This window comes from Salvelinus alpinus, chromosome 35 (genome assembly GCF_045679555.1).
Source record: "Salvelinus alpinus chromosome 35, SLU_Salpinus.1, whole genome shotgun sequence".
In the NCBI taxonomy this organism is placed as follows: Eukaryota; Metazoa; Chordata; class Actinopteri; order Salmoniformes; family Salmonidae; genus Salvelinus; species Salvelinus alpinus.
Window position 1 is genome coordinate 17,652,475 of NC_092120.1, and position 144,179 is coordinate 17,796,653.

Sequence of the window (144,179 nt, forward strand, 5' to 3'; positions counted from 1 at the left end):
GCTCTAGTTTTGTCTTATCTTGATTATTGGCCAGTCGTGTGGTCGAGTGCTGCAAGGAAAGACCTAGATAATCTGCAGCTGCCCCAGAACCGAGCGGCACGTCTTGATCTTCATTGTAATCAGAGGGCTGATATAAATACTATGCATGCCAGTCTCTCTTGGCTAAGAGTTGAGGAGAGACTGACTGCATCACTTCTTTTTATAAGAAACATTCATCCCAAATTGTTTGCATAGTCAACTTAAACACAGCTCTGAAACACACAATTACCCCACCAGAGATGCCACCAGAGGTCTTTTCACAGTCCTCAAATCCAGAACAAATTCAAGAAAGTGTACAGTATTACATAGAGCCATTATTGCATGGAACTCCTTTCCATCTCATATTGCTCAAAACCTCACGGCACACCTCTCCCCTATTTGACTTAGATAGTTTGTATGTGTTGATTTGTAGGCTACGTGTGCCTTTAAAATAAATTGTATTTAGTTCTGTCCTTGAGCTGTTTTTGTCTATTAATGTTCTTTATTATGTCATGTTTCATGATTTGTGTGGACCCCAGGAAGAGAATCAGCTGCTTTTGCAACAGCTAATCGGGATCCTAATAAAATACCAAAATATCTTTATCCTCTTCCCAATCACCAGACCTCAGGATAGAGCATTCCTCTGTTCAGCACTCAATAACCTAAATTATGGGTTAGTTCAAGTGTTCTCTTTTCCTAACTAACACAAATAGACAGAAGTAGATTGTTTTGTAGTTATAAACTGGTCCAACATCAGGTTGAACAGAGGACTCTATTGACAAGTATGCAAATTGTTACGAAAACCAATGACTAGCCTACTGATTTTGCTGCACTTGTTATGTCTAGGGTCTTAGAACTAGTTAACTGGTCTGTAAGATGTGCATCTATGTGAGAAATCAGGATAATGTGCCTATGTTTTGAATGTACATGTGCCTTTCCTTGGTCCAGCGCTAGCTCTGTCTCTATTGACCTCTTGGTCGGCGAGTCCAAGCGGATTATTATGTTCAGATGGTGACGGAAACAAATATATACAAAAATGAAAACTACAAACAGGTATGCCTAAACAAAATGAAAGGCCTCATGGCCACCAAACGAACCAGCCGCCTCACGGCTTGCAAGTTGGGGCACTGACTGACAATCGCCCTAATTGACTGCACCTGATGTGCTTATCAACCAGGCTCAGCACCAGGACAAGGTTGCTCCTGCCCCCTTGGGGAATTGAGTGTGGAAGTGGTAGTGAGCTGTATTGTGCTGTAACTAAACTACCTAACCTATTCCAAAACAATATGATGTTGATTTTGAATGTCTGTTGCAGACCACTTACGGAAGAAGACCAGGCTCACAATTAGGATGTTGGAAACTCGGAGAGCAAAAAAAATTGAACAAGCTTTTCGAAGTCACCGAGGACTAATCTTTCAAAGGAGGACTTGACCATGGCCGTTAGTGCTGTAAGTGAGGTCCTTGTCTAATCCTCTACTTGCCTTACCACCAAGATCCGTGCTTCGTGACACTCCTAACTCAAAATGTTGTCATCAGTTTCCCAGACCTGGCGGCAGAAGTGTTGGAAATATTGAGACCGGTAGATAAAGACTTGGATATAGAGATGCCTTTTCCAGTTCAAGTAGCCACAGCCACACCTGAGGAGCTTCAGGATGACTTGAACCATGCTGCCATCGCCATTGTTCCTACCAATTATATACTTCCATCCAGGGAGAATGAGAAACTTTCAGAGACCCAGGTAAAGGCATTGGGCCCTTTGTGAGTAACTCAGCAAGAGTTCTCATTCCCTGCCTGCCAATGCCCAGGAGGCACACCAAGTCCACATAGACACGAGGACCAAAAAGGTTATTAGTACTATTGTCCTCTCTTATTTATCAGAGAATACAACAGAGGAATCTTTGGGAGCGCCAAAATCTGAAATCTCCATTGAGGTTAGTATATTTCGGAACAGTTTATTGTCCCACATGGAGGATTAATCCTCCTCTGGTACAACTTATTGGTACTCTGTGAGATTGGAGACGTACTCTGACGATATCACTATTAGTGCTAGAACTGGGTCCTCTTGGAGTCTCCCTATTATTTTTCATCATTATAACTTCCAGGCTAAAGCTGAAAGAGCAGTAATCGAGATTCTCTTTAGTTCTAAAGACTCTGATTTCTTTATTAGTGACCAGAGTGATTCTCTGTCAGTTGCACCATCATCACTGGCCATACAGCATGGGAGGAGTCAGGCTGCGCAGTCTCAAGACGTCTGTCCCCACACCTGTCGGTGCAGACCAGAGTGAGGCTGTGATCTCAGAGACCACTTTCATTCTTTCCAAGAGCTCAATATGTTTTGACCCCTAGACTGGGCCTGAGTTCCCCAAGGACTGGTTGCGCTCTGCTGCTTGATTTTATAGCAAAGTGAGGGTCAAGGTGGACAAGTTCATCCATCCCCCTAAATCCTCAGCTTTTGACTCAATGGAGGTAGTTCAACCTGCTGCTAGTCTGCAGAGATGCACTAGTGATGCAACTACAGTATCACCTCCAACAAAGGCAAGTGGATCAAAACACTATCGACCTCAGACAAAGTCAGTGATTCAGATCATTCCCTGCTCACAAACAGTGGTTTGGGTTTCATGTTCTGCAGCGTTGGAACGGTGTTCAACAATGATGCCTCTGTTGAGATATACATCAAAGCACCACTGAACAACTCCCCTGTGTTACGTCTGAATGAGACAAGATGTGTGTCTGATCACACAGTGGGCTCAGAAGATTTATCCCGTTCTTCAAAACTATCATGATTTGTACAACATCTTCCACCACGCCCATAATCCCATATGACCAGCCAACAACCACCATTACTATCTTCTCTTCTGATGGTACCTTGAAGGCCATTGCCACTTCTCAAAATGGCAGTTGCAGCCTGACCGTTAAGCCAGAAAAAACTAGTGTTGGACTTTGTGACAACACAATGAGAAGAGACAGCTTTCAGCTCCTTCTCCAGGCTATCTGAAGCACCTCGTCATCTGTAAGACTCACGGATAGAACCCTTAGGGTCATTGAAGCACTGGAAAGAAGGGCAGGAAGTGGCACAACCAGCTCAGTCTCACAGTCAGAGGCATTAGATAAGGCCAACACAGCAGAATCCAATCTCATGGCAAATATGTTGGCTACAGGGAAGGATGAAGCTTCAGCTGAGAGAAGCCTTCAGACCCTTCTATCTACAGGCATCCTCCGGCCATTCATAGACCACCTGGTGGAGCAGATCTGCAGCTTCCTTCCGCAGAACAGCACCCCGTTGTCTTCAGTGACCTGTCTGCGCAGCAGAAGGCAGACAGGTGAGATCCAGAGGGAGCTGTCGACAGAGGGATACTGGGAGATAGTCTATGCCTTCACAGAGTCGTCTCTCAAGTCCCTTCTCGAGCAATTGCTCCAAATCCTCCTCCCTTTCTCAGACCCATTGCGAGTCTGACACCCACTTCATATTCACATACAGGCTGACTGGTGAATCGTACCTCACTTCCATCAGCGAGAGCTGTAAACAAACTGTTAATTGCACTAACCAAGTTCTCAAAAAGATTCCCAAGGAGAAGAAATCTGATCCCAACCCAAATGACCAGCCCAGTGGTTCCAGGGATGAGGCTGTTGCCGATCCCAGCCTACCCGCAGCCAAACCAGGTACAAAAAAAAGAAGGGCAAGAAAATGTCCTTTCTTCAAAAGCTTTGGAAGACCAGCATCAAAAAGAAAATGGAGCGTCTTTAGGAAATGGCATACATTTCCTTTGATTATCTGGAATGAGTTCACATTTAGGATAGTGGCAAGGCGCCCAACATTTTGAGATACCCCTACCCGAGGTATAACAAACACAACCATATGGTTATATAAAAATATTTTACTGCAAAAGTGGTTAAATTGAATAAATATTGTGACACAACCCCTTAACTCAAAAAGTGCAAAATAATGTAGCCCAATATTGCAATCTCTGATATTGCTCAAATTTGGAATACAGTTAGTCAGCTGTCTGCCCTACATACACAAACAAACAGCATTAGGGGTTTTCCATGCATCTTGGAAATGAAGACCTGTAAACACACAGATACTATAGCAGAAATATCAACTATGAATATTTATGATAAACTTCACTTTTTGGTAGCTGTTCATTAGACAACTATCCGAGTCAAATGTGTTCTCTCTTATTCAGTGCTGTATGGTGCTGCCTGAAAAAAAAATACAGCTACACGTTTTCTCATGTTGTTGTGGCTATTGTAATCGGCTCTAAGGAAAACAAGTGGGCTCAGACATCGAGATTAAATGTTTTGGGGTCCAAGGTTCCTTAAAGTATTTTGTATCTTTAGCCCCAAGTCTTGCAATTAATAATAATCACAGATTATCTTTATATTTTGGCGTCCAAAATCCAATATGGCTGCCATATTTTGAGTTAAGTCAAATCACCTGTAAATATGAATTTTGTAAATGAGGCATTTTTTCAGAATTGTGTACAACAGTCATGCCTATAAAAACTGTGTGAATACATTTGATTCTGAATCCAATACAGCCAACGGGATTACACTCCAACACCTTCGCCTGCATATAAGTAGCCCTTGTTCATTTTCTATTGTGTTTTTCTGTCTTTAAAATGGTTTCATACAGCTCTTGGCATATCTAAGACTATGAGTGGTACTGCCATGCCTCTGTTGAGTTTGAGTAGCCGAAGCCAGCTAGTTGTTCAATGTGTGTTCATATTTTAATCTCATTCACACACTTACAGCATATCAACAATGGGCAATTCCACAAAATATAATAACGAGCCTTTCACAACACAAGCACACAGTAGCGTAACCAAGTTACAGGAAAGCAACCTGTAGTACAACAGTAGTGTATATGTACAACCCTCTTTTCCCCACTAAAACTAAGTATGCAAGGTTGATTCAAAGTCTGAGGCGACCAGGACATGAGTGAGTCCTCTAAGGGTGAGGAGACAAAGTAGCCAGTTGTAGTTCTGGGGCCTGACCAGTAGCCAGTAGTGGTTGTAGTTCTGGGGCCTGACCAGTAGCCAGTAGTGGTTGTAGTTCTGGGGCCTGACCAGTAGCCAGTAGTGGTTGTAGTTCTGGGGCCTGACCAGTAGCCAGTAGTGGTTGTAGTTCTGGGGCCTGACCAGTAGCCAGTGGTGGTTGTAGTTCTGGGGCCTGACCAGTAGCCAGTGGTAGTTGTAGTTCTGGGGCCTGACCAGTAGACAGTGGTAGTTGTAGTTCTGGGGCCTGACCAGTAGCCAGTTGTAGTTCTGGGGCCTGACCAGTAGCCAGTTGTAGTTCTGGGGCCTGACCAGTAGCCAGTTGTAGTTCTGGGGCCTGACCAGTAGCCAGTGGTAGTTGTAGTTCTGGGGCCTGACCAGTAGCCAGTGGTAGTTGTAGTTCTGGGGCCTGACCAGTAGCCAGTAGTGGTTGTAGTTCTGGGGCCTGACCAGTAGCCAGTGGTGGTTGTAGTTCTGGGGCCTGACCAGTAGCCAGTGGTAGTTGTAGTTCTGGGGCCTGACCAGTAGCCAGTAGTGGTTGTAGTTCTGGGGCCTGACCAGCTTGCACAGTTAGCTGGTCATTCTGGGCAAGCTGCAGCGACAAGGGTAATATCTTTCCTGTATGACACACCGGGTATTGGGGATGTGGGGTGATCAGTTTCCATTTCTGTAGTTCGCTATAGCCAGTCAGCAGATGCACCTTGCATACCAAAGAACCTGAATGATGCCGGGGACACTCCAGGGGTGGAATGGTTGGTTGTCTGGTTGTGAAGGAAAGTCTGTGAAAGGGCTGTCAAAACCTCAGACACCTGCCTTTAGATCTTTCCAACGCCTAATTGGCCTGTGGGTAGAGTTTTTTATTTTTATGTTGAATGTGGCAAAAGGTCGTGCAGGTCACGTCCTACATATTATGATGATATGAACTGTGGGTGGTTGGCATTGATTATGGACTGGGACTCGCCCAGAAGACGTGGAGAGTGACAGAACCTGTGAGAGTGACCTCGGGTTACTTAGAGGTTAGTTAAGAGTGTAGCTAGGTCAAAGACTATGACCTAAGAAGCATTGGTTGTGAGGGACATAGCACATCTCCACACATATATACATTTGAAGATGATCCCTGGGCTTTGATGGACAGTAAAATGGTTGCAGAGGAGGTAGAGCTGATCAAGCATGGTTACCAAAGACCACTATCTCACAGTCAATCCCCAGCCACCATAAACGATCACATACAGCAAGATTTACCTCTTGTTTGTCCTTATAAGAATGTTGGGATTACTGCACAGATTCCCATATCAATGTATGAGTTACCCCAGCATCAAACAGCCAGGATGGTGGACATGATTGTCTGGCAGAAGCAATGTGCCAGCTCAACACAAACAAGATGAGTGCACCAGAACATTCAAATGTGCATCACAATTGCAGTGAGCCAGGGGACGGTCATGTTGGATTCAGGCAGCCGTATTGGACTAGCAATGAATCAAAGCTCACTTCTAAATGATAAGGAGGTGACTTAAGAGCCCAATCCTGGAGGCACAAGTTATACCACAGTGGGGGCAAGTTGTAGAGCTAGGGAGAGGGCGTCAGGGTTGGAATCTCTTTCCAGTCGTTGCAGCCTCCCAGTTGCCTCATTGATCCTCAAAGAGGCTTGTCACTTGGAATACTTGGTGTTGCCATGCCAAGCAGTCTGCTGTCTTTTTATATATCCAGACAAAGGTGTTTGACATTTTGGATTCCTAACATAAACTACATGGCCAAAGTATGTGGTCAAGCCTTCAAATTAGTGGATTCGGCTATTTCAGCCACACCCGTTGCTAACATGTGTATTAAACTGAGCACACAGCCATGCAGTCTATATATACAAACATTGGCAATAGAGTGGCCTGTACTGAAGAGCTCAGTGACTTTTAATGTGACAAAGTCATAGGATGCCACCTTTCCAACAAGTCAGTTGGTAAAATATCTGCCCTGCTAGACCTTCCCCGGTCAACTGTAGGTGCTGTTATTGTGAAACATCTAGGAGCAACAATGGCTCAGCCGCGAAGTGGTAGGTTAAAAATCATGTTCTCGGTTGCAACACTCCCTACTGAGTTCTAAACGGCCTTTAGAAGCAACGTCAGCACAAGAACTGTTCGTCAGGAGCTTCATGAAATGGGTTTCCATGGCCGAGCAGCCGCGCACAAGCCTAAGATCACCATGTGCAATGCAAAGCATGGGGTGGAGTAGTGTAAAGCTCGGCCCCATTGGACTCTGGAGCAGAGGAAACGCGTTCTCTGTAGTGATGAATCCCACTTCACCATCTAGCAGTCTGACGCACGAATCTGGGTTTGGTGGATGCCCGAATGCATAGTGCCAACTGTAAAGTTTGGTTAAGGAGGAATAATGAAACTCTTTGCCACCAAAACTTTTACATCAATAAAAGGGAAACATTGGAACATTATTCCTGACATAAAAATGTTAAGAATGGTCAGTGGGGATCTAAAGGATAATCATGCCATATTGTTTATTATTTTGTGATGCCATTAAGGATGGTACTACAAAGTAACTGTCTGAAAGTGTACGCATTCTATGTATCAACTTTACATCTAAGTGTTGTATAAAATACATGATTAAATATGAGAATACGTTTGTGAAGATAGCAATGTGACTTTAGCCTTCTAAAAGATAATTGTTTTTCATATAAACTTGTGCCCAGTCAGTAACCACGCCCAATTGAGCACAGTCATTGTGTCGGCATGATGGAACGCCTCCTTTTTACCCGAGGATAAAAGCCTTGTTAACAAAATTTACATTAGATCAGTTGATGTACAGTGCGACCAAGCAGACGGACAGTGTAAGCCGGACATCACGAATGGTTAAAACTACAAGACCAGAAAGCATGTAGTTGTGACTACACAGCTGAAAATGCTGAGACCAGTAAATTGCCAGGTTACTACTGGCGTGTAAAGTGGTCGGGAGCTGAACCCTGAATAATCAATCATTGAGACCACCACGAGACCAAAAGACATGAGGCCGTGGTCCACACGTTGAAATGGTTAGAAACTGAATCTCTCAACCTCTACACAAGAAGATGAACTCACTAGACCTTATCATATCAGTCTGCAGCTGGCATGTAAAGTAGTCTAGAACTTTGCCTAAAGACACAAGGTGGGAAAGAGAATCCCATCTCCGACAACCGTTGGTACATCTGAAGTATTCGTTCTAACAAATGCTTCACTACCAGAGAAGCTCTACAACTAAGAAGGCCGTTGTGACCTCTGGTGGACAACCAGAGCCTTACATTGAGCCACTCCCCATAGACGGATCGATTGGTTTCAACAGAGAGACGACAGAGAAAGACATCTACGCGTAAATATATATATTGCATTTCTTATCCGAATGAGCGGTGGTTCCTGTACAAAGTATTACTATTCCTTTGAGCATAGGTTCCAAAAGTATCCAAGTGTTCTCTCATTGTCTCTCCCTCTCTTTTACCTACCCCTCCCTCTCCAGATGTGTAACAAGTCGTCATATCTTGTCAGTCCACTAGGGACTTTTATCTCATGTAAGTGTGTATGTGTATTCTGTGTTATTATTTAGTTAGTAAATACATAATTAAGCCAATTTGTGTATTGCTGATTCATCAATAAGGTTAGGGTTCTTGCAGATATCAAGGATTATGCAACGTTCAGAAAGATTAATGATTAATAAGTGACTGTTATTGATGTAAGATATATCTATATATCTTTAGAGTTTAAGTCGGGAGATAGTAACTCGTTAAACAACTTTTCCCGTGGTGCCCCAAATTCCTAATGAGTTAATTGTTATATGATTAATTGAATCAAGTAACAATTAAACATAGTTGATAAAATAAATAACAGTTATCAGATTAATTATAGTCATGTTACGACAGCCCCATATACAAAGCGAGGTCCATACAGAAATGGTTTGTTGAGATCGGTGTGGAAGAATTTGACTGGCCTGCACAGAGCCCTGACCTCAACCCCATCGAACACATTTGGGATGAATTGAAATATCTACTGGGAGCCAGGCCTAATTGCCGAACATCAGTGCCCAACCTCTTGTGGCTGAATGGAAGCAAGTCCCCGCAGCAATGTTCCAACATCTAGTGGAAAGCCTTCCCAGAAGAGTGGAGGCTGTTATAGCAGCAAAGGGGCGATATTGGATTTGAGTCAAATCTAGTGGGTTTCCCTGACTTAATTGCAAGACTAGGGTCTAAAAATACAAAATCCTTCATGGAACCTTGGACCCCCCAAAAATTCATTTCGATGTCTGAGCCCACTTGTTTTCCTTAGAGTCAATTACAATAGCCACAATATTTTAAAAAACGTATCTGTATGTATTTTTGTCAGGCAGGACCACACAGCACTGAATGAGATGAATTTTGACTTGGAAAGTTGTGTATTGAACAAAAAAGTTCATCATAAATATTCATAGTTGATACTTCCTCCTATGGTATCTGTTTTTACAGGTCTATATTTACAAAATTCTTTAAGATATCCTAATGTTGTTTGTTTGTATATAAGGCAGACAATATTCTGTTTTCAACCTGCAGCGCTATGACACCACAGACTGCACAAGAGGTGAATTCTGTCTCCTGTTCTTCCGAGAAGGAGAAGAAGAACAAGCAGCCCTTATTCGTGAGAGTATTTTCTGCCATGACCAGAGCCCTGAACTGATAGCAGGACACCTCACTAGACTTGTGAGTATCAGTACTGATCTCTCTCTGTGGCAATGTACTGTACATTGGTTAAATGTACAGGGGCGGCAGGTAGCCTCGTAGTTAGAGTGTTGGACTAGTAACTGAAAGGTTGCAAGATCGAATCCCCGAGCTGACAAGGTAAAAATCTGTTGTTCTGCCCCTGAACAAGGCAGTTAACCCACTGTTCCTAGGCCGTCATTGAAAATAAGAATTTGCCTAGTTAAATAAAAAATGTATAAAAATAAACAATAAATCAAGCCAGGTGTTCGCTGCTGTGTCCTTGGACCAAGTTGTCAGCAGGCAAACTTTGTCTGCTACTTTCCAATCTTTATTTCAGTAAAACCTTTCATAGTGTGTGTGCCAGTATAGTGCATTATGATGGGGTTATTATGCATTGTAAGACTTGATATAAGCATGAATAACCCCCTTTATAATGTCTTATTATCTTAGGGGACTGCAGCTGTCATCTCAAAGACATTCCTCATAGGATAATTGAATGCAAAGTTAAAAGAAGCCCTTGAGTCACTGCAGTAACAGGCTTTGTACCTCAGTGGTATTAAGCATGTCCATCTAATGGGATAAAACTTGTTTGTTGTCGTCAGAAGTCATTCCTCTAGGATTGTATTGGAATTATGTTGAGTTTCTCTGTGTAACATGATTGCGTCCAAGCTGATGTGGGACAGAACACTAATTTACAGAAAAGCGGATAGGAAATTGAATTTAAGATGGTTGGTTGATAGTGAGGCCTTTTCAAAGGTTTTTATTTACTCTGAGTGACGGAACATTCTATAAACTAATTTTAGCCGCCAACACTGAACCAGTGGTTGTTGGACAGGCCCAAAACGGAATACTAGGCCTACAGCGTTCTTCTTGCTCTCATATTTGATACAGTATTTATTCCATTAATATGTTCAAGGACAGTGCTGTTTGCATTTCTAAGTTTATAGGTAAAGTAAGGACAAACGGTTAGCTCTATTTCCATTGCTTATAACCTATAGCTCTTAACACTCCTCAATCATCTTCTCTCCTCCCCCTCCCCCTCTGCAGTGCTGGCTGGAAGGTGGGGCTAACCCATTGATAGGCGAATAATGAGAATCTCTAACAAAGGCATTGCAAATGAGGATTGGGGTCTCTTTAAGAGTCCGGTCTAAACCACTGGGGACTAACACGGGGGGATTATCCTAAAATAGATCATTCTGGTGTACTGTTTGTAAACATCTGTTTGGACTAATAGTATAAAAGTGGAGAGTATTCTGTACTCTGTATTTGAAAGACTGCACCCTCTTGAGTACATACCCCTCATGGGTCATATTGGGGGGCACAACTGGTAAATAACCAACTCATCTGCCTAATCATACTGCAAACTACAGACCATTTTCAAAATCACTAACATGCTGTGTTGCTTCTACTGAGATCTTGTGTGTATGTGGTGCACACCAGGTCAGGGACATCATCCTCATTATTTTCACTCCTAATGAGACCGTATCCCAAGGTGGAAGCTGTCCTAATACGGACACCATATTCTACACACATGCACAGACTCTTATCTTCTGAGTGTGTACGCTATAACTGTGTAGCGAGGGCATATGGCAGGCAGCGTGTGAGCTCACTCCTTACAGTGTCGTCATTCCCTTTTGATGATAAGAATGTGATTACTCCCATGGGTGAGGGACCTTGGCCTATATTTCAGTTAGTTGACTGAGTCTGGCGGTGGCTAGTTAACAGGGAATGGGACTTTTTAATGACCATGTTGGTGGCAATGGTATGATATATGGACAGTGATGAGAGAGAATTAATTACTGTTACAGACATTGTCATTCAAAAATGTGTTCATCTGCCAGCTGTCCAAATGTACCCATTGTGTGTGTGTGTGTGATGGGAAATGGGGAGTCACAGTCACAGACCTTTTGACCTTTCCCCTTAGTTATCTCAACCTGCTGTGCCTGTGTGACACTTTGACAGTTGTCCGCCCATGTGACCTCTAATCAATACATTTTTTGGGGGGGGCTTAGTACCGTAAGCCCAACAGTTGGCTGCAGACGGCAAAGCAAATGTGAGCATTCCTACCTAATAGCTCAGTCTAAAAACCCAGTGCACCATGCTTCCTTGTCTCTTTCTTTTTTAATGAATATTATGTACATTAATCAATTCCTTAAAAAACATGTATTTTCTAACAACATGAATCTGTCCTTCTCTTGATCATCCTTGTAGATGAAAAGCACTGATGTACTCCCGTTCCAATAAAATGATTTGTTCAGAGTGTATCTGAACACACGCAACTACATTTCTTGACGCACAACAATTCATAAATGTGCTGACCAATGGAGGTTCAGGACTACTCTATCAGGCCAGTAGGAGAGGAGAGACAATCCAAACATTCAGCTGCAACCAGAGGTCAAAGGAAGGAGGTGCCATTCTCTCATTTACTTTTCCTTCTCTCTGCCTCTTTCTCTCTCTCTCTTTCTCTCTGGTTTGTCATGGTAATGAAGGCACTGAGGGAGGCTCTTTAACCTGCTGCTGAGGGGGGTTGTGTGTATGTGAAGGGGGGGGGGGGTCCGATGAAATGAAGCGATGCAGTCATATAAACATGGAGTGCATTGTAGCAGAAGAAGGATGGAGGGAAGAAGGGGGTAGAAAGTGGGTATGGCGTGGGACCCGGAGGACAGGCACGGTGGACTGAGTGCATGGAGTCATGGAGGCCCACGTGTTGTGGAGCAGTCTGGTGTTCGCCTCCGGTACCCTGTTGCCCAACAGACAACACGTTCGGCGTCGCATTGTGTCACCTTAGTCTGAACTGTGTGTCATTTTTTTCCACTTACATAATGCTTTACTTAGTACGGTACACCCTTACCAAAAAAACTGGCTTCTGGCAAACAAATTTGCGGAAAACTCATATTTTCACATGCAAATTAGTTTTGCTGCAAATTTTGGGAAACTTGTGGCGAACATTTTGTTTACTGCGAACTCAGTATGAATGTGCAAATTAGATCAGGTTTTTCGTTACTGCATGTTAAACAACATTGAAATATATGTAAATAAACCGAATCACATAACTTTAAATTGACTTACTTAAAAAAAAAAAACTAAACATACTAAATGTAGTAAATATACTGTATATATTTACTACAACATACATTCAATGTCTTTAACATATAAACATAAATTCAATACAACTTGAAATCATCAGCATGGTAATGAAGAAAATAGCAAAGACAAGTAAATGGTTTAGTCTTTTTATGTAGCTTCAACATTTACATGAGAGAAGTGTGAACACTATGGGGATGTTGACCTTAGGGTGTTTAAATGGACAACTACAGAATGATTTAAATGTGCCAAGTGATAATTGAGCAATAGATTAACCAATGGAAGTTTAAAATAGAATGAACAAAATATGAATAATTAAAACAACAAAAACTAAATCAAACCCATTTCAGAACTATTGTCTTTTTGAGTGAACTTCGAAGATGGCGGCCAAGTCCTTCATCCAAAGCTTGTTGAATGCATGCACTGAAACAATCAAAACAAAACAAAATTAGGATACTGAAAACAATTACTGAAAAATATTTATATTTTGGCATCTTAAAAGGTAGAAATTGAGTTATGCCTAATATGACAATTCATATTATAAAAATATATATATATATTGTTACTCTAAAAAATGCTTGGTTAAAAATTACCCAATTTGGGTAATTTCGACAACCCAGCGCTGGGTCAATATTGGATAAACACAGAATTTGGTTCATTCAACCCAGTGCCTTGGGTTGAGGGCTTGACCCAACTGCTGGGTAAATTAGACTATATTACTGGGTTAAAACAACCCAGTGTGTTGGGTTGTGACATAAACCCAGCAAATTGGGTTGGTAGATTGACCCAGCTGCTGACTAACCAGGTTTTCCTTAGGCAGTTTGCCTGTGCATAGCTGTATTCCTGTCACGTTGGTATAAAGGGATCGGGAGACAGGCGCAGGAATGCGTAATAGTTTTTTTTATTGACCCAAATTACAACGTGGCATGTAAAGGCACAGGGACGAAGACCAAACAAACACATATACAAAACACAGGGTTGAGACCCAAACAAAAGAGCGAGGAGTACCTTGAATAAATACACAAGCGCACAATGATACCACACGGGACGAGACCCGTAATCATCTGTACAATACAAGTGGCACGAAAGCCAAAACAACAAGGCACAGGTACTCACAGGCACAATGGACATTGGAACAATAATCGACACGACAATGGTGAACAAAGGGCACACTTATACAGTTACTAATCAGGGGAGAATATGGGGACCAGGTGTGCGTAATGACACAGTTCAGTTCCTAGAGGCCGGTGAAGTAGACCTCCTGAAACTGGTGCTCGGAATGAGCAACAGTACCGGAGGGATCCGTGACAATAATCCCCCCCCCCCCCCCCAATGCGCCAGCAGCGGGATGACACCGGCCTCGAGGACGATCACAGGAACGCAGTGCGGGTCGATCAGGACCCGATGCAGCTGCCGAAGTTGCGTCGTCAGACGGGCCAGTTGCCTCTGCTGAAGTTACGTCTCCGGACGTACCAGTCGCAGCGTGGTCGGACGGGCCATTCCCACTGTCTCCCTTAATGGTCGATTATCCTGTCACATTGGCATGAAGGATCAGGAGACAGACGCAGGAATGCGTAATAGTTTAAAAAAAAATATTATGGCGTGCCATGTAAAGGCACGGGGGACGTAGACCAAACAAACACGTAACAAAAACACAGGGTTGAAACCCAAGCAAAAGAGCGACGAGTACCTCAATTAAATTACACGCGCGCACAATGATTAACACATGGGATGAGACCCGTAATCATCTGCGCAATCCACAAGGGCACGAAGCCCAAAACACATAGCACAGGTACTCACACGCACCAACGGACATTGTAACAATAATCGACCCCCCAATGGAATCCAAAGGGCACATGTATACAAATACTAATCAGTGGGAATAGGGGACAGGTATGCGCAATGAAAGTTCCGGAGCAATCCGTGACAATTCTGTTTCTTTTTATCCTAAGAAAAATCCATAGTCCTTGCCGATGACAAGAATACCCATGACATGCTTGAAAATATGAAGAATGGTACTCTGTGATGTGTTGGATTTGCCCCAAACATAATGCTTTTTATTCAGGACATGAAGTTCATTTCTTTGCCACATTTTTTGCCGTTTTACTTAAGTGTCTTATTGCAAAGAGGATGCATGTTTTGAAATATATTTATTCTGTACTGGCTTCCTTCTTTTCGGGTTAGTATTGCGGAGTAACTACAATGCTGTTTTAATGCCACCATTGGCCTCATGGTGAAATCCCTGAGTGGTTTTCTTCCTCTCCAGCAACTGAGTTAGGAAGGACGGCGGTGTCTTTGTAGTGACTGGGTGTATTGATACACCATCCAAAGTGTAATTAATAACTTCACGATGCTCAAAAGGATATTCAATGTTTGCTTTTTTGATGTTTACCCATCTACCAATAGGTGTCCTTCTTTGCGAGGCATTGGAAATCCTCTCTGGTCTTTGTGGTTGAATCTGTGTTTGAAATTCACTACTCGACTGAGGGACCTTACAGATAATTGTATGTGTGGGGTACAGAGATGAGGAAGTCATTCAAAAATCATGGTAAACGCTATTAATAAGTCCATGTAACTTATTATGTGACTTGTTAAGCACATTTTTTTAAATACAGTATATAAACTATTTTGACATTGTGGAGCGTTGTGTGTAGGCCAGTGACGACAAAAATTGCAATTTTATCCATTTTAAATTCAGCCTGTAATACAACAAAATGTGGAAAAATTCAAGGGGTGTGAATACATTTCTGAAGGCACTGCACATTACTAAGGTTGCTGTGTTCTAAGTTGGGAGTCGTTTTACAGCTTGCATTGATGGTATCATGTTTCTATAACTAAATAATTAGATTACAAATAACTGTTAGCAGTTTGTCGGACATTGCCAAAACACAGAAATGTGTTTAGAAGAAATAAATATACACAATATGTAAAACCAGGTCCACTTCGAATGACAGAGATCGATCATGTTGAAATCTAAAGCAGATAGCTTGCTACGGCCCACCACATTCAACAACTTCTAGACAAACACACTGCTATAAATAATTACTTCATTGCATATTTTTAACTGCATTATAATACTGATCTACTTAGTTACGTAATGCGTCGTCACATATGCGATATTTGAGGACATGCAGTAGAAAGTAAAAAAAAAAAAAAGGCTGCTATCCTACTCGAAATGAAATCAAGTGGGTGAGAATAAATTGGCCACGTTAGCTACAATCTGGGCTTGTGTCAAAGTCATCACAGTCAAATGCAAATGTTGACTTCCCACCTGCACCACAGCTTGACAATGTTAGGATGGATGCCATCTTTGGTGTGTTTGTTGAATGCACTGAATGAAGTGTTGGCTTTCAGTTATCTTTCTTTATATTACTGATTAATTTTTTCATAAAACGTAATGCGTCTGCATCCGGTGGTGGGGGTGAAGATCTTGAGGGAGGCTGCACAGAACAAATTCTCCAATAAAAGGAAACCCAGCAAACCGGGAACATTCCCATAACATTAGTGTCACACCCTGACCTTAGAGATCCTTTTTATGTCTCTATTTTGGTTGGTCAGGACGTGAGTTGGGGTGGGCATTCTATGTTTTCATTCTATGTTTTCTATTCCTATGCGTTTGGCTGGGTGTGGTTCTCAATCAGAGGAAGCTGTCTATCGTTGTCTCTGATTGAGAACCATACTTAGGTAGCCTTTTCCCACCTGTGTTTTGTGGGTAGTTGTTTTCTGTTTTGTGTCTGCACCAGATAGGACTGTTTCGTTTCGTTCACTCTCTTTGTTGTTTTTGTTATTCAGTTTATTTATTAAATTTAACATGGACACATACCACGCTGCACCTTGGTCCTCTCCTTCTCCCTTAGAATGTCGTTACAATTAGCTAAGATAAAATACCTTGCTTGGGAACCAAACATTGCAGGTTTAACCCCACATGTGCAGATTGTCAACATATGAAGTGTAAAAAAAACATGGTTGTGTCTGAATGAGTAACTGCTGTTCAAATGTCCTATGAATGAAATCACGTGCAGATTGTCAACATATGAAGTATAAAAAATGTGTTTGTATCATTAAATGCTGTTCAAATGTCCTATGAATGAAAGACAGTCCCCAAATGTGAATTGCCATTAAATCTGGATAAATCAGAATTGAGATGTATTCCAATCTGGTTTAATTTGCATGCTGAGAATGTTGTGGTAATATTAGGTAAAACTTAAATATAACATTTTCGAAATGTTCTTGAAATGTTCCCAGGACCTCGAAGACAAGGTAAAATGTATATTGCGTGAACATCAATGGAATATTATGTTAAACTTAAAACAAATATGCTATAAATGTCATAAAAAAACAGGGAATGTCCTGTGCAAGGGAATGTCCTGTGCAACCTATATGAAAATCACAAGAATATTCTTGTAACATCTCAGACAACTCCCATAACTTAATGAAATGTTCTGGGAACCTTTAAAGAACTTAGACCTGGTGTTCTGTCAACATTCTAACCATATTCTAGGAATGTCCTGTGCAACCTATGTTAAACATTGTATCGATGTCATCACAACTGAGCATATTTTGTGTTTTGGGAACAACTCCCACAACCTAATTAAATGTTTTGGGAACCTTTAAAGAACTTAGTAAGGCTGTTCTGTCATCATTCTTGCAACATCATAGGAATGTCTTTTGCTCCCTGATACAAACATCATCAGCACATGTCTTGTCATGTCCCCACAATGTTCCCACAACCTAAAGAAACGTTCTGGGAAACTTTAAAGAACAGACAAAATGTGTTCTGAGAATGTTCTTGTAATATCAGGTGAATGTTTTTTGCCAACTAAAATAAACATTGTAAAATCCTCCGCACAACTGGACAGTGTTCGTGTTTTGGGAACATATGTGTCATCTTGGCATAGTTTCAGAACAGATGTTGTTTGGAATAACTAGCTAGCTAAGGACTGGTTATTTAAGTTTGAATGTCAAATCAAATGTTATTTATCACAGGCACTGAATACAACAAGGGTAGACCTTACAGTGAAATACTTGCTTACAAGCCCTTCCAAATGATGCAGAGTTAAAATAAGAAAAAGAAAAACAAGAGAAATAAAACACAAGAAGGAAGCTATATATAGGGAGTGCAAGTACCATATCAATGTGCAGGAATACGAGGTAGTAGCAGCAGTGTATAAAATTAGTGAATGTGTACATGTGTTTGTGTAAGAGTGTCAGCGTGAGTGTGTGGATAGAGTCCTGTGAGTGTATATGGAGTTTGTGCAAAATAGTTTCAGTGCAGACAGTCCGGGTAGACATTTCATTACGGGGGGAGGGTGTAAATGTCCATGGGGGGAGCAGTGGGGGAGGGGTGATGGAGGCGGGGAGAACAGGCAGTGGCTCAGGTGGATGAGGTCCCTAATGATTTTCTTGGCCATCCTGCGATGGCCATCCTGGTGTTATAGGTGTCCTGGAGGGCAGGCAGTGTGCACCCAATGGTACTGTACATTTGGCTGAGCGTACCATCTTCTGTAGCGCCTTGCGGGCGGCAGTGGTGGAGTTGCCATACCAGGCTGTGATGAAGCCTTACAGTATGCTCTTGATGGTGCTACTGTAGAACACTGAGGGCCCTCAGGGTCAGGGCAAATTTCTTCAGCCTCCTGACGTTGAAGTGTCACTGTCGTGCCTTCTTCACAACGGTGTCTGTGTGGTTTGACCATTTCAGTTCCTTGGAGATGTGTACGCCGAGGAACTTGAAGTTTTTGACAGTCTCAACGGCGGCCCGGGTTGATAAAGATGGGAGCATGCCCAGCCTGGTTACTCCTGAAGTCCGCAATCAGCTCCTTTGTTTTGCTGACGTTGAGGGAGAGGTTGTTTACCTAGCACCATGCCGTCAGAGTGCCTACCTCCTCCCTGTAGTGCGTCTTGTCATTGTTGGTAATCAGGCCTACTACTGTCGTGTCGTCAGCGAACTTGATGATGGAGTTGGAACTGTGAGGCCACGCAGCCGTTGGTATACAGGGAGTACAGGAGGGGACTGGGAACTCACCCTTGTGGGGCCCCCATGTTGAGCATCAGTGTGGAGGAGGTAGTGTTCCCTACCTTCACAACCTGGGGGCTGCCCGTCAGGAAGTCCAGGACCCAGTTGCATAGGGAGTTGTTCAGACCCAGGGCCATGAGCTTTGTGGTGAGCTTAGAGGGCACTATGGTATTGAAGGCCGAGCTGTAGTCAATTAACAGCATCCTCACATACATTCCTTTTGTCCAGGTGAGTGTGGGCAGTGAGCAGTACAATGGCGATTGCGTCGTCTGTGGATCTGTCGGGCGGTAAGCGAATTGGAGAGGGTCAAGTGTGTCTGGAAGGGAGGAAGTTATGTGGTCTTTGACTAGCCTCTCAAAGCACTTCATGATGACGGAAATGAGTGCTACAGGTCGGTAGTCTTTCAGTTCAGTTACTTTCCCTTTCTTGGGCACGGGGATGATAGTGGACATCTTGAAGCAAGTGGGGATAATGACTTGAGTTAGAGAGAGATTGAAAATGTCTGCTGGTCTGCAGCTAGGTTGCTGTCTGGGCCGGCAAGGGTTAACACGTTTGAAGGACTTACATACGTTCTCCATGGAAACCATAAGCACGTAGCCCTCGTTGTCCTCAAGGGCTCTCCTTGGCAGCTCAGAGTCGTCGTTATGCTCGGAGCATGAGAAAAAGGTGTTAAGCACGTCCTCTAGGGCGGCATTGGTGTCTGCGACATGATTGGTTTCTTTTTGTAATCCATGATCGTTAGACGCCCCTGCCACATACGCCTCGTGTCCGACCCGCTGAATTGTTCCACTTTGTCCCTATACTTGTGTTTCGCCATCTTGATTGATCTGCGTAGGTAATATTTGTACTGTTTACCATACAATTGTCCCCAGTCACCTTGCTATGTTTATAAGCAGCATCTCTCCTTCAGTTTCACAACAAGGCTGCCATCAATCCACCAGTGGAGGCTCCTCAGAGAAGGAAGGGGAGGACCATCCTCCTCTGTGAATTGAATAAAAATATAAATAGTGAAACATTAAAGAAGTTATCCTTTTTAGATAAAACTATACTAAATATATTCACGTCACAGCAGCACTCTGTAGAGTAGCACCATGGTGTAGCCAGAGGACAGCTAGCTTCTGTCCTCCTCTGGGTACATTGACTTCAATACAAAAACTAGGAGGCTCATGGTTCTCACTCCCATTAATAGACTTACACAGCAATTATGACAACTTCCTGAGGACGTCTTCCAACCTATCAGAGCTCTTTTTTTGTTTTGTATTCAAGTCAATGTACTCAGAGGAGGATGGAAGCTAGCTGTCCTCCAGCTACACCATGGTGCTACCCTACAGAATGATGTTGAGGCTTTGCAAAATAGTGTGTTTTAATCAATTATTTGGTGACGTGATTATATTTAGTGTAATTTATTCTAAAAAGGATAACTTTAAGGTTTTTAAAAATGTTAATCATGAAATTCACTGAGGAGGATGATCTTCTCCTTCCTCCTCTGAGGATCCTCCACTGCCACAGTGAAACTTTATTCCGTGAGGAACTATACCTTATCACGGAGTGACATTTCACTGTGGTCACGTGGGTTGTATTGGCTTACGGATGTAAAAATCCCTCAAAATATGGCGTTGGAGACCATTCAAATTAGCCCCAAGGTTGCTTGTTAAATCTTGTTCATTCTCTCAAACTAAATACCATGACTGTTTTCTCATTAGCTGGGAATGTTATTTGATATGTCCGATACAACATAATTTGGTCGGTATCATTACCAAGCTACTGCATATTCCTTAAAAATATACATTTCCTGTGCAGAGTGTGCTATTAGCATCGCTAGCATTCACTGGTTGAAGACAAAGTCACTTTTGAGTGTAATGACATGAATATATATCATTCACAACATTTTGACGGGAGTTATAATCCAGTTATAATACCCCCCAAAATGTAACTATGGTGTATCAATATTGCTTTAATTCAGGCTTGGCTGAACTGCTTTCAATTGGGAAAGATTGGCCCGTACCCCGATTCCGTGATTTTCATTGAAAACGTTACTTCCCCATGTGGACCTATGAAAAAGGTATTGACTCCAATTGAAAAAAAATTGTTAGCATTCTAATTGTCATGATAGCTGATGCTAAACAGATTAGCATCTCCTATTTTCTTAGAGTATTTCAGATAGCATCTATGCACGCGGTACTTCCGCATTCCACTGGGCCAGCTTGCCAACTCCCTGTGCTACTGAAAGCTAGCCCGGTCACCAACTGAAAATGTTGGTATGGAGCCTTGTGATTATATGCTCTTACAGGAGTGGACAATTGCAGTCCTCGAGGGCCGGATTGGTGTCACAGTTTTGCCCCAGCCCCAGCTAACACACCTGACTCCAATAATCACCTAATCATGATCTTCAGTTTAGAATGCAATTTGATTAATCAGCTGTATTTGCTAGGGATGGCGAAAAAGTGTGACACCAATCAGGCCCTCGAGGACTGGAGTTGCCCACCCCTGCACGGTCTTACACATAGCATAGAATGTGAATTATAGGATATTTAAGCTTTCATCTCACAACATAAAAAAGTTAACATTACTAGAGACACGTTGCACTTGATTGTTCCGGAACACTTCCAGAGGTGGGCAGCCAGAGCAATATCAGGACAAAATGGGTATTTTGCATGTCCAGACCTGTCATTTAAAAGCAAACTCATGTGTTTGGATGACTCAGCTCGTATGTATCTGTCAGGTCTTAACATGCTCAATGGACTGCTATTGTGGAATTATGCTTATCATTTTCAAAGGCATTGTACAAACATCAGCGTCTGTTGCTAGTAAGTATTTCAGGGTTGTATTACAGGTTATAACACACAATAAAAAAAACATTTAACGAAACACTTATTCTGACCGATAGTTTTGTATAGCAACAATTGTGCAATTGATGCTTTTCAGGTTAGCATGAAAAGAAATTCAGACACCACGAAATCCAGCAGATAGGCTGACAGCTAACTATTGTCTTGACCAAGCTTCCTTGATGCTACTCTACCCACGCATCACAGAAAGCATTGGCAACATTCAGAGATAGCATGTTCAGTAGACTACGAGCTGGCTCGGCGTACGCTCTCCTGGGACATTCTGGACATTCCTGCTATTGTTATTTCATTAAGGGGCCATGGATGACCTCGGCCATTCACAGCAGCTGACCTTCAGAGTCCAGACTCATTGTGTCGGTGGACACTAGGCTCTGTGGAATAGAGACCAGAATAGGTCTGTGGCCACTGCACTGCGCCCTCTAAAACAAGTACCCTCTCACCCACTTGCACACACACACACACACACACACACACACACACACACACACACACACACACACACACACACACACACACACACACACACAGCTATCTGAAAAAAAATGTTCTTCTCAAAATGACAGCATTTTTTAACTATCTTCTGGCCAGGGTTGGGGAGTAATTGATTTCATGTAATCAGTTACATGTAATCTGACAAAAAAAAACTGTAACTGTAATCAGTTTCATTACCAGTGAAAATATTGTAGTTGGATTACAGATACTTTTTGAATTACTTTTAAATTCAGAAAGGATGTTTGAAAAAATACATTATGACACCTTTCTCTTTCCTCAATTACATTCTATATAGCATTGGAAAAAGGTGCAAGTTTAAGTTTGTTCTATCTGGGTGAGTCTGACCACAAGTCAGAGACGACTATGATGACACACCAAATGTGTTTGTTGGAACCTTTTTGTCTTCTTTTAGGTAATCCAAAAGTAACTGAAAGAAATATTAAGTTATTGAGCTTGTATAATCAAAAAGTTCCATTACTGATTACAATTTTGGACAGGTAACTAGTAACTGTAACAGATTACATTTAGAAAGTTACCTACCCAACCCTGCTTGTGGCCTATATCGTTACCCATCAGGGACAACCATAGCCAATATGTTCAAAGAGTATAATGCTCAAAAGGGAACTGTACAAAGAAATAATCAGATCAGGTGAGTTTCGAGTGTTATCTGTCTGTAGATAAGTTATCTTGTGCGGCTTTCTTTCATTCTTTGTGGTATCAGTCGCTTTTCAGTCTCCCTGCAAAGGCTCTGCATAATTTCATGGCAAGATCTGTGATCTGTCTGTCTGCTATTATCATGTATCATCTGTATTTTCTCTGCTTTTATATTGTTTGTTTGTTTGTTGTTCATTTGTTTCCTCAGTGATAGTTTCAAAATCTCAGTGCCATTTATTTACCCCCCTATTCCCCAATTTCCTTAATTAACTGCTGGGCCTCAGGCCTTCGCCACTCAAAGCAGTCAGTAGCAATTTATTGAGCGACGTGTGATTGCATGTGTGTGTTTCTGCTTGCTTACTGGCCTGCTTGCATGTGTACTTGTTCCTGTTAGTGATTATGCATGTGTCTGACTTTGAGGGTCTCTCCCTCTCTCTTTGTGTGTTTGGGTGAAGAGAGTGCAGCTGCAACTCTCAAATCAAGCCCTTTCCTGAGCAGTGAGTGAATAAACGAGGGATGAGAGAGGGGAGGGTGGGACCCCTCTTCCTGTGTGCAGTGTGAAGTGTGTGCGATGCAATGAAGTCTAAAGGCGGCTACATGGTTTACGTGCGTAGACTCTTTTTGTTGCGTTACACCCAGAGAAGAAGTCCGCCTTGTGTAGTGTATATCCACTAGGGGGCTTGGGGTAAGCCAGAGTAGCTTACCAAGGAAGAGGGGCCGAGGCACTCTTTTTGACTCTAGCTCGCGACGACGTTTGAACTTCGGGACCTGGTGTCATATGCCTGTTTACGAAAGCTAGCTAGCCACAGAAGCAAACATGTCTCTCTATGAATTGCAGTTGCTAAAGTTTGAAGAGCAAGAGCTTGAACTGCTCTTATTACTCAGGAGGAGAGAAAACTGAAAACCTACAAGAGGGGACGATGGAGAATACAAGTCTCTTGTCCAACCTTTGCAAAGCATTGACGAGGAAAGACATTTTCAATACTTTTGGCTCTCTGTTGCCAGATTTGACAGCTCGCTTCAACGGCTTGCCCCTCACATCGTGTATGCGAGAGAACTCACAGCTTGCCCGTAATTGATGCAGGAAGGCTGTCTGTGACCCTTCGGCTTTTGGCGATTGGCAGCGCACAGCAAAGTATTGTAAGTTAGGAATCTCAACTGTTTGTGTCATAGTCTCGGAAGTGTGCTGTGCCATCATGCATGTCCTGAAGGAGGATTTTGTTGCTTATCCCTCCTTGGCAAAATGGGCTTCACCGTGATCAACTTTGCCGCATAGTCTGGAGCAAGTTCGGCCAGCTGCCGCTACCAAGGCCAGAGTGCTTGCCGACGGACCCAAACACTGAGCCCATATGTCTTTGTGGGAGACAAAGCATTCCCTCTGATGGTAAACCTAATGCAACCATATCCAGGTAAGATATGCTAAATACATGTGACTGTACTGTACATACAGTATGATGTGAAAGTTATGACATTAAAGATGTTGTAATTATATGTCTTGCATAAAACTGATCTGGCATCCCAGTGAAAGGATAAAGGCCTATGTCCAAAGCATAGGCCACGCAATTGTTACAGTACACATTTGATAGCCATCGTGTCGTTGTTCAATACTAATGGAAATAATTATTTTATTCAAAGGTTCTTCGGGCCTTGATGAAGCCAAGAATATCTACAACTACCACCACTCTCAATTTCAAAGAACTGCTTTGGGATCCTTGCTGCAAGATGGAGGATCCTGGAACGAGCCCTTGAGGTTGCCCCACAGAAAGCTGAGACCATTGTGAAGGCCTGCGTGGCCCTCCACAATTACCTTTGCACTACAGACACTGACGACACAGTCATCAACACGCTACACACGCTACTTTATTGCTATGGTACAGTGGTGAGAATGAGTGTCCAGCTGTAGGCAATAAGGACAGACCCCCAATACATTAACCTCATCTACATAGCTCATGTACAGTACAAAGCAGTAGAAGTTTACTGAGTGACTGATTCAGAACAGTAATATTTTAGTGTAAATATCCAGACAAATACATTTGCAGACCTTTTTGATATTTATTTAGGAAAATAGTTCAACGTAAAACAATGTAATACACAGGTGAAAAGTGTAATGAAAGGGGAAATAAGAGAAAAAACACAAAGTAAACAACAGTAACATGAATTAGGAAATAAGTAAATATTTTTTTAAAACATGCTGGTGAGAAGGGCCTGGGCGTTGGGGAGAAGGGTCGAGGAGGTGATGAACCAGGCCGGGGAGAGCGATTGTCACGCCCTGACCTTAGAGAGCCTTTTTATGTCTCTATTTTGGTTTGGTCAGGGTGTGATTTGGGGTGGGAATTCTATGTTCTGATTTCTATGTTTTTGTATTTCTATGTGTTGGCCGGGTATGGTTCTCAATCGGGGACAGCTGTCTATCGTTGTCTCTGATTGGGAATCATACTTAGGCAGCCTTTTCCTCTTTTGTCATTGTGGGAAGTTATCTTTGTTAGTGGCACTATAGCCCTGTGAGCTTCACGGTTGTTTCTTCGTTTCTTGTTTTTGTTGGCGACATTTACTAAAATAAAAGAGAATGTACGCTCACCACGCTGCACTTTGGTCCTCTTCTTTCGACGGACGTGACGGCGATGATGAACCAAGGGGCAATGAACCACCTGTAGATGGGCCATCAGGGCTCAACTCTGTTTCTGGGCTGTCCAAAACACCACCCCACTCCACCACCTACAAGCAGATGGCGAATACATTAGAAAACATTGCAAGCAATCTTAAAATATCTTCATAGGCTCCTTTTGAGTTAAAGTGCTTACTCAAAATAACAGATTTTTTATAAACATCTCAGTCTAATTAGCACACATACACACCACAGTGTCTTATTTCAGATTGTTGAACTAGCCCTGATAATCAGTATGATAACAACACTGAATAATTCCCACTCACAATTTCTCCCATCCAGAAAAGAGCAAATTCCATATGATCTAACTACGTCTAAAAACATAGGATTGGAAACACACACACTGTACAAAAGGACTCGGCTGCAAGACAGAACACAAGCATTTCGCTACACCTGCAATAACATCTGCTAAATATGTGTATGCGACCAATGCAATTAGATTTGATTTGACGAGTACATACCGTATTTGGCATATTATTGGTGTCTGTCTGACGATGTTTCATGTGAACACGAAACCAATCCAGGTGTCAGACAATAGGTGGGACACACACACCAGCGGCAGCCCCACTCCTCATCTCCTTCACCCTTTTCAGATTGCGAACATACCGGTCCCAAATCTTTCTCCATGTTTCTTTGATATCAGTATCAGTGATCAAGTGTGATATCCGTGATATCTCCTTCCAGCTGTTGTCTTTTGCGTGTTTCTCCGAATACAACTGCATCGAAGGGTTGTAAAGCCTCTCGTATGTCTCACCAGTTTGCACAGACGCTTCCTAAAACTTGTGACGAAAAACGACATTGCGACACTGCGCTACGCTCTGTCAGCCCTGTTTGCGAATTCTATGTAGACCCCTTTACATGCAGAAAGCTAATGGAAGCCCTCATGTCAGGCCATTTTCTCCTCTCTACCCCCACCTTGTTTCCAATGGCTCATTACCACCACATGGTAATGCTTTCTATAAGAACATAGGCCTCCTGACTCCTCCAACCGTGTGCTTTCTTCTGGGCCCTTTCATTTTCCTATCACGCTGTCAGCTCAAGCAAATAAAGAGAGAGAACGCCAGAAGTATGCTGCTGTATAGAATGGACCATGGATGAGACTACCTTTAAAAGTACATTGAGGGTGTTCCACCAAAATAAGGTGAGTCAACTCAATGTAATTGAGTCAACCCAATGTAATTCAACCATGGAAGTATTTTTTATTCATTGTTCAAAGCTTCTTTCATAGGCCTACTTGTGTTTCTGTTTTACAGGTGTTCTGGAACAATCAGGTGGCTTCGCTGTTCAGTAGTTGGAACTTCTCAAACAGTGTTTTGCCTTCTTTACCCCAAGATAAATTAGATTTGGGCATTGTAGGAAGACACTTAATCCATTTGGGACGGTGTCTAATCATAATTTGTACTTGTGCCAATTAATCAAATGTTTCTTCCTCAGAGAAGAATCTGGCTTTTTACACACAGTTGCGAATGTGTCATTTTTGTAATCTTGCACAAGACGCCTCTGTATTCATTTGTTATTCATGTACAGTACCAGTCAAAAGTTTGGACACACCTACTCACTCAAGGGTGGCTACTTTGAAGAATATATTTTGATTTGTTTTGCACTTTTTTGGTTACTACATGATTCTATATGTATTATTTCATAGTTTTGATGTCTTCACCATCATTCTACAATGTAGAAAAGAGTAAAAAAAAAAAAAAAAATGAAAAAAAACCCTGGAAAGAGTAGATGTGTCCAAACTTTTGACTGGTACTGTATTTTTGGAGGCCAACTTTATAACAAATGTCACTGACTCCTTTGTGTAGCCTTATCACCAACCATTACTTCAGCGCACAGAGAAACAGTCATACCCATATTCTTTAAGATAGGGTGAGGACTTTACGTCATGCCCTAGGTGTGCAGTGGATCTATCAAGATAATTCAGTTGCAATAAGTTCACTGGCACTACAGGCTGTAGCAAATGTGTGTTTTTCAAAAGATTTATCCAAAATATGAATCCTGTGTGTGACTGCGTGTGTGGGGTCATTGAGAGACAGATGAAAGGATGGGGGGAAGAGGGTGGTGGGGGTCTGAATACCCTGGAAAGAGGGAGTACAAAAGATTAGGTGCATTTGCAGATCTCTTGAAAAGGGGGTTTAAAAAGAAGTGTGCTCCAGCACATAGAATGAAAGGGTGCAAGACTGCTTTTCTCCCTCAAGCTTGGGTTTGAGAGGGCAGTAGAAAAGGCTCTTGAAATGAAAAGGCTTAATCAGCAACTTCCAGGTAGGAGACCATCTAAAACGTTTATATTACTTCTACTGTTATTGTCACAGTTATGTATTATGGGCCTATAGAATGGCCAAATCTACAAACCTTTCTTTAAAAGTGTGTTTTTCTTGTCATCAGAACTGAGATGTTTAAGAAAACTGTGATCAAACCAATGAGTTCCTTTTAGCCTGGTCTCAGATCTGTTTGTGCTCTATAGCCTTGATAACAACCATACGAGTTGGTTATACAGCACAAACAGATCTGGGACCAGATTTCCTTTGCTTCCTGTGCAAAGATTGACACATTTCAAAAAAGCATAAACACAATGTTGTTCTGTGTGCTAAACTCTACACCGATCCTTTAATCTTCTCATTTTTTCTACTATTTCTCTTTTTTCTCTCTGCATTGTTGGGAAGGGCCCCTTAGTAACCATTTCACTGTTAGTCTACAGCTGTTGTTTACAAAGCATGTGACAAATCAAATTATATTTTTTGAAAATGTTACATTTGTTCAGCTACAGTCCATGTGAAACATTCAAGGGTGTTAAAAGGTTTCTTAAGTTGAATAAACAGGATGAAATAAGCAAAGAGTGCTTTTGTATTGTTGATCGAATTGTTCACATGCCATGTCATCCCTGCTCCGCCATGGGTAGTTACAACGCAGTCCAAAGTATGAAAGTATGAAGAGTAGTTTATCACGGAGAGAGCTAATTGAGAAAAGCATTGTTCCTCATTAAATTACCCATGGCAAGTTGCTCTTTACTGTTCTGTGCGAGTACAGAAAAATTGATAGATTGGCAGAAATATTGGGATTACAAAGCCAAAGCAAGGAGCTCTAAAGTGGTAGTGAATAAACCTTTTAAACCTTTGCACTAAACTCCCAAATCTCTCCAAATACTGCATGCAGGGAAGTCATGCTGAAAGGTCTAACTGTACAATGTTCTAGGACTCCAGCTTTGCAGCACTCACAGTAGCACATTCTAGTATACAGAAAGAGAACATACGAAGGCAACCTGTTTTGCCAACACGGTTGTTAGGTTATTGCACTATGCAACATTGAGCTATGAGCATATCCAACCCAGTCTATGTAACATGAGCTCTTATGTTATATCAAATTGATAACATCAAATGTAAAGTATTTGTCCCATTTTTAATAGTAATCTCACATGTTTATAAGCATATTGCTCTCCACTATACATGAACCTATTCCTGACTGCAAGGCAGAAGGATATTAATTCTTAATTTACTCATCTCCTGAAAATGAAACGTCATGATCTTCCCTCGATCCTATTATAGTTTTTTTCTTCACATCAGTCTTCAATTCATCTTCATTTCGTATTTGTGGTAAAGACAGGCAACAGAAAGTGCTTCATTTGCTCCTATTCTTCTCATATCTTTGTAAAAGGCTCTTGGGTATACTACTGGGACCAAATCATAAAACGAATGAAAGATTGTTGAATATGTTTCTGGATTCATCCCAAGCCAAGTCTAACTGAATATCTCTGTTTCCTCTCTTTTCATTTGAAATTCCCTCTTCAAAAAATGTACTGTCAGATATGCAAACAAACAATCAAGCATGTGCACAGACACACACACAAGCCCCCTGCTCCCCAGCACACACACACACAAGCTCCTTTCTAGTTGCAGTGACAGGTGGCTCTTGGGGGTTTGTGCTAAAACGGCTGAACAGCTGCACAAAGGAGCCCCACTGGGTCTTTTTTTTTTGGGGGGGGGGGGTCCCCTCTCAAGCGTGCCGATTACCCCACATCGCAGCCCCCTCCTTGGCAGATGCTCCTTGAAATCCACAGGCAGGGGATAGAGTGCTTCAGTTGGAACGAGTGGAGAGATCCATTATGGAGAAGCTTGTACATTTTGTATCTTTTTCAGTGCATGATGAACTAATGAAATCAAGAAATCGAAACACGTATTTCTACTCTGCTTCTATTTGGCATGCAGTCGCCGTTTGCTAAATTACCTTATAAACCCCATTAGACTGCATAACAAATATTATTGGAATACTGTATTAGAACATACTAAAGAATTGTGAAGACGTTTCATTTTGTTGTACTTCTCCAGCATTGTTTTGGCACAGATTGGCATGGTGTTTCTGTAAGCACAAACATTGCAGTAAAAACTCTTATCTTGGGTGGAACATGGCTTGTTTAACAAGTCCTGATATAAATCAGATCCGTCACAGCAAAACAAAAGGTCAGATTCACACACAAGAACACTGACTAGAGTTGTCTCTCTACAAAGAACATTATATATCGTAGCAATGTATGCAGGATAACTTTATCATATCATTTTCTGAAATGTTCCATTATTTTACTGTAAAGGAGAAACATGTTTCATGCCAATTATTGTGTTTGGTATGCCAAACCATGTGCCAATAATTGTGCCGTTGTGCAACCTCTTCTCTTGTTTTCACTGCATGTGTCCTCACAGTCCAAATCCCCAGCAAATGTCTAATCCCTCAGACTGGAACGCTCGACAGAATCAGCATCTTTTACACACTGTGATGAGAATCCTAATTAAAGTGAGTGTACATCCCACTCCTGAGTCAAAGGTCAAGAGATTTAGGTTGTGCATATTGGTAACATAATTCCTAAGGACTAGGGTCAGTCTAGGCCTACCTGAGATGCACACATGAGAGTTTTGAACAAAACATGTGTTCAGAGAATATCATTCTCACATGGTACAATGTCGCATTTTATATGGTCAGTTTCCATTGATGATGGCCTTGAACTTGTGGGGTCTTTCACAAACTTCTACAAACGTGTAGTCCCAGAGAGTGTGGTCACTGTGGTGTCTTGATGTTGTTTTGAAATTGTGCAGACTAAGACTAAGGCATTAATCATAGGGCAAAACCTTGGCCTGACTTTTGGCCATGCCAACATAAAGTAACAACTGAATTTAGACAGCAGTCTCATTTTAATTTCTGCCAGAGACAGGGGCGCAACTTTCACTAGGGATGAGGACGGGGGGGGGATGTCCCCCCCACAATCTGAAATTGCATTTTTCAGTTTTATAACTGGAATGTGATACCAAACGAGGCAATGGTGTGCTTTAGGCCAATGCGGACGCCTCTGAGCTGTCACGCCCTGACCATAGAGAGCCCTTGGTTCTCTATGGTGTAGTAGGTCAGGGCGTGACTAGGGGGTGTTCTAGTATGTCTATTTCTATGTTGGTGCTAATATGGTTCCTAATTGGAGGCAGATGTTTATCGTTGCCTCTGATTGGGGATCATATTTAGGTAGCCATTTCCCCACCTGTGTTTTGTGGGATATTGTTTGTGTTAAGTTGCCTGTGTGCACGTCATGACTTCACGTTTTGTTGTTTCTTTATTGTTTTGTTTGTTTCACGGAGATAAAAAATATGTGGAACTATACTCACGCTGCGCCTTGGTCCGCTCATTACGACAAACGTGACATGAGCGGTCGGGTAGTCCGTTTGGAGTGTTTATCCTACTGGATACATTTTTTAAAATAATAATTATGTCCTCCCCACTTCTAAAACCAAAGTTGCGTCCCTGGTCGAGAGATAATAATATTTAAACACTTCTGGAGAGTGAATTATACTTTAGGTTTTACTTTTTTCGTGGTCAATAGCAGGACAATAAGTGTGCCAAAATATACTGAACAAAAATATAAACTCAACATGCAACAATTGCAAAGATTTTACTGAGTTAGAGTTCATAGAAGGAAATCAGTCAATTGAAATACATTCATTAGGCCCTAATCTATGGATTTCACATGACTGGGCATGGGCCCACCCACGTGGGAGCCAGGCCCACCCACTGGGGAGACAGACCCAGCCAATTGGAATTAGTTTTTCCCCACAAAAGGGCTTTATTACAGACAGAAATACTCCTCCTAGGCTATATTAGAGTGAGCTATGTCAATAATCCATTACATTAATACATATGCGGTCTGTATAAACAATGTAGCTGAATACAAAGTACAGTAGTATAAATATTAGAATGAGCAATGTCGCGAATAAATACTCAGTGTTAAAACGAGAAGTGACCAGTGGTTCAATGTCTCTCTATATGACATGGGACAGCAGCGATGGCTGTGCATGTGTGAGTATGAGGTGTGTGTGTGTGTGTGTGTGTATGTGATAGTTTGTGTGTTTTTTGTTAGTCAGTGTGCGTCACCTGATAGGCTAGTCTACCAGGTGATGCACTAATAATTAGGCTACCATATGTGACTTCTAAAAAATAGCTTTAAAAACATTTGTTTTCAATGTTTGTTTGGGTGATAGCATCGTTGAAGCAGTGGTCAGGCATTCAACGCATGAAAAGCATTGAATTACTTTACACTGGAATGGACCAGAGGTTGTATTCTTTTGTAGACGGCTAGCTCCATTTGGAATGAAAGGGGTATACATTTGGTTCATATGTGAAGTATTTGATTAAACACGTTTAAACATGTACATAGTCAGATATAAGTCATTACAACATAATACAACAAATATATGTTATTCATTGTGAATTAGATAATGCGGTATAAAGATTGAAAATAAACGTGCTCCATAACATATTCACACCCCTACTGGCTATGGAACAGTCCGATCCGGAGGCCAGCATCAGACTGTCCGTACAATGAGCTGTCGTGTGGGTTTGACTTATTTCCCCTCTCTCCTCCCCCTCTATATCTTTCTGACCCTAAGCAATTTGTGAACGTTGATGGTATTGCAGCCAAAATAGTTTCCAACCAAACATATTGTTGCTCTGTGTGTGGCACCGTTTTTATTTTCGAAAGAGTGCTACCTACCCGGTGCGTTTCCAGCGTTTTCCATTTGGAAATAGGGGTAGTCTGCGCGCGCTTGTGAGCAACTAGAGTGACTCAACCAAGTTTCCCTTCTGTCTGAGGAATGAGTATACATACGGTCGGGAGAGGACGAGCCGAAAAGCGCACGATTGAATGAATAAAATGCAAAGCAAAGACCTCGACACCGATTTGGTGGGAAATGCGTTGCCTGAAGCAATATGTAAGTCACCTATTATTTTATTTCACGCGCGTTGAAACGTTTGTTGTTCGACCTGTCAATGAATTCGAGGGTTTTCTGGTGGCCTTTCTCACGTTTCTCACGTATCTCCCGACAAAACTTTTTTATCGAATGACCGTCATACCGGTAATTTGCACGGTCGCTGTGCGTGTGAATGTGACATTGTTTGAGATCAAACGAGTTTAATTTCTTCTCATCTGTATCATTGTTAGGCTATGTGTGGAGTAGTCTAATAAGGGATATTTCCAGGCTATAAACGTGTAACAACACATGTCGATGTCTAAATGTTGGTTATTAGCCTAGTCAAAAGGAAGGAAATAGAGGAAGAAGAGCTATACATTCACCACATTCACAAACAATTCATAATAGCATAGGCTAGTCTGGATTGATTTCTGTCCAAAAAGGCTCCATTTACAGCCTAGTCTACTTCCACAATACAGCCTAGTCTACTGCCACACTGTTAATTCTTCTCTAATCCGTATGACAACAACAACACATGAGAATATGCTGGGTTTAAATCATTGGATTTTCCTCAACAGGTTTCTCAACAAATGTATGACTAGTGTCTCTAACAGCCTGACCCAAACACTGTCCATTCGATCAAAACTGAATTAATAATAATTAATACAGCGCGCTTGATGAGGTAAATCGGTGCCCCCCCCATGTTTACATTATGAGGTCAACAATCTGGCATCCTTTCCGTTTCACCCTCAACCGGCTTATCACATGAGCACCCATCAACCGGATAATGAACGGCTTCTGTTCTGTGCCATTTGATCTTGACTAGCCCAGTTCTAATGCAAGGGATTCATGGTTCATATATCTTTAATCCAGGTGGCTTCTGATCTGTAAATGAATACACATGAGTACTGTGATTTAGCCTACTGAGATTAGATGTCCTTTAATCAGAAGTGCAGAGCCACAGTGCAGGCAGGAGCCAACTTCATCATCTGGCAAGATTGATTTATTTACTCTTGAAGTCCTATGATTTTATATGTGCAAATTACAATCTGTGACTGTATTGTCCCGGAGAGCTAGTGTTCACGGACAAAGTTATCCACTGGATATCATAAACAGTATTCTGTCAGTGGGCTTTTGCATAAGAGTGTTTAACAGTGACCGGTCAAAACGGATGTGGCAGGAGTATGAGTGCAATTGTGCATTCCCTTCGGGTACACACACACACACGCATGCACACACACACACACACACCATAACCCTGTATTTGTCAGATGAGAGATGATCAGAGTAGCATGGATTGTCGCGTTGTTCGGGATATGCCTCCTCGCCTCTATGGCTTTTCATGTGTCATCATAATGCATAAGGACTATTATGAAGTATAATTATGAGTGAGTGAAGGACTTTTAGACTGAAGACCAGAGCACAGCCATTGGTGTCATCCAGTTAAGAGAGTGTCAGTGGCTATTTTAATGTTCCACTTCACACAGCCAGATAAGCAGCTCTATTTGAATACATGAATGTAGGTTTATTGTGAAATAGAGGACAATGCACTTTCTCTCTGAATCAGACATACCTGATAATCACCAGGCCCTATTTTGTGTAATAGCCTGTTGGCCAATTACCTCTGTGTGAGTAATAACACTCCCAGTAAAGAATAAAGCGGCTGGGGGTGGATAGGTAAGATCCTCAAAACGAAACCTCCCCAGAAGGAAGATGGAATTACCCAGATTCTCAGGCAATTCATGAGAGGTTGTGTAGTTGTGTCATAATGCAGATGAGGTGATGTTCACTGGTTAGAACTGAGGTTGTCTAAGAGCTAGAACCATTGCATTGACCCATTACCCCGCTCTGCTAGTAGGACAAACACACACACACCATGGACAACAGTGTCCAACCAAGAGCTTCCTTGCTACTTCCTGTGGGCTGCTGGATGGGTGTGTTGTTACTTGTTTTGGCTGAGATTCATAAGAATGGAGCTCCACCCTGTTGACCGTGGAAACCTTGACCAGACCCTGCTGTATCTATCTAGCAGCTATGCCATTGATAGCCTGGTGCCAGATCTGTTTGTGTGGTCTTGCCAGCCTCATATGGTCATTGGATGTCAATGACAATAGGAGTTGGCTTCAGCACACACCAATCTGGCTATGTCATTGAAGGCCGTGTCCAGGAGACGCGCCATCCTCATTATGTGCACTGTAGCCTACAGAATTCTTCTTATATGATGTCCGCCCCTTGACAACGAGCAGAAGTTGTTTCTGAAGCTGTCTGGAATGATTCACGAGGAACATGTTACATGAGCTAAAAATGTAACAAAGCGACAACTCAATACGCGCTGCCCTCTCTGACTGATGCAGTGGGGCTGCTGTAGTAGTCTCTTTAGTCCGGCCCAGGCATTGTGGAATTCTGCCTCAGTCAGGACCGTCATGACATCTTCTAATCCTTATTTTCTTTAGGGCTGTGTTCCAAATGGCACCCTATTTCCTATGTAGTGCACTATAGGGCTCTGGTCAAAAGTAGGGTACTATATAGGGAATATTTGGGACGATATTTGGGACGCAACCTAGATTTACATTCAGGCACTCGCCCCTCTGAGCTCTCCTTCTCTCTGCACCGCCAGTCCGCCACTCGTTCCATGCCCTTGGAGTCGGCAACCATTTGGTCTTTCTCTCTAATCTGTTCTCTGTTGTTAACCTGCAAATCTGAGGCAGGCTGACTGGAATCAAGAGCTTTCTTTCTTTTTCGTGGCTAACTATATCATTGCTAGTGCACTCTAACCATGACACACACAAACGCCCTTGAACGCACTCACGTGTACGCACGCACACACGCACACACACACACACACACACACACACACACACACACAGAGTATGCTCTACCCATCAGAGAGGGCTATAAAAATAACACTTGTCTATAGTAACCATTTCAGACATCACAGACAGTACAGGATGTATCATATAGAATTCAGGCCTTCCGAATAACTTGTCAGGTACCTGTGAGGAGCAAAGTGAAGAGAAGCCATCTTGACATGTGAACTCTGGAGGCAGATCATGTGAATATCGATGTGTTTCGTACTGGCATGTTCTGATATTTACTGTAAATGTCAAGTGTGTAACTGCACAGCTAATGGTAACTGCCTATAAACTAGTTGAGGGTCGGCCAAAGTATCACAAAGTATCGACTTTAAATCTTAACGTGTGTAATATTGGGTCACGCACTTGCTGATGCACTGTAATGGTCAATAGATCTAACCAACAGATCAATGAACTTCAAGGTCAATACTGTTTGTTGTGTGTTTATTCCAAATGGCACTATACATGTAAGTTGCCTCATTAATCAATAGCAAATATTGCTGTGACTGTACTTGCATTGTTATGGAGATATTTGAGCCTAGTTGAGCGAGAGTGTCTTCTGCCTAAAGCTTCATAGCTTGCTCACTGAGTTCCATGTTGTAGCCTACTGTTACTAACCCTAGTTTGTACAAACACGCTCGTCATCCTGGAGGATGAAGAGTCTCAGCAGACTGACAGGGAAACAAATTGTAGCGTCTGACAGGACTTTTTCTATTGTGTAACCCCGTCAACGAGCCCAAGTTCCACCAGCCCTGTCAGGCTATCAGGCCTGCAGTGAACAGGATCACTCAGCTAGCTACGCAGGCACAGCTTCAGCTGCAGGAGCTGCTCTTACGTAATTAGGAGAATATGTGAATTGTGAAGCCAGTGTCCAGTTTTCTGGAGAGAAAGCTGCATTAGAGAGTATATTTGTGAATTAGTTAGAGATTGGTGGGCTAGGAGTCTCACGTTGACACACTTTCCAGTAGTGATGCACCGATATGACATTTTTGCCCGATACCGGTATCCAATATTTTCCTTGCCAAAAAAAACGATACCGATAATTAATATTTAACATTTTTGCGGCCGTTTAAGCATTCATTGGGGTGGCAGGTAGCCTAGTGGTTAGAGCATTGGGCCAGTAATCGAAAGGTTGCTGGATCGAATCCCCGAGCTGACAAGGTAAAAATCTGTCGTTCTGCCCCTGAACAAGGCAGTTAACCCACTGTTCCCCGGTAGGTTACAGACACACACACACCACACTGACCAAAAAGTTATTTTGTTGGCATTTACGTATGTCCCAATTACCTGTAAAACATAATCAGACCTATTTCTTTCATTAGCTTGCTGTGCTGTTTCATTGTTCATTTGTTCAGTTATTTCATTCTCAACCAGGATTTCTATGGAATGCCGTTTAGGTCTTTGCATGTCAAAAAAGATACACGTCAAATAACACTAGTAGACTGAAATAAGCTTGTTGACCAATCAGGACCTGAATATGACTGCACATCACATAATAATTTAACGTGTTCATAATTTTTTTTTACATAGTTATTACACATTGATTACACTATCACTCGCATTTCATATGTCTGGTGAAGTTGTCTGACTGGATGTGTCACACTAGATGTGTCTGACGCACCTCCAGTGCTGGTCATAAAAAAAGCTAACTAGCTCATGGATGCAAACAATGTTCTTCCCCCAAAAAATAGCAAAACGACATAATCTGTTTCAGTAGCTATAGTTAACTAGCTAACTATATAGCTAGGTGTCATCATCTAAAATAACCCTAATTTATAATGAAGCAAGCCACAATAAGGATTAGCCACAATAGTGGACTTTGCGGTTAGCCTTCAAAATAAAAGTATGTAATTGACAGTGATACAAATTAATACAAATAGTAGAATTATGCCATAATTTAATAGATCATGCTAAACAAGGTTGGAATGTTGTTATATAAAATCAGCAAATGACAATAATTTGTTAATTTTCCCAAAATCTGTTGAAATCACACTGGATGTATTATACTTTAGAATTGCATTGGGGGCATAGATATTTCACTGTACAGCCTTACCTATGGATTGTGGATCAATGACATGGGGTATCAGTCTACTAAAGTTCTGTTATACTCACAGACATAATTTTAACAGTTTTAGAAACTTTATAGTGTTTTCTATCCAAATCTACCAATTATATGCATATCCTAGCTTCTGGGCCTGAGTACACGCAAAGCCCCAAACGGCGTTCCATAATATGTCGTGAAGCTAACAGCAGGGACGCTAATACTGTGTTACTCCGGTAAGGCAACATCTGAAAAATAGCGCACTTGGTAACGTTAGTGTGTACCGGTGCTCGACCAGTCGCGAAAGCCAACATCACCCACGACAGAGAACGGTTGATTGTCAAGGTCAATGAATTCCATTATCTTGGTGTTAATGGATTTCGCCTTTGAGTTGTCTCGCTGAAATGTTCTTACTCTTTCAAATGACTGCTCGACTTGTTGACTGCTCGATCCACACAGCAGACATTGTAGGCTAGGTTAGGAATGCTGTGTTGCACATGTAGTGCAACATTTTACGTGGCGTCATTACGTCACGTACCTACGTTACATATGTATGCATGTCAGCTTTGACATCAGTTTTTCACATCGGCGTTAAACCTGACATCGGACCGATACCGATGTTGGCATTTTTAGCTAATATCGTCCGATTCCGATATGTTCACCAATATATCGTGCATCCCTACTTTCCAGGCTTTTTCCACTCAGCTTTTTCAGAACGAACGTGAGAAAGATGGAAATTGAGGTTCGTGGACTGGAAACCAATGGCTTCTAAGAGTTGGCAAATTTGCAGGTTCACATGTAAGAAAAGTCCACATGTCCACAACCTCACTTTCACATGTGGAATTGGATGTTCACAAAAATCGAATATCAAACTTGCAATTCCACACGTGAAAGTGATATTTTAATGTAAAAAAATTTCACATATGAAACCGCAAGTTAGATTTTTACAAGTGATTGTTTTTCACATGTGAACTTGCAATTCCACATGAGAAAGTGAAAATCCAATTTTCAGTTTCACATGTAAGAAAACTCCAATGTTTGTAAACAAAGTAAATGTAAACAAACACTGTATAGTATAGCAAGGAAATACTTTTTAAATGCGAGAGCAAATTAATTGTAAATGGATGCAACATTTTCTATTTCATTTTTTTTTTTTTTTTTGTATGAGCAACTAAGTTAAACGCCTTCCTTTTTCCTGCAATTTGACTTATCTTTGGTTATGTTACCCTGGCCTTTGCTTTTCATGCCTTTTTTCTAGTTGCAAGTTGTGGTACATTCCTTTCAGCAACACCCTGCATCCCACTGCTGGTTTCCTTCTGAAGCTAAACAGGGTTGGTTCTGGTCAGCCCTGGACTGGAGAAACTTCACACATTTCTGAAATGTTTTTTTCCACCTGATTTAAAAAATATATATGTGTAAGGGTGATCACAAATGTAAACATTGCTGTTGTATAGAGATGTAGCCTACGATTGGTCTTCTAGCCACATTTCAAGTGTCAGATTTGATACATAGGGTAATATTTGTGGGGATGTGATCAGCTTACTGATCATCTTGGGCTTCTAACAATGTCATTGTTGGATCAACTTGTTTCGCATAACTTTCCTCAGAAAATACTTCATTTCAAATGGACAAATGGATATTACCATACATTATTCCTGCATAGTTGTGAATGAGTCAGTGAGTGGATGAGACCATGTAGACCAGGGGTGGGCAAACTTTTTGGATCGAGGGCCACATCAGGATTTTGAAATTCAACTGAGGGACTCATTTTTTAGGGGACCAATTGTTTGTAAAAATGAATTTGCTGGGGCCTCCCGAGTGGCGCAGCGGCCTAAGGCATTTCATTTGTTTTTATAATTTATTTATTTATTGTGTCCCGCGGGCCGGATTGAAGTGCCGTACTTTGCCCCCCCCCCCCCCCCCGATGTAGACTGTGCATCCTACTATAGCCTAGTTGTTGCAGTGTTCCTTCGCTTCATCAACATCAAAGCTGGTCTAGAAAAGACGTGTTTTTGCTGCTGTGTGTGTCGATGAGCTTCCGGCTAGCACAGAAATAATTCATCCTCTGAAGATGTCAATTTGCTCGCAGAGTGAGATTTCAAAAGGGGGCCCATTTTTCAATCTCTTGATTTGAGGGAGGACGAGAGAGATGGCGAGCAAATAGAATGTCTTGTTCGTTATATAATCTCATTTATCATTTCACTCCTCTGTTTTATCATCTCATTTATTTATTAGCGGTTACAGTGCAGAAGGAAGACCCACCGGAAGGATGAAGGCTCTATATCCAGTATAATCCAGTTAATTCCATATGAATGGTTCTTCTACCCAAGATTACGTTGCCAATCAAATGCCTCGTTTCCCAACATATTAATCGGGTTTACTTTTTGGGAAGAATTAAAAAGTATTTGCATGGTTAAAAGGATTAGGCAAATCCTAAATCCCCTATAGAATTTGGAAATAAAATCAGCAGAATAAGGAGAAGGCTTTGCTTTGCTATCCTATTTAAGAGGTATGGCTCGTTGCTCGAATGCTGATGGAAAGGGTTACCCTTCTAAGTTTGTAGTATAGGAACAGGAGTTTTCCAGACCACTCAACCTAACCAGGGAAAACTCTGGGCCCTAGTAATGCTGGTATGTTGTTGGTGCAGGAGGGAGGATGATTTAGAAGGATAGGGTTCGGAAGTAGGCCTCCTCTCCCACATGTTCAAAAAGGCCCTGCTCTGCAAAATGCACAGACAAGGTGGGTTTTGAATGAGGACGGGAGAGAAAGAAGAAAAGAGAGGGAGTGGCCACGGAGTCATGCCAGATTCGTAGTGTTTGGAGTCAGGTCTTTAAACAACAGGCAAGTCTGTGTAGCTAGAGAGTCTAATGTTCTTCCAATGCTAACAATGTTTGGGTGGCATTTCTCTCTTTCTTCTGGTGCAGGGGCCTCCCTGTTTGTGTGTTCGCGCGTGCTAGCGGGTGTGTGTGTGTGTGCACGCTTATGTGTATGTTTTCAGCGTGGTGTTTCTCCCTCAGAGGAAGAGTTTCAATGAGGGAGGAGAAGAGGTAAAGAAGAGGCAAAGAGATGGGGGAGAAGAGGTAAAGAGATGAAGGAGAGCTCAGTGATAAGATATCTTCACCAGGGCTAAACTTCCGAATCCCCACACATAGAGATAGCATGGTCCCCTCTACAGCACCCAGCTGGTGTAAATCACACCATTCACACTTACCTCAGACACTGACTTCTCACAGGGGAGTGGAGCCCTCTAGCCCACCTCACTGGAAACCAGCACTCAAACTGTGCAAACTCTAAGGTTCCATAATATTTTATCAGGCTGTGTGTGGATATTTAAGTGTTTTTGACTGAATTAATCAGACGCAGCTTCTGTTTATTTTTGTGCATTTTTGACCCCACTGAAGGTAACGACTAAGCGTCGTTATATTTAGCTGATAATAGGTTTTATTGATGCACTTTTGTGGAATTCCCGCCTCAGACACGGTCAAAGGTAAACAAAAACATAAATGTTTAGAGTGAAAATGGCGGAAATAGTTACCTTTCAACCTTTTATGCTCTGATTGTTGCTGCCAGAACTAGAACCGATCATTGTTTATGTTAATTCGGGAGCAAGACCATTGCTTTTAAAATGAATGTGATCGTTTTTGTCGCCCATGCTTATGATGTTAATTTGGTCTTTTAATTAAGCACTTAAGTTGTATGCGTATTCATGCGCATTCACAGCCCCGTTAAATATGTTATTAGTCACGCTTTTAACAGGGCCTGGCAGTTGGGGTAGCCTCTTCAATCCCTTTGGTCTTCCCCACATAATACTAGCCTTCTGAAATAGGAGACCATTGATGTTTCAGATGGTTCCAGACCTATTGCTAGACCTTTAACTCCAAAGCTCCAGGTATAGTGATTAAAGACTAATAGCAGATGACAACGAAGTGCTTTGAAGTAAATTGAGTGGCTGAGTTAAATGTAACATACAATCTAATACAAACAGCTAATTTATGGCGGAGTGGTTCCCTATAAAGTAATGGTAATTGCTGTATACATCCAGGTTTGTAAATCTAGATCGTCTGAAGAGCTCATGCATTCATGAATTTGTCATCCAAAACATTGGACAAACACTGTAGTAAGGTCTCGACAGTGTGCTACACAGAAATTTCAAACCAAAAGGACACGGAGAGGAAGTGACCGAATACCAGAGCCACATGCTCTCTAATAGCTGACCGCCTGACCCCTCCCTCTCAAAACACGAGGGGCGCTGAAACGCACACATCAGCTATTTACAAACTTTCCTCTTTTTAATTCTCTCTTCCCACCCCCTCATTCTCTCTCTCTATCTCTGTCACTCCTCAGTAACTTCAGAATAACTCTGAGCCCATGGCGTGGTGCCGTGGCCTAATTATATCACCAAACAGCTGTACCCCACTTCCCTGACTAGGTCGTTGCTGAATGCGAAGGGCTATGGTAAGAAACTAGCTCTGAGCTCCATAGCTGATTCCTATCCTGCCATTTCCTCTCCTCTCAAAATAGCCCAGACAGGCTGCTCTGTGCTATCTTGGTCTTCTTAAAGTCCCAGTCACCAGACCCAGGCCCTGTTCAGCTAACGGAATTGGTACTGTTCTTATAGGCCACCTCAATGTGTTCTCCCCCCTGCACCGATCAGAAAGGTCATTTGGTGGTGGTGGCCATCTTGTCGGAAATATCTTGAACCAAAGGTTGTGGTAGTCGTTTATTGGTTTATAAAGCACTTTGAACTTAACCTCTGACTGTCCACCAAGTGTCCTGTTGTCAGTGGTTTTCATCAGTGGTTTTCGATCTAGCTACAGTATATGCGAGCTTGTGGAATTTAGCGTTGTAGTCCGGTTTTCCACAGAGAAACAGTTTGAACATGCTCTTTTGTTCATCTCTCCGTCTGCTGGCGCCAAATCACTGCTAACCCTCTGGGAGAGTATAGGAATTTTGGCTGTGTCACTCGTTGGGGATGTACAGAGAGAAGAGGAATAGCAGATAGCAGAGATGTTCAATGTGGTTTTGTCATGACTAACCAGCCATCCAGGCACAGCTGAGTTTTGTAATGGCCATCTGGCCAACAACAAGGTCATGCGATTGAAGTCTCTATTGTAAGCATGACTGTTTAAACTGTATCTGATTATCTGATGTAAACCCCCTCTATCTACCAGTTAAGTCTCTAATAGGGATGTGTTGGGCTTGGAATGTGATGTTATGGTAATTTCACTATTGCATTACTCTTTGTTACTGTTTTTTCATTTTCTTTCCCTTTTCATTTATTTTTCGTATTGTTTTTGATACGTCCATTTTGTATGTTACCCAGTCAGTCACTACTCACTCCTAGAACAGCGTTGTCAATGAAATCCCTGCTAGTCAGGTACATCTTGAGGTCCGTCTTCAAACGCTCCATTAAATATTGACTGTTCAATTAAGGGGACTTTGGCACAATCAGTTGAGTTTGTTTGTAGAGGGTTTGTACACATTGAAACTTAAATCCACACCATTTACAGCTACTAAACAGTTACTCCTCCTAGCTAATGCCCCGTCCCGCCTCTGTGTAAACGCGTTGTGACAGGGGTGTATTTGGTGCCATGAGGCCACCTCTCATAGACCAGTGGAGGATTAATCTGGGCTGCTGCTCCCAACCCCCATGGGGGGGTTGAAGCAGGTTGCCATGGCTGACTGCTGGATAGAGTGCTCAGTTATGAATGGATGGCAGCCAAGCTGCATGGACCAGATATCCAGTTGAGGGTGGCTTGAGTGTGAAGGTCCTATCACTCCCTATTACTGCTGGGTATCTCAACCAATCAAATACTGGTGTGTGTGTGTGTGTGTGTGTGTGTGTGTGTGTGTGTGTGTGTGTGTGTGTGTGTGTGTGTGTCACCACAATGGCTTTGAAAAGAATGACAGAGCTTGGGAGGAAAGCAGTTAGCAAAATGCCAGACACAAGCAAGCAATTATATTTTGTGGAGTTAAAAAGTAACCTGAAATGTTGTGTTGATTGTGCTAATGCAGAATGAAACTGTGTGCACGTGAATTAGCGATTTATCTGTTATCTATTTCTCTCTCACACCCATCGTCGCTTGAACTCTAGGAACTTGAAAACAAAGTACAAATACACTCATTTCGCAGCCTGGCAAGGCCGATAGTTGGAACTTTTAACACACACACACACACACACACACACACACACACACACACACACACACACACACACACACACACACACACACACACACACACACACACAGTGAGAGCCTTCTGGCGCAGAATTGGTTGTTGTTGTTTACACTGCTCTTCCAATTTGTCTGGGGCCCCTCCATAGCCCCTTACATCACCCCATCCGGGGTGAGAGTGTGGGGGCCGAGAGAGGAGTGAGGGGGGTGACGGTGAGGTAATTCATTAGTTCCCTGTCCCATTCAAATGAGATGCAGACCTATTCTCTTGCGGCCTCCCGAGTTCCTCTACTCTTTTTCGGAGCAGCCCTTTTCCCTTTCCACTCTCTGATTTCACGGTTTGGGACCCGATGCTGTTTCCTACACTGTTGTTTGCCTCATTTCCATTTAGCAAGAGAACCAAGAGAGAGTTCCCACCCTGTTTACTCAGTGCTCTTTTTCTGGCAAGTTCGGTTTGAAGTCTATTTTTATGCTTGGGCTTCTATTCTGCGAGTCAGTTCCAAGTCCACATATCACTAGCCCTGATTTATTACCGGTGGTTGTCTTGCTGTGCTCGGTCCTATTTTGCCTGGTTTGGCAGGAGACGGGAAGAGAGATGTGCTTGAGAGAGCAATGCTTGGATCTATGAATATTTCCTTCCCTCCCTGTCCTATATTTCCATCATGTCCTGGGCCATGCCAGTGCCCATGATAATACCCGGGATTTGATGTTTGGGTGCAGATGAGTGACCGGCTGTGTTTGTATCTGATCTAATTGGTTGATGTCCTGGGACCATGATCTACATGGGTTTTACCCATGTGCTTTGCTGTGGATAGCGGGAATCCAAGCCTGGTCCGATATATGTTTTCTTGATAAATCCTATGGTCATTGTTTGGCGTGACAATGACCATAGGAGTTGGCATGGCACTAAAGACGGCACAAACAGATCTGGGACCAGGCTAGGGGACTCCTTAGTTTCACATTCCCATTGCCTTATGTGATGGTTTGCTTCCAAAGACAAAATCTCTTCTCAGCTGTAATTGAGTTATATTTTTGGGAGTCATTTTTGTCCTACTTTGGAGTTTGAGTCAGATGTTTCAGTTGTGGATGAGACAACATCATTGCTCTTTGTTCCTCAAAGATGACGCCGCCTCACAATCTCACAATCACATGAGCCGGAGTTTGAAGAACAGGTAGCCAACAGACAGGGTGTGGAACACACACACACACACACACACACACACACACACACACACACACACACACACACACACACACACACACACACACACACACACACACACACACACACACACACACACACACAGTCCGAATTCCCCACTTTTTACAACCGCCAGGGCCTCAGGCACCCAGATTGGCACAGCTGATTTAGGCAGTTACTTAAGGCCTGAGTGAACAGTGTTGAGATATGAAATACCTTACATTCTAAAGGGATCAACTTATCAAGGACACAATCATAACATGTTTATTTTTTTCTGTTTGATGACATTTGCAGCTTTCATATGTATTTTGGGCTTTGAAAATAGAAGCACGCATGCATAAATGTTTTTTGTATTTTTTGGTTGTCAGACCTTGGGGCCTTTTCTGTCATTTTTTATCAAAGATATCACATCAGTCATTTTTATGTGAAGTGCTTTGATTTGAGACATTTATTTGGTATGACTCACTCACATTGATGGAATTGGAATTGCTGACATTTTCAGTTGTAATGTTGCCATTTTCTGTTATCTCAGTGGCCTCCGCAGCTACTATATGCAGCCGTTTTTCCAGTCAGACCATGATATGGAAAGCCACTTAGAAGAGGAAGAGCAGTGAATGTACAGCTTACCTCTGGACCTGGTAAAGATGCAGTGCAGCAAAGCCCTGATGTCCTCATCCTCTTTAAACAGACCAAACCTCTGTATTCTGATACCAGAGGTGGAGCCCCTAGTGGCCAGTGATTTTAATGCAGGTAAACTGAAATCTGTCTTACCTCAATTTGTACCAGCATGTCACCTGTGCAACTAGAGGTGAAAAACCTCTGGATCACCTTTATTCCACACATAGAAACACATACAAAGCTCTAGATCACCTATAGTCTACACACAGAGAGACATACAAAGTTCTCCCTTGCCCTCCTCCATTTGGCAAATCTGATCATAACTCTATCTGATTCCTTCTTACAAGCAAAAACTCAAACAGGAAGTACTTGTGACTCGCTCAATACGGAAGTGGTCCGATGAACCAGATGCTAAGCTACAGGACTGTTTCGCTATAACAGACTGGAATATGTTCCGGTTACATTGAGGAGTTTATCACATCAGTCACCGGCTTCATTAATAAGTGCATCGACGACGTCGCCCCCACAGTGACTGTACGTACATATCCCAATCAGAAGCCATGTATTACAGGTGACATCCGCACTGAGCTAAACGCTACAGCTGCCACTTTCAAGGAACGGGACACTAATCCGGGCACTTATAAGAAATCCCGCTACGACCTCCGACGTGCCATCAAACAGTCAAAATGTCAATACAGGACTAAGATCTAATCCTACTACGCCAGCTGTAATACTCGTCGGATGTGGCAGGGCTTGCAAACTATCATGGATTACAAAGGGAAACCCAGCCACGAGCTGCCCAATGAAGTGAGCCTACCAGATGAGCTAAATTCCTTCTATGCTCTCTTCGAGGCAAGCAACACTGAACCATGCCTGAGTGCACCAGCTGTTCCGGACGATTGTGTGATCTCACTCTCTGTAGCCGATGTGAGTAAGAACTTTAAACAGGTTAACATTCACAAGGCAGCGGGGCCAGACGGATTACCAGGACACGTACTTAGAGCATGCGCTGACCAGCTGGCAATTGTTTTCACTGATATTTTCAACCTCTCCCTGACCCAGTCTGTAAAACCTACATGTTTCAAGCAGACCACCATAGTCCCTGTGTCCAAGAACACCATGGTAACCTGTCTAAATGACTATCACCCCGTAGCACTCACAGCCATGAAATGTTTTGAAAGGCTGGTCATGGCTCACATCAACACCATCATCCCAGACACCAAAGACCTACTCCAATTCGCATGTCGCCCCAACAGATCCACAGATGACGCAATCTCTATTGCACTCCATACTGCCCTCTCCCACCTGGACAAAAGGAACACCTATGTGAGAATGCTGTTCATTGACTATAGCTCAGTGTTCAACACCATATTGCCCTCCAAGCTCATCACTAAGCTAAGGACCCTGGGTCTGAACACCTCTCTCCGCACAACTCCAACACCATCATTAAGTTTGCGGATGACACGACGGTGGTTGGCCTGATCACCAATGACGATGAGACAGCCTATAGGGAGGATGTTAGTGACCTGGCAGTGTGGTGCCAGGACAACAACCTCTCCATCAACGTCAGCAAGACAAAGGAGCTGATCGTGGACTACAGGAAATGTAGGGGCCGAGCACACCTCCATCCACATTGACGGGGCTGTGGTGAAGAGGGTCGAGAGCTTCTAGTTCCTCGGTGTCCACATCACTAAGGACTTAACATGGTCCACACACACCTACACAGCCGTGAAGTAGGCACGACAACGCCACTTCCCCCTCAGGAGGCTGAAAAGATTCGGCATGGGCCTTCAGATCCAGTTCTACAGCTGCACCATTGAGATTATCTTGACTGTCTGCATCACCGCTAGGTATGGCAACTGGTTGGCATCCGACTGCAAGGCGCTACAGTGCAATATTCCCTCTAATTATTTTAGGCACTGAACAAATTTCAGGTCTGCTGAGTAGGGCTGGGTGATAAATCAATATCAATAATTATCGAGGTAATTACTTCCCTCAATAACGATATAAAAACGTTGAGATTCATTTTCGATAATGTCGATATAGAATAATTAGGTACAGCAGTCCATTTCACCTCTGTGACGCATATGCACTTGGAGAGATATACGCCCACTAAAAACCACTTAGCACCTCGACTAATGGAGTAGCCACTATTAACCACGAAAAATGAGTGATGTAGGTGAAAACAGTGGCAGTGATAGCCATGGAGAAGGAGCAGCTTCCAACAAAGAAATGATTGACAAAAAGGGTTAAACTGTTTCAGTAATTCGGAAGTGGTTTGGCTTTTTGAAGTCCGACAAAGAGAGCAATGTTCGGTGCAAATTGTGCCATAGACAGGTGGCTACGAAGTCTGGTAATACGACAAACCTTTTTCACATCTGAAGCAAAATCCCTCTTTGAAACATGCAGGACGTTTGAGTTTGTGCCACGGTATTGATAAATGCCTCTCAAGCACCAGCCAATCTAGGGATGTTTGCCCGAAGCAGTCAACACTGACAGCGTTTATGCCCTACAAGCAAACATCGAAAACACAAAGACATCACAAATGCTATTATGCATTGCATTGCTATGGACATGCTACCAATTAGCACAGTCAAAAAAGAAGGTTTCAAGAGGCTTATCAATGTAATTGACCCCAGGTACCCCTGGCCGCAAACATGGAACAATTTTGCTTGTGACCTTTATTTAACTAGACAAGTCAGTTAAGAACAACTTCTTATTTACAATGATGGCCTATCGGGGAACAGTGGCTTAATTGCCTTGTTCAGGGGTAGAACGACAGATTTTTACCTTGTCAGCTCGGGGATTCGATCCAGCAACCTTTCGGTTACTGGCCCAACGCTCTAAACACGGTTTGTTCAGGCATTCTTGAGTTGGAAGCAGATATGCACCTTTTAAACATTATTTGATTTATATCGTGATAATTATCGTTATCGAATGAAAAAATATATAGATATTGTGATATTTATTTGCCATATCGCCCAGCCCTACTGCTGAGTGCAAAAACTTGAACATTGTGAAAATTCTGTGCAACTTCCAGCACGCGTTTACTGTGAACACTGAGGCTGTACCCACCTTAAGTTACAGTTTTAACAGTGGCCAGGTAGGCTGCTGTGGCTATTTGATCACAATGTAGGCCTACCAAAGTGACCTACCATCAAAAACAACGGAGAAAAATGCATCCCATAACATTTTAACATGGAAATAGCTGTTATATCATTCATCCTACAGCAGAAGCCAATGTGTGGTGTTCAATGTTGGCCTACATTCCATGAGACTTAAAAAAAACATACATAACCTGTTTATCCACTTGTCCTTCAGACAGGGATGTGACAGAAAATGTTGTTGTGTTGTTTGATGCAAAAAACACTTTACAAAATACAATGCATTATTATTCAGACAAATCATGCTACCCTATTCCTATTGGCTACGTAGCTTATTCAAGCCTGTCTCAAAATACTACACTGCCCCTTTAAGACAATAAAAAGCTCTTTACCTGACTCATTTTTTAAAGATGTCTAGACATGCACATGTTTTGGGCTCTTGTAGGAAGCAATCACTCCCCTATTGCTGACTACAAATGATCTATACCTGGGTTAATATTTCACTAACTAGCAAAGGATATGAACACAATGTGCATACGTTGCTACATGCAGCTTTTGCTTTGATCTCAAAACAAGCTCATCTACTCACGACCGCTCATGCTGTAAACACAGTCCAGTTCAAAGTAAATGGCACAGATCCATATATGGCAATGGTCTATTTGCATTATAGGCCTACTGCAGCTCTGATTGTTTATGCCGCACCGGTCTGAGTAGAGTACGGGCTGAGTAGTGCGTGTCAATGCAATAGAATCCTACTCCGATGCGTTCTGCCGACAACAAAATATCTTGCGTATGCTGCACTGAAAATGGCTAATATTGCGTTGATTCAATCACAATTGCCACAGTAAAGGGAAACGTTGATAGTGTTAACAGGAAAAACTCTAGAATAGTGGTCAACAACCTTTTCTGAGGCAAGATCACTTTCTGAGTCAAAATGCAAGCCGAGATCTATAGCTCAGATTTTTTTATAACATGACTTAAAAAACGTAAGCCTATGCAACATTAACCAATTAAAAACAGTACTGTAGCAATGAGGTTTGTGCAGTAAGCTATAGGCCCAATACATTATCACCACATATTAGCTTGAATTGCCCTTCCAATGCATTGTTGTTTGGTACATTTAAAAATATATATATTTCAAAATTTGAAGTAGGCTATATGATCACACCGGTAATAGATCCGTTGTTGTATTACTTGTGAGGCACGGCTGAGTGAGCGTACATTTAAATCATTTGCTTTTTGTTTTTATTTTACTGGGCTGATGGTGCCTGCATCTGATGGTCAGTCTCAGCGGAGGGAGAGAGCAGCAGACTGAAGGTTCGCCTCTTAACGTCCCTACGCTTTCCCTTTCCTCCACTGACACTGACCAAAAGGTCAGTGTCACACCGTCTTCCAGCGTCTTCCAGCTGATGGCGAAACTCGAGTCGCACCGCATTATTTCGTCGTTGTTGTTACTCCTATGAACAGAGAAAGTGAAATATTCCTTGATATTAAAAAAGACCCAAGCCGCTAATAATAACAACAACGCAAGCCTATAGATACACGTTCCTACTCATTCATAACTGCTGCAGTGCTTGGTGTAGCTCTGAGTAGAAATAGGAAGAATGAGCATTTTGTGGCTGATAAAAGTGTTGAATACAAAGTGTTGACAGTGCTGAGTAAGAACTTAAACATGAACTCACTCATAAAAACAGCAGCTCTTTGCTGTATTCGTTGACAGTCTCTCTCTAGTCATGGTTTTAAACGTTTTGAAATATCACAGTATCAATTTTGCTGTAGCTTTCTTTTATGCCTGCTACGTTATTGCAGACACGGTAATCTGAGCCATCCGATTGGCCAGCGTTAGGCCTGTAGTGCACTTGATTTGCTCCCTGGGCCCGCAAGGAAGGCAGAGTTTGTACCTTCAGACACATGAAATGGTTAAAAATGGCAACAGTTTGCGTACCCGGCACGCAGGGCAGCTGAATCGGGTGCACGTACCGCTAACAGCCCAAGATGGATAAAACAGAATAGGAACACAAGGTTTTATCGTTTGTTTTTTGACAGAAATATTTGCCGATGGTCTAGGAATGCCTTGTAGATGGACCGGTTGGCGACCACTGCTCTAGAAAGTTGAGTGAAGTTCAATCTCGTGCTTCGCTCCGTGGGCTGATACAGTCTTCGAGGCTACTGCACACGTGCGCAGCTTAGAGGGAACATTGCTAGAGTGCGTACGGCCCAGTATATATCACTTCTATACCAGGCGGTGTCAGAGAAAGGCCCAAACAATTGTCAAAGACTCCAGCCACCCAAGTAATAGACTGTTCTCTCTGCTACTGCACAGCAAGCGGTACTGATGCACCAAGTCTGGAACCAACAGGACCTTGAACAGCCTCTACCCCCCCAAGCCATAAGACTGCTAAATAGTTAGTCCGGGTAGCTTTTGGTAAACTATTTATCTATCTGCGCGGACCCTTTTTGCACTCTTTTGACTCATCACATATGCTGTGGCTGCTGTTTACTATCTATCCTGTTGCCTTGTGACTTTAGCTTATCCCTAACTACAGTGCATTCAGACCCCTTGACTTTTCCCACATTTTGTTATGTTACAGCCTTATTCTAACATTTTTTCAATAGTTTTTTCCCCCTCATCAATCCACACACAATACCCCATAATGACAAAGCAAAAACAGGTTTGTAGAAATGTTTGCAAATGTGTAAAAAAGAACATTCAGCGATATAGTATTAGCACTACCTTGCCCTGAGCGTGCACATTTGGGCACTGTCCCTCGAGAGCTTTTGTGGTCCCTTGCAGAATATAGGCTTGGCTTAGTTAGCATCCCATAAATAATTGAGGTGATTGGAAAAGGCTATTTAACGTAGAGCTCTACATAGCTTATTTTGGAACCACAACACTCCTCAGTCCTCTCCTCTGCCTCCGACAGGAAGACACGGTGAGACAAATTAGAGCTGCTCTGCTGCCCGTTGATTCTTAACGTGTCATTTAAGATAAGACGAGACGTAAGATTTAATTCAATGAGTATGGTTGTTTGTGTGTAATACGAGCGTGCCTGTGTGATTTTTTTGTTGTTTTTTGTTGTTGCGGTGTTTGTATTGGGTTGTGAGTGTTACTGTAGCTTTCCTGTCTTATGTTTCTTGCAGGGACACACGCTGGGCACGGGGGACACAGAGGGCCTAGATAGATAGGTCATGGAGTACATGGCAGACACACAGACAGACGGCGTAAACTGGACACCCAGTGTACAGGACCAGCATGCCTCAGATTCCTGATGCTTGTCTGTCCAACCTTCTAGGCCCTGGCCTGGCCTGCTCACCCCTCTGCTTTTCACTGTTTGTCTATATATACCCATTGCAGACCTGGGCTCAAATACTATTCGAAAGCATTTCAAATACTTTAGCTGTGTTTGATTGAGCTTGACTGGCACAATGGGACTATTTTAGAATAGTCGAAACAAGTGCAAAAACTGCCCATCGTGCACTCCAGGCAGGCTGAAGCAAATTCTCAAAGTATTTGAACGATTTCAAATAGTATTTGAACCCAGGTTTGATAGAAAGTAGCGACCCCTCAACATGGAAATCTGCAGTGTCATAGTGTTCATTATTTAGACTGATTCTAGTGGCACTTCTCGGGGTCTGTGCAAAGGCGGCTGTTAGAGTGGTAGGAACACTCCAAGTAGCATAAAAACACATTAAGTCGGTGTGTGTGTGTGCGCGTGTGTGTGTGTGTGCGCGCGCACCTGTGTAAAACGCTGTTATCGAGCATTGAATTGCACTGTAAATGCATTGCCTTGTTCTCTCGTTTTATCGAGTCTCCCTCAATGATATACTGTGCCAAAGGGATTTTCCGTGTTGAGTAGAGAGGTGGCTGTGGAAAAGTGTCAGAGTGGTGGCTATGGATTGATTTATGCAACAAGTATTATGAATAATGTAAATGGTGACCGCCTCTCTCATGGGTTTTGATTGTAGGTTCTCCCAGGGTAGAAAGATTCAGGGGAGACATTACAGTACTGTGAAGGTAATGGCGAAAAGGGAGTGCTTTCAAGGTACTGTGTTTGGTCTCTTCAAAATGTAGAGAGACCAAACAAAGAAGGTGCCTATCGCTCACTCAACAGAGTTTCAGTTTATTCCGTGAGTAATAACGTGCCTGAAGGATTGTGAAACAGTTATTTCGAAGACAATTCGCACTTGAAAACACACCGGTTGGACAGCAGTGTCTTACCTCATAACATGCTTATTGCATTCCCTTTTTTAGAAGTTGTTTTAGATGTGTTTACGCTCAGATGACTTGGGTCGCTGTCCGACGCCAGAAGGAAGCATTTGAATGGTTACTCGACAGTAAATCAAGTAACGTCGGAATTCATTGAGTACATCTGTGCAAACATCGGATTTGCATTTTGTTAAGCACAGCAAGTTCAATTGCAGGTAGCGTGTTAACATTTCGTTGCTGTGCTGTGCCCCAATTCTGTTTGCTGTCAGGGTAACTGGCATGGGGTTACCAGGCTTGTTGCTCAGGGCCTGTATTCAATAAGCATCGCAGAGTAGGAGTGCTGATCTAGGATCAGGTCCTGTTTGTCCATGTCATCTTATTCATGATGATATTAAAGTCCAAACTGATCCTAGATCAGCACTCCTACTCTGGACACGGATTACTAAATGCCAATACCACATAGAATATTATTCAGTGAGACCAACAGAGTGTCTATTCTCTTGGTCTTTGTATCAGCCATCCTTTCTTTGTTGTCGGGAAGCGCAGGGATGCGGGCAGCCAGAATATCACGTCCATAATGTCCCTCGTTTCTCTCGACTGCACCAAAACACCATGGGATATTGATCAGCCAAACCTCCCCTGGCCTGCAGCACAACACAAAACAACACCTCTTCTCATTTCCTCCGACTCGTACGCTTAGTAGTGTAAGGTTCCATTTGTATTCAGCCTACACACTGTGGCTGCAGACCGGGCTTTCTTGCACGTTTGCATCATAGACACTACACTGTATATATCATGCCGATTATCAGAGCGGTCGCACTCAGCACTGCTACCCATTGTGCTCTTGATGACAATAGTCCTCAGGTGTTAATGAGTCTGCTATGATATGCTCCCTCAGGGATATATGAGAGCAACACAGTTCCTGTCTGTCAAAGACTGCACTGGCTGTGACCTTTGGATTCTACCTTGCCATATCTAGCCCAGGGAATGTAACACGTGAGTGTATGTGAAGTAGGGTAAAATAGTAAGAAAGAGGGGGGGGAAAGGTTGAGTGTATTTTTTTCACCTACCAGTGTTGCGGTTGTGTGATGTGTTGGTTGGGGTTCACAATGTTAGTTGAATAACTTTGCTCAATACGACTGCAATTTTCTAACCTGGCTATTAGATCACTGAAAGAGGCAGGGACTTTTGAATAGGTTGATTGCTTTTTATATCGAAATATCAAATTCAAAGCAATCATAGCTATTGTTAAAGTGGATTTAAAACACTTTCTCATCTACTCAAAAGGGCACATCAGGAGTTTGGTTTTGGGGCATTGGGATATTGTCTCTTCCTCGTGAGTCAGTTTGATCCATTGAGAAGTGATCTGTCTTTGTCTGAAGTCTGTGACGGAGCCAGGGTGGAAAGAGAGGTTAGCTTGATCATTACATAGTTCCAGATTTCTCACTGTCCCATGTGGATGACATCACAACCTCCCACATTGTCAGAGCATAAGAGGGAGAAAAGAGGGGGAAGGAAAAGGAAGCCCGGTGGTGGTAATTTGGGGTGGTTGAGACTGGAGAGTGACTTCACCCATTCGGCTTTAGCCAAAATAGTCTCAAACCCCCAACTATATATGTGCTCTGCCATCTACTTTTGCTCTCGGATGGGGAAGCTGTGTGATTCCTTCACTCTGTGTTCTGTCAGGACATGCAGTTCTGTTTGTATTCTGTGTAGGCTAGGCTTTGTGTTTTGGTCAAACTTATTTTCACTTATTTGTTTGGCTGCACACCACAAACCCATGTGAATCTAAGTTGGCCACCTACTAAATCCCCATATGATGAGGGATTCTAGTTGTCATCCTCTGCACGCTCTCTCTCTCTCTCTCTCTGTCCCTCTTTCTGTTTCTCTCTCCCTTTCTCCATGTATCCCCCCTTTTTTATATCTCCTCTCGCCCTCTCCCTCTCCTCCTTCTCCCTCTCCCTCTACCTCTTTCTCCCCCCCTATCTCTGCCCTCTCTCTGTGCCCTCTTTCTGTTTCCCCCTCTCTATATATCTTCCCCTCTGACTCTTCTCCCTGTCATTGCAGTGTGTTTGGCAGCAGGCCCGGTGCCATACAGAGACGCCAACAATGGCTCCTCTATCTCTGAGTACATCACTGAGCTCATCCACCTCGCTGGCCCAGTACTTATTTAACAGTGGCAGGCTTTGAGAAGGAGACCGCTGTGTATCTGTCTCATCTCAGCTGAGCTCCCTCATAGACTCGTCTGAGCTCTGGCTGGTCTTTTCCATGAGCTGAGCTCTGGCTGGTCTTTTCCATGAGCTGAGCTCTGGCTGGTCTTTTCCATGAGCTGAGCTCTGGCTGGTCTTTTCCATGAGCTGAGCTCTGGCTGGTCTTTTCCATGAGCTGAGCTCTGGCTGGTCTTTTCTATGAGTTGAGCTCTGGCTGGTCTTTTCTATGAGCTGAGCTCTGGCTGGTCTTTTCTATGAGCTGAGCTCTGGCTGGTCTTTTCTATGAGCTGAGCTCTGGCTGGTCTTTTCTATGAGCTGAGCTCTGGCTGGTCTTTTCTATGAGCTGAGCTCTGGCTGGTCTTTTCTATGAGCTGAGCTCTGACTGGTCTTTTCCATGAGCTGAGCTCTGGCTGGTCTTTTCTATGAGCTGAGCTCTGGCTGGTCTTTTCTATGAGCTGAGCTCTGGCTGGTCTTTTCCATGAGCTGAGCTCTGGCTGGTCTTTTCCATGAGCTGACTTCTGGCTGGTCTTTTCTATGAGTTGAGCTTTGGCTGGTCTTTTCCAGGAGTTGAGCTCTGGCTGGTCTTTTCCAGGAGTTGAGCTCTGGCTGGTCTTTTCCAGGAGTTGAGCTCTGGCTGGTCTTTTCCAGGAGTTGAGCTCTGGCTGGTCTTTTCCAGGAGTTGAGCTCTGGCTGGTCTTTTCCAGGAGTTGAGCTCTGGCTGGTCTTTTCCAGGAGTTGAGCTCTGGCTGGTCTTTTCCAGGAGTTGAGCTCTGACTGGTCTTTTCTATGAGCTGAGCTCTGGCTGGTCTTTTCCAGGAGTTGAGCTCTGGCTGGTCTTTTCCAGGAGTTGAGCTCTGACTGGTCTTTTCTATGAGCTGAGCTCTGGCTGGTCTTTTCTATGAGCTGAGCTCTGACTGGTCTTTTCCATGAGCTGAGCTCTGGCTGGTCTTTTCTATGAGTTGAGCTCTGGCTGGTCTTTTCCAGGAGGTCTGATGTCAACAGAGGGATGCAGGAGAGCTCAGTTATGACTAGAGGAGTAGCTAGGAGGGACTGGAATGCTTCTCGTAAAACCTCAGTACGTTATTGCTTGAAGTAACATAAATATATGTAGCACTCTCGGATGATGTGAATCAATTCAAATTTAAAGTTTATATGTCAAATGGTGTTTATATTGATATACGCTGTGCTTCATGGAGTGGGTCCTTATTTTGTTGTGGTAATAATGCATTGGTCCTCCCTGTTGACTCTCTTCTTTGCTGAGGTAAGCAGCAGGTTGCCTGAATGCCAGTCTTATTTTCATCACTGCCTCAAGCAGACCATAACATGTGTAATTCACACAGGTTTCGCTCTGCCAGGTGCCTGCCAGCATCCCACAAAAATACATAGTGTATGTGATGGAGGAGGTCTGGTCAGCTGTGTGTGTCTCTCTGTGCCAGGTGTGTATCTCTCTGGCCTTTCTAGGGAGTTTTTCTACACACCTGCATTGCTTGCTGTTTGGGGTTTTAGGCTGGGTTTCTGTACGGCACTTTGTGACATCAGCTGATGTAAGAAGGGCTTTATAAATACATTTGATTGATTGATTGAGGTAGACTGTACGACAGATGGCAGGTGACTGAGAACGACAATGTCAATATGGAGCAAACCTGTTCCCATAGAAATAGAATGGCTAGATGGGCATGACCATTCTAGTCATTCAATTTCTATACCCACCTACTCTTCAGTATCAGAGTACAATTCAAAACAATATAGCTATACTGTATAGGCTACATGCAACTAGGTTCGATACTAAGTACATCATAATGACTTCCCAAAGTCATACACTATTTGCTTCTTCCAGCATTGCTGCGCTGTGTGGCATTATCATACTTGCCACTGTGTTGCACAGAAGAGAGTACATCTCCTGTCTGTGGTCCTTTGTGACATACCTGCTCCACCGTCGTTGTTTTTAGCCCTGAATGAATAATTTAAAGCACGTTGCCCCAGTGTTTACCCTGAGAGACTATGTGGAAGAAACTCGGCTCAATGCTGAGTGTTGCATAGGGAATGTAGGGCGACAGTGCTGAGTGGACAAAGGAGCCACATATTTCCCCCTAGGACTTTGTGAGGCCTCCAAAGCCTGGACAAAGTTATGTTTGAGCAGGGAGCTTCAGGCTCAAGCTGCCAAGTGTGAGTCACTGAGGCACTGACCCAGCCGTAGAGCTCTCGCAACCAACACCCTGTCCAACTGTTTCTATGCCTAAAGTTTTTTGCAGGCGCAACCTGTAATTCCATTGTGGTCACAGGATGAAATGCACACACAATCTAGGCCCAATTAAGCTGTACACACACAATAACAAACTTTGTGCCACCTAATCAGTGTTCAGTATACTCAAAAAGACAGACAATACTTTTTAGTATGAAACTACAGATTACACCTTTAAAATGTTCTGTTTGGCTAAATTAAGGATGACTTTTGTCATAAAGAGAGGAACCTGCATGTATTTAGTCCCCCCCCCCCCCTCCCTCCCCTCTCTAAATCAATCCGTTCCTCCCCGGTAGAATCATCAAGAGGCAGAGAGGCAATTGACTTGTTTTGTTCTGCCAGGGAGAGAATTCACTCAGCCCTGACTGTCGATTAATCAGCCGGTCGTCCTGGGAGAGGAGCGCGGGGTAAAGTTAGAGGAGCAGACCAGAGATCCGATATCTTGTAGCTATTAGAGTGCTTAGTGGACTAAGCATATCTTGAGTCATTTAGACTCTTAAGGTTTACCAGTGGGTGAGATGTATCATATCGTTATTGCCATGATGTGCTTTATCATTCTTGTGTGTTTATTGTTTTACATTATTGAGGCTGAGAGTTAGTTGAGTAGCTCAGCAGAGACCACAATGCATTTTGATCTCATACTATGACTTGCTGGTACAGTATGTATGTACAGGTATTTGCGTTACGATCATTCGCATGTTATGGGATCCTATGCATTTTATGATCATAAGCATTGTGCTATATAAAGTTCCTCCATGGAGAAGGGGTTTCCTAATCAACCTTGATTCCACCTGTTGCCCCTGTTACCTTCTAGAGACTATAAAGTAGATCAATACAACGTCACTCAGACCCACTTCCAGACAAGCTGCTGTTTTGGAATGAGGACAGGTTGAATTCCATCTCTATATTGTGGTGTGTTAACTAGAGGTCGACCGATTAATCGGAATGGACGATTAATTAGGGCCGATTTCAAGTTTTCATAACAATCGGTAATCGGCATTTTTGGACACTGATTATGGCCGATTACATTGCACTCCACGAGGAGACTGCGTGGCAGGCTGACTACCTGTTATGCGAGTGCAGCAAGGAGCCAAGGTAAGGTGCTAGCTAGTATTAAACGTATCTTTATAAAAAACAATCAATCTTAACATAATCACTAGTTAACTTCACATGGTTGGTGATATTACTAGTTTATCTAGCTTGTCCTGTGTTGCATATAATCGATGCGGTGCCTGTTAATTTATCATTGAATCATAGCCTCCTTCGCCAAACGGGTGATTTAACAAGCGCATTTGCGAAAAAAGCACTGTCGTTGCACCAATGTGTACCTAACCATAAACATCAACTCCTTTCTTAAAAACAATACACAAGTATATATTTTTAAACTTGCATATTTAGTTAATATTACCTGATATCATGAATTTCTTTTAACTAGGGAAATTGTGTCACTTCTCTTGCGTTCTGTGCAACAGAGTCAGGGTATATGCAGCAGTTTGGGCCGCCTGGCTCGTTGCGAACTGGGTGAGGACTATTTCTTCCTAACAAAGACAGCCAACTTCGCCAAACGGGGGATGATTTAACAAAAGCGCATTTGCGAAAAAAGCACAATCGTTGCACGAATGTACATAACCATAAACATCAATGCCTTTCTTAAAATCAATACACAGAAGTATATATTTTTTAACCTGCATATTTAGTTAAAAGAAATCCAGGTTAGCAGGCAATATTAAACTAGGGGAATTGTGTCACTTCTCTTGCGTTCATTGCACGCAGAGTCAGGGTATATGCAACAGTTTGGGCCGCCTGGCTCGTTGCGAACTAATTTGCCAGAATTTTACGTAATTATGACATAACATTAAAGGTTGTGCAATGTAACATGAATATTTAGATTTATGGATGCCACCCGTTAGATCAAATACGGAATGGTTCCGTATTTCACTGAAAGAATAAACGTTTTGTTTTTGATATGACAGTTTCTGGATTTGACCATATTAATGACCTAAGGCTCGTATTTCTGTGTGTTATTATGTTATATGTAAGTCTATGATTTGATATTTGATAGAGCAGTCTGACTGAGCGGTGGTAGGCAGCAGGCTCGTAAGCATTCATTCAAACAGCACTTTAGTGCGTTTGCCAGCAGCTCTTCCCTGTGCTTCAAGCATTGAGCTGTTTATGACTTCAAGCCTATCAACTCCCGAGATTAGGCTGGTGTAACCGATGTGAAATGGCTAGCTAGTTAGCGGGGTGCGCGCTAATAGCGGTTCAATCGGTGATGTCACTCGCTCTGAGACCTTGAATTAGTTGTTCCCCTTGCTCTGCAAGGGCCGCGGCTTTTGTGGCGCGATGGGTAACGATGCTTCGAGGGTGGCTGTTGTCGATGTGATCCTGGTTCGAGCCCAGGTAGGGGCGAGGAGAGGGACGGAAGCTATACTGTTACACTGGCAATACTAAAGTGCCTATAAGAACATCCAATAGTCAAAGGTATATGAAATACAAATGGTATAGAGAGAAATAGTCCTATAATAACTACAACCTAAAACTTCTTACCTGGGAATATTGAAGACTCGTGTTAAAAGGAACCACCAGCTTTCATATGTTCTCATGTTCTGAGCAAGGAACTTAAACATTAGCTTTTTTACATGGCACATATAGCACTTTTACTTTCTTCTCCAACACTTTGTTTTTGCATCATTTAAACCAAATTGAACATGTTTCATTATTTATTTGAGGCTAAATTGATTTTATTGATGTATTATATTAAAATAAAAGTGTTCATTCGGTATTGTTGTTAATTGTCATTATTACAAATAAATAAATACATTTTTTTTTTATCGGCTAATTAATCGGTATCGGCTTTTTTTGGTCCTCCAATAATCGGTATCGGTGTTGAAAAATCATAATCGGTTCGACCTCTAGTGTTAAGGCTTCTCACTCTGCCATTTTCTCACCTGGCTTCTTTTTCTCTCTTTCTCCGACCAGCTCCCTACCCGGCTCAGGACCCAAACCCCACAAAGGAAGACACTGAGGGGTTGACAAGCCCCCATAAAACAGGCCCAGCCCAGATAATGGAAACCTACACGAAAAAGGACAAAGAAAAGAAAGTGGGGACCCACACAAAACTGGATGTCATCCCGAAGTCACCTGCTACACCGACGTGTCCCATGCCTGGCTCAAGTCCTAGCCCCATACCTAATAAAGGTAAGTCGCCCTATAATGTGGTGTTACCAGTAATAAAGGACATGGTGTGAAAATGGCTGCCCATTAGCAGTGGTGTAAAGTACTTAAGTAAAAATAATTGAAAGTACTACTTAAGTAGTTTTTGGGGGTATCTGTACTTTACTTTACAATTTATATTTTTGAAAACGTTTCTTTTTTACCTCACTACATTCCTAAAGAACATAATGTGCTTTTTACTCCATACATTTTCCATGACACCCTAAAGTAATCGTTACATTTTGAGGACAGGACAATTGTCAAATTCACGCACTTATCAAGTGAACATCCCTGGTCATCCCTACTGCCTCTGATCTGGCGGACTTACTTAACACGAATACTTAGTTTGTAAAGATGTCTGAGTGTGGGACTGTGCCCCTGGCTACCAGTAAATAAAACAAAACAAGAAAACTGTGCCATCTGGTTTGCTTAATATAAGGAATTTGAAATGATTTAAAGTTTTACTTTTACTAAGTATATTTTTGCAATTACATTTACTTTCGATACCTTAGTATATTTAAAACCAAATACTTTTAGACTTTTACTCAAGTAGTATTTTACTGGGTGACTTTCACTTTTACTTTGTGTCATTTTCTATTAAGTATCTTTACTTTTACTCAAGTATAACAATTGGGTACTTTTTCCACCAATGTCCATTAGTATGTGTTTCTATCTACCATAGAGCATCTGAAGTAGTTTATGACCCTTTTCAGGGGTAGGAACACAGCATTAGATGTCCATGGTTGTGTAATAAAGGCTATCTTCATGTGATTATTGAGCAATTACCTCTGCACTCAGTTGATGTCATCCGACCCCTCGGGAAAACAAAATGGTTCAGTCCAGATTTATCCTGACCACAGGCTTTCAGTGCTGGGGGTAAATCCAATAGACCTGGTGCAGGGGGTTAGTTACAGCGCTTACAGCTCACAAGACAAAATCCATTAAGCTAGAATTGTTTTGCAGTAGGTTTATAGAATTTGGCCAAAATGTTTTTTTGTTTGTTGTTGTAATTTCTGATGTAATGTTGAGTGGATGACTAATGCTATTTGTGTGTAGCTCAGTTGGTAGAGCATGGCACGCCAGGGTTGTGAGTTCGATTCCCATGGGGGAACAGTATGAAAATGTATGCACTCACTAATGTAAGTCGCTCTGGATAAGAATGTATTTGCTAATAGGCTAATCGCTAACAGGCTATAGCTAGCCTGCTTGCTAATCACCTCCGGTCTCTAATATAAATTGGTGGAATTAACCTGACTGGGCATCACATTTCACAGAGTGATGCCAGGGGGCGCATTTAGTCTAGCTTGACCCGCTGTTGCACCATCACCACGTTTGTTTCCACAATGCCACTACTTGTCCTGGCCCCAGCACTGTAGCACATGCAAACACTAAGACACGTGTTTGGGGGGGTTTTGTGAACATAGTCTTACTTCCTCTCTGCCCATTTTATTCTTTGCCCATTCATCTATTGACTGTGGTCATGGTCTATTTAACTGTAGCGTGAGGTGGCAGAGCTAAACCAAATTAGTTCTACTGACTAACTTCCCGAAATGATCACAGTAACACCAAATTAGAAATCTGGTTTTGGTGTGCCAGATCAGATACAGTCAGATCAAGGAGCTCATTTTAGCGACGTTCTAATTGAACTGCAGGATCCCTCAGTAGATAACAGATCTCAGATCAGCTTTTGTAAAGTAAAATATATTGGTAGCACTTTACTTAAAGCCTACAGGTATAATGCTTTATAACCTATCATAAGCCTTTGTAGTGTCTTATGACATGTCTCTGGAAGGTCTGTTGGAAGCATTTGAGCACCAATAAGTCAACAAACTTCTGAGACAGCACATTCTAAAAGGGCTTCTGTCACTTCCTCTCCTTCAGGTTGCCTTCCTGCTCAGTCATGCAAGCTAACTTCTGTGTTTTATCTTACCCCGAGGGTAGGAGGAAAAGGAAAAGGACGAGAAACAGTCTGCAGCTCTTAATTAGCTCAATTAAATGGCAAGGCATGTATTTGAGAGCACTACTTCCATAATGGCCGCTTTAATAAACTTTGGCACATCTCAGCCTCGGGTCTGACAGCTCATGGCACTTGGCCACCGGCAGTCCGTTGCCTCCCTGGAGGTTTTCAAGAGATCATTAAAGGACCAGGGATTTTACTTCACTGACACTGTCAGGGGGCCCTGCTGCTTCAGTTCAGCCAAACACACACACACACACACACACACACACACACACACACACACACACACACACACACACACACACACACACACACACACACACACACACACACACACACACACACACACAGCTCCCCCAAACCCCTCTCCATGGCACTTGTTAATTGTTGCTATGGAGAATTGTTTTTTACTGTAACACTTTCTTGTGGATTTCCCATGGACATAAATACAGTGCCTTCAGAAAGTATTCACACTCCCTGTCTTTTTCCACATTTTGTTGTGTTACAGCTTGAATTTAAAATGGATTCAATTTAGATGTTTTGTCACAGGCCACCACACGATACCCCATAATGTCAAAGTAGAATCATGTTTTTGGAAATTTTAACAAATGTTTGAGTCAATAAGTATTCAACCCGGGCGGCAGCGTAGCCTAGTGGTTAGAGCGTCGGATTAGTAACCGAAAGGTTGCAAGTTCGAATCCCCGAGCTGACAAGGTACAAATCTGTCGCTCTGCCCCTGAACAAGGCAGTTAACCCACTATTCCTAGGCCGTCATTGAAAATAAGAATTTGTTCTTAACTGACTTGCCTAGTTAAATAAAGGTAAATAATAATAACCCCTTTCTTATGGCAAACCTAAATAAGTTCAGGAGTAAATGTATGACAACATCATCTCTGAACCACACACATACAATTATCTGCAAGGTCCCTCATTCAAGCAGGGAATTTCAAACACAGATTCAACCACAAAGACCAGGGATGTTTTCCAATGCCTCGCAAAGAAGTGCACCTAAAAAAAAACAGACATTGAGTATTCATTTGAGCAAGTTATTAATTACAATTTGGATGGCGTATCAATACGCCCAGTCACTACAATGACAAAGGCATCCTTCCTAACTCAGTTGCCGTAGAGGAAGGAAACCTCTCAGGGATTTCACCATGAGGCAAAGGGTGACTTTAAAACAGTTTCAGAGTTTAATAGCTGTGATAGGAGAAAACTGAGGATGGATCAACAACACCGTAGTTACTCCACAATACTAACTAACCTAATTGACAGAGTGAAAAGAAGGAAGCCTGTACACAAAACAATAGCCTAAAACACAAGGCCATATCTACACTGGATTTGCTTACCAAGAAGACGAGTGAATGTTCCTGAGTGGCCAAGTTACAGTTTTGACTTTAATCTGCTTGAAAATCTATGGTGAGACTTGAAAATGGTTGTCTAGCAATGATCAACAGCCAATTTGATAGAGCTTGAAGAATTGTAAAAATTATTCTGGGCAAATATTGCACAATCCAGGTGTGCAAAGCTCTTAGAGACTTACAAAGAAACACTCACAGATGTCATCGCCACCGAAGGTGATTCTAACCTGTATTGACTCAGGCGTGTGAATACTTATGTAAATTAGATATTTCTGTATTTCATTTTTCAAAACATTTGCACAAATTTCTAAAAACATGTTTTCACCGTTGTCATTATGGGCTATTGTGTGTAGATGGGTGAGGGGGGAAAAAAAAGAAATTTTTTTTTATCTTGAATTCAGGCGGTAACACAACAAAATATGGAATAATATGAATGCTTACTGAAGGCACTGTATAGCCAGAAAACTATGCCCATCTTTGTCCAATGAGAGAAGTGGTCCATTTTAAAGGATACCCATTGGATATGCACGGACAACAGTTCCCTGTACATTCAACCCGTAACCCAGAACCAAATCCTGTGTGCGCTAGCTAGCTCCTTTGTCTTTACAGTCTGCCATGACATCTATGGATCAAACTGCTCCTCTAATCCTTTCAAAAAGCCAAGTGAAACAGATGACAGAGAACCATATTGTTGAGATTTGAGGAGTGTGCTGCTAACAGTCTTGAACCCAAACACGCTGCAGTGTTTCTGGGTCAGCTTGATTCTGTTTCTGTCTCGGAGGCTCCTGTGGGTGACTCATCATGATGGTCAGGGCCTACATATACACACACACACACACACACACACACACACACACACACACACACACACACACACACACACACACACACACACACACACACACACACACACACACACACACACACACACACACACACACACACACACACACAGACACTAGTGCTTTTTACAGCCCTATACATAATCAGACGTAGTGTCAAAGTGGGTCAGAGGATATTATAGGGAGGCCGCTGCTGTTCTATCTGGCGGATTGTTTCAGCACTGGGATTATTGTGTTTTAATGTGTTAGAATCCACTGAAGTATGAAGAAGAATTCAACTTGGCCAGTTAAATGCCGATCAATTGTCACGAAACGGTAGTAATTAGTGCTTGGCATTTGAGAATGACATCATAGCAATTACGGTATGGTGTTTTCATCCAGGGAGCTGTTGCTTAGGTCACAACTATGCAATGAATCATATACAACATGATCGTCTAATTATATGAATCATTTTTTGATTATCATTCAAAAGCAATTGGGGTTAAATTGGTAATTGGTTATGGGTCGGTGGCAATGTTCCACATGGAATCCATACCAAACAACCCAGAAGGGTGCAGTAGAATTCCTGTAACGGTAGGACTATGCTCCCCAGGCATGAGTTAAGGTGCTCAGAGGAATGCAGACACCAGTGGGAAAAGATGAATCGACACTTTTTCCAGTCAGCACCAATCAGAGACTTTTGAACACGTACAGCGACTTGCAAGACAGCTCTACTTGAAGATCGAAGAGGACCTCTATAGAAACGGATTGTTCTGATATGCAATGGTTTTTTTTCCCGAACGTGATTGTTTATGTGTTATGCATTTCCTCATAAGCCACTAACGGCTAAATTGAATGCTGGAAAGAACATTGTTGACTTGGCATAAGTGAAGAATGAACCCGGTTTACAGCCATATCCTGTCTAGGTTTAGGTGCGTTACTTAACTGAATGCAATTACATGTTCACTCATGAATCCTTACCAGGACACTGTAGACAAGGTGTGCCATGGTGTGACTAACCACCAGTCCTAATCAGAGTGTTTTCCACATTGCTCATTCACATCTATTAGATACTAGGGTGGAGTCTCTATCTGGCTCTGGTATAGTTGGCAGATTTGACTGCCAGCTTCCAGCGTTTTAGCGCTCTGCAGATGTGGGGCTGGATTGGGGCTCTTTTCTCTGTTGTACAATGACCTCTCACATTCACTTCCTCGCTCTTTCTCTCGTTCTCTCATTCTCACCCTAGACGCAGTGAAGTCAGAGGACAGACAGAAGCTGGCCAAGGAGCGGAGAGAGGAGAAGGCCAAATATCTGGGTAAGCTGAGATGGGGGTTGAGAGGAGGAAACTGTACACAGGGAGAGGATGCCCCCTAGTGTTGGGGGGTAAGGGGTGGTGGCAGATTTAGTTTTAGGTTATGTCTGCGTTGGCTTTGTTTTCAGGCCGACATATGGTGTGCACATGTATCACAGAAACATTTGGAAAAACGTTGAAGGAACGTCAAACCAACCTAGACTGTGGCTCAAGCTCAGGCTGAGCACTTCAATGAGAACAAAAACCAAGCCAATGATTTAGTATTTGGCTTTCAAGACACATAACAGTTTTCAATGTGCATGCTCCAAATAAATGTTCATGTGCATTTTATTAAAACAATAGCCTAGCTAACCCCTTTTTGTTTGAACTCACAAACGCTTTAACGATCCCCAGCTCTGAATTTATATGTTTAACCCAACGTCAATTGATACAGACTTGTTTTCAATTGATAGTAGCATAAGTCAATGCCCTGCTTCAAGTTGCCTTAACAATTCTCTGGCTCTATTTCTTTTGTCAGTCAAGATGGCTGCCTGTCACCCGCTTGAGTGTTTTTGTTTGTTTGTTTCACAAGCCACGCTGTCCTTGGCTCTAGTGACACCCTGGCGACGTGCACTGCTTTGCATGATTGACAGTTGCTCTTGTCTTCTCTTTCGCCCATCTCCCCTCCAGACAAGCTCGGCCAGATACAAGGTAAACCACACCTTATGTGTCCATGGTGGTAGTTGGTGGTGGTAATTCTCGTTGTCGTGACCTGCAGTTTTGACCTGTTACCTTGATTTTAACAATTGTGTCTGTTTGTCGCTCAGTCTCTACAAAAAATATTTTGAATTAACTTTCTACATTGCCACGGAAATGATTGCATCACAGTACCAGGCATTCATTGTGAGTGTACCAATGAGTTTAGCAGTCAAATTGACAGGGTTAGAGGATCCAAACCCATTCTATTTCTATGTGTGTTGCTGCTGCAGGGAGGGGGGTGTTACCTAGGCAACCGAAAACTCATTTTCTACAACACCTTGCTTGTTTCAACAAAGAGCAACGTTGTAAATAGTCCACGTTACCGCATAAACGGACTCAACCTCATGAATGCTCGGCCGTCCGGTCTTCAGTCAGCTGTTCGTTCCACAAATTTGTATATATATATTTATATTGTATATAGTTATGAGGGTTATTTTATTTTCATGACGGTCTTCATCCATAACCGTCGGTTACATGGTTATATGGTAATTGTACCAGCCCCACATTGTGTTGGTGCACATTTTTGTTCGTAGGACGTTAGCCTAGTGTCTACTTCCATCACGTTTTCCTTCCATGTTGAGTCAATGATACAAACTAGGTGCTTCCACACAAGTGTTGTCCCTGAGTTAATTAAGCATTATTTCATCCCATCATGTATAAACATACTGGGCAGGCCGGGTTTTTTTGGCATTATTTTGGCTACCATGGCTATGCCCCCATAGGATGACAATGTTCCCCTCCACAGGCACAAGTGGTCACTGAATGGTTTGATGAGCATGAAAACGATGTAAAACATATGCCATGGCCGTCTCAGTCATCAGATCTCAACCCAATTGGACACTTATGGGAGGTTCTGTAACGGCGCCTGAGACAGCGTTTTCCACCACCATCAACAAAACAACAAATTATGGAATTTCTCATGGAAGAATGGTGTCGCATCCCTCCAATAGAGTTCCAGACACTTGTAGAATCTATGCCAAGGCGCATTGAAGCTGTTCTGGCCCATGATGGCTCAAGGCCCTATTAAGACACTTTATGTCGGTGTTTCCTTTATTTTGTCAGTTACCTGTATAATTATATAATTTATTATCACTCTATGCAGTTATTTAGCCATTTTATACAGGAATTATAAAGAGAGGATAGGAATCAAAAGTCACATCACCCTTGCTAAACGGCAAATGTGTTTATACTTAATCTCGGGATCCCAGATCCACATCTCACATTTCCTGGCCAGCTACTTCATTAGTAAACATTTATGTCAACAGTCTGTCATGAGAGACTAGTTTTTAGTCTAGTCTAAAAACTTTCTCTTGTTCTCTCATTCTCACCCTAGATGCAGTAAAGTCAGAGGACAGACAGAAGCTGGCCAAGGAGCGGAGAGAGGAGAAGGCCAAATATCTGGGTAAGCTGAGATGGGGGTTGAGAGGAGGAAACTGTATACAGGGAGAGGATGCCCCCTAGTGTTGGGGGGTAAGTGGTGGTGCCAGATTTAGTTTTAGGTTATGTCTGCGTTGGCTTTGTTTTCAGACCTACACATGGTGTGCACATGTATCACAGAAACATTTGGAAAAACGTTGAAGGAACGTCAAACCAACCTAGACTGTGGCTCAAGCTCAAGCTGAGCACTTCAATGAAAACAAAAACCAAGCCAATGATTTAGTATTTGGCTTTCAAGACACATAACAGTTTTCAATGTGCATGCTCCAAATAAATGTTCATGTGCATTTTATTAAAACAATAGGCTAGCTAACTCCTTTTTTGTTTGAACTCACAAACGCTTTAACGATCCCCAGCTCTGAACTTATATGTTTAACCCAACGTCAATTGATACAAACTTGTTTTCAATTGATAGTAGCATAAGTCAATGCCCTGCTTCAAGTTGCCTTAACAATTCTCTGGCTCTATTTCTTTTGTCAGTCAAGATGGCTGCCTGTCACCCGCTTGAGTGTTTTTGTTTGTTTGTTTCACAAGCCACGCTGTCCTTGGCTCTAGTGAAACCCTGGCGACGTGCACTGCTTTGCATGATTGACAGTTGCTCTTGTCTTCTCTTTCGCCCGTCTCCCCTCCAGACAAGCTCGGCCAGATACAAGGTAAACCACACCCTATGTGTCCATGGTGGTAGTTGGTGGTGGTAGTGGTGGTGATTCTCGTTGACGTGACCTGCAGTTTTGACCTGTTACCTTGATTGATTTTAACAATTGTGTCTGTTTTTCGTCTCAATCTCTACAAAAAATATTTTGAATGAACTTTCTACATTACCATGGAAATGATTGCATCACAGTACCAGGCAGCCATTGTGAGTGTACCAATGAGTTTATCAGTCAAGTTGCCAGGGTTAGAGGATCCAAGCCCATTTTATTCATTCTATTTCTATGTGTGTTGCTGCTGCAGGGAGGGGGGTGTTGCCTAGGCAACCGAAAACTCATTTTCTACAACACCTTGCTTGTTTCAACAAAGAGCAACGTTGTAAATAGTCCACGTTACCGCATAAACGGACTCAACGTCATGAATGCTCGGCCGTCCGGTCTTCAGTCAGCTGTTCGTTCCACAAATTTGTATATATATATTTATATTTTATATAGTTATGAGGGTTATTTTATTTTCATGACGGTCTTCATCCATAACCGTCGGTTACATGGTTATATGGTAATTGTACCAGCCCCACATTGTGTTGGTGCACATTTTTGTTCGTAGGACGTTAGTCTAGTGTCTACTTCCATCACGTTTTCCTTCCATGTTGAGTCAATGATACAAACTAGGTGCTTCCACACAAGTGTTGTCCCTGAGTTAATTAAGCATTATTTCATCCCATCATGTATAAACATACTGGGCAGGCCGGATTTTTTTGGCATTATTTTGGCTACCATGGCTATGCCCCCATAGGATGACAATGTTCCCCTCCACAGGCACAAGTGGTCACTGAATGGTTTGATGAGCATGAAAACGATGTAAAACATATGCCATGGCCGTCTCAGTCATCAGATCTCAACCCAATTGGACACTTATGGGAGGTTCTGTAACGGCGCCTGAGACAGCGTTTTCCACCACCATCAACAAAACAACACATTCTGGAATTTCTCATGGAAGAATGGTGTCACATCCCTCCAATAGAGTTCCAGACACTTGTAGAATCTATGCCAAGGTGCACTGAAGCTGTTCTGGCCCATGATGGCTCAAGGCCCTATTAAGACACTTTATGTCGGTGTTTCCTTTATTTTGTCAGTTACCTGTATAATTATATAATTTATTATCACTCTATGCAGTTATTTAGCCATTTTATACAGGAATTATAAAGAGAGGATAGGAATCAAAAGTCACATCACCCTTGCTAAACGGCAAATGTGTTTATACTTAATCTCGGGATCCCAGATCCACATCTCACATTTCCTGGCCAGCTACTTCATTAGTAAACATTTATGTCAACAGTCTGTCATGAGAGACATGTTTTTACTATAAAGGTCATGTTCATTGTCCTATATGTTCCATCCACAACTGGGAGTACAAAGCTGGAAGCTGCTTATGTAAATAACCTCATAGAAGTAACATATATGCCTTCAGGTAAATCCAGCCTTCATCATCATAGTAAAGTGTAGTAGATCTTGGATGAAATGGGTTATACCATCATGGATCAGTCTAATTGTCAGTCCACTGGGGTAGGAGGCCAGACAGAGGGTTTCTCCCGGACCTAATTCCTTCATTCACTGAGATTCAATCTATAACCTTGTGTTTGCAATCCCAGCTAGGAGGCAATCCCGGCTAACAAGGCCAGTCTTGTAAAGTATCAACAGCTGGAGTGTAATTGTGTCTTCTTCAAATGTAGGCTATAAAGTGCAATTTTTTTGTGTGTTTTTTTTCTCCTCCCTCAAAGGAGATCGGATTTTCTCCCTGAGTAATGCATGAAATGTTCACTAAGCCGCAAGAAGACGCGTTTGGCCATGTGACCGTATGAGTTGTCCGTTCTTGGCTCTCTGTGGAGTGTAATGCATACTTAATGTGGACAGGGAGGGCACGGGACTCAGTCAATGATTATTTAATGGCTCTAGCTGCTGCCTAGCAGACCAGGATGTTGAGTGTCAACGTAGGGAAGCATTAGGGGAGATGAAGGGAAGATCGTATTTAAGTCACATCCACAGGGGGAATGCAGTGCTGTTGATCTCTTCAATATACACACACACACACACACACACACACACACACACACACACACACACACACACACACACACACACACACACACACACACACACACACACACACACACACACACACACACACACACTTTTTAATTGGCTCAACTGCCACTACGCCATCCTATTCAAACCATGTCAAAGCTGATATCAGATCACATGGGGATGTTAGTAAATGACCGAAGATCAGTTATTATCTGAAAGTATCCATTTATCGCACAAAATAATTGTCTATTTGACACCGGCATTATAAAAAATTCCCTATGGCGTTATCTTTCTCCTACTCTTCGATGCTATGTGTGTTCTAGGTTAGCATGGCCGCTGTGCTGCTCCCTGGCAATGTGCCAAGATCTCATGTGGGCCTTGTCAGTGTCACACTCACACTGTCATCTATTTGACATGTGAGGGCGGTGTGCAGTCTGTCATGCTCTCACTGTGACACGTCGCTGTGCCTTTTGAGTCAGTGGAGCCGAGAGCTGTGTAAATCTCCATCCGTAGCCAGCCCTGACATGTAGCCTCTGTGGACACTGGAAGCCTCGCTTCTCCTTCTTCTTCCCTTCTCCCACACTCCCTCCTTCTCACTCCCCATACTTCAGATTTCCACAAGGCTAAAACCCCGAGACAGTCTACACGCAGTTACCTCTACTGCTAGCCCTTGAAGCTTTGCCTCGACAGAAGTTAATAATATGCCCTTGCCTTACTGGAGTTAAAGTACTGTTATTAAATGTTAATTACGTTGAACCGAAATGCACACTCACTGTAGCAGATAAGACGTGGGAACTCATGTTGTTAGTGCTGGGGCCCTCTGGTCTGCTGTGGCACGGTGCGATGGTGCTTCTTGAGCCTACTTCTCTCAAATAAAAGCACAGCTGTGCGCTTTGCGATAAATCTAAGCGTTTGCCTCCAATGTTGCCCCAGTATTCCCCTAACGTAATCGGATAACTGAAAAAATAACCAGTCGTTTTTGTTGCATCAAGTACCCCCCCCCCCCCCCCCAAGAAGCTGATCCTTCATGGGGGTTTATTCAATAAAGCCAAAAGATATAGTCGCTTATGTGCAAAGAGAGAGAAGCATGTGTGTCCCAAATGGCACTCTATTGCCTATTTAGTGCCCTATTTCCCTACAGGGCTCTGGTCATAAAGTAGTGCACTATGCAGGAAATAAGATGCTATTTGAGACGCAGAGGCAGTCATAGAGGTGGTGGCGTAATGCCACCTTTATAATCCCTCTTTGAATGGCTCAGGGGGTGGGGACGCTTACCATATCAAAGTTTATTGTGCAGTTTATTGAAACCGGCGCGTGATGCGATTAACGTGGTAAAGTGTCAGTCCAGGGGTTACAGCCGAACCTTGCATAACGCTGCCTCTCTGGCGCTCTGTGCAAAGTATAGTAATTCAATGTATATCTGAGGGATAGTGGAATTTCCCTGTTGAAAAGAAACACTGCTTCACACACCCACATTTTGTGGCATTTGATATTTTAAAGCACAGTCAACATCAGAGTGAAGAGGCATTTGTGTTTTATTTAAAAGTACTTAAAATACTATTTACCATAGATTTGCTTTTGGAAGAAGTACAGTTTTTTTTATTGAAACAGATTAAAACACAAGGGACTCCATTTTTGTGTCCATAGCAAAACAACATTCAAATGTTGGTCAACATCTAACAATGTAACAGGGCTCTGCCTATCATCTGCAAGGGTGTTGTATTCAAAGAGACAATAGAAGATTCTCAAATAAGTGGGACAGGAAGAGAGAGAATGCTCCCGCAGGTGGCTTTCACTTGTCCAGTCATTTCCAATCAGTGTTTGCCTCAAGGAAGGGAGAAATGAAGGACGCACTTTTGAAATATTTGAACAGGGCCTCAACGAGAGAGAGAGAGAGTTCTCTCTTGATCCCAATTTTGTTATCTTGCCTCTCTAACCCTCCTGATTTGGTTCTCCCGTAGCGGCGAAGAAGTCCCAATGGCTGGAGAAAGAGGAAAAGGCTCGGCAGCTGAGGGAGAGCCAGCTGGACGAGCGGCGCAGGAAGCTGGAGGAGCAGCGGATCAAGACAGAGAAGCGTCGCGCTGCCCTGGAGGAGAGGCAGAAACAGCAACTAGAGAAGAACAAGGTGGGTTGTGAGGGAGAAGGGTGAAGTACCCTTAGACGCTAATCTTAGGTCAGGTTAGTATTGGGGGTTAGTAGGTCAGGTTAGTATTGGGGGAGGTGCAGCTGATCCTAGATCTGTACCTAGGGGAAACTTCACCCCAGAACGGGTGGTAACACTCCTCACAGCAAGCCAATATTAGAGCCCTGATGATCGTGGGTTCAATCCCCACGTCCACCTTTCCTGCTTTCCCTTCTACTAACCTGTCTCCCCCATCTATTTCCACACTGTCTCAATGAAGGTCAGAAAAATACTAAAGGAGTGGTGGAATTCCACCCGCCTTAACCATACAAGAGAATAAGGTGGGTGGGTAGCAAGAAGAGAATGAGTCAGAGAATCATTAATTAGTGCTAACCTAGTATTTCTCCATCTTTGGTATGAAGGAGCGGTATGAGGCTGCCCTCCAGCGGTCCACTAAGAAGACCTGGGCTGAGATCCGTCAGCAGAGATTGTCCTGGGCCGGAGGCCTCAGCCACAACTCCAGCCAGAGAGAAAGTGAGTACCTACCGCTGAAACAGGAACCCAGAACCCACCGAGCCAGACACTGCCGAAGCCTCTCCTTCCTTCAAAGACAACTGCCTCACCAATACACATTTGACACTATCTTGCGACTGTTGTTGGCTTGGATCATTTCTTTTCACATGGTCCTTCCCAGCACAGTTCCAGCGACTATGGTGGATGCGTTACCAGGCCAGTGCAGTACGGCTCGTTTTGGCTCGCTTCAGTAGTGTGAAAAAGGGTACTACTGTGCAGACATTCATATTCTACCGAGCCATATTTTCACAGGCTTACGGTTGTTTTGCACTTCAAGTAAACCATAAATTAGGTCACTCACTTTACACTATATAGTCAGTTAGTGACAGTCAAACTTGAATTCCAGTCACCTTCAACCCTATTAAGCAGAGGTGGTTCTCTGTGATTCGGCCTGGCATCAATCAGCCTACACGGCTGAACCGCTCCTCTCAACCTCATCACAGATACGTAGTTATCTCTAATTAAATCACTCTGAGATGTCTCACACACACACACACACACACACACACACACACACACACACACACACACACACACGACAGGTGGGTTGATGTCCCTATCAGCTCTTGCTGGGATGTGCTACACTACAGCAGTCTAATTTCCCTGTAGACGGAGGGAACATTGGCTTCATTCCGTGAGGAAATAGCTGGGTAATGACAAGGCTGAGGTGAATATGAGATGTCCAGGCATGGTTGAGGTGTATATGTGTGGTGTGTGTGGGGGGGGGGGGGGGGCTGTGATGGTGTCAGATATGTAGTGATGCCCTGCGAGTCACAAACAATTCTGACCAATGTTTTCCCGGTCTGCGTTTGTGCGACATACTCAAAAGTCATGTTTCTGTAGGGTCTCTGGTGATTCAACAGTGTACCATTTAAAAAATATATATATATTTTATATTATTCATATTTTATTGAAAGGAATGAAGGGGAGAGAGCTAGAATGAATATAAGTAGCGTGAAGGGTTCGACTGGGATTCGAACCCACGTTAGCAGGGTTACATACTGTATGTGCACAACCAACCTCAGGCACATAGTGTAGGCTACTGCGTGACTGGATGTTTCATTCAGGGTCGTTAGCCCCTAGATACAGATAAAGTATTGGTTCTTCAATGTGTATGCTGGTACTTTAGAGCCTGCAGTAAGCGGGGCTTTATCAGTCATCAACACACATCAGAATAGTGGTTCATTCATGTTTCGCTAGCATTGATTCACGTAGCCAAATACCCCTTCAAGTCAAATGGAGTCGGTAACAGCAATGCACTTGGTAAGAGGTGTATGAAGCAGGGATGTCTCTCTCTTTCGCTCTCTCTCTCTCTCTTCCTGCTCTTCTCCACCTTTGCCAACTCTTATGGTCACACTGAACATAGACGTTGGCAAGACAGCCAAACAAATCTGGGACCAGACTACGTACTATATGAGCCATGAGTAATGGCAAATGTTGACCGCCAAATCAACCTGCCCCCCCCCCCCCAGCCTCCTCTTTCAGACCCAGTGCTGTCGAAGACCGAAAGGTAGGAAAAAAAAGAGGGAAAGACTGAACCGTGACAAGCGTTAACAAACAGGATACAGTGGACTACTGAGGATCCAATAGAGTTATTTAAGAAGAGGCAGCAGAGTGCTCTATTGGCCTGCAGAAAAAAGACCTCTCCCTGCCCATCTCCAACAACAACAGACCCATATCTGACAAGGGACATTTAGGACAGAGACAGAGACATCCAATTCCCCCATTAACATTAGACTGTACTGTCATATGTCTAGTGGCATTTAATGAAGGGCACAATGTTCACTCGATTAGTCTCCATTAAAGGGTCTGGGGGGATGGTGTTTAATCAGTGGGTTGTCTCAGTAGTTCCCTCCACTAGGTGTCAGTTGTGTTACATGTGTGTCAGTTGTGTTACATGCGTGTCAGTTGTGTTGACTGACATTGGTATTTGTTTGTGTAGTACAACATGTTGTGGTAACAAAACTGTTACTACACTGTTACTACTTTGTGTACGGCAGGGCTCAGGTTGGCACAAAGATGGGACGTGTACTCTTTTACATTCTAGTCATGTCATCGCAGGTTAGACATATGTGTTCACAGGCCATTGATAGTCAGTCGTTTTCAGTGTTTTGGTGTCACTCTTTCACAAACAGTCAAGTGTATCCATTTTGAATATCAACACCTAACTGAATGACGCACGACCCAGTAGACTCAACACAATATTTCTTTAAATATATTTTTTTAGTGCGTAGAAAAAGCTGCGTTATTTCCCTCTACCATCAATTGTCTGTTTTCAGATTGTAATCGATTTTTGGTGGAGGCTCCTCGAAGTATACTTTGACATGACACATTGACAGTTAGAATTTCTATTCTGTTTCCCGTCATCGCCATGCGGAAAGGAATGTAAAATAACACTGTCAGATGAGAAACGTTCAACACAGAGATTTTATTATTTTGTTTCTTTATTGAATCAGAAATAGTTGCCCTCTGGAAATACACCGTTTTGGTATTTGGATGTTTGCTGTATGTATGCGTGTGTGGGGGGATTGATATCACCGTGACACACCCTGGAGGCCTCCCTCCCCTGTGTGAAACAGTGTGACCCACCATCTCTGTGGACTACTCTCTTGGCTTCGCAGGCAGATGCTCGGTGTCGGCGGTCAACCTGCCCAAACACGTGGACTCGGTTATAAACAAGAGACTCTCCAAGTCCTCCGCCACCCTCTGGAACTCCCCCAACAGAAGTAAGACACGTCAGGCCCCCTTTTCCGGGAACGCCCACTTTTCATATCCGTTCCCTCACATGATTTCATTTTTTTCTCCACGGTTTTTTTTCTCCCCACTGTCTCCAATCCAATCGCTTGTCTGTGTTCGATGGTTGATTACCGAATCATTTTCACCTAACAAATTCAAATCCACCCTTGTTTTTTTTCTTCTGTGGTTCATGGGTTATGGTTTTTCTCCCTCCCTCTGCATTTTGTTCAGTCCCTGTATTTATATACTTCATACTTTGGTGTGAATATATGGGTTCATTTACGCTGTCTTCATATTTTTTGTCCCACATTTTTGGTGTTCTTGGTTTATTCATTTGCTGGTGATGGTCATTTCGTGCTCTTTGGTTTGTGTGTCAGTCGATGTTTTTTCACTCACTGAAAAGTCTTGGTCAATGTCTTGAATGGTGACGGTGATGTCTTGAATGGTGACGGTGATGTCTTGAATGGTGACGGTGTTGTCTTGAATGGTGACGGTGATGTCTTGAATGGTGACGGTGATGTCTTGAATGGTGACGGTGATGTCTTGAATGGTGATGGTGATGATGATGATGAATGTGTTTTCAGGCCTATGCTATCCCGAAGTAAATACACTGTACTTTGCGGAACAGTGTTTCAGTGCACCTAGAACACCACTGCAGGTGCAGGGTTCTTTCAGAAGTGCCTGTCTAAATAGGTCACATAGGAACTTTAGTGTTTAAAATTAAAAAGTCGGCCACTAAAGGATGAGTCAGCGTTTTAAGAGAAAATTCTGAAAACTCCACAGGAACACCTGTGATGGTTGAAAATAGATTAAGGTGACTCTGCTGAAAGCGTAACCCTCTCCCTCTTTTCCTCTCCTTCTCTCCCTCTCTCCACCTACCCTATCTTTCACTCTCGCCTCTCTCGTCTCTCTCGTCGTCCTATCTCTCGTCTCTTCCTCTCTGTCTCTGCTCCTCTTCTTTCTCCTCTACCCCCTGTTCTTTTGTCTCACTCATTGTCTATCAAAAGCTCACTCTCCTCTCTTTTTTATTTCAGTCTCTCTCTCGCACACTTTCTCTCTCTCTCTATTTCCCTCTCTGCTGGTTAACCTTATTGTCCTTCAGGGCAGGTTTAATAGGGAAGTGGGACGTGATTTAGTGTACCGTATAAAAGACCCAGAGCAAACCTCTGCGGTGGACTTCTTTCGTCTCTCTCTTCCCTCTCCTCTCTCCTCCCTCGTCTTTCAATGTCAATGTTCTGAACTGCTGCCTCCATAGCCAGAGGGGTTTTTGCTAATTCTGGCAGTGCTTACTTTATACTGCTCTGGTATATAGGTTGTGATCTTCCTCCCTCTCATGTTATTATGCGTCTGGAAGTTTTCCAGGTCTAATATGGAACCCACCATTTCCTCATAGAGCATAAGAATGGGGCGTAGGCCTGGGTTGGTTTGAGGCTTTATTTGGTATGAATGTTTACTAGAGACATAAGGGTTTATGCGGGTGAGATATTGTCTTATTTGATCTGTCATTATAATATATAACGTAGGAAAGCTAACTGAGCAAAGCTTAGCTCGTTGTCGATATTCCATATAAAAAAAACGAGAAGCAAAAGGCCTTTCTGTGACACTGTGATGACAATGCGATATTGGATCATTATATTTGAGTCATTTACTAAAATGGGGTTGCAATAGTTATCGAACAGTTAGTCGGTATAAGGTGCATATTAAAACTGTTTGAACACTGACGTCGTCTGACGTAGCGAGACAGAAGTGGGGATATTCACAGTGGCTCTAAGAGGCAAACCGGCTTTGAAAATGAAGCTGGTTTGCCCAACCTGTTAGTGATCCCTTCGCGCGCCAATTCCTTTAGCGGGATCGATTTGACAACATCCATTGAAGTTGCAGAGCGCCAAATTCAAACTACAGAAATATCAATATTCAAGATAACCGAAAATATAAGTGTAATACATCAAAATAAAGCTTAACTTCTTGTTAATCCAGTCGCAGTGTCAGATTTCAAAAAGGCTTTACGGCAAAAGTAGACCATGCGATTATCTGAGGACAGTGCCCCGTATACAAATACATGAAAAAAAAATTCAACAAGGCAGGTGGCGATACAAAAGTCAGAAATAACGATATAATTCATGCCTTACCTTTGAAGATCTTTTTCTGTTGGCACTCCAAAATGTTCCAGAAACATCACAAATGGTCCTTATGTTCGATAATGTCCTTCTTGATATCCCCAAAATGTCAATTTATTTGGCGCGTTTGATTCAGAAATACACCGGTTCCAACACTGCCCAACATGACTACAAAGTATCTAATAAGTTACCTGTAAACTTGGTCCAAACATTTCAAACAATGTTCCTAATCCAACCTAAGGTATCCTAAAACGTAAATAATCAATACAATTTAAGACGGGATATACTGTGTTCAATACCGGATAAAAACAACGTGAAGCGCGTTCCAGTTCACGCGCACCAAACAGTAGAGTCCACTTTGCTTGACACTTACAAAGAACTGACCTACTTCTTCATATCTCAAAAGAAAAACATCAACCAATTTCTAAAGACTGTTGACATCTAGTGAAAGCCATAGGAACTGCAACCAGGTTCCTATTTAATAGGGCTATTCAATAGAAAACCAATGGGAAATACTATGACCTCAATTTTATTTTCCCCTGGATGGTTTGTCCTCGGGGTTTTGCCTGCCAAATCAGTTCTGTTATACTCAAAGACATTATTTTAACAGTTCTAGAAACTTTAGAGTGTTTTCTATCCACATCTACCAATTATATGCATATCCTAGCTTCTGGGCCTGAGGAACAGGCAGTTTACTTTGGGCACGCTTTTCGTCCGGACGTGAAAATACTGCCCCCTATCCCTAAGAAGTTGATGTCATCTGACGTAGCGAGACAGAAGTGGAGATATTCACGGTGGCTCTAAGAGGCAAAAAATGAAGCTGAAAATGAAGCTGGTTTGCCCCTTAAGGCCAGCATAGGACTTTGAATATATGTGATAAAATTGGTCGTGTTTGTCCCCTCCCGCAGCCCGTAGCCTCCAGCTGAGCCCGTGGGAGAGCAGCATTGTGGACCGACTGATGACGCCCACCCTGTCCTTTCTGGCCCGAAGCCGCAGCGTCGCCAGCGTGCTCAGCAACGGTAAAGGCCGTAAGTAGTTATCACACTCCCACTGTGATAGATGAGACCTGCTATTGGCGGGGTTGTTTATCATTTAGAACATCATTCGTCCAACCACCCCTCTTGGCCCCCAGCACTTCCATGTATTTGATAATTTGTTCCAGTCAGAGCTAGCACATCTGATTCCACTTGTCAACTAATCATCAAACCCTTGAATGAGCTTATGAACTACAATAATTCTGGAAATGACACAATTGTGAAACGTTTGAGGGGCACCGGCGAGAGGTTTGAGAAACACTGATGTAGGGTATGTGAAGTGATGTGTGGCAATGAATAGCTTTGTTGCATGTGCTCTGCTTGTGTTTTTAGAGATGGGTGTCGTATTTATTTGTCTTCCTTCCTTCTCTCGATCTCTCGCCTGCTCTCTATGTGCCTCTCCTTCCCGTCCCCTCCAGAGTCGCCCCTATGCCCTCGTTCGGCCTCGGCCAGCCCGCTGACGCTGTGTGCCCACCGGCCTCACCACCGCTGCTCCGACCGCTGGAGGGTGACGTCCAGCACGCCCGACATCACCCAGCGCCGACGCGACTCCACGCCGGTACGTCAACCATCCTTTTTTCTTTCCTTTCGTATTTTTCAATTTCATTGACTGGATAGAGAGGAGAGTAGATAGAGAGATACAAATCGAAAGAGGGTCATAGACAGTGAAGGGCACAGACAGACCGGACTTGACCCCTGTCGCCTGCAGGCCTGCATGGTCCGAAACCTGGAGCGCCGACTACTACCATCCCTTACCGTTTATACACAATAGAACACCGTTTGGCACTTTGAATGAGCTAGAATGTACTGTGTATCTTTTGGTTTTGAGAGAGATGTTTTTATCCACATTTATACCTTTCTGATGGTTTGTGTCTCTGTCTCTCTGCAGATAGAGAAGAAAAAGAAAGAGAAGAAGGACAAGGAGCGGGAGAACGAGAAGGAGAAGAGTGCTCTCAGCAAAGACAAGGTGCTGAAGAAGAGACAGTCCTTACCCAGCATGAGGCACAGACCGGACCCCAGGTAACCTGCTCTCACACGGATCTACTGGATCTGCCTTTGGCACAGTACAGCACTAAACACCCTTTACACACTACTGAGCCGAACCAAGCCAAGCCCAGCTGTACTGTATTGGCCTGGTTACACATCCACCATAGTTGTTGAAAACTTGCAGGAAAGGACCATGTTTAAAGAACATATACAAGCCAGCACAGCATATGTAGATTGGGTCGGCATTATAGTGTGAATAGGGTATAAGACTAAAATTAGAGCTTAGAGTGTTTACTAAGGTTAGGGATACAGTAAGAGACAAAGATAACCATGACTGTGAGTGCAGATGGTAAAACCAGCGTGTCTGTGTGTTTAAGTGAACTCAGGATAAGACTGAAAAGCATGAGGCCCCTGAGCCAAAGGATATTTATCCAGCGCGTTAATCATAGCCGGCCGCGGGACATGGCAATGGATGGGGCTCACTGACAGATGGAGGGAAAGGAGAGAAAAAAAAAATGAGAGAGAGAGAGAGAGAGAGAGAGAGAGAGAGAGAGAGAGAGAGAGAGAGAGAGAGAGAGAGAGAGAGAGAGAGAGAGAGAGAGAGAGAGAGAGAGAGAGAGAGAGAGAGAGAGAGAGAGAGAGAGAGAGAGAGAGAGAGAGAGAGAGAGAGAGAGAGAGAGAGAGAGAGAGAGAGAGAGAGAGAGAGAGAGAGAGAGAGAGAGAGAGAGAGAGAGAGAGAGAGAGAGAGAGAGAGAGAGAACTGTTTATTTCACTTTTGTATATTATCTACTTCACTTGCTTTAGCAATGTTAACGTGTTTCCCATGACAATGAAGCCCTTTGGAATGAATTGTGAGAGAGATGAGAATGCCAGATGCCTTAAGGAAGAGAAGTACACACACACACCACTCTGGTATAATGGGACTTTCCCCTCCGAGCGGCGACTATTACACTGTCTACTGCTGAGAAACCATCCCATAATGCTCTGTCACAGACCACACAATGTTACACGTGTTAGGTTGTGTCGTGTCTGACCCTGCTACCTGGTGAGGTCATGTTTATTGACTGCTGTCTGAGACTTGAGGCTAGGGAGGCACATATGTAACAGAAACAGTTTTAATAGTATTACTTCAGTGGAGGTATTAGTGTTAGTCTCCTTGCTTGATTGTGTATAGAGATGGACTATTTTTTAATCCCTAGGGCTGGATATGACTAAATGTGATTGTGTATAGAGATGGACTATTTTTTCATCCCTAGGGCTGGATATGACTAAATGTTCGACTAAACTTTACTTAACCGTTGTTTGCTTATTATTATTTACATATTTCTAATGATTTCTAATGATTTGTCGGACATACTGTGTGTATTCATGTTTTACATAATAGCTCTCTTACCCTCCCTCCCTCCAGTCCTAGTCCCTTATCCAGACAGCGGGCTGCCTCACCCGCCACTACTCCTAGAGCAAGACCTTCCTCCTCCTCTCCCAGCCCCGCTGCCTCCCCCAAACCCCCCTCTTCAGCCCGGGCTAGCCCCTCCACCCCCAAGGCCCGGCCCAAGAGGGCTAGGACCCCGGCCCGGGTGGACCACGGGCGCACCTCCTCCCCCGTTCCCCTGGAGAGGGCCAGGGAGACCCGCGGCCGTAGGTCAGCCACGCCCGAGGAGCCCAAAGGCAAGAGTGAGTATGCAGTAGCTAGTTAATACCCCCAGGTGGAGGGTTATATGTGTAAGTAAAGTGTACTCCTCTTACAGGGATCACAACTGTGCAGCATCATTTTAAAGGGCTTAATCAGCGTAACCACATTCCCTTTAAGTGGGGGGGTGTATTGTTTATGTTGTTGGAATGAGTTCAGTTGTAACACTAGACGCGTGTTGGCGAGCGTGAGACACTCCTTTTCATTTCAATGAAACACGGGCGTAGGCAGTGCGGTTCGCGACAGGCTTGCGCTGCTCAGTGTCAAATGACTCTCTGGTTCTATTTTCACGATTTCTAAGTAGCTCACTTGATAATGTGGTTCGCCCTCTGCTCGCGTTGGTCTTACGTTAAGCTTCCAGTGTAGCAGGGAAACAGCCCACTGCTTCTGCAATGCCCCAGTGTAGTTCCTGTGTTATATCACATTTTAAGCCAGTTATATTTACATTGACATTAAGCTCTGTGAATGTAAGTCCTGTCTTCAGTCTAGTTATGGTGTGGTTTGTAATTCATTGAAAAATGGTTTGAAAAATATGGACTCACTCACCCTAGATAATTTAGAATCTGGTATATTTTATATGCACTTGGCACACAAGCCGTGAGAACACTATATACCCATATAATTCGGTACCTTTTCATTTCCCCCTGACACAAGTTGGATTTTAGTGTGTCTGTTTTCTATAGGCCCTGCCACGGCTGATTCATACTTTGCTTCCTCAGTTCTTTGTGGTTTGGCTCAGTTCCAAGCAGGAAAAAGTGAATGCGTGCGCGCGTACGTGCGTGCGTGTCAGTGCACTGTAGCGCCGGCCCAGCCACAGGATGATTATCGTCGTGGTTAATTAGGCACGCCGACAATGCCAGCTTCTCTGTCTTTCTCTCCTTCACACACAGCGAGGAACAGCAGGGGGGTGCTAATTACTGGAAAAATGCTATAATTACAAGTTTACAGAATCCAAAAATGTATGTTTCCATACTTTGCCACTGTTTGAATTAAGAACATCACAGCGTGTCTCACGTCAACCAAGAGGAATCTAGACCAGAGGTCTAGTGTACTTGTCTTAATGCAATTTCACAGTTTTATCAGTGTTTCAGCTTAAAGAAGACGATAGTGTGAACAGTGATTTGTCTTTAGAAAACTCTTATTGTATTTTCCCATTCCTCTCCTCTTTTCCTGCTCGATTCTCTCTCCAGGCTCCCCCGTTCCTTCAACCGTGGTATCCTCCGCTCCGGCCACGCCCCCTTCGCTGAGTACACCAATCAGGGCGGCCACCGCCACTCCTTCTGAGGTCCCTCCTTCCGCCCAATCAACCCCCAGTATCCCTGCATCGTCCCCAGCCCCAGCCTCCTCGTCAGCCAAGCCCATGGCGGGCACCAACAACCCAGAGGAGGCCGCCCGGATCCTGGCCGAGAAGAGGAGGCAGGCCCGAGAGCAGAGGGAGCGGGAGGAGCAGGAGAAACGCGAGCTGGAGGAGAGAGAGAAGTGAGAATCATATTATCCTCATGTACAGTACATAAACCCACACTGGAGAGAGCCAGAGCAGCGTCTAGTCGGGTTGCAAAATCCCTGAAATTTCGGTTGGAGGATTCGACCATTATCCTTTCTACTGTAAAGACAACCTATGTCTTACCAGCTTGAAGGGACAAGGTGGAAGTAACCGTGGCAGCACATCACAATTTGAATAATTTCAAGTGTAACGCATCAACATATGGAGTACAATACAGTTCTCCAGCGTGTCATATGCATTGCAGAATTAGACCACTCAGCGCTGTCTATGATACAGTATGTGTGGTGCTCGTGTTACCCCCCGGAGGTGTGGAGTTGTTGACATTTGTGTAACAGCTTAAGTTGCCCCCCTCCGCTCAGGTTTATGAGCTAAAAAGGATTTCCCGCGTCAGCCTATTGTAGCACGTTGAGTGACCACTGGGTATTTATGTCATGACAGCTGTCAGGCTGGGCAACGGGCTCCTGTTGCTCTCTGTTCCTCTCCATTTTATCAGCAGGCAACTATTTCCTTATAAAATAGTTTCATTTCCTGATTGTGTTGAACTTTTTATTTTCCTGGCACAGCTATTGCCAATGTAGTACAAAGACAAAGATTCACTCTTTATTAAGCTAGAGCACATGTTAACTGATTTATTCTAAATGTAGATGTATACAGTGCCTTCAGAAAGCATTCAGAAACGTTGATGTTTTACAGCCTTATTCTAAAATGTATTAAATAGATTTTTCCCCCTCATCAATCTACACACAATACCCTGTAATGACAAATCAAAAACAGGTTTTTAGAAATGTTTGCAATTGTTTTTTTAATAAAAAACTTAAATATCACATTTACGTAAGTATTCAGACCATTTACTCAGTACTTTGTTGAAGCACCTTTGGCAGCGATTACAGCCTCGAGTCTTCTTGGGTATGACGCTACAATCTTCCCACACATGTATTTGGGGAGTTTCTCCCATTCTTCTCTGCAGATCCTCTCAAGCCACTCCTGCGTTGTCTTGGCTGTGTGCTTAGGGTCGTTGTCCTGTTGGAAGGTGAACTTTCTCCCCAGTCTGAGGTCCTGAGCGCTCTGGAGCAGGTTTTTATCAAGGATCTCTCTGTACTTTGCTCCGTTCATCTTTGCCTTGATCCTGACTAGTCTCCCATTCCTTGCCGCGGAAAAACATCCCCACAGCATCATGCTGCTGCCACCACCATGTTTCACCGTAGGTATGGTGCCAGGTTTCTTCCAAACGTGACGCTTGCCATTCAGGCCAAAGAGTTCAATCTTGGTTTCATCAGACCAGAGAATCTTGTTTCTCATGGTCAGAGTCTTTAGGTGCCTTTTGGCAAACTCCAAGCGGGCTGTCACGTGCCTTTTACTGAGGAGTGGCTTCCATCTGGCCACTCTACCATAAAGGCCTGATTGGTGGAGTGTTGCAGAGATGGTTGTCCTTCTGGAAGGTTCTCCCATCTCCACAGAGGAACTCTATAGCTCTGTCAGAGTGACCATCGGATGCTTGGTCACCTCCCTGACCAAGACCCTTCTCCCCCGATTGCTCAGTTTGGCCGGGCGGCCAACTCTAGGAAGAGTGTTGGTGGTTCCAAACTTCTTCCATTCAAGAATGATGGAGGCCACTGTGTTCTTGGGGACCTTCAATGCTGCAGAAATGTTTTGGTACCCTTCCTCAGATCTGTGCCTCGACACAATCCTGTCTCTGAGCTCTACGGACAATTTCTTTGACCTCATGGCTTGGTTTTAGCTCTGACATGCACTGTCAACTGTGGGACCTTGTATAGACAGATGTGTGCCTTTCCAAATCATGTCCAATCAATTGAATTTACCACAGGTGGACTCCAATCAAGTTGTAGAAACATCTCAAGGATGATGAATGGAAACAGGATGCACCTGAGCTCAATTTCGAGTGTCATAGCAAAGGGTCTGAATGCTTATGTAAATAAGGTATTTCTGTTTTTTATTTTTAATACAGTTGCAAAAATTTCTAAAAACCTGTTTTCGCTTTGTCATTCTGGGGTATTGTGTGTAGATTGCTGAGGATTTAGTTTTTTTTTAATCCATTTTAGAATAAGGTTGTAACATAACAAAATGAAAAAGTCATGCTTTCCGAAGTTACTGCACATTTGTAAATGCTAGACTCATGGCGACACAGTGAAGGTGGGTAGGAGACTGCATTATAGGTAGGATTGCTAAATGCTTGTCGCCCTTTGCTCAGGGTCCTGCGAGAGGAGCGTAAGCTGCGGGAGGCGGAGGAGAGCCAGCGCAGAGAGGAGGAGGCGCGCCTCATGGCTGAGGAGCAGCGCCTGAGAGACGAGGCCCAGCGTGTGGATGAGGAGAAGGAGGCGCAGGAGAGAGCCAGGGAAGAGCATGAGGAGAATGAGCGCCTACAAAAACAGGTGAACAAGCACCCCCAACTGCCAGCAGACAGAGGGGGCTAGTCTACACACACAGAGGGGGGGCTAGTCTACACACACAGAGGGGGGGCTAGTCTACACACACAGAGGGGGGGCTAGTCTACACACACAGAGGGGGGGCTAGTCTACACACACAGAGGGGGGGGCTAGTCTACACACACAGAGGGGGGGGCTAGTCTACACACACAGAGGGGGGGGGGCTAGTCTACACACACAGAGGGGGGGCTAGTCTACACACACAGAGGGGGGGCTAGTCTACACACACAGAGGGGGGGGCTAGTCTACACACACAGAGGGGGGGGCTAGTCTACACACACAGAGGGGGGGCTAGTCTACACACACAGAGGGGGGGCTAGTCTACACACACAGAGGGGGGGCTAGTCTACACACACAGAGGGGGGGGCTAGTCTACACACACAGAGGGGGGGGCTAGTCTACACACACAGAGGGGGGGGCTAGTCTACACACACAGAGGGGGGGGCTAGTCTACACACACAGAGGGGGGGGGGCTAGTCTACACACACAGAGGGGGGGGGCTAGTCTACACGCACAGAGGGGGTGGCTAGTCTACACGCACAGAGGGGGGGGCTAGTCTACACACACGGAGGGGGCTAGTCTACACACACGGAGGGGCTGTGTCTGTCCATCTGTCTGTTCGTCTGCTTTTCTTATTGTCCACCTGCTTTGTGACAGAGAGCCTTCTGTAACCATGTCTGTCCCATATCACTACTTTAGCCAAGTTTGTCATCTACCTGACCTCATTTGATAAGGCATATCTCATAACCAACCTTGTTTCGTATATTTGTTCAAATCACTTTCAACCAATGTGATTTGTCGTTAGCGTCGGTCAATATTTTCCCAAAGGCTACAGACATTGACATTGAATGGCCCCTTTCACTCTTTGGAGAGCAGCAGAAAAGGCCCACTGACTCACTGACAACTTCCTGTGTTTACCAATGGTTTTACCGCCGTTGCTCAGGAGCAGCCGAGGTCTAGGATCCCGACGAACAGATGTCAGTCAGTGAGCCAGAAAACACTGTGATTCACAGAAGTATTTGTTTGCAGTGTCAACATAGACTGTGTGATAGGAGATAGGAGCTGCCCCTGGGTTTGTGTGGTTTCTGTCCCTATCTAAGTGGTGGTTCTCTCTGGCTGGCGACCCTTTGATACCCTCTAGTGCGTTGTCAGTGAAGGGTCTTTCGTAGTTTCAATAATGATGTATTTCAAAAATACAGTAGCCTAGAAAGGGTATTGTGTTCAATGACAGGTTCAATACAATGACAAAATTCTCAGTGTTAAAAATAGTCACTTCCACCACCACAAACAGTGACTGTATAAAAGCTACAGGAAATACTATCTCCCTCAGGATAACGCATATACAACAACACTATTGGTTGCATGTTATTAGCCTTGTAAAATCCATCCAATTAAATAGAACACTAGAATGGACATTGGCGTCCCAGTAGTGCGACTAAAAGGGCTGTCATCTTGGTCAGTAATATAATGTGTCTCTATGGTAACCCTTACGGATTTCACATGAATCTCACATGTGGTCCCATGTGAAGTGTTCCAAAAACAATGCGTTTTCATGTGATCCCGCGTGATCTTATGTGAAGTTAATGTGACAACGCGTAAAGCAACATGTGATAACATGAAACCACACGGCGTGTAAGCATGTGACCACATGTAAAGTGTTCCAAAAACACGTGTGAAATGGTTGTTTTGTTTTTTTTAATAAAAGGGACGAGCATACCACATTGTAATCTGTATGCTTTCCAGAGAGAGGAGGCCGAGGCTAAGGCCAAGGAGGAGGCCGAGAAACAGCGTCTGGACCGAGAGAAACACTTCCTGAAGGAGGAGCAGGAGAGACTGGAGAGGAAGAAGGTAAGAAAAGATCCATGCATTCATTCTACTACATGAGTATACCCCACCAGCGTCCTCTCTACCCTGGTACCCGCATCTGTGTGTATAGCCAACTCCTATCCAATTCCAGCCATTGTCACGCCAAACAGACTGTTTCTGCACTATTGCCATCTCCTTACGGAATTGTCACGCCAAACAGACTGGCACCGTAACAGACTTGCAGACTTACTGTATTTGTTCTGTACTGCCTGTACATATTCCAAAGGTACAGAGGGAAATGTTTAGTATACATTACAGTAATCACACATAGAGCCTTATTCAATCAAAACTGTTATTATTGCGGGATCAGTCAAAAATCACATTGTTCTAGTAGCAACAGGAATTATGCTTGATTTAGCTTATGGTTACGTTTCTTTTTGTTTCACTCTTTAGACAAGGATTTGTTGAACATAATATCAACTCTCATATTCCTGTCACCAAGAAGAATGATGTTGGCTTATCCTGGCTACTTGTTTTGATTTAATAGGGCTTACAGTCTGTTTGTTTGAGCGGAAGATTATATACTAGGTCCAAGACCTCAGGCTATATATAAACAGTTATGGCGGAGAGTGAGTCCTAACCGGCCCAGTTCAGTGTGCAGTCCAGGGTTATGTGTTCTGCCCGCACCTGGTGTACCACTCACAGTCAGACCATGCTGCAACCCTCTGAGTCTGCTCTCGCTCTCACTCTTGCTCTTCCTTTCTCTCTTACTCACCCTCTCTTTTTCTTTCCGTCTGTCTCTTGTCCACCTTCGTCCCTCACTCCTATTCTCTCTTTATTCTCCCCCCCCTTCTTTCTGTCTGTTTCTCTCTCTCCCTCTCTCTCTTTCTTTCCCTCTCTCTCTCTCTTTCTCTCTCCCCTCCTCTCCCTCTTTTTTTCCCCCTCTTATCTGAGGCCCATGCAGCTCAGCTGGCCGAAGCAGCTCCACATTGTGTGTTGAGCCAGGCTCTAGTGGTATTTACTGCACAAGAACAGTATGTCCTCTACCCAAACCCCTGCTGAGTCACACGCCTCTGCACACTGCTCCACAGCTGCTGTTACATACCTGACTGAGTATGGATTCTGTGGATCACGCACACCACTGGAGGCTGCTGAGGGGAGGACGGCTCATAATAATGGCTGGAACGGGACACATGGACAGGCATCAGTTGTACAACTGACTCGGTATCCCTTTAATGTATTTGATACCACTCCACCTATTCCGCTTCAGCCATTACCACGAACCCGTCCTCCCCAATTAAGGTGCCACCAACCTCCTGTGACACACACACACACACGGATCACCTAACTTTCCACTTTACCAATAGCATGTATCACAACTCCACATCAAAGCTGCCCCGCTTCTGGCATATCTGTATGTTTTACTTGATTTATGGCAGCTAGCTCTTCTCTTAGCATCATGGCTATCTTGCATTCAGCTAGGCCGTCATTGTAAATAAGATTTTGTTCTTAACTGACTTGCCTGGTTAAATAAAAATAAATATCTTGTACCAGGTAGGATTTGGGTGTTTGTTTAGCTGTTCGGGGCCAACAAGGAGTCTGAGATTAAGTTACTGCACAGTTACTGTATTACTGTGATTCAACCCATGGGGACTGAGCACTTAATCTGCATCCGCCATCTTGTTAACATTCTCAGTCTATTCCCTCTCTCTGACCGTTGTCGTCGCTGTGCCTTCTTCCTTAGCGTCTCGAGCAGATCATGAAGAGGACGCGCAAGACAGACGGAGTGGAAAAGGTACGTTTGTTGTGAAGGCACAATGGCAATGCACTTCACTCGATTTAAAATACATGTAACACGTGATAATCTATCTCTGTATAGAAAGACACCAAGTCCCCACCTCCCTCCCAAGTCAATGGCAAAGAGGCTGAGAGCAGCAAAGGTAAGCAGAAAATGAAAAGCGGTGTAAAACGGCGTCCATCTTTGTTCATTATATTGCTCTTGTGTTCAGGAAATCGATGTTTGGATTCGGAGTCAAACAATTAATCCTGAAAGGAAATGTATTGTAAGTGTAGTGGGCTCCCGAGTGGCTCGGTGGTCTAAGGCACTGCATCTCAGTGCTAGAGGCGTCACTACAGGGACTCTGGTTCGAATCCAGGCTGTATCACGCACATTTGGCTCAGCGTCATCTGGGTTTGGCCGGTGTAGGCTTTCATTGTAAATAAGAATTTGTTCTTAACTGACTTGCCTAGTTAAATAAATACTTTATAATTTAGATTTGTTCATCAATGATATCCGGGGGGAACGGATTCAAACATCAGTGGGCTGTGTCCCTGGTCCTTTTCCAGCCTGTGTTTCACTGCCACGTTAAGGGAGAAGTTAAGCTCTAGATACTGACTGGTTTAATAAACTAATTAAATCCCACTGGGCACAGACGTCAGTTAAACGTCTATTTCACGTTCGTTCAACGTTGATTCAACCAGTGTGTGCCCAGTGGGATAATATGGCTTCTTTGATTGGATGGCTGTATCAGTCTTCATGTTAACTTTGACATTTGTTCACTCAAAATGAAAATGCAAATCCCCATGATTTAGGCCAAATTCCAAGTTACACACCCATAACTTAAAGTAGGATTTAGCCGACTGCGTGTTGCTTACGTTTACGTGATGTATTCCCTTCCTCTTCCTATATAATAGGAATCTTGTTGATTAGAATGCAGGGATTGAACTTCTACTTTTTCCCCCTCTCAGTTTAGCTTCGGCACTTTGTCAAGTCAAGTTTATCTAACCCGTTTGTAAGTACTAAAATACACGTTTCATAAGAGCTCTCAAACGATAGAACAATATAAACATACGCATGAGCATGCACAGTCAAAAACAGTCAACGTAAATAGGCAGCACAATTATCTAATTAGACTAGGCTAAAAGCATGAAGGAGATAAATATGTGGTGCTGTTAGTAAAGTACGATAGTTACGGACAAAATGGATAAAAGGATAAGAAGGGTCCTCCCTCCTGACATGTAGAATGTCGGTCTTTGTTTCATCGCCATCTGCATTGTGTTCCCTTCTCACATGAAGAATATTTAATACTATTGTTAGAATCCCAGCCCCACTGCTTTCATTTAGGACAGTATAACCCATGTGTGTGCTTATTGTTTGCAGTCCAAACCCAGTCTGGGGGATTTTCAGTTTCTGGGAATATCTTATGGCAATGCATTGCATTGCAGGGTTGGATTAGTGACTGTAAATGGACCACATTCAGCCCATCAATTCAATTCTGTTTTCTTCTAACATAAGACACAATGAATACAAATATTCACAAATATTACTCCGACTTATACAACCCCCATCCCCATGTTACCAGAGACACACACACACACACGCACATACAACATTTGCAGATGAGAAGGATGAGTAGGAATGAGAATAGGGGATTTGGGTACATGTGGCCAGGATTCCAGCATGGTGGAAACCATTATTGGAGGCACTGATGTGGTTGGGAGTCCAGGCAAGTTGGGTGGCGTTGCTCCTCTCCAATCAGGCCTTTGGACATACTCACACACACACACATGTGCGTGCACACGCACTCACACACATGCTCCAATATGGACGCACGCACACAAGCCCACACACACACATACACACACACAGACACACACGCACACAAGCACACACACACACACACATGCACACATGCGCACACACACACACACATACATACACACATACATACACACATACACACAGAAACACACACACAGCCGCAGTATGTAATCATGAATCCAGCACTGGTTGGATCCATCCTGCATATTGAGTTCTGTCTGTGCTTGCTTCAGGGTGGCCCTGAGAACTGAGTGTGTGTTTTACAGTGGATTTAATTTGTTTCCGCAGCCTCTGCTGACTACCAGCCAAGCCCAGAGATCAACAAGAATACAGAGAACGACCATAGTGGTGAGAGAGACAGGTAAGGTTCAACAACCGTGTCCTCTATTTCCTCGTGTTAGAAATGTAAAATAGCAGGCCGTGCACTATTGTTATTACAAGACCACCATGTGCGCTAGAAAACAAGCAAACCAGAAACCAGCAGTATTGGATGTCTTCTAATCAAGACTTGTGCCGATTTGTATAGTTTCAAACCACGAAAGAAAACAGAGAGCCTCAATACATAGGCCTGCAGTAGAATAGTAGAGATATTGTTTATTTATCTATAGAAATATGTTTTTGTTTGTGAGGGATAGTGTAATATAAGGTTTGAGGACTTCAGTTAGCCTCTGAGGGCAGACCAGGGTTGTATTCCGTGATGTCAAACGTTATGAATGTTGCAGATAGAATGGTGACAGCTCTATATCTATCTATCTGACAATCATTTCTATCTACGTTATATCTACAGTATAATGTTACATCTTCCTGAACAGGCCCGAGGGGAAAATCTGCAACTGAACCACTTGGGGCCGTAGTCCTTTTGTCTGTAACCATGTTTCACCCTCCCTCCCACCGTAACCATCTCCCTCCCACAGCTCCACGGTCCATGTGGTCAACGGTGTCCAGCCAGCCAGTCACGAGAATGGCCTGCCTAGCAAGGGGGACACCGCACACTTTGAGGAGATCATCCAGCTAGCCAATCAAGGCAACAGCAGCAATGGGGGGCGGGAGAAATCAGAGAGTGACATGCCCACTGAGCCAATCCTGGCCTTTGAAAGTGATGAGCCCTTTCTGAAAAAAGTGGGCCCCATGAAGCCTCAGCATGTCGCAGGTACATTGACAGAGGGAGAGAGAGGGAACTCCAAGGGCCGGTTTCCCGGACACAGATTATGTTTAGTCTTGGACTAAAATGCATTTGAATAGAGCATCTCCATTGAACATGCTTTTCAGTCTAAGACCAGGCTTAATCTGTGTCTTGGAATCTGTGTCTTGGAAACCGCCCTCAAATGACAACTTAACCTAATAATATTATATCAGCTCTGCCAATATTTGCAGTGATCCAAGCAAGGAATCGTATCTCAGTGTCCTCAACCTCCCAAGGATTTTTTTTTTTACAGTGTTCTTAACTATAGATTAAGCTGGGGTTCAATTACAGCAGTAATAATGGTCTCGCATCTGCTCTGGCGGTTGACTTCTCACATTAGGGCCAGGGTTCACAACGTGCCATAAAGCGGCGCCATGAGTTCGTAGTGTTGTCCTTGGCAACGAAGAGCCATCCGACTGAGTAGGTCGGTTTAGTGCCGTCTCAGATGCAATTCGTCACCCGTGCGTACGTGAGTGTCCCGAGGGAAAGAGAGGGGGAGAGAAAGGGAGGTAGAGGGTGACAGAGGGAATCCTCCAGCCCCCAGTGTGCCTAAGGGGACACAGGGGAGGAGGGGGAGTGAGGTATCTTAATACTGACTGCTTTCGCTCCAGGAGCTCCGGTTGCTACGCTCAACACCCAGTGTTGAATTCCATGAGTGTTGGGGAGCTAGCTAGCTGCCAGGGATGGAAACAGAACCCCGGCCCAGTTATGTACCCCCATCCCCCTTACCCTCCTCCCCGCGGCGTGGTCAGCATTACTGCCCCTCCCCTGAAGGCTTAGTCCCCACCTGCCAGCCTGCCAGCAGGTCATAAATTATATCCAAAGCAAACAGAAGAGGGTCACCCAGCTGCAGAGCTTCAGCCACACGAGCTCCAACAATATGAACCACTTTAATCAGAGTGAATTCACTCTGCCACTCACACTGCCTTCAAGTCACAGTCTCAGTCTTTCACAAGTTAACATCACATTTCTAATCTGCCCTGTCTGCATACCCCGCACTCTCTTACCATGATGACTTGGAGGCGTTATTTGGTTTATGGCCGTGGGGCTGGGGGTTCGTGACTGGGGAGATGAATGTATCGACGCCGATTGAATGTTACGACGTAATTCCATAGATTGGCAATCGGGGACATGTTTATTTCTAAACATACCGCCGGTGGCTAATTCAAATGGCGATACTCGTGAGCTATTGTGGTGGACCGTTTAGCAGCCTGACAGGTGCCTCTGTCAATCTATTGCTACTGTTAGCATCAATCACGCGGTGTTTATCACACACGTAGCGCTAGCTAGCTATCACTCACTCACATGATGGGTGACTGAATGGTCGTTGATGGTCTGCCATTAAAAGGAGTCAGGATTCTGTCTGGAGCATCTGCTGCTTGGTTTGATTAGCCTCTTAATTTCCCTATAAAAACACACCTATAAAGCCTAATGGGTTCATGCCCTTTGTGACATGCACTCAGGACCTTTTCAAATGTAGTATTGTAGCCAGGTCAAGGGTTTATACGCCTTGTCATTAGCAGGGTCAGTGAGGGTGGGTCCTCCTCACACATTTACAAATGCTCAAATTGGCGACCATTTTGGCTCACCATTCAGGTGGCGCATTCGGAACGGCTCAAAATGGACACCGTTTTGGATCGCTGGTGTTTTTCTCTTGTTGTTGTGTGGTGTATCACTGTGTTGAAACTGACGCTCATCTTGTCCTCTCCGTCTATTATCTCTCCAGAGGTCCTGTGAGGTGTGCCACTCACGAAGGCGATTCTTAGGCCCCCCCACCTTCCCGAACCCAGCCTCCGCTCGTACGGGTAGAGAGCCCCCTTCTTCCCGAGGGGCACTTCCCCTATGACATGTGCCAAACCAATCACAGACTGCTTTCTAGGCCCCAAAAAACATAAACTTTGCCTGGGAAAAGGGCCGAAGAAGATGAAGAAGAAGAAACAAAAAAAGACACACGTAAAATACAAAACAGGATATGACATCATCGCCACCTGACAGGGTGCATCAGTGTTACCATTTGTAGATGGTAGAAGATATCACAGCATCAATTCTTCCATAACAGTATCGTCCATGGTAGATTTCACCAGTCCTGAGGGGGAAAAATACACATTTGACACTAATGAGTAATTGTTATTATTATGAGTTGAAAGAGAAATTAGTTGGCTTTTTTGTTTCTAATGTTTAGTTTATTTAAGTTGAAGAGAAATGTAAAAACTGGGTACAGTTTTATGTGAATAATGTAAATGAAAACGTGAGCGTTGGACTAAAGGAGGGAGGGGTCTGTGGAATAAATAGTGTATGAATTTATGAAAAGAAGCCCAATGTTTACTTAACTCCTGCCTTTCAAGGTTTGCCCAGTAACTAATATGAAATGAAAACATAATGATACGGCCTCTGTAAACATGTTCTGTAAATGGAGCTTCGCTGCAAATAGAATGTCTCCAAAATACCGAAGAAGACTTTGGACAACGTTTTGACAATGTAAGAATTACGTTGTTACAGCACAGCGCCAGCCGTCTCCAAGGAGTGCTGTGTCGACAGGTTTTCTGTTTTAACTGTTCCACTCCTCAATTATGATTGATTGTACTCTGAAATGAATATAGAAATGAACAAGGGATAAGTTGAACAAAAAAACAGCTCGCACACATGGGTACTCCAGATTCAGAATTGGTAAGCCTTGGGTCTAATCAGTGATCCATTCAGTTTAATCAGTGTTGAAACAGAATGTACACAAGGGCATCCCATCCCACCATTTTAAAAATCAGTATGCAGTTTAGTTTTTTTCTAAACCTGAGCAAGAAGCATGATATGTTGCCTCCTCCATTGAGATTCCACAGATTCGAATGTGTTTGAAAATGAAATGCTGGTGTGTGTATATGCTATAAATATATTTTGTTGTGTGTTGAAGGGTCAGAGAGAGTATCGGAGTCTTATTAAAGAGAAAATTGTTGTCCAGTTGTCTGTGGTTAAGTTTTCCTTCGTTTGTTGGATGAGATTTGGAATGACACTTGAAACCAGCAAAAAGATGACAAAGAAAACACAATTGTTACAAAACTGGCGAGACCAGGCTGAAAAGACAGACATACTGTAGAGTATGTTGAGGTTGAATGTGCTCATCGATTCTCTTAATGTCTGTCATTTATCAGAAACCGACAAATCGGGCAAAGCGCATGACGTTTCACCAAGTAGTACAGTTAGGAAATATTTCCCCCTTTTAAGCTGGCCATCAATGTACAATGCCAATGTATTTAGACACGCTGTTGACAGCCTGAACAACAATACAATGCCACACCACCAGAAAACCAGATCTGGAGATGGTTTTGAGAGAGAGAGAGACTGTCTTTTAGGGGGATACAGTGACTTAGCTCAGCTGTCCCCTTCAATTTGGTCTTCTTTTCCCAAAACCCAGTGGGTGTCCATGCCTCCCATGCCCTTACCCCATCAGCCCCCCACTGTTCCCACATTCTGGTGGTGAGAGGGGGGCTGACAATGTTGATGAACGTTCGCCATTTGCTGTTTGCCATTCGTTTTCCCTGCAAAAGCAGCTGGGCTCTATTACCAGCACGATTTATGTCCCTCCGCTCCCCAACGCAAACGCATGCAGTACAGATCATCACACGTAACTCTCATTTTACTAATATGACTTATAACCGCTAATGCACTGTGGCGAGACTCATGAATAATGTCTATGACTTATTGCTAGACAGTAATGGACTTGGCTAGGGAGAAGAATGTTTGACTTATTACTTCAAACACAGAGTTGCCTTCCCCACACTACTGGTGTGTTGAGAAGTCACTGTAATGCCTCTAAAGTTTTGAGAATCTCTTCTCTATCTTTGACTCACATTTAGTTTCGTTTCTCGGGTATTGCCTGATTCATGTCTTGAAACAATGACGTAATGGTTTTCTTATTGACTTAACCTCCCCTGTGTAGTTGGATTAGTGAATATTGATAGAATGTTTACGTGTCCCTATAGAGTATCAACTAGATTTTTATGAGCACATTATCTAACCGTATAAATCTTCGCACTGGGATAACATCTAGCCGACTGACGCAGTTGCTTAGATTAGAATAGTCACTAGAAAATCTATTTAACAGCTGTATTCATCCGGCCCAGCAGAGGGCAGCCATGCAACACAGAGGTGTCAAACCACAGATCACATTTCCCCACACATGTTCACTCTCTCAGACCTCTCAGTCAGTGGAGGCTGGTGGGAGGAGCTATAGGAGGACGGGCTCATTGGAATGGTTGGAATGGAAGTAATGGAACAGAGTCAAACATGGTTTCCATATGTTTGATGTGTTTGATACCGTTCCATTTATTCCATTTCAGCCATTACAATGAGCCCGTCTACAGCTCCTCCCACCCACCTCCACTGCTCTCTCTTTCTCTCTCTCTCTCGGGAGGACCTGAGCCCTAGGACCATGCCTCAGGACTACCTGGCCTGATGACTCCTTGCTGTCCCCAGTCCACCTGGCTGTGCTGCTGCTCCAGTTTATTATTATTTGACCCAGCTGGTCATCTATGAACATTTGAAAATCTTGGCCATGTTCTGTTATAATCTCCACCCGGCACAGCCAGAAGAGAACTGGCCACCCCTCATAGCCTGGTTCCTCTCCAGGTTTCATCCTAGGTTTTGGCCTTTCTAGGGAGTTTTTCTTAGCCACCATGCTTCTACACCTGCAATGCTTGCTGTTTGGGGGTTTTAGGCTGGGTTTCTTAACAGCAGTTTGAGACATCAGCTGATGTAAGAAGGCCTTTATAAATAAGTTTGATTTGATGCTCTCAGTCAATGGTGAAGCCTACCAGCAAAAAAAGAGAAATGCAGTGTGTGTCATATGGAGAGATAGCGATTCACACATTCAAATCCCAAACATATCTAAAAGACAGTCATAAAACAGTCAATAGAAATGGTATAGTCGTAGTCAAGCTTTAGTGTGTTCCCTCTCTTGATCCACTAAGTCAAGACCCAGTTGCCCATAGTGCTGCCTAGAGGGTGAGGGGCACTATTTTTAGGCGGATGTCAGCAGGCAAGTAATGAGTAATGGAAGGGACAGTGGGCAATGCCAAGGTGCTGAATTCATTCTCAGAGAATGGAGGGTGAAAAGAGGAGGAGGTGTGTGTGTGTGTGTGAAAGAGTGTGTGGTGTGGTGCAGGTGTGGGTGTTTGTGCGTGTTTGTGTGTGAGAGAGAGCGCGTGTTCGTTAGATTTACGAGGGTCTGATGGACATGGAGAAGGATAAAGGTGCCTGTCGGTCAGAGTTAGGTCCTGCCACTCACCCTCCTGGGAAAGCAGGACTGGGTGGCATAGTGGCGGTGCAGATTTGGCAATGTCACTTTGATCTGCCGGTCTATTATCTCCTCGTCGGCGGACGGAGAGCTGCCCGGCCGGCCTGCTGATAGGTGTACTGGACGTGTTGCCATATCAACCCTATTCTTAGATCGCATTCCTCTTCACAGGGTGGAGGAGTCCATAGGAGTTAGCCTTATAGAGAACGGTAATATAGGAATTAACAGAGCTAATTCAGTCCTCTATGACTTTGTTTGTCATTTTATCTGGGTATTCTAAGATCAACATTGGTTGTCTGTTATACTACCCATTACCTATCCAACTACTGTAAAAAGCCTGATGCCTTTAGCAGTCATGTCTAAGTCTGCCTCACTTCCCGTTCACGACGTGGTACAACTTGCGTCCGCTGTTGTTCTTGTCGTAAACCCCCTGCACCTTTGACCCGTGGAATCTTGTAAACGGTGTGGAAGCGCAAATGTGTCATCTGCGCCTGCCGGATTTAACGAGGTAGACAGGTCCGTGAGGGGTCAAGCCATACCTTCATCTGAACCATGAAAAACCAGAGAGAAACCAACTTCTGTTTAATGTTCAAACACACACACACACACACAGTCTTGTACAGCTAACCTTGTGGGGACATACAATTCAGTCCCATTCAAAATCCTATTTTCCCTAACCCCTAACCCTAAACCTAACCCTAATCCTAACCCGTACTCTTTCCCTAACCTTAACCCTAACCCAAAAACCTAAACTTTATCCTAACCCTAAACCTAACCCTACAACTAACACTAGCTCCTAACATTAATATTTAACTTAATTCTAACCCTAACACTAATTCTAACCTTAACCCTAAACCCCCTAGAAATAGCATTTGACCTTGTGGGGACTAACAAAATGTCCCCAGCTGGTCAACTTTTTGTTCGTTTACTATTCTTGTAGGGACTTCTGCTCCCCACAAGAATAGTTAAACATGTACACACACACACACACACACACACACACACACACACACACACACACACACACACACACACACACACACACACACACACACACACACACACACACACACACACACACACACACACACACACACACACACACACACACACACACACCTCTTACAGTACATTGCACCCCCTTTATCTGCTCAGCAACAACAACAGGACCCCTTTACACAGCTGCTATCTGATGGCAACACATTAATTGCATGCCACAGAAAGGCAGGCACTCCAAATGAGCCCATTTCTTTATCCCTGGAGGTGCTGTTCCACCTCCAAGCAGACCTGGCCTCTCAACTGCTCTGATGAGAGACAAGGGTTTCTAACAGCTGCCCCAAACCCCATCACACGCTCACACACACACACACACAGACAGACACACACCAGAACCTATCATCTCCCTACAGTGCCTGTTGTTATGGAGTTGCTGTTTGAAGATCCAGGGAGGCCTCAGGGCCCACGTCCCATGGGGAGTAGCTGACTCTAGACAGGTATCAGCTGGAGCATTGTCACAACTTTTGGAGTTCATTTTCATGCAGGCACATTCACTCTTTGAGGAGTGTGGACCCCCGGGTTCTTATGGCCTCTGACCAACCTTTGGAGTTAATTTTCACTCAGGCATTTCCTTGGGCCACTCTTTGATGAGGTCCCCCTGGGTTGATGTAGAGTGGTGTGGGCCCTCGGGTCCTTTAGGTCTATGACAAACAGCACACACATTGCAGTCCTCTGAAGAAATTAAATGTTAACTTTGGGTGCACGACATTGTGAATAAAAGCATGTTAGTGTTAAGTTAGAACATACTGGTGTTGTTGAGAAGGGAAGCATGAGCTTTATAGATACAGTACCAGTCAAAAGTTTGGACATAGCTACTTATTCAAGGGTTTTTCTTTATTTGTACTATTGTCTACATTGTCAAATAATAGTGAAGACATCAAAACTATGAAATAATACATGGGAATCATGTAGAAACCAAAAAAGTGCTAAACAAATCAAAATATATTTTAGATTCTTCAAAGTAGCCTGCCTTTGCCTTGATGACAGCTTTGCACACTCTGGCATTCTCTCAACCAGCTTTATGAGGTAGTCACCTCGAATGCATTTCAAATAACAGGTGTGCATTGTTAAAAGTTAATTTGTGGAATTTCTTTCCTTTATGAGTTTGAGCCAATCAGTTGGGTTGTGACAAGGTAGGGTTGATATACAGAAGATAGCCCTATTTGGTAAAATACCAAGCCCATATTATGGCAAGAACAACTCAAATTGTTTTTGCTGTCGCAAAAACCATCAAGCGCTATGATGAAACTGGCTCTCATGAGGACCTCCACAGGAAAGGAAGATCCAGAGTTACCTCTGCTGCAGTGGATAAGTTCATTAGAGTTACCAGCCTCAGAAATTGACCGGGCTCTCTTCCAGGTTCGGTGACGGCTGATACCCCAGGGAACACTCGAAAGGCGAGAGCCCAGTGGCAGAGCAGAGGAGGGTGTTGGGGGCATATTCAACCCAGACAAGGCATTGAAGAGTCGTCCCCAGGTCTTGATTGGCTCGCTCCGACTGGCCGATGGACTGTGGGAGGAACCCGGAGGACAAGCTGGTCAACGACCCAAAGCGTGCGGAACAGCTTCCAGCCCAGGACGAGAACTGAGGGCCCTGATTGGAGACCATGTACATGGATCCAGAAAACGTGCTGCACCATGAGCTGGGCCGTCTCTTTGGCAGAGGGTAGCTTGGGGAGAGGAATTAAGTGGGCAGCTTTGGAAAACCGGTCCACTACTGTCATGATGGCGGTGTTGCCATCAGATATGGGGAAGACCCGTGACGAAGTCCAGGGATACGTGAGACCAGGGACGGTGAGGGACAGGCAGTGGTTGAAGAAGACCAGCCGGAGCTTGCCAAGGAGTCTTGTTCTGCGCACAGACCGTGCAGGCGGTGGCGAACAAATGTCCGGGACCATGGTATCCCACCAAAAGCTTTGTCTCACAAAGGCCAGAGTGTAGCCGCGGGGCTATAGTGGTGTGACAGTGCATCCGGCTTGATGTTCTTGGATCCTGGTCGGTGGGAGAGGGAGAAGTTAAACCGGGTGGAAAGCAGGGCCCACCTAGCTTGCCTGGAATTGACACTTGGCTGTGCGGAGATATTCCAGATTCTTATGGTCCGTCCACACAATGAACGGATGTTCAGCCCCCTCCAACCAGTGTCTCCACTCCTCCAATGCCATCTTCACCGCGAGAAGCTCACAATTCCCCACATTGTAGTTCCTCTCCACGGTGTTGAGGCAATGGGAGAAGGCGGCGCAGGGATGTAACTTGAGGTCCAGGGCGGAACGTTGGGACAGGACAGCCCCCACTCTGAGATCCAAAGCATCGGCCTCCACCACGAACTGACATGACGGGTCAAGATGAACCAATATGGGAGCAGTGGTGAAGCGGTGCTTGAGGTCCCAAAACACCCGGTCAGCAGCTGGGGACCACGTGAACTGAACCTTGGGAGAGGTGAGTGGAGACAAGGGGAAAGCCAGGGTGCTGTAACCCAGATAAAGCGCTGATAGAAGTTGACAAATACCATGAAACATTGCAGCTACACTCTGGACGTAGGCTATGGCCAATCCACCACCGCTCTCACCTTCCCGGGATCCATCTGTACATTCCCTGCAGCGATGATGTAACCAAGGAAAGGAATGGTGCAGCGATGGAATTCACATTTCTTCGCTACTATCCGCACCAGATGGTAGGCATTCTGCAGGTCAAACTTGGAGAAAACGGTGGCACCCTGGAGCGGCTTGAAGGCCGAGGCGATGAGTGGTAGCGGGTAGCGGTTCTTCACCGTGATGTCATTGAGGCCCCGGTAGTTGATGCACAGGCGCATGGTTTTGTCCTTCTTCTCCACAAAGAGGAACCCTGCGTCGAGAGGGTAGGCAGAAGGATGGATACACTCTGCAGCTAGGGAGTCCTCGATGTAGGTCTCCATTGCCTTGGTCTCCGGATCCGATAGAGAGTACAGTCATCCCCGTGGCGGTGTGGTGCAGAGGAAGTGAACTGGCCCGGGCCTTACTGAAAACCTCCCAGAGGCCCTGGTAGAGAGGCCCGGGGCAACTTCAGAGCCCACGGGAAGACGTCCCGGGGCAGGCTGCGCTGACTTCAGGCAATGGGCAAGGTAGAATGGGCTCCAGCACATGATGGCACCAGCAGTCCAGTCTATGATGGGATTGTGTCACTGGAGCAAAGAGAATCCCAATACCACGGGAACCTGAGGAGACTTAATCAGCATAAATTGGATTGCCTCGCTTTGGTTCCCTGATACTCGTAGGTTAATGGGAGTGGTATTGTTAGTGACCCGGCCTATAGAGCATTCGTCCAGCGCTCTAACATCCATGGGAGTGGAGAGGGGCTGAGTGTGGATGCCCAGCTCTGACGCCAGGGTAGCATCCAAAATACTCTCATCAGCTCCAGAGTCGATGAGAACCCAGAGAGATTTTGACTCGTTCCCCGACAGCAACATGGCATGGAAAGCGATGCGAGTAAAGGGAGAGGAAAAGTTCTCCTTACGGCCCACCAGAGTACTGCTGGAGCAGTTTACGAGCAGCCTCTCTCCCGGACAATGGAGAATCAAATATCCTCCGAACTTCCGCCACAAACTCTTCCAGACTGAGGCAGACGTGGACTGTTGCTCCCACACCGCCGTGGTCCAGGCGAGTGACCTCCCGGACATCAGCATTATGATGTACGCTATCCTCGATCGGTATGAGGGGAACGAAGAAGGCTGCAGCTCGAAAATGAGGAAGCACTGGGAGAGAAAATCCCGGCAGGTTCCTGAATCTCCAGCGTAGCGCTCCGGAGGAGGTAAGCAGGGTTCTCGGGACACTGGGTTAGGCTGGGAGACTACGGGTGTGACCCGCTGCCAAGTAGGGAATCCGCAGAATTGCTCCAGCAATGTATCGAATGCCTGGTCATGGTGTTCTGCCAGGGTATGGAGTCCCTCCATAGGACATTGCAGTAACTCCTCGTGTCTTCTAATGGTGGCTCCTTGCAGGGAGACAGCATTGTGGAGCTGGTCTGAGTCTGCTGGGTCAGTCTGGGCCAGTTTGTACTATCAGAACTCAGGATAAGACCCAGATGCAGACAGCTTAAAACATGAAAAATCATGCAGCTCATTAGTTCAGCAACACGTTGCAATATGGCCCAAGACATTTCGGTGGATTAAATTCGAGCCATCCTCGTAATCAATTAAGCAATGCAGGCCTACCATAAACACGTTTCCAATACATACAGTTCCATTTACAACCACGAAAAGCAATAAACTACCATAAAAATAGAATGTAGGCTATCTATTTCTATGATGAAACATACCCATATGTAGCTATACCCATTTGGGTTCTTGCATTGAAATTATGCTGAATTCTTCTTATATCACGCTATTGTCATGACGTTGGGTTGGGGGTAGGTTTATGACAATCATAAATACCTATTTTCCCCCTCCCCCGTTCCTCTTCCCTACTGATGTGACATAAGAAAACCCCTTGGTTAACATAGAGATTCTGGGAACATCAGAAGTGGGGGGAAATGAACTATATTCTGGTAATCCGACCAACTGAACATATGCGGTGGTACTTAAGGTATATTATGTCAGTTCGGTTGCCCTCTGACACATTCTCATCAATGATAGAATGACATAAACTCTACTGTAGAAAGTCTAAACATCAGAGGTATCGGATTCACATGGAATTGTTGTTTAATTGAAATGTTTGAATATGACATTATTTGTGAAGAGGTGAAATGTAATTTTAGCTTCCAAATGAGAGATCTGTGCTTTCATAAGTTTTCCTCTGCTCACAGTGGCCTGCCCCTGTGAAGAGGCATGGGTTAGAAACTTTTCAGACACACCCCTCTCCCTCCACTATATAAATCCATTGACAAGAATATAACTTCCTGTTCCGGTTACACCAGGATGACGGTCCTGTGTCAGAATGGTTCAGACAATAACTACAGAACTAGGCCAACATCAGCATGGACTTTGATTGTGAATGGTATGAACTTTGAACTCGTGTTCACTACAGAAGTGATATCTCCTATCCGTTGAGTTGGCAACAGCTGCTACAAACGCAGGTTAGGAAGGACAGTCCGAGTATCCCGTCTTCCACACACAACTTTACTACAACGTATCCCGTGACTACCAGAGACATTCTCCAAAGGACAGAGGACTCGGGTTGGCGATACGGCCTTCCATCTACCACCAACCTACTGAAGCGTAGCTCAGAGTAAATATGTATTGCGTTTTCCTTGTCAAATGGGCGGTAATTTAGAATGCATAAGATACTGTATTTACGAGAGCACAGCTTTTGCCCTGTCCCTGTCTCCCGCTCTTTCACAAGACTTAGGCCATTCCCTTTGTGTAACAAGCTGTCATATCTATTCCGCCCGCTAGGGACGTTTTTCTGTATGACGTAATTTGTGATCAAGTTATGATTTAATTGTATATGTGTGATTCTGTGTGATTAGTTAGGTATTTAGTAAATAAATAATTAAACCCAATTTTGTATTGCTGATTCAACTTGTTAGCCAGGATTCTTGCAGATAACAAAGGACTTACAACTTTCAGATGAGACTGAATAAAATGACGATTAATGTGACTGCTATTTAGTAAAATATTACTAAATCTTTAAGAGTTTATTCGAAAGATAACAGCTCTATAAATATTATTTCGTGGTGTCCCTCTCTGGTTAATTAATATTTACATGATTAGTTCAATCAGGTAATATTAATTACGGAGAAATTATTTTATAGAATAGCATGTCATAGCAATTAATCTGGCATAGTCAAAGACACGACACTATACCACAATAAAAATGTAAGTTCAAATGCTGAGACCATTGAGTGCTTTTGACCAAGAAGTGACACATCTGCAGTAACTGAGTATTCCAGCCACTCTCTTCCTATGAACCAGTTGCTACTAAAATAACATTTTTGAACAGAAAACCTGCAGCTAGGGTAGGATTCTATAGGCTAACCTGGGCTGGCTCCTCTGTTCCAAGATTGTCAGGAACAGTTGTAGGTGGAGCAGACTGTGGAGCCATTATCTAGGCGGTACTAGTGGAAGGCTAGCTGGAGCTCAGAAGCATCATCACTGCTGGGCTTGGCCGTGGCCTCAGTGGTTTGATTTCTGATTTCCATTGTGGCAGTGGCAGATTAGCTGGTTAGAGTGAAATAGGCTAATAACACTAACGGTTTTTACAGCTGGCTAAGAAGCTTACTAAACTCTGTAGTGGTGGGGTGTGAAGCAGCTTGAACTGTAAACTTGACCCCGTCTTTATAAATCAAAATCAAATATTACAGGCGGCGGTGTATCACACTATTCACATAGCCTACCCTAGATGAGCAGCGTCATACCTAACCACCCAGTGGCTTTCCATAGCCTCCCTACACACAAACATACACACTCTCCACGACGCTGATACAGCACAGATCCAGATTTTGAGCCAACCTGTCACTCAATCATTGGATTTTTTTTGCTATTTTTATATAGAGACAGAAAATGTAAACTGAGGTGGCACAAGTTTCAACTGAGGGGGCCAAGACCCCTTTTGCCCCCTTGTGGAGCCCGGCCCGATGTTGTCACTGACTCACTGCACCATGGTTATACCAAGGCATTCACATCTCGGATTCGGCCGGTGACACAGCCTTGATTTGCTGGATCTGTTTGTCTCTTAATTTCGACGCTGACAGTGGACATGGTTACGACATCCCCAGCCGTTAGCCCAGCACAGCCTCAGGCTTCAATTTTGCCAGCTTGCAGGGTGTTGGTTATTTTCAGTTCCCAGGGATAGCTGGGTATCAACTATATTTCACTGCACATTAGTAGCAGGCTACTGTAACGACGACGCAGAAAGGAAGCAGGTGCAGATCGTGAGTTTAATAATAATGAACATAGAGAGTAACAAAACAAGAGCAGCGTCTGGACATGAAAACAGAACCAATACTACCTGATGACTCAAGTAGGTGAGGGCTAAATGAAGGGAGATTAATCAGGGTGGTGATGAAGTCAGGTGTGCTTAATGATGGGGAGCAGGTGTGCGCAATGTGGGTTGCCAGGACTGGTCGTTAGTAGACCGGCGACGTAGGGAGGGAGCAGGCTTGACATCTACAGTCATAGAAATATAATTACTACATGTTGAGTGTACTCATGAGTGTGCTGTCAAAATGCTGTCTGACGGACTTTTCTCATTCTAGTAATTCTCTATTAATCCCGTAGCAGTCTACAATCATTGAAATACTGTTAAGTGCACCCATAAGTGTAATGTTCTAGTCATTCTATTTCTATGGCTACAGTAATAATGTGCTGCTGTAGGCTGCTGTAGCACTGCCTCTTGGATGCCTTCCAATGAAAGAAAAAAGATGGCCAGATACATGTCAAGTAGAAAGGAGCTCCTCCATAGCACAAGCCTGTGTTATTATTGGCTAGCTAAATCAGGCCCTCGGTACAAGGATCATAATTCAGCGGAGTAGTACAGGCGGACTCCCTACACAGTTTTCTGGGGTGCACCTGTAGTGTCTTATTTTCCACTGGGTTATGCAAGGCAGCTCTGTAACACACTACTTTTATCTAGTACAAGTTGTTTTTCATATCACCACCACCCACCCAACTTTAGCGCTTAAATTGAAAAATAACCTGGATAGAAATGGTTTGAATGTTGACACCATATGATCCAGTAGTTTAAACATTTTTCGAATGGTTTGAAAAACCCTTCTAGGTGTGAACTTTCAATTACCCTCTGTTTTTAAACAAAATAAATTACATTTAAGACAATATGTTACTGTATAATTTCATCTTCCTACCTGTGGCCTCAGTTCAGTTCATGTTTCTAAACCAGCACTAAATCTTACTATTCTTAATTTATCCTCCATTGAAAAATGATTATATAAATGACCCCCACCTCTCAGATCATAGTAATTTACTGCCAAGGGGTCAATAAGATGTGCGTCCATGTGTGACAGAGTGTATGTTTGAGATGAGAGAACAGCTGCTCTGGGACCCTGGAGAGTTTGAAGGAGGAGGGGAGTGGCCTCTCAGTTCTCCTATTTGGTCTGATAAAAAAATAAAATCTAATCACAGCGTGACACCCACTTCTGTTTACCCACACTGCCCTACTGCTCACCTTACTGGGTGTCACAGTCATCGTATAGAGGAGACCAAGGCGCAGTGTGATATGAATACATACTTTTAATATAAGCCGCATGACCACAAAGAACACCTAACAAACTGACCGCTATAACCACCGAGTGCAGACATGCAACTTCACATAGACAATAACCCACAAAACCAAAATGGAAATGGCAACCTAAATAGGATCCCCAATCAGAGACAACGATAAACAGCTGTCTCTGATTGGGAACCAATTTAGGCCACCATAGACCTACATTACCTAGACAATCCCAAAACCCCATAGATATACAAAAAACCCTAGACAAGAAAAACACCCATACCACCCTCGTCACACCCTGACCTAACCAAAATAACAAAGAAAACAAAGATAACTAAGGTCAGGGTGTGACACTGGGTCAGGTTAAACTCCAGTCCTCGAGGGCCTGATTGGTGTCACACTTTTTCACCATCCCTAGCAAACACAGCTGATTAATCAAATTGCATTCTAAATTGAAGATCATGATTAGGTGATTAGGTGATTGAGCACTTAAATAGTGAGCAGGCATGCTGTTTCTCTCATATTCAACTCTGATGCCAGGTATTTCAATGAAACTGGAAGAACCTTCTATCTCCTTAACCACATTAGATTGACCCCCCTGGACCTTCCCACCTGGGCACACACTGGTTGAATCATCATTGTTTCAGTGTTAATTTGTCAACGTATTGTGACATGGAATCAGTGTGGGAATTACATTGGATGAAAACAAAAGGTCATCAAACGGTACTGTTTTCATCTCATTTCAACCGGTGTTGTAAACATTGAAATGAGGATAAACTTCAACTTAAATACATTTACTTAACCTGACAAACAGATTGTTCCATCAATCTAATTTCAACATAATTATCAGAACAATGTATACGTAGAAATTGCGCTGTAGATTCCAAATAGAAAAGTAAAAAAAATAATAATTCTATATTCATTATACACTGCGTATACAAGACATTAAGAACACCTGCTCTTCCCATGACATAGACTGACCACGTGAAAGCTATGATCTCTTATATCACTTTTTAAATCCACTTAAGTCAATGTAGATGAAGGGGAGGAGACAGGTTAAAGAAGGATTTTTAAGCCTTGAGACAATGGAGACATGGATTGTGTAGGTGTGCCATTCAGAAGGTGAATGGGCAAGACCAAAGATTTTATTGCCTTTTAAACAGGGTATGGTAGAAGGTGCCAGGTGCACCAGTTTGTGTCAAGAATTGCAACGCTGCTGGGTTTTTCACGGTCAACAGTTTCCTGTGTGTATCAAGAATAGTCCACCACCCAAAGGACATCCAGACAACTTGACACAACTGTGGAAAGCATTGGAGTCAACATGGGCCAGCATTCCTGTGGAACTCTTTCGAAACCTTGTAGAGTCCATGCCCCAACAAATTGAGGCTGTTTTGAGGGCAAAATGGGAGGGTGCAACTCAACATTAGGAAGGTGTTCCTAATGTTTGGTATGCTCAGTGTATATTGGGTGGTTGAAATTATGCTGAATTTAATATTTAATTAGACATACAGTACAAGTCAAAAGTTTGGACACACCTACTCATTTAAGGGTTTGTCTTTATTTTTTACTTTTTTCTACATTGTAGAATAATAGTGAAGACATCAAAACTATGAAATAACACACATGGAATCATGTAGTAACCAAAAAAGTGTTATATTAAAGTGTTATATAAAATATATTGATTTGTACACTCTTGGAATTCTCTCAACCAGCTTCACATGGAATGCTTTTCCAACAGTCTTGAAGGAGTTCCCACATATGCTGTGCACTTGTCTGCTTTTCCTTCACCCTGCTGTCCAACTCATCCCAAACCATCTCAATTGGGTTGAGGTCTGTTACATCTGCCCCTGCCACGCCCTCTACTTCTCATCCTGTGTCTCCCTAACCATCCACCACTCCTCCATTGCTCTCTCCATCCCTCTCTCTGTGTGGGTGTATCTGATTGTGTGAGTGGAGACAGGTGTGCTGGAGTCAGAGCAGATCCCCACCAGCTGCAACCTGTTCCATAATCAAGACCTCTACAAATACTCAGCCCTGCCAGTTCCACACTGCCAGATCATAGTCTCTGCTCATTCTGTCAGCTCTGACTCTGGTCCCTGTTGTCAGTCCCTCGTCTCATCAGTCTTGTTTCCCTGGACCCCCGCTCTACTGCTTCCTTGGATCTGATGCAGCACTCCATCACTCTCCTTCTTGGTCAAATAGCCCTTACACTGCCTGGAGGTGTGTTGGGTCATTGTCCTATTGAAAAACAAATGATAGTCCCACAAAGCGCAAACCAGATGGGATGGTCTATCGCTGCAGAATGCTGTGGTAGCCATGCTGGTTAAGTGTGCTTTGAATTCCTAAATAAATCACTGACAGTGTCACCAACAAAGCACCATCACACCTCCTCCTCCATTCTTCACGGTGGTAACCACACATGCACAGATCATCAGTTCACCTACTCTGCGTCTCACAAAGACACGGTGGTTGGATCCAAAAATCTCAAATTTGGACTCATCAGACCAAAGGATAGATTTCCACCGGTCTAATGTCCATTGCTCGTGTTTCTTGGCCCAAACAAGTCTCTTCTTCTTACTGATGTCCTTTAGTAGTAGTTTTTTTGCAGGAATTCGACCATAAAGGGCTGATTCCCGCAGTCTCCTCTGAACAGTTAATGTTGAGATGTGTTGAACTCTGTGAAGCATTTATTTGGGCTGCAATTTCTGAGGCTGGTAACTCTAATGAACTTATCCTCTGCAGCAGAGGTAACTCTGGATCTTCCTTTCCTGTGGAGGTCCTCATGAGAGCCAGTTTCATCACAAAGAGTCAGATAAAGTTCGTTCAGGGCCATCGATGTGTCTGCTTGGGGGGGAATGTATACGGCTGTGATTATGATTGACGAGAATTCCCTTGGTAGATAATGCGGTCGACATTTGATTGTGAGGAGTTCTAGATCAGGTGAACAGAACGACAGAACGACTTGAGTTCTTGTGTGTTGTTATGATGATCACACCACTTCTCGTTAATCATAAGGCATACCCCCCCTTAATCTTCATGAAAGGAACAGCCGGCGCCGAAAAGAGATGGCTGCCTCGCTTCGTGTTCCTTGGAAAATATGCAGTATTTTGTTTTTTTACGTGTTATTTCTTACATCGGTACCCCGGCTAATCTTAGGTTTCATTACATACAGTCGGGAGGAACTACTGAATATACGATTAACGTCAACTCATCATCGTTCCTACCAGGAATATGACTTTCCCGAAACGGATCCAGTGTTTTGCCTTCCACACAATACAATGGATCTGATCCCAGCCGGCGACCCTGTGCGACGCCGAAAAAGGGGAAAACGTGGCGGTCTCGTGGTCAGGCTTCGGAGACGGGCACATCGCGCTCCACTCCCTAGCATACTACTCGCCAATGTCCAGTCTCTTGACAATAAGGTTGATGAAATCCGAGCACGGGTAGCATTCCAGAGAGACATCAGGGATTGCAACGTGCTCTGCTTCACGGAAACATGGCTAACTCAAGGGACGCTAACGGAGTCGGTGCAGCCAGCTGGTTTCTTCATGCATCGCGCCGACAGAAACAAACATCTTTCCGGTAAGAAGAGGGGCGGGGGGGTATGCCTTATGATTAACGAGAAGTGGTGTGATCATCATAACAACACACAAGAACTCAAGTCGTTCTGTTCACCTGATCTAGAACTCCTCACAATCAAATGTCGACCGCATTATCTACCAAGGGAATTCTCGTCAATCATAATCACAGCCGTATACATTCCCCCCCAAGCAGACACATCGATGGCCCTGAACGAACTTTATCTGACTCTTTGTAAACTGGAAACCACACACCCTGAGGCTGCATTCATCGTAGCTGGGGATTTTAACAAGGCTAATCTAAAAACAAAACTCCCTAAATTCTATCAGCATATCGATTGTGCTACCAGGGCTGGAAAAACACTAGACCATTGTTATACTAATTTCCGCGACGCTTATAAGGCCCTCCCCCGCCCCCCTTTCGGAAAAGCTGACCACGACTCCATTTTGTTGATTCCAGCCTACAAACAAAAACTCAAACAACAAGCTCCCGCGCTCAGGTCTGTTCAACGCTGGTCCGACCAATCTGAATCCACGCTTCAAGACTGCTTCGATCACGCAGATTGGAATATGTTCCGCATCGCGTCCAACAACAATATTGACGAATATGCTGATTCGGTGAGCGAGTTCATTAGGAAGTGCATTGACGATGTCGTACCCACAGCAACGATAAAAACATTCCCAAACCAGAAACCGTGGATTGACGGCAGCATTCGCGTGAAACTGAAAGCGCGAACCACTGCTTTTAACCAGGGCAAGGTGACCGGAAGCATGACCGAATACAAACAGTGTAGCTATTCTCTCCGCAAGGCAATCAAACAGGCCAAGTCTCAGTACAGAGACAAAATCGAGTCGAAATTCAACAGCTCAGACACAAGAGGTATGTGGCAGGGTCTACAGTCAATCACGGATTACAAAAAGAAAACCAGCCCCGTCGAGGACCAGGATGTCTTGCTCCCAGACAGGCTAAACAACTTTTTTGCCCGCTTTGAGGACAATACAGTGCCACTGACACGGCCCCCTACCAAAACCTGCGGGCTCTCCTTCACTGCAGCCGAGGTGAGTAAAACATTTAAACGTGTTAACCCTCGCAAGGCTGCAGGCCCAGACGGCATTCCCAGCCGCGTCCTCAGAGCATGCGCAGACCAGCTGGCTGGTGTGTTTACGGACATATTCAATCAATCCTTATCCCAGTCTGCTGTTCCCACATGCTTCAAGAGGGCCACCATTGTTCCTGTTCCCAAGAAAGCTAAGGTAACTGAGCTAAACGACTACCGCCCCGTAGCACTCACTTCCGTCATCATGAAGTGCTTTGAGAGACTAGTCAAGGACCATATCACCTCCACCCTACCGGACACCCTAGACCCACTCCAATTTGCTTACCGACCCAATAGGTCCACAGACGACGCAATCGCAACCACACTGCACACTGCCCTAACCCATCTGGACAAGAGGAATACCCATGTGAGAATGCTGTTCATCGATTACAGCTCAGCATTTAACACCATAGTACCCTCCAAACTCGTCATCAAGCCCGAGACCCTGGGTCTCGACCCCGCCCTGTGCAACTGGGTCCTGGACTTCCTGACGGGCCGCCCCCAGGTGGTGAGGGTAGGTAACAACATCTCCACCCCGCTGATCCTCAACACTGGGGCCCCACAAGGGTGCGTTCTGAGCCCTCTCCTGTACTCCCTGTTCACCCACGACTGCGTGGCCATGCACGCCTCCAACTCAATCATCAAGTTTGCGGATGACACTACAGTGGTAGGCTTGATCACCAACAACGACGAGACGGCCTACAGGGAGGAGGTGAGGGCCCTCGGAGTGTGGTGTCAGGAAAATAACCTCATACTCAACGTCAACAAAACAAAGGAGATGATTGTGGACTTCAGGAAACAGCAGAGGGAGCACCCCCCTATCCACATCGACGGGTCAGTAGTGGAGAAGGTGGAAAGTTTTAAGTTCCTCGGTGTACACATCACGGACAAACTGAACTGGTCCACCCACACAGACAGCGTTGTGAAGAAGGCGCAGCAGCGCCTCTTCAACCTCAGGAGGCTGAAGAAATTCGGCTTGTCACCAAAAGCACTCACAAACTTCTACAGATGCACAATCGAGAGCATCCTGTCGGGCTGTATCACCGCCTGGTACGGCAACTGCTCCGCCCACAACCGTAAGGCTCTCCAGAGGGTAGTGAGGTCTGCAGAACGCATCACCAGGGGCAAACTACCTGCCCTCCAGGACACCTACACCACCCGATGTCACAGGAAGGCCATAAAGATCATCAAGGACAACAACCACCCAAGCCACTGCCTGTTCACCCCGCTATCATCCAGAAGGCGAGGTCAGTACAGGTGCATCAAAGCAGGGACCGAGAGACTGAAAAACAGCTTCTATCTCAAGGCCATCAGACTGTTAAACAGCCACCACTAACATTTAGCGGCCGCTGCCAACATACTGACTCAACTCCAGCCACTTTAAAAATGGGAATTGATGGAAATTATGTAAAAATGTACCACTAGCCACTTTAAGCAATGCCACTTAATACAATGTTTACATACCCTACATTACCCATCTCATATGTATATATACTGTACTCTATATCATCTACTGCATCTTGCCATCTTTATGCAATACATGTACTACCACTAGCCACTTTAAACTATGCCACTTTATGTTTACATACCCTACAGTACTCATCTCATATGTATATACCGTACTCTATACCATCTACTGCATCTGCCATGCCGTTCTGTACCACCACTCATCCATATATCTTTATGTACATATTCTTTATCCCTTTACACTTGTGTGTGTGTGTAAGGTAGTAGTGTGGAATTGTTAGGTTAGATTACTGTTGGTTATTACTGCATTGTCGGAACTAGAAGCACAAGCATTTCGCTACACTCGCATTAACATCTGCTAACCATGTGTATGTGACTAATAAAATTTGATTTGATTTGATTGATTTGATTTCATAGCGCTGGATGGACTTGTTCTTTTACCAAATAGGGCTATCTTCTGTATACCAACCCTTCCTTGTCACAACACAACTGATTGGCTCAAACGCATAATGAAGGAAAGAAATTCCACAAATGAACTTTTAACAAGGCACACCTGTTATTTGAAATGCATTCCAGGTGAAGCTGGTTGAGAGAATGCCAAGAGCGTGCAACGCTGTCATCAAGGCAAATGGTGGCTACTTTGAAGAATCTGAAATATAAAATATATTTGGATTTGTTTCAAACTTTTTTGCTTACTACATGATTCCATATGTGTTATTTCATAGTTTTGATGTATTCACTATTATTCTACAATGTCCAAACTTTTGACTGGTACTGTATGTTATTTGACTTAGTCTATGACGTCAAAACAATAACGTTGATTCAAACATACCATTTTCCTATTTAAAACAATTTATTTAGTTTTGTTTAGAATTTGATTAGAATTATTTGTTCTCTTTTTAGGCCTTATCAATAATGAATTTAATCTTGCCTATTGACCATGTTTGGCACGTCCATGCTCAGCCATAATGCAGTTTACAGTAGGCCTAGCCCCTATATCAGTGTGAATGAGATTGAGGCCATGCAATTATTTAGAACAATGTGGACTGCAAATGGGTTCAAGTAAGCCTATTTAGCAAAGATGGGATAGGTCTATAGATTGTTATTTCGTTTCTGTAAGCCATTTAACAAACTACAACGGACTAACATTGGAATTGGAGTTGATTCCAAGGCAAAACTGTAAATACACAACCTGAAGCAACAACATATTTCGCCATGGAGCACGTTCTGATTGGCCAGTGAGGGACCAAGCCTTGACACACCGACAATTTATTAATTCTTCAAAACCCAACCCTGAATTTATAGCACTATTGTCACGATCGAGGACCAAGGCGCAGCGTGTGAAAAATACATCTTCTCTTTATTTAGAAGAAGAAAACTAAACAAAACAACAAATAGACGAACGTGAAGCTATAAATGACTAAGTGCAAAAACATGCAACATAGACACAGACATAGACAATTACCCACAAACACCTAAAGCCTATGGCTGCCTTAAATATGGCTCCCAATCAGAGACAACACTAACCAGCTGTCTCTGATTGAGAACCAAACCAGGCAACCATAGACTTTTCTAAACACCTACACTGAACACAACCCCATACATACTACAAAACCCCCTAAACAATACACACACCCTAAACTAGACAAAACACACAAACATCCCCCATGTCACACCCTGACCTAACTAAACTAATCAAGAAAATATATATAACAAAGGCCAGGGTGTGACAACTATTGCCTGCGCTTAGATTGACCATGTCACGACTTCCACCGAAGGTGGCTCCCCTGCCTGTTCGGGCGGTGCTCGGCGGTTGTCGTCGCCGCTTTACTAGCCGCCACCGATCCTTTTTTCCTTTTCTGTTCGTTTGGTCTTATTAGTTGCACCTGTTCCTTATTGTGTTTTTTGATTTTTGTCTATTTAAGCCTGTTAGGCCCGCCTAGGTTTGTGCGGGATTGTATTTCTGTTAGTGTGTGGATGGTCTATTGTATTTTGTTTTTCCGGACATTTTGGGTCCTGTGTATGGGCCGGTCAGTTGATGCGCCGTGTGTTTTGGCGTAACCGTTTTTCCCGGGAAATAAATGTACATTTATTCGAACCCTCTCAACCCACTGTTCTTAAAGGACTCTGACAGACCATTGCGTTAGGTTTGTTAAAATATGAAATGGTATTAAAATGTGTTATCTGTCCATTCTCTCGGCATTGTGACCAGATTTCCTGGTCCTTCCATGTATTAAAGAGAGATATTGTTTCAAAATAATGTCATGCTTAGTCAATCATTTTACTTTCGCTATGATGTTGAGTTAAATTGTTTCACCCAACAGATCTGTACACTTGTAAGATGCAGTGTAGGCCGTCATTGTAAATAAGAATTGGTTCTTAACTGACTTGCCTAGTTAAATAAATGTTAAATAAAATCAATCAAAATTAAATGCGTGCCTGACTACCTCCGGATGTGGTCAGAAAGAACTGATTACAATTAGTTCACAATGTGTATTTTGATTGTCTACACCTGTCCAAAAAATGTGGACACAATCAGAATGTTGACAAGATCAGGACAAAGAACACATGTTAGCACCAGGTTTTGTCATCTGGGTTCAGGAAGAGAGTGAGGATGTTGGGCTATGGTTAATATGGGGTGATTATTGATATTTTTGTCTAATCTTCACTGATTGAGACTGAAACGTCCTTTAAACACTCAGAGCCACTCCGGCTGTGTCATCCCCAAGTCTTACATTAAAGGTTCTGCATCAGTGTGTGTGTGCGTTTACACGTGTGTGTGTGTGTGATCCCACTACAACTGTTGTCTACTAAAATACATACTGCATATCTCCCATCAATCACAGAGACACACTACCTCCTGGTAAGGGTCAGTGTCCTTTGTCTGTACCCCTAATGTAAAAACCTTGCTCATAATAAATTAACTCCTGATTATAAATGATCTTGTTTCTATAAACAAGTTTCCACATCGGTAAAAGCAGTGATGAAAGTGTCTATTACCCTGACTGACTTGTATACAGTACATCTTATTTGCTGAGTGACGTATGGGGCAGGAGAAAATGTTTGCTAATCCTGATCGCATTTGGTAAAAACAATGATGAAGTGTTGAAAGATACACAGTACTGATTTAGAATGAGAACAAAAACAGTTATCATCCCACTCAACTTTAAACTGAAGTAGTTTTTGATTGGTGTTTAAAACCAATAAACAATTAAATGCACAAAATGACTGGTGGTACGCACGCACACAAAGGAATGAGACAAGACATTTTTTTTCATGCATTTCTTTCATGCTTATTACAGCAGGCAGGGGTCATTTTAGTGCTAAAATAAAGGCATAGAAAATGTAACTATGGCATAGTAATCTATGACGATGATGACTGCAAATGGCACATATAAATGTATGTGTAAGTGTGCCATTTGCAGTCGTCATCATCGTAGGTTAACTTTAAAGAAAAAAACATGTTCTTTCCCAAACGGCTTTATTGTGCACAGTGTACATCATTTACTGGTCAGTTTCAGAATGTATTCGAAGTGGTCAAACTCATCGTCATACACTCTCTAGGTTACAATGAGATGACAGGGCATGCAACCTGGATTGAAATGTTACAAAAATGTAAATTTAACAAAACAAGAAGAGAAACTAAACAGGGCAGCCGAAAGTTGTGATCTGGTTAATGAACTCATCGATGCCCAGACAGACTTTTCTGTAGTCTCTGGATGTGCACTCTTGTTGTGAGGGCCAGTACTCTATCCATGTCTGTTCTCCTAGGACATACTTGTACTGCAACAGTCCTTTCTCCTCCACTCTGTGCAGGTCTTCAGACTTCCCCATAATCATGTATGTTTTCCCCTGCTTTAGACCCAGAGCCTCTCTACAGTAAGATAGTCCCATGAAGTCACGATTCCTTCCCACTATTACCTCATCAGTACCTGGCTTGACGACGTCATCGATCTTCATGGTGTAAGTGTCTGTGTGTGTCGTCAGCTTCGAGTCCACCACCGTAGCTTTGTAAACATAATCCAGTCCCGCGCTGCAGGCCTTGTCTATGCGGTTGACATCTGGCTCATCTTTCTTCTGCATACTGCAGCTCTCTTCCGCACACGTGCACACGTCTCCAAGACACAGTCTGCTCAGAGTACCCCCCTCCCTCTGTGGGTGGTAGAACTTCACACAGTGCTTTTGGTTGTAGTATTCGTATACAGAGATGGCAGCAGGCTGTAGAACTCCTACTTCCTGTACTCTGTGAATCTTAAAGGATATTCTGTCTGCTAACTTATGGGACACCTTGTCCAGATTGAGGATGAGAGATCCTCTTTCAGATAGAACTTTGTCCATCTCAAACTTCTCTATGTAGCGCTCCCTCCCCTTGGACAACTTTTTCAGATCATCTGTGTCTACGATGAAGCCGGTCAGCAAGCCGATGTCCAGGATAGACATGGTCACATCTCTCTCTGAGTTACGATACAACACCTCAACAGTGAGCATAAACGACTCCTTGGCGTCCTCGTGGCTTGTTTTGTCCATCTTAGTGAGGGTGACAGAGAGGTCAAAGCTTTCACAGTCACTGTCCTTCTCCTCTGGCAGGGCATAGTACAGTGTCACCACCGACAAGGTCGCCTCACCATTTCCTGAGGCTTTTACTGTCAAGTCCTTGTCTATGGAGTTGACCTTGTCTGTACGAGTGTGGAACTGGTTCTTGTTGTTGATGGACCACTTGGTGACTGATGCCCTGCCGGCCACCTCTAGATTGATGTTCAAGTCAATGTCTTTCAGGTCCTTCACGTTGCTCCAATACTCAGCCACAGCCTGGAACACCATGATGGTGGACTGTGTGGATCCGTATCCCCCTCCCACTTTCTTCTGCTTGTTAAGCCACCTGACTATTGGGCCGGCCTCTTCGAAGGCCTTCACCTTGACCAGGGCAAGCAGGGCATACGACGTGGCCTCCAGCGTGTACTGGTGACCACCTGGGACTGGCCAGTGGTCCAGCTGTGGAGAGGCGAACCTCAGTAGGGTCTCCTTTTTGAGTTTCCCTGCATTGGCCAGAGCATAGGAAGTCATAGCTACAGCATAGGGGTTCGTGAGGTGGGGAAGACGCTTCTTGAGGTACACTACTGCCTTATCCATACTGCCTGGTAGGCTGTTGGCAGACTTCTCACACAGTGAGCTTGCTTCCTGCATGGCGATGAGAACAAAGGCTGTCATAGACGCGTCACTGTCCGACCCCCTCACGTTACCCGTCATCTCTGAGTGATAGACAGGAGCAAACTCATTGAAGATGCCGTCTGGCTGTTGTGTGTTCAGGATCAGCCACTTGACAGCACTACATAGCACATTTTCCTGAACACTGATCAATGTACTGGACATGGCAAACACCTTTACTACGTACGCTGTCAGCCAGGTGCTGCTCTTTGTGTGGATCCAGGCAGCGTAGGAGCCATCTTCTTTACGGTAGGCCAGCTCACGTTGGTAACCAATGTTGATGTACTTGATGGCTGTGTTCCGTCTGTCCAGGCCAATATCCTCCCACTTTTTGGTGTTGTCCAGGTAGTGTGTAGCAATGACAGGCAGGGTCATGTAGATCATGTTCTGTTCCCCACACCCGACTGGCTGAACTATCAGATTGCCCAGAGAGTCTCCACTGATGGCCTGCTCCACCAGCACACTGGTCTGCTCTCCACCTGTCACACTGATCAGTGTGTCAGCATCAGAGTTTGGCACTTGGTTCCGGGGCACTCCACTGGGTATGTGTGCCGTCTGCTCACCACCATGTTTAACCGGGTTCAGGAGTACGTTGTTTTCCTTCCTGACCAGCACTCCCTCAGCCACAACGCGCAGGTCCCTCTTCACACCGTCATTGCTGCCAGAGTTTTTCACAGATGCCTTGACCTCAATGGAGTGCAGGCCCAGCTTCATAGGGATGATGACATAGGGGACAACCCGGGTGGACATGGGGTCCATGTTCACTTCCTGCTTGTACTTACCCTTCTTGCTTGCCGAGCTGCACACCTCGCCATTCTCCATCAGCTCAACACGCACAGTGATGGGGTCTTCGCTGTAGTTGTGAAGGATTGCTTTGACCTCCAGCTGTTCGTTGCGGACAGCTGAGTAGGGCAGCTTTAGGTCAATGAAGAACTCCTTTAGAACTATCATCTCAAACGGATCTGCCACACAGATACCATGAGTTTTAGACAGGCTGATGACTGTTATCTGCCAGGTTGTGATGGAATCTTTCAGGAAGTTGTTCTTTGTTACAGACGTGGTCTCGCAGTGCTTATCTTGGGCGGGGCATTCAGGAAGATTGGTGTCTTCCCACATCCAGCTCTCAGGGAACTGACTACGAGACACAATGTCTTCAGACTGCATGAAAGCATCATCATCCTCCTCTTCACTGTGTGAGAGCAGCAGTGCATCCTGTTTGAATTCATCCTTTTTTGTGGCCATCTCATTGCAGCAGACGAGGAAGGCTTGGATGCAGACATCCCCATCTATGATGTACTGGGCCCGTCTGTCACAGGTGTACCCCATGGTGTTGTCCCTCAACCCATCCACACAACACTCCTTGGCCAGACCATTGTACTTACTGGCCATAGTAGTGATGACGTCACTGATGGTCACTGCTCGTCTCTGCCTGGAACTAACAGGACAGCAGGGGTCTGTTCTGATCACAGTCCCTTTAGCGGTGTTGGTCTCAAATACCAGACCAGCATCGTAGAACACCCCCATATTGTCTGCTCCCCCTCCAGCTGTACAGCCTGTATCATGCTTCTCTATGGTGTCCCAGATCTTGGTCTGTGTGAGACGGTGTTTGTTGTTGAGAACGTAGACTCCCTTGTCTACAGCCACCAGTCCTACTTTAGCTCCCGGGTCTCCAGTGATGGTCAGACTGAAAGCCTTACGAGGCTCATAGGATGCCTTGGGCCTGGTCGACGTCACTTTCAGCGAGCCCATGCAAGAGACCTTGACGTCAACCCAGACAGAGTCTGCCACCAGGTCATCTGTTCCCACATGGTAGTACGCTATGATGCGGAACGACGGAAGCATTTCCTTGGAGACGGGCACTGACAGTGTCACCAGCGCATTGCCCTGTCTTCTGAATCTGCCCACTTTCACCAGCTGACCTCTACTCAGGAACATGTATGTAAGGTCATGGTTTTGTAGGGCGAGTGGTCCCAGGTTCAGATTGATCTTAATGGGGTCTCCTATTTTCAGCTCATTAGAGTCAACCCCAACATGGAGGAAGTTCCCGGTGGAAGTCCTGTAGGGGAGAGCCTTCATGGTGGCCTCCGCCTGTCTGGTGTGGAGGATACCTGGGTCCTTGGTCTTCACAGTGATTGGCAGCTCTTTGGCTGATGCCACGGTGTTAAGTGTAACTTTGGCAAAGCCATTAGCCCTGGTCACCCCTTTAGCATTATCTGGAGCCACCTCAATCTCCACTCCATTGGCTGGAGAGTTGTCGGGATTCGTAATGTAAACCGAGACATCAAAGGGCATGCCAGGTTTGAAGTATTTGGGAGTTCTCTTGAAGAGGATGGTGTATGGCGAAGTGACGATCTGGATCCCTCTCTTCTCTGCCTCTACCATCTCACCCCCACCCTCTGTTAACACGCTGACTGATACAAAGATGGAGTATTTGACCAGATCATGGATTTTGGTGAAAGTCTGTGTGATGTGTTCCTTTTTCAGACAAGCCACTCCTTTACCTTCTCTGATCTCTACTCTCTGCAGAGAGGCGGGGAAGCTCTTTTTTTAGTTCTCTGTTGTGATGACACCAAACACCACATAGCCTGTCCCTGTCACTTCCTTACCATATAGATACATGGCAGTGATGTCAACGGTCAGGTCTTTGTCGTCGATGTAGAAGAAGGCTTAACCTGGGGTCAGACTAACCTCGAAGCTGGGCAGAACATACTCCTTGACCTCAAAGTCAGATGAGAACGTCATCTGAGGAGTGCTCTGGAACCTCGCGACCACATGCCATGTCCCGAAACTGACGATCGCAGGGAGAATGAACTGTCCAGATTTGACTCCCTTATCTGGGTTGATGATCTCTCTGAAGATGGTGATGTTTTCAGGAGTCATGATCTCCACAGAGACTGCAATCTCTTTGTTCTTGGCAACTTCTTTGTCCTCAAATATCTCCCTAGTCAGAGGCTCCAGGCCAGGAGTCATAGAGAACACTCTGTAGTAGACGGTGCTGGCCGGAGTGTAAATGGTCTTGTCAGTCTGGATGAAGATGTATCCAGACTGGAAGGAGACCAGGACAACCTTCTCCAGGAGGCGGTCAGGGAACTGGGCCTGCAGGACAACATACTGCTTCTGCTTGGGGTCATCCACAAAGTGGTCCCCCTCTGGGATGACCAGTTGTGTCATAGCCTGGAAGTTGTTTGCTTGATCCAGAACCACTGATTTAGAGACCAGTTCTTTGCTCTGCGTTGGGTGGTTTTTCACCATGATCTTAACATTCAGGGGACCTCCTGTATGGTCTTGAGACTCCACAAAGATGTTCTCATTACTGCCCACACGAAGCAGGTTAGGAGCTGACAACACTTGTAGAGCAGCTCCATCAGATAAGGTAGGTAAGGAGAGGGCTACAGCCAGAGCGGCCAGACACAGCAAGTTGCCGACCCACATCTCCACCACTGATTCTGGGTCTGTAATAGTGCCTTCACTCTCCAACCCTGGCTTTTATCCTGTCTAGAGTGAGCTCATTCTGTGGGAGGAGTTCCAGGGGTGACTCCCCCGGGGGGTGTGTTACTTCCCAGGAGTAGAGCTGGGAAACCAGCGGTCCTGATAATGCTAGTTGGAAAGTTCACTGATAAGCAAAACAAACAGCACAAAGTCTATCAGAGAGATACACAGGTTGGAAATGTACTGGACCTGTGGAACTTCTCTGATTTATGTTAAACCACTGAAACAAACAACTTAATAAAACAAAATTGCAAAAAATGGCAAAGTCTGATGTGTGGGGGTTACTCACCAAGGCTACTATAATTAACTACCGTGCCTTCAGAAAGTATTCATACCCCTTGACTTATTCCACATTTTGTTGCGTTACAGCCTGAATGAAAAAATACAATTCTCATCCATCTAAACACAATACACCATAATGACATTGTGAAAACATGTTTTTAGACATTTTTGCAAATAAATGGGCTGTTAGTAGCCTGAAACTCATTGTTTCACGAAGCATACCAGTTTAAATATCAGTCTATATTATTTGGACTCCATGTTTGCCAAAGTTACAGTCTTCAGAAGGCCTGTTTCAAATCAAGAACCAAAAACATGAAGGGCTTATGTTAGCCACAGTTCTATCTTGAGGTGATCTCTCGTTAACCTCTAAAAGTCTAAGCCGTTGGGGGGGCCTTTACTACTATAGCTCATAGAAATGAATTGAATAACACATTTATAAATGGCAAAAAAGACAGTCAAAAATTTTATCATAAGGAATAAGGTTTTGAAGTGTCTGTCTCTATGGAAAGATGAGACTCTCACGAACAAGACGGTGTTCTCTGTTTTGCTCTGCGACAAGTATCACAGGACTCGTCTGAAGGTGACCGGTACCAGTTAAAGAAATGTATGGAAGTATAGAGTTGGTTCTGTGCCGGCCCAAAAAATGGGGTTAAATATGTGTGAAAAAAAGCTTTCTTATATAGCTCTTAAATTTTAGGACCCCTTTAGATATAATTTTATTTATATTTTTTATGATTTGATAAAATATTGAATTGGGCCTTTACTACTATAGCGCATTTCTTAAAACTCTAGGAGATACGTATTTAACCCCTTTTATTGGGTAGGCACAAATCTACCTCCATACTTCCATAAATTTTTTGAACTGGTACCCGCAAAATCATTGTATTCATGAGAGTCTCATCTTTCCAGAGAGTGATCATATTAGTTTGTAGGCCAAACTGTTTAGACGCTACAGACATTTTGTCAGAAAACCTATTTTTGGGATGTCTCAGGGTCTGACAAACACCACTGTAGCTCGGCCACCTTCCACCGCAGATGGGTAAGGCCGCCATAGGACTGAGACGCATTCGATGCAGATATCTCTAGTATAAACTGACAGATTTTGATTTTGATTTCTTTATTATGTTACTTAGATTGATGCTGGGGTTCATTAATAGACTCAATTGTTTGGGGGGGGATGCATTATGTAACTTATATATTATAACTTAATATGTGACCAAATCCACATAGAAATGTGAGTTATAGATCTGTCATTCTCATTGAAAGCAATTCTAAGAAGCGGTAGATCTGTTCTATGTGTGTCACGTAGCTAGGAGTGGTGGGTGAGGAATCAGGAGCAGAGAGCAGATGTTTTGGGGAAAACCGTATTTATTTGGTTGAAAATGGTCACGCCAAAATAAACAGGCGAAAAAGACCGACCCAAAACAGGACACCAAACAGTCCGGAAAAATACACAAACAATAACCATCCACGACAAAACAGAGAACAAGCCCGCACAAAATCAGGCGGGCAGAAAAGGCTTAAATAGCCCTGCAATAACCCCCAAACAAGAAACAGGTGAAACCAATAAAGACATAACCAACAGAAAACAGAAAAAGGGAATGGTGGCAGCTAGTAGACCGGTGACGACGACCGCCGAGCGCCGCCCGAACAGGAAGAGGAGCCACCTTCGTTGGAAGTCGTGACAATGTGCGCTATCTTTATGCTTCCTGTGCTTAAGTTTTGTTTTTTACTTTCGGTTTTGAACACCAGCTTAAAACACCTGTAAATACAATATGTTTGGTTATGGAAAATATATTTAGATGGTGCAATGATTCTCTACGCTATACTTGCTTGTTTTGTCACAAACTCAAATTAGGCAAACTATTAGAATTTTAGCAACCAGGAAATGGAGGAGCGATTTCTGCATAGTGCATCTTTAAACCGTCAATACGTGTTAAGATCAACAACACAGATGTCCTCAATTGCTTCCAAAATGTCCTGCTCCCTTTAAACCTCTTGAGTCAATTTCTGTGGCACTGTGGGAAACTAAATGGCATAAAAAAACAATCCCAATCAATATCCGTCTGTAAAAGCGATAAATTAAAGAGATATCTGTGGTGGAAGGTGGCCGAGCTACAGTACAGCGGTATTTGTCAGTCCATGAGACAATACAAATGATATTCCTTCTCTTTTAGCCAGGTAAATACTGATCGTCTTTTCTTATTATCTGCTAAGCCATTACAGTTATAACTGGCTATACTTACTTCACCATTTACCATAATGAGATACAAGTTTCAACTCTGTTTATCAAATTGTACGTTTAGAAACATACCATTAAAAAGTACCACAATGATTGTCCATATAGCTGTGCCATGTTATTTGCACTGCTGCTGAGTAAACCTCCAATTGTTCTCCACTATTCCACCCACTAAAACCTCCCCCCAACCCAAGTTGGATTGTCGTCCCAGTGACTGGCAGATCACCCCTGTCCACCAGTATCCTAGGGCCTTTAAAAAGAGAACACAGTGCCACCCACAGAACAGAAGCTGTCCGGGTGGCTGTTCTCAGACGATCCCGCAGGTGAAGAAGCTGGATGTGGAGGTCCTGGGCTGGCGTGGTTACACGTGGTCTGCGGTTGTGAGGCCGGTTGGACATACTGCTATATTTCCATGGTAGAGAAATGAATATTAAATGATCTGGCAACAGCTCTGGTGGACATTCCTGCAGTCAGCATACCAATTGCATACTCCCTCAAATCTTGAGACATCTGCGGTATTGTGTTGTGTGACAAAACTGCACATTTTAGAGTGGCCTTTTATTGTCCCCAGCACAAGGTGCACCTGTGTAATGATCATGCTGTTTAATCAGCTTGCTGTTTAATCAGCTTCTTGATATGCAGCACCTGTCAGGTGGATGGATTATCTAGCCAAAGGAAAAATGTTCACTCACAGGGATGTTAACAAATTTATGCACAACATTTGAGAGAAATAAGCTTTTGTGTGTATGAAACATTTCTGGGATCTTTTATTTCAGCTCATGAAACATGGGACCAACACTTTACATGTTGCGTATATATTTTTCTTCAGTATATAATGAAAAATAATGCATATCTTAATTTATTTCCACAATTAATGAGTAATATGTGTAAATACTATGTAGGCAGTTCATGCAAAGGATTGTTACCTATAACCAGGATTGACATTACAAAATGTACATTATTTATTATTATTTGGGAAAAAACTATTATTGTGATTCATCCTGTATTGTCCCTAACATAATTACCCCATAGCAACAGATGTGGAATACACACACACACACACACACACACACACACACACACACACACACACACACACACACACACACACACACACACACACACACACACACACACACACACACACACACACACACACACACACACACACACACACACACTCCCCACCCTTCCCCCACAAACAACCACAAGATCAAATGTTCAACAGTTGTGCCATCCCCGAGCCCAACTCAAGAGAAGACTTAATGTACAGTTGTAGCTGTTTGAGAAGGCATGTGGGTTTGTTGTTGCAAGCAAGTTTGTCATTTTCTTTTAGTAGCATTTTAAAGGGTAGGGAGCATAAACATAACTACATGTAACATACAGTGCCTTGCAAAAGTATTCACCCCCCTTGAAGTTTTTCCTATTTTGTTGCATTACAACCTGTAATTTAAATAGATTTTTATTTGGATTCCATGTAATGGACATACACAAAATAGTACAAATTGGTGAAGTGAAATGAAAAAAACAACCTGTTTCAATTTATTTGTATTTTTATTAATAAACGGAAAAGTGGTATACAGTGGGGAGAACAAGTATTTGATACACTGACGATTTTGCAGGTTTTCCTACTTACAAAGCATGTAGAGGTCTGTAATTTTTATCATAGGTACACTTCAACTGTGAGAGAAGGAATCTAAAACAAAAATCCAGAAAATCACATTGTATGATTTTTAAGTAATTAATTTGCATTTTATTGCATGACATAAGTATTTGATACATCAGAAAAGCAGAACTGAATATTTGGTACAGAAACCTTAGTTTGCAATTACAGAGATCATACGTTTCCTGTAGTTCTTGACCAGGTTTGCACACACTGCAGCAGGGATTTTGGCCCACTCCTCCATACAGACCTTCTCCAGATCCTTCAGGTTTCGGGGCTGTCGCTGGGCAATACGGACTTTCGGCTCCCTCCAAAGATTTTCTATTGGGTTCAGGTCTGGAGACTGGCTAGGCCACTCCAGGACCTTGAGATGCTTCTTACGGAGCCACTCCTTAGTTGCCCTGGCTGTGTGTTTCGGGTCGTTGTCATGCTGGAAGACCCAGCCACGACCCATCTTCAATGCTCTTACTGAGGGAAGGAGGTTGTTGGTCAAGATCTCGCGATACATGGCCCCATCCATCCTCCCCTCAATACGGTGCAGTCGTCCTGTCCCCTTTGCAGAAAAGCATCCCCAAAGAATGATGTTTCCACCTCCATGCTTCACGGTTGGGATGGTGTTCTTGGGGTTGTACTCATCCTTCTATTCCTCCAAACACGGCGAGTGGAGTTTAGAGCAAAAAGCTCTATTTTTGTCTCATCAGACCACATGACCTTCTCCCATTCCTCCTCTGGATCATCCAGATGGTCATTGGCAAACTTCAGACGGGCCTGGACATGCGCTGGCTTGAGCAGGGGGACCTTGCGTGCGCTGCAGGATTTTAATCCATGACGGCGTAGTGTGTTACTAATGGTTTTCTTTGAGACTGTGGTCCCAGCTCTCTTCAGGTCATTGACCAGGTCCTGCCGTGTAGTTCTGGGCTGATCCCTCACATTCCTCATGATCATTGATGCCCCACGAGGTGAGATCTTGCATGGAGCCCCAGACCGAGGGTGATTGACCGTCATCTTGAACTTCTTCCATTTTCTAATAATTGTGCCAACAGTTGTTGCCTTCTCACCAAGCTGCTTGCCTATTGTCCTGTAGCCCATCCCAGCCTTGTACAGGTCTACAATTTATCCCTGATGTCCTTACACAGCTCTCTGGTCTTGGCCATTGTGGAGAGGTTGGAGTCTGTTCGATTGAGTGTGTGGACAGGTGTCTTTTATACAGGTAACGAGTTCAAACAGGTGCAGTTAATACAGGTAATGAGTGGAGAACAGGAGGGCTTCTTAAAGAAAAACTAACAGGTCTGTGAGAGCCGGAATTCTTACTTGTTGGTAGGTGATCAAATACTTATGTCATGCAATAAAATGCAAATTAATTACTTAAAAATCATACAATGTGATTTTCTGGATTTTTGTTTTAGATTCCGTCTCTCACAGTTGAAGTGTACCTATGATAAAAATGACAGACCTCTACATGCTTTGTAAGTAGGAAAACCTGCAAAATCGGCAGTGTATCAAATACTTGTTCTCCCCACTGTATGTCTTCAGCCCCTTTGCTATGAAGCCCCTAAATAAGATCTGGTGCAACAAATTACCTTCAGAAGTCACATAATTCATTAAATAAAGTCCATCTTTGTGCAATCTAAGTGTCACATGATCTGTCACATAATCTCAGTATATATCCACCTGTTCTGAAAGGCCCTAGAGTCTGCAACACCACTAAGCAAGGGGCACCACCAAGCAAGCAGGCACCATGAAGACCAATGAGCTCTCCAAACAGGTCAGGGACAAAGTTGTGGAGAAGTACAGATCAGGGTTGGGTTCTACAAAAATATCAGAAACTTTGAACATCCCACGGAGCACCATTAAATCCATTAGTAAAAAATGTTAAGAATATGGCACAAACCTGCCAAGTGAGGGCTGCCCACCAAACTCACGGACCAGGCAAGGGGCCATTAATCAGAGAGGCAACAAAGAGACGAAAGATAACCCTGAAGGAGCTGCAAAGCTCCACAGCGGAGATTGGAGTATCTGTCCATAGGACCACTTTAAGCCGTACACTCCACAGAGCTGGGCTTTACGGAAGAGTGGCTAGAAAAAAAGCCATTGCTTAAAGAAAAAAATAAGCAAATACGTTTGTTGTTCAACAAAAGGCATATCCGAGACGCCCCAAACATATGGAAAAAGATTCTCTGGTCAGATGAGACTAAAATTGAGCTTTTTGGCCATCAAGGAAAACGCTATGTCTGGCGCAAACCCAACACCTCTCATCACTCCGAGAACACCATCCCCACAGTGAAGCATGGTGGTGGCAGCATCATGCTGTGGGGATGTTTTTCATCGGCAGGGACTGGGAAACTGGTCAGAATTTAAGGAATGATGGATGGCGCTAAATACAGGGAAATTCTTGAGGGAAACCTGTTTCAGTCTTCCAGAGATTTGAGACTTGGACAGAGGTTCACCTTCCAGCAGAACAATGACCCTAATGTGACGACCCTCCCACTCTGTCTGCCATATTCTCTCTTTGCTCTTGTCTCCTTATTAGGATGCCGGTGGGCGAAGTTGGGAGGGTCGTCAGCTACATGGGAAACACCTGGGCCCGGGTGTGTCCCAGGATAAATAGACCTCTTCCACATTCATTGGGGAGACTCTCTCCATGCAGACACCTTCATAGATTTTGTTGTGGTATTTGATGGCTTTTTAGTTGTTTACTTTGGCACCTTTCAACATCACATTTATGCAAGCAAAACACTCACTTACACTACTGATTACTGATTACACACACCATTGTTAATTGCATTTAGGTTACCTTAGTTAATAAATATATTATGTTATTCCTTATCTCCATGTTGTCTCCCTTTTGTTACAGACTTTGAGCCGGTTCGTGACACTAAGCATACTGCTAAAGCGACACTCGAGTGGTTTAAGGGGAAACATTTAAATGTCTTGGAATGGCCTAGTCAAAGCCCAGACCTCAATCCAATTGAGAATCTGTGGTACGACCTAAAGATTGCTGTACATTAGCAGGAACTCATCCATCTTGAAGGAGCTGGAGCAGTTTTGCCTTGAAGAATGGGCAAAAATCCCAGTGGCTAGATGTGCCAAGCTTATGGAGACATATCCCAAGATACTTGCAGCTGTAATTACTGCAACAGGTGGCTCTACGAAGTATTGCCTTTTGGGGGGTGAATAGTTATGCACACTCAAGTTTTATTTCTTGTTCGTTTCACAATAAAAAATATTTTGCATTTTCAAAGTGGTAGGCATTTTGTGTAAATCAAATGATACAAACCCCCCCAAAATCTATTTTAATTCCAGGTTGTAAGGCAACAAAATAGGAAAAATGCCAAGGGAGGTGAATACTTTCGCAAGGCACTGTATGGATTTGCATTAGAATACTGTCTTGCTGTCTCTGCCTGGCCGGTTCCCTTCTCTCCACTGGGATTCTCTGCCTCTAACCCTATTACAGGGGCTGAGTCACTGGCTTACTAGTGCTCTTCCATGCCGTCCCTAGGAGGGGTGCGTCACTTGAGTGGGTTGAGTAACTGACGTGATCTTCCTGTCCGGGTTGGCGCCCCCCTCTTGGGTTGTGCTGTGGCGGAGATCTTTGTGGGCTATACTCGGCCTTGTCTCAGGATGGTAAGTTGGTGGTTGAAGATATCCCTCTAGTGGTGTGGAGGCTGTGCTTTGGCAAAGTGGGTGGGGTTTTATCCTGCCTGTTTGGCCCTGTCCGGGGGTATCGTCGGATGGGGCCACAGTGTCTCCCGACCCCTCCTGTCTCACCCCTCCTGTCTCAGTAGTTTATGTGTCGGGGGGCTAGGGTCAGTCTGTTATATCTGGAGTATTTCTCCTGTCTTATCTGGTGTCCTGTGTGAATTTAACTATGCTCTCTCTAATTCTCTCTTTCTCTCTTTCTCTCTTTCTTTCTCTCTTTCTCTCTTTCTTTCTTTCTCTCTCTCGGAGGACCTGAGCCCTAGGACCATGCCTCAGGACTACCTGGCCTGATGACTCCTTGCTGTCGCCAGTCCACCTGGCCGTGCTGCTGCTCCAGTTTCAACTTTTCTGCCTGCGGCTATTTTTTTTTTTTTATTTTTATTTTTTTCACCTTTATTTAACCAGGTAGGCTAGTTGAGAACAAGTTCTCATTTGCAACTGCGACCTGGCCAAGATAAAGCATAGCAGTGTGAACAGACAACACAGAGTTACACATGGAGTATGGAACCCTGACCTGTTCATCGGACGTGCTACCTGTCCCAGACCTGCTGTTTTCAACTCTCTAGAGACAGCAGGAGCGGTAGAGATGATCGGCTATGAAAAGCCAACTGACATTTACTGCTGAGGTGCTGACCTGTTGCACCCTCAAAAACCACTGTGATTATTATTATTTGACCCTGCTGGTCATCTATGAACATTTGAACATCTTGGCAATGTTCTGTTATAATCTCCACCCGGCACAGCCAGAAGCGGACTGGCCACCCCTCATAGCCTGGTTCCTCTCTAGGTTTCTTCCTAGGTTCTGGCCTTTCTAGGGAGTTTTTCCTAGCCACCGTGTTTCTACACCTGCATTGCTTGCTGTTTGGGGTTCTAGGCTGGGTTTCTGTACAGCACTTTGTGACATCAGCTGATGCAAGAAGGGCTGTATAAATACATTGAATACGCACCAAAAGTCCCAATGCAAAGTTACACCTCACTTTTCTATTTTTAGAGTTATTGCATAAAACTGATCAGAATTCTGAATAAGACTGGTTATGCCGGAAAAAATGAACATTTGTGGGGTGGGACGTAATATTATGTAAACTCCAAAAGAAATAACTTCAAATGTATAACTTCAAATTAAACTTCAAATTTAAATTACATTTTTATCTAACTTACAATCAAATACTTAAATACTTTTACTGTTACAAATCAGCTTGCAAGGTTCATAGCCAACTAGCCTGCTATCGTTAGCCCTACTAGCCTGCTAACGTTAGACCTACCAGACTGCTAACATTACGTTAGCACTAGGTTAGTTGGCCAGTTGCTATCAACAAGAAACACATAATGCCATCTAAGCAGTTAAAAAATAATCTTACCGGAATATGCAGTTATTTTAGCCAGCCAGCTAAAGTTAGTTATTTTAGCCTACTAGCTAGCATTGATAGCTAACTAGCCTAGCTAGCCAACCACCACAGTTGACATAGCTAAGTAGTAAGCCAGAAAACAACTAGTCTAGCACAGGCAGAAACCCACAGAACAAACAAAAAAATCCAGCAGATATAAAGTAGAGTGCGGAGACTTACCGATTGACGGCTGAGTTAACTACCAAAGCCTGCTAATGGTAACCCGACTAGCCTGCTAACATTAGCCCTACCCGCTTGTTAACATTACATTAGCACTGCGTGAGTCAGCCAGTTGCCATCAACACTTAGCTTACATTAAAGTAAACCAAAGTTTTGGAAATACATAACGCCATCTAACCCGAGAACTAATCTAGCACAGGCAGATACCCACATAACACAACAAAAAAAGCCAGCCGATATAAAGTAGAGACAGCAGAGACTGAATCGATTGACGGCTGAGTTAGCTACCACTGTCAAAGAACAGCCATGGAGAGGCCTTCAGAAGGAGAAGCCGTTTCACCGGTCAGGGAGAGTCGGTGAAACGGCTCACTTGTGTCAACACTTGGTTTGGAATGTTATTAAATGCTTGCATGGCTAGTAGCTAACGTCAGCTGGAACTAGCTAGGTAGCACCGGTTCTCCATATGATGTTGACAAATAGTTAATTGTGGGTAATTATCCAGAAATAAGTTAATAAATACTTAAACGCTAAAACATAACTATGTCTGTAGTTATAGGTGACCAGATCTTGACTACAACTAAGTCACTAAATCTTTGACCACACTGTGTTGTTACTTTGGTGAATAAAAACAAATGCTTCCTACCTTTTAAGAAATGCAGCGCTAACATACAGCTGAGTGTTAAATTCTGCCTTTTCATTGCAATGGGCCCAAAGTAGTCTTCTATCTCGGTCAATGACGAGATGAACAACAAACACACACGCTATGCCAACATCACCTTTTCACCTCTGGCACTGGCAGGGCCTGGTCTACTGTAATCATTAAACCATCCGGGACAGGGACCATAGGACAGGGACAGTGACAGATTATGGAGTTTAACAGATTATCGAAAAAAACCCTCCTCTGCAACTATTGGTATCGCTACATCACATCTTTAACTGTTTATATCACCCACTGACTTTGGAAAATTGTTCATTGCAAAGAGTCATCCTAGGTTTAATGTAATTCCTGTTTCAAAATTTAAAAAAATCAAATGTTATTGGTCACATACACGTGCTTAGCAGATGTTATTGTGGGTGTAGCGAAATGCTTGTGCTTCTAGCTCAGACAGTGCAACTGAAATGGTCCACCCACACAGCCAGCATGGTGAAGAAGGCGCAAGAGCGGGCTGTATCACCGCCTGGTACAGCAACTGAACCGCCCACAACCATAAGGCTCTCCAGAGGGTAGTGAGGTCTGCACACAGGCGCATCACAGGCGGTAAACTACCTGCCCTCCACGACACCTACACCACCCGATGTCACAGGAAGGCCAAAAAGATCATCAAGAACAACAACCACTCGAGCCACTGCCTGTTCACCCTGCTATCATCCAGAAGGAGAGGTCAGTATAGGTGCATCAAAGCTGGGACCGCGAGACTGAAAAACAGCTTCTATCTCAAGGCCATCAGACTGTTAAACAGCCATCACTAACATTGAGTGGCTGCTGCCAACATACTGACTCAAATCTCTAGCTACTTTAATAATTCAAAATTGGATGTAATAAATGTATCACTAGTCACTTTAAACAATGCCACTTTATATAATGTTTACATACCCTACATTACTCATCTCATATGTATATACTGTACTCTATACCATCTACTGCATCTTGCCTATGCCGTTTTGCCATCGCTCATCCATATATTTATATGTACATATTGTTATTCATTCCTTTACACTTGTGTGTATAAGGTAGTTGTTGTAAAATTGTTAGATTACTTGTTAGATATTACTGCACGGTCGGAACTAGAAGCACAAGCATTTCGCTACACTTGCATTAATTGTGTGAGTGGACCATTTCAGTTTGTCAATGATGTGTACGCCAAGGAACTTGAAGCTTTCCACCTTCTCCACTGTGGTCCCGTCGATGTGGATAGGGGGGTGCGCCCTCTGCTGTTTCCTGAAGTCCACAATCATCTCCTTTGTTTTGTTGACGTTGAGTGAGAGGTTACTTTCCTGGCACCACTCTCCCAGAGCCCTCACCTCCTCCCTGTAGGCTGTCTCGTCATTGTTGGTTTTCAAGCCTACTACTGTTGTGTCATCTGCAAACTTGATGATTGAGTTGGAGGTGTGCTTGGCCACGCAGTCATGGGTGAACAGGGAGTACAGGAGGGAACTGAGCACACACCCTTGTGGGACCCCAGTGTTGAGGATCAGCGAAGTGGAGGTGTTGTTTCCTACCTTCACCACCTAGGGGCAGGCCGTCAGGAAGTCCAGGACCCAGTTGCACAGGGTGGGGTTCAGTCCTAGGGCCTCAAGCTTAATGATGAGCTTGGAGGTTACTATGGTGTTGAATGCTGAACTATAGTTAATGAACAGCATTCTTAAATATGTATTCCTCTTGTCTAGATGGGATAGGGCAGTGTGAAGTGTGATGGCGATTGCATCATTTGTGGATCTATTGGGGCAGTAAGAAAATTGAAGTGGGTCTAGGGTGACAGGTAAGGTAGAAGTGATATGATCCTTGACTAGTCTCTCAAAGCACTTCATGATGACAGAAGTGAGTGCTACGGGGCGATAGTCATTTAGTTCAGTTAACTTTGTTTTCTTGGGTACAGGAACAGTGGTGTCCATCTTGAAGCATGTGGGGACAGCTGCCTGGGATAGGGAGAGATTGAATATGTCCGTATACACACCAGCCAGCTGTTCTGAGCATGCTCTTAGGAAGCAGCTAGGAATGCCGTCTGGGTCGGCAGCCTTGCAAGGGTTAACACGCCTTTACATGTCTTACTCACATCGGCCAAGGAGGAGAGCCCACAGTCCTTGGTAGAGGGCCACGTCGTTGGCACTGTGTTATCCTCAAAGCGTGCAAAGAAAGTGTTTAGTTTGTCTGGAAGCAAGACGTCAGTGTTCGTGACGTGGCTGGTTTTCTCTTTGTAGTCCGTGATTGTCGGTAGACCCTGCCACATACGTTTCGTGTCTGAGCCGTTGAATTGCGACTCCACTTTGTCTCTATACAGATGTTTTGCCTGTTTGATTGCCTTGAGGAGGGAATAACTACACTGTTTGTATTCTGCCATATTCCCAGTCACCTTGCATGGTTAAATGCGATGGTTCGCGCTTTCTGTTTTGCGCGAATGCTACCATCTGTCCACGGTTTCTTGTTAGGGTAGGTTTTAATAGTCGCAGTGGGTACAACATCTCCTATACACTTCCTGATAAACTCAGTAACCCGAATCAGTGTATTTGTCTGTTCGTCCATTCAGTTGAATGTTTCATTGGTTGTTGTTGTGGATGCATTTCCATAGGAATACATTTAAATAAAAACAGAAACAAAAGAGGGACATTCAGGGTGTAAAATCAGAAAGACTCCTCCCCCGGCCTGTCATTTTCTCCGCTGATCCATGGAAAAGTCTTTCTCCCCTCTCTCTCCTTCGTAATTTACGGTCTGCACCGTCTCCCACAGGGAAGTGAGACACAGATGGTTCTAGCTCTTAAAAATGGATAGTCCCCCTTGCATTCCTCTCCTCATCTCTCTCTCTCTCTCTCTCTCTCGCTCTCTCTTGTTGACGTGTGATTGTAAAGGAAGTCATCTCGCCAAAGAGACATGGGCTGGCTGTCTGCTGGTCTGGGTATTTGGTGTGATGATGTGCCTTGGTGTGACATGGCCGTCCTTACTAATGGCCTTCGTACAGAAAAACATGTATTGTCACTGACTGCCACATTGTCCTTCTTTGACCAAATCTGATTCTGAGAGAAAATATATTATTACATCTTCTTAATGTACAGTATGTTAATACAATTTTAAGAGGTTATTAAGAGGGAATGGGAGTAGTGTGACAGAAATGTGCAGTTAGAACTCTCTCAAGCATATAGTATATCATGTTTCATATCAGTAACCAGAGTATTATATTGCACAACCTCAATGAGCTGCACTACTGTATCTGATTCTGGGGCATCCTGCTTCACAGATTGGCCTCTCTGATGTGCCTCTCAGATTGGCCTCTGATGCAACAACATGCATTTTTGGTAACGCTACATGACTACAACATAACTGGAAAAATATACATTGCATGTTTCTATTGCAGATTATAATTGAGTCTACTTGTTGGATTTTCAATTATAAATGTATGGGCACTTTATGGCTTTCATCTTCTCCTGTATCTTAATTTGCTTTGACAACTGGAATAAATGACTGGCAGATATACTGTATGTCTGCAGCAGGTCAGGGTAATAATACTAAGTAATGTATGAGTTTGAACTTAGAATTAACCTCACTCCTTAAAGTAAAAAATACAGCACCCTTGTTCCCTCACATTTAACCCAAATGGACTTAAAATGTAGCAAACGCTAACATTACCGTATATGAACACATCACACATCCCCTAGACACAGTGCAGAGTGGAATTTTCTCATGCATACACACATGGTGTCTTAGGCTGGTTCCCCCCAGTTCTCCCATCTATCTCTCATTAGGGTCCAGCTGCTGAGTGTCCTTATCAGGTAAACCTTTGGCACTAAACGTCTAAACACTGGTTGCGGTTTGATTTAGTACCCTTCTCCCCTAAGTGTGCATTCGTTCACTCCATCTCATAGATTTAAATGCATGCGATTGGTGTAGGAAATATGGTGGAAACTCCCTCTAACCCATGCTCACACCATTCCAATGCTTTTAAATCTATGAGGTGGAGTCCAAATCCAATGGTAGAGAATTGAACCACCAAAGTGCCTCAGATAACCTCATGGCAACCTAGTAAAGCTTGTCAATGGATCCCATCCATATCTAGACAGAAACCCCTTGGTCCATTTTACTCCCCCAAGTTGGCGGGCCCAACTTAATTAAAAATAAACCGTTTCAGGGCAGGCTGTACACTCACAGAGGTGGCGAGTCCTGGAGACACAAGTCAAGTTTCCCCACAGGGCTAAGAACTGCAGGCCTTCTTCTTCAGGATACACTAGTAAGTATACATTGGGAAAAGTATACATTGGATGAAGCTTGTGTTTTCATAGAAATGCCATCAGCAGTCAGCAACCCCCCATATTTCAGCTATTTCCCCCCTACTTCTCTCTGCACCACCCTCCATTTTATTTTCTCATTTTGTTGTGTCTGTGTTGATGGAATTTATATGTTTAAATGAATGATTAGAATATTCCACCCTGAAACTATATAATTGTATGTAATTGATTAGAATCATCAATGAAATACATTAGAATCATCAAATTATTATTAATGATGTGTGTAGTCTTAGTCAGTAAAATTATAATAAATGATGTGTGTAGTTTTAGTCAAAATTAGGGTAAAACAATATATCTGTACAATATGTCTCTATAGTATCTTAACTCTACCGCTTCTCTCTCCCGGATCCGGGATCCTCCTCATCAAAAAAGCTGACTAGCATAGCCTAGCCTAACGCGACAGGGATATCATATAATTTCATGAAATCACAAGTCCAATACAGCAAATGAAAGATAAACATCTTGTGAATCCAGCCATCATTTCCGATTTTTAAAATGTTTTACAGCGAAAACACAATATATATTTATATTAGCTCACCACAATAGCCAAACACACAACGCCATGTTTTCACCATGTTTCCACCGCATAGGTAGCTTTCACAAAACCCACAAATAGAGATACATTTAATCACTAACCTTGAACAACTTCATCAGATGACAGTCTTATAACATCATGTTATACAATACATTTATGTTTTGTTCGAAAATGTGCATATTTGAGGTATAAATCGTAGTTTTACATTGCAGCCACCATCACAAATAGCACCAAAACAGCCAGAATAATTACAGAGAGCAACGTGAAATACATAAATACTCATCATAAAACATTTATGAAAAATACATGGTGTACAGCAAATGAAAGATAAACATCTTGTGAATCCAGCCAATATTTCCGATTTTTTAAGTGTTTTACAGCGAAAACACAATATATATTTATATTAGCTCACCACAATAGCCAAACACACAACGCCATTTATTCACCGTAAAGATAACTTTCACAAAACCCACAAATAGAGATAAAATTAATCACTAACCTTTGGACAACTTCATCAGATGACAGTCTTATAACATCATGTTATACAATACATTTATGTTTTGTTCGAAAATGTGCATATTTAGAGCTACAAATCCTGGTTTTACATTGTGAATAAGTAGCCATGATGCACCAAATTGTCCGGAGATATTTTGGACAGTCACGTAATCTAACCAAAGAACTCATCATAAACTTTACTAAAAAATACATGTTGTGCAGCAAATGAAAGATACACTGGTTCTTAATGCAACCGCTGTGTTAGATTTAAAAAAATAACTTTAGTACAACATACAGCATGCAATATTGTGAGACAGCGCTCACATATTCTCCGCCTTGTTGGAGCCAACATATACCACAAAAATACGAAATAACATCATAAATATTCTCTTACTTTTGATGATCTTCCATCAGAATGTTGTGCAAGGAGTCCTAGTTCCAGAATAAATCGTTGTTTGGTTTTAGAATGTCCATTTCTTCTGTCGAATTAGCAACTTTGGCTAGCCATGTGGAGGGCACATGTCCAAGAAATCGTTGCGCCTGGAACTAAAAATTCCAAAAGTCCCAATAAACGTCGAATAAACTGGTCAAACTCGGTTGAAAATCCTACTTTATGATGTTTTTCTCATATGTATCCAATAAAATCAGAGCTGGAGCATTTCGTCGTGTATACGTAACGCATTTCAGAAGACAATGTGGAGTTCCCCTGTGCGCAGTTGAAAACTGACAAAAGAGCGGACCTGTCACTCCAAAAGCTCTCATTCGGCCTCACATCAAGCTAGACACCCCATTCAACCTCCTACTGCCTGTTGACATCTAGTGGAAGGGGTATGAAGTGCATACAGATCCATAAATATAAGCCAGTTGAATAGGCAGGCCCTGACACAGAGCCCCATTTTCAGAATTTTCACTTCCTGTTTGGAAGTTTGCTGCCAAATGAGTTCTGTTTTACTCACAGATATAATTAAAACAGTTTTAGAAACTTCAGAGTGTCTTCTATCCAATAGTAATAATAATATGCATATTGTATGATCTAGAACAGAGTATGAGGCCGTTTAATTTGGGCACGATTTTTCCCCAAAGTGAAAACAGCGCCCCCTATTAAGAATAAGTTATTAATTAAACACAGACTGTCTGAGCAAGATTCGGTGCTGACCTTGGGCTAGGGGCCACTGAGAGATTTGAGGGAGGACAGGGAGTGCATCGCACGGTCCCTAATCTTTGTCGGCTGGGTATTGATACAGTATGTGCGTAGGATACCTACTGTTTGTGTGCAAATGTATGTGTGTATGATATCTGCTGTTTGTGTGGATGTATGTGCACCGCAATAAAATGGATGTCTTTGTATTGTGGACTTCATAACGTTCTCGTGAATAAACTGTACTAACCTTTTGCATAAGCTGAGTCTTTGACTAATTATTATTAAACCCATGGTCTAACAAACCTCGTGGATTGGTCAAAGCTATTGATTGATTTTTTATTATCATTGGGATTGAAAATTCTCGTGACAGTCTGGCTCAGTATTATCACAGATGTACTTACAGATTCAAAATATTCCAACTGACTTCTTTTGTACACCCACATTGGAAGCAATACAGGAACCATAATATGGATGCTGTACACTGCCTAGACGTTGTGAGCAGAACATTTACATCACAAATAGGCTCCAGACTCCTATGGTTTAAAGTGGAGCTGTTCTACTGCTAAATCTGCCAAGCTAATAAATAGCTGCTGATGGTTGGCATTAATAAAGCAGTTTGGTTGGCATTGGATGTTGTGGACCCTCTTGCTGCCTGGCTGTCTGGACTTGATTTAGTTCAATTGAATCGTCTAGAAGCCTCTTGTGCTGCCAAGCTGGCTGATAAGCACGGAAGGATGGGAATGGAATGGAATGGAATAAAAGGAACGATATCAAACATACGGAAACCACGTTTGACTTCATTCCAGCTTTGATTCCATTTCAGCCATTACAATGAGCCTGTCCTCCTATAGCTCCGCCCACCAGCCCACTGATACACACACTGATACACACATAGAACACACACATTCACACGTGGCCTTTGGCATGGCCTATTGGTCTTGATGTTAGGAAGATCATCTGTAAATATAGTAAAGTAGGGTTGTAAGTGGATAGGACACACTGTTCAGGAGAAGCGGGGCAGTTGATATCAGACATACAGAGGAGCAGCACAATGTGTTCCCAAGTGGATCTGGTTCCCCTTATGTAACAAACACCAACTGAATAACAAAAGAGATCAATCTGGAGAAAACAGAGAGGGTTTGATTATAGGTTATGAAAGTGATGTTGTTGTCTCGTCTGTTTTGGATCCTGCTTGAGTTGTAGGAGACTTGAACAGTTTAGCCATACTGTCATTGTAAATAACAATTTGTTCTTTCACGCCACATGGCACTGTCCACCTAACCTACAATTATGGAAAGACATAGCACACAAACTGTCTACCCTTTTGGGTCACAGTATTCCACTCTCCCCATCCCTCTGCCTTCTTGGAAACGTCTCACTTCTTGATCTACCACCCAAACATCATCACTGCTTTTTGATCGACTTAAAGGGATACTTCAGGATTTTGGCAATGAGGCATTTTATCTACTTCCCCAGAGTTTTACGTCTCTGTGTCCAGTATGAAGTTAGAGGTAGTTTCGCGATCCAATGCTAACTACTGTTAGCGTAAAATGGGAAGTCTATGGGTATCTACTAGCATGTTAGCATATACCCATAGACTTCCAGTCATTGTGCTAATGCTAGTTAGCAATTGCGCTAGCTGTAGTTAGCATCTCCCTTCAAACAGCACACAGAGACATACAAATGGTATCCACGAGTTCATCTGACTCTGGGGAATTAGATAAAAGGCCTCATTGCCAACATTCCGAAGTATCCCTTTAACTTAAAAAAAAAGTATTTAACCAACTCGCCTGGCTAAATAAAGGTTGAATAAATTATAGAAGGAGAAAAAAGTGCTCTGTAATAGACAATTTGTAATGTATACTGGTGAGAATATCTTGTGGCAATAGACTTTACTGCACGTAAAAAGGTCAACAAGGACCACCGTACCATTTGTCATTCTAAAGGACCAGGCTCAGCAGGGCAATACTAAGAGCAGGCCATTTCAGGCATTGCCACTCACATGGCACCTTGTACCAAAATCAATCAAACTTGCTTAAGTTTAAATTCATGGGCCTCGTTCTGTGCAGGAGCCTATTAAAATGACCATGGGAGAATGCTCCTTCCTCTGCACAAAATATATTTGTTCTGTTCTGTCATCTGTTTGTCTTTTCCATAAAAAGATAGGGAGAAAAGAACTGGGAAGAGAGAACGACCGGATTTCTAGCCATGTGTTCCTCATCTGGTGTGAAAGAGGCACCGAATCAGTATTCTATAGGGAGGCAATCTCCACAGGCATTGGGACTCAGGAAGTCAGACTGGAGAGAATGAATGAGAACTGGCCTGTAATCTACAAGTCCACCTAGTGTATCTCCAGGGCAGTCACATAATACATACAGTGGGGAGAACAAGTATTTGATACAATGCCGATTTTGCAGGTTTTCCTACTTACAAAGCATGTAGAGGTCTGTCATTTTTATCATAGGTACACTTCAACTGTGAGAGACGGAATCTAAAACAAAAATCCAGAAAATCACATTGTATGATTTTTAAGTAATTCATTTGCATTTTATTGCATGACATAAGTATTTGATCACCTACCAACCAGTAAGAATTCCGGCTCTCACAGACCTGTTAGTTTTTCTTTAAGAAGCCCTCCTGTTCTCCACTCATTACCTGTATTAACTGCACCTGTTTGAACTCGTTACCTGTATAAAAGACACCTGTCCACACACTCAATCAAACAGACTCCAACCTCTCCACAATGGCCAAGACCAGAGAGCTGTGTAAGGACATCAGGGATAAAATTGTAGACCTGCACAAGGCTGGGATGGGCTACAGGACAATAGGCAAGCAGCTTGGTGAGAAGGCAACAACTGTTGGCGCAATTATTAGAAAATAGAAGAAAATAGAAGAAGTTCAAGATGATGGTCAATCACCCTCGGTCTGGGGCTCCATGCAAGATCTCACCTCGTGGGGCATCAATGATCATGAGGAAGGTGAGGGATCAGCCCAGAACTACACGGCAGGACCTGGTCAATGACCTGAAGAGAGCTGGGACCACAGTCTCAAAGAAAACCATTAGTAACACACTACGCCGTCATGGATTAAAATCCTGCAGCGCACACAAGGTCCCCCTGCTCAAGCAGGCGCATGTCCAGGCCCGTCTGAAGTTTGCCAATGACCATCTGGATGATCCAGAGGAGGAATGGGAGAAGGTCATGTGGTCTGATGATTCAAAAATATAGCTTTTTGGTCTAAACTCCACTCGCCGTGTTTGGAGGAAGAAGAAGGATGAGTACAACCCCAAGAACACCATCCCAACCGTGAAGCATGGAGGTGGAAACATCATTCTTTGGGGATGCTTTTCTGCAAAGGGGACAGGACGACTGCACCGTATTGAGGGGAGGATGGATGGGGCCATGTATTGCGAGATCTTAGCCAACAACCTCCTTCCCTCAGTAAGAGCATTGATGATGGGTCGTGGCTGGGTCTTCCAGCATGACAACGACCCGAAACACACAGCCAGGGCAACTAAGGAGTGGCTCCGTAAGAAGTATCTCAAGGTCCTGGAGTGGCCTAGCCAGTCTCCAGACCTGAACCCAATAGAACATCTTTGGAGGGAGCTGAAAGTCCGTATTGCCCAGCGACAGCCCCGAAACCTGAAGGATCTGGAGAAGGTCTGTATGGAGGAGTGGGCCAAAATCCCTGCTGCAGTGTGTGCAAACCTGGTCAAGAACTACAGGAAACGTATGATCTCTGTAATTGCAAACAAAGGATTCTGTACCAAATATTAAGTTCTGCTTTTCTGATGTATCAAATACTTATGTCATGCAATAAAATGCGAATTAATTACTTAAAAATCATACAATGTGATTTTCGGGATTTTTGTTTTAGATTCCGTCTCTCACAGTTGAAGTGTACCTATGATAAAAATTACAGACCTCTACATGCTTTGTAAGTAGGAAAATCGGCAAAATCGGCAGTGTATCAAATACTTGTTCTCCCCACTGTATGTAGGATCTTAATTTGAGCCAGTTAGCAACAGCAGGAAAATAATCCTGCAGCAACTGGATATGTGAATTATTATGTGGATTAAAATGAATGAACATTTTTGTAGGGGTTGATACATTTTTAGTAAGGGAAAATCAAGTCTGAAATTTCAAAGTAGAAATTACAAACTTCGGAAGTCTTTTTAAACGTCAAATACAATACAAGCTTTACATTTCCTGCATCGCATGAAAGTTCTCCTGCAAAGGGTGATCAAATTAATATCCTACATCTGTAATACAACATACCCATGCAAAGCCAAACATCTTTGCACGTGATGGTAGTAAAACGTTCCATATCACTAGTGTAAAGAATCAGCCTGCATAAAGATGATTGTGAAACCAGAGAGATGTCCAACTTGCGCAACATCTTGTCTTTTAGTAGGATCAAGGGACTGGGGTAACATTAGTCGAACATTATGCAAGCTGGAGGAAGACCAGATTCATGTAGTGTTGTGTTCTTCAACATCTTCGTTGCCAGATCTTTCAGTTCTACTCAGATGGTTACGCTAGCAGTGTGACTCAGCTGTGGAGTGCAGATGTTGTTAGCGGGTACTTGCATGTGTTGGATGTTGCTGACAAAGGGTACTGTGTGTGGTTCAGGGCATGATTGTGTGTGGTAGTCTATAAAGAACCAAGGCTTGGCTGTGTGGTTGAATTAATATAATATACAATGGCCATGATGACTCAAAGGTATGTAGACATGGGAACTATGAATCAGAGTTAATGGGAATGGAAGTTTAGCATGGTGTTGCCCGTGATTTGGTGTTGCTTCGAGGTAATTGAAAAGGAAAGCTGTGTGTGTGTGTGTGTGTGTGTGTGTGTGTGTGTGTGTGTGTGTGTGTGTGTGTGTGTGTGTGTGTGTGTGTGTGTGTGTGTGTGTGTGTGTGTGTGTGTGTGTGTGTGTGTGTGTGTGTGTGCCAGCGTATGTGTATGTGATAGAGACAAATTAAAAGAGGTAAAATACTGTATATCTGGCCTTAGATTGAACCAGATGTAGAGTATACTATTTCATCGTTTAGACCTTAAAGCCACTTATGAGAGGAAAGATTTTAAGAATGCCTGGCGAGTTTACAATGGTGTCACGTTGGAACAGCTACTTCGTTGATAGAAAACTTGCCCTCTCGATCTGGCCCCTGGATGGTCACCCGTCTAAGGATTGGAGCTGTCAATACGATGTTTTTAAGTGTGTGGAAGTGAGTTTACATGCAAATGTATACAGTGAGGGTAAACTTGAATATGTGTGTCTGTAATGTGTGTCTGTATGTGTGTCTATCTGTCTCTGTCTGTGTGTGCATTCGCGCTTACTTGTATGTGCACACATTTGGGTGTGGGTATGCATGTACGTGTAGGAGTAGTGAGTGTGTGTGCATGTGAACATTTCTGTCTGCACTATATGTGTGTCACGGAGAGTGTATTTACAGTACATGTGTCTACACCATGGAGCAGAGGTGAGGAAAGGGGGTACTGCTGCTTAACTTAACTTTGGACTGCGCCCAAGAGCCACAAGAGTA

At 43.6% G+C, this 144,179-nt stretch overlaps 1 protein-coding gene, 2 long non-coding RNA genes and 1 pseudogene across 20 annotated transcripts; 2 read left to right on the forward strand and 2 right to left on the reverse strand.

The window, feature by feature from the left end:
- Window positions 1-12,958: 12,958 nt before the first annotated feature.
- Window positions 12,959-26,322, reverse strand: LOC139564558 (uncharacterized). Its single transcript, XR_011672777.1, has 3 exons — window positions 25,927-26,322; window positions 25,379-25,515; window positions 12,959-13,218 (listed from the first exon to the last, which is right to left on the reverse strand). It is a non-coding gene; the product is annotated as an uncharacterized lncRNA (long non-coding RNA).
- On the forward strand, window positions 23,371-25,377 carry LOC139564560 (uncharacterized). The gene is made up of 2 exons (XR_011672778.1): window positions 23,371-24,209; window positions 24,436-25,377. It is a non-coding gene; the product is annotated as an uncharacterized lncRNA (long non-coding RNA).
- Window positions 26,323-27,652: 1,330 nt separating the features above from the next.
- LOC139564549 (MAP7 domain-containing protein 1-like) lies at window positions 27,653-95,662 on the forward strand. 18 transcript variants are annotated; one of them, XM_071384158.1, is made up of 21 exons: window positions 27,653-27,727; window positions 60,313-60,531; window positions 65,935-66,003; window positions 66,670-66,690; window positions 68,072-68,140; window positions 68,808-68,828; window positions 72,872-73,035; window positions 73,455-73,566; window positions 76,227-76,331; window positions 79,367-79,486; window positions 79,912-80,051; window positions 80,382-80,512; window positions 81,888-82,153; window positions 83,360-83,648; window positions 85,883-86,063; window positions 87,861-87,965; window positions 89,668-89,718; window positions 89,803-89,863; window positions 91,813-91,885; window positions 92,439-92,674; window positions 94,434-95,662. In XM_071384158.1, exons 1-21 carry the CDS (start codon window positions 27,700-27,702, stop codon window positions 94,442-94,444), a joined length of 2,472 nt encoding a protein of 823 aa, XP_071240259.1. In that variant the 5' UTR covers window positions 27,653-27,699; the 3' UTR covers window positions 94,445-95,662. The 18 variants fall into 18 exon arrangements, 17 of the variants coding, with proteins under 17 accessions (XP_071240259.1, XP_071240265.1, XP_071240268.1 ...); XM_071384154.1 differs by lacking the exon at window positions 27,653-27,727 and adding an exon at window positions 32,302-32,703; XM_071384155.1 differs by lacking the exon at window positions 27,653-27,727 and adding an exon at window positions 32,302-32,703 and having other exon boundaries at window positions 79,367-79,477.
- A 21,131-nt stretch (window positions 95,663-116,793) lies between these two features.
- Window positions 116,794-121,988, reverse strand: LOC139564551 (complement C3-like; annotated as a pseudogene).
- Between the last annotated feature and the right edge of the window lie 22,191 nt (window positions 121,989-144,179).

Coding starts and splice junctions, on each gene's coding strand:
- LOC139564549 (XM_071384154.1), top strand. CDS start 32,637: ATGAATAAAATGCAAAGCAAAGACCTCGACACCGATTTGGTGGGAAAT. Junction 86,064..87,860: donor ATGAGCGCCTACAAAAACAG/GTGAACAAGCAC, acceptor TATGCTTTCCAG/AGAGAGGAGGCCGAGGCTAA. Junction 89,719..89,802: donor AGACAGACGGAGTGGAAAAG/GTACGTTTGTTG, acceptor ATCTCTGTATAG/AAAGACACCAAGTCCCCACC.